Source organism: Moschus berezovskii, chromosome X (genome assembly GCF_049115385.1).
Source record: "Moschus berezovskii isolate FMDL1 chromosome X, NW_MosBer_1.0, whole genome shotgun sequence".
NCBI classification, from domain to species: Eukaryota; Metazoa; Chordata; class Mammalia; order Artiodactyla; family Moschidae; genus Moschus; species Moschus berezovskii.
This window is the reverse complement of record NC_142488.1, coordinates 70730505-70874683: the sequence shown is the minus strand read 5'-3', so window position 1 is coordinate 70874683 and position 144179 is coordinate 70730505. Positions and strand designations below refer to the sequence as shown.

Below are 144179 nucleotides of genomic sequence, written 5' to 3'. Positions count from 1 at the left end.
TCTTGTTTTTCCCATTCTGTTTTTTTCCTCTATTTCTTTGCACTGATCGCTGAGGAAGGTTTTCTTATCTCTCCTGGCTCTGGCTTCACAGACGCGAGAGACGCCGGTTCTGGCGCAATCGACCACTCGCAAAAGCGTGGCCGAGGGGTGCTACCCAAGGCCAGAGGTCAGGGGCGGCGGCCAAGAGGAGCTGCCCCATGTCCAAGAGGAGGTGGCTGCACGGACGCAGGAAGGCCGAGAGGAGATGCTCCACGTTCAAGGTCAGGAAGGGCAGCCTTTAGGAGATACCACTCGTCCAATATAAGGTGTAGCGGCTGTGCTCTGCTGGAGCAGACGTGAAGAGACACTCCACGACCAAGGCAAGAGAAACCCAAAAAAGATGGTAGGTATTGCAAGAGGGCATCAGAGGGCAGACACACTGAAATCATAATCACAGAAAACTAGTCTATCTGATCACACGGAACACAGCCCTGTGTAACACAATGAAACTAAGCCATGCCGTGTGGGGACACCCAAGACGGGTGGGTCATGGTGGACAGGTCTGACAGAATGTGGTCCACTGGAGAAGAGAATAACAAACCACTTCAGTATACTTGCCTTGAGAACCCATGAACAGTATCAAAGGGCAAAATGATAGGATACTGAATGAGGAATCTCCCAGGTCGGTAGGTGCCCAGCATGCTACTGGAGATCAGTGGAGAAATAACTCCAGAAAGAATGAAGGGATGGAGCCAGAGCAAAACCAATACCCAGTTGTGGATGGGACTGGTGATAGAAGCAAGGTACGTTGCTGTAAGAAAAATATTGCATAGGAACCTGGAATATTAGGTCCATGAATCAAGGCAAATTGGAAGTGGTCAAAGAGGAGATGGCAAGAGTGAATGTCGACATTCTAGGAATAAGTGAATTAAAATGGACTGGAAAGGGTGAATTTAACTCAGATGACCATTATATCTACTACTGTGGGCAGGAATCCCTTAGAAGAAATGGAGTAGTCATCATGGTCAACAAAAGAGTCCGAAACGCAGTACTTGGATGCAATCATAAAAATGACAGAATGATTTCTGTTCAGTTCCAAGGCAAACCATTCAATATTACAGTAATCCAGGCCTATGCCCCAACCAGTAATGCTGAAGAAGCCGAAGTTAAAGGGTTCTAGGGAGACCTACAAGACCTTTAGAACTAACACCCAAAAAAGATGTCCTTTTCATTATAGGGGACTGGAATGCAAAAGTAGGAAGTCAAAAAACACCTGGAGTAACAGGCAAATTTGGTCTTGGAAACGGAATGAAGCAGGGCAAAAGCTAATAGAGTTTTGTGAAGAGAATGCACTGGTCATAACAAACACCCACTTCCAACAACACAAGGAAAGACTCTACACATGGACATCACCAGATGGTCAACACCGAAATCAGATTGATTATACTCTTTGCAGCCAAAGATGGAGAAGCTGTATACAGTTAGCAGAAACAAGACCAGGAGCTGACTGTGGCTCAGATCATGAACTCCTTATTGCCAAATTCAGACTTAAATTAAAGAAAGTAGGGAAAACCACTAGACTATTCAGATATGACCTAAATCAAATCCCTTATGATTATACAGTGGAAGTGAGAAATAGATTTAAGGGACTAGATCTGATAGATAGAGTGCCTGATGAATTCTGGACGGAGGTTCGTGGCATTTTACAGGAGACAGGGACCAAGAGCATCCCCATGGAAAAGAAATGCAAAAAAGCAAAATGGCTGTCTGAGGAGGCCTTACAAATAGCTGTGAAAAGAAGAGAAGTGAAAAGCAAAGGAGAAAAGGAAAGATATAAACATCTGAATGCAGAGTTCCAAAGAAGAGCAAGGAGAGATAAGAAAGCCTGCCTCAGCGACCAGTGCAAAGAAATAGAGGAAAACAACAGAATAGGAAAAACAAGAGATCTCTTGAAGAAAATTGGAGATTCCAAGGGAACATTTCATGTAAAGATGGGCTTGATAAAGGATAGAAATTGTATGGACCTAACAGAAGCAGAAGATATTAAGAAGAGGTGGCAAGAATACACAGAAGAACTGTACAAAAAAGATCTTCACTACCAAGATAATCATGATGGTGTGATCACTGACCTAGAGCCAGAAATCTTGGAATGTGAAGTCAAGTGGGCCTTAGAAAGAATCACTACGAAGAAAGCTAGTGGAGGTGATGGAATTCCAGTTGAGCTATCTCAAATCCTGAAAGATAATGCTGTGAAAGTGTTGCACTCAATATGCCAGCATATTTGGAAAACTCAGCAGTGGCCACAGGACGGGAAAAGTTCAGTCTTCATTCCAATCCCAAACAAAGGCAATGCCAAAGAATGCTCAAACTACTGCACAATTGCACTCATCTCACACGCTAGTAAAGTCATGCTCAAAATTCTCCAAGCCAGGCTTCAGCAATATGTGAAACATGAACTCCCAGATGTTCAAGCAGGTTTTAGAAAAGGCAGAGGCACCAGAGATCAAATTGCCAACATCTGCTGGATCATGGAGAAAGCAAGAGAATTCCAGAAAACCATCTATTTCTGCTTCATTGACTATGCCAAAGCCTTTGACTGTGTGGATCACAATAAACTGTGGAACATTCTGAAAGAGATGGGAATACCAGACCACCTGACCTGCCTCTTGAGAAACCTGTATGCAGGTCAGGAAGCAACATTCAGACCTGGACATGGAACAACAGACTGGTTCCAAATAGGAAAAGGAGTACGTCAAGGCTGTATATTGTCACCTTGTTTATTTAACTTATATGCAGAGTACATCATGAGGAACGTTGGTCTGGAACTAGCACAAGCTGTAATCAAGATTGCTGGGAGAGATATCAATAACCTCAGATATGCAGATGACACCACCCTTATGGCAGAAAGTGAAGAGGAACTAAAAAGCCTCTTGATGAAAGTGAAAGAGGAGAGTGAAAAGGTTGGCTTGAAGCTCAACATTCAGAAAACAAAGATCATGGCATCTGGTCCCATCACTTCATGGGAAATAGATGGAATAACAGTGGAAACAGTGTCAGACCTTATTTTTCAGTTCAGTTCAGTTCAGTTCAGTCGCTCAGTCGTGTCCGACTCTCCGCGACCCCATGAATCACAGCACGCCAGGCCTCCCTTTCCATCACCAACTCCCGGAGTTCACTCAAACTCATGTCCACAGAGTCGGTGATGCCATCCAGCCATCTCATTCTCCGTCGTCCCCTTCTCCTCCCGCCCCCAACCTTTCCCAGCATCAGAGTCTTTTCCAGTGAGTCAACTCGTCGCATGAGGTGGCCAAAGTATTGCAGTTTCAGCTTTAGCATCAGTCCCTTCAATGAACATCCAGGATTGATCTCCTTTAGAATGGACTGGTTGGACCTTATTTTTGGGGGCTCCAAAAACACTGCAGATGCTGATTGCAGCCATGAAATTAAAAGACGCTTACTCCTTGAAAGGAAAGTTATGACCAACCTAGATAATATATTAAAAAGCAGAGACATTACTTTGCCAACAAAGGTCTGTCTAGTCAAGGCTATGATTTTTGCCGTGGTCATGTATGGATGTGAGAGCTAGACTGTGAAGAAAGCTGATCGCCAATGAATTGATGCTTTTGAACTGTGGTGTTGGAGAAGACTCTTGAGAGTCCCTTATACTGCAAGGAGATCCAACCAGTCCATTCTAAAGGAGATCAATCCTGGATGTTCATTGGAGGAACTGATGCTAAAGCTGAAACTGCAGTACTTTGGCCACCTCATGAGTCTCGCAGAGAGTGGGACATGAATGAGCGACTGAACTGAACTGAACTGAACTGTAAAATAAAGCAAATTGTCAGTCTCCAGAAAGCCATCCTGCGTCCCTTCTTTCAGAAGCAACTCCGCCGAGCTCCACACTATTGGGATAATCATTTTTTTTTTTTTATCTTTCAATGTGTTAATGTGATGCATTACATTGATTGATTTGTGGATATTGAAGAATCCTTTCATCCCTGGGATAAAGCCCTCTTGTTCATGATGTATAATCCTTTTAATATTCTGTTTTATTCTGTTTGCTAGAATTTTTTTAAAGATTTTTGTACCTATGTTCATCAGTGATATTGGCCTGTACTTTTCTTTTTTCATGGCTTCTTTATCAGGTTTAGTGTTAGGCTGATGATTGCCTCAGAGAATGAGTTTGGAAGTTTACCTTCCTCTGCAGTTTTCTGGGACAGTTTCCATACGATAATTTTTGACAAAATTCAGCTGTGAATTTGTCTGGTCCTGGGCTTTTGTTTGTTGGAAAATTTCTGATTACAGTTTCAATTTCCATGCTTGGGATGGGTCTGTTAAGACTTTCTATTTCTTCCTAGTTCAATTTTGGAAAGTTTTACTTTTCTAAGAATTTGTCCATTTCTTCCAATTCATCCATTTCATTTGCATATAACTGCTTATAATAGTCTCTTATGCTCCTTTGTATTTCTTTGTTGTCTGTTGTGACCTCTCCACTTTCTTTTCTAATTTTGTTGATTTGATTTTTCTCTCTTTGTTTCTTGAGAGTTTGCCTAATGGTTTGTCAATTTTATTTACCCTCTCATAGAACCATCTTTTGGCTTTGTTGATTTTTGCTGTGGTCTCTTTTGTTTCTTTAGCATTTATTTCTGCCCTACTTTTTAAGATTTCTTTCATTCTACTAACCCTGGGGTTCTTCATTTCTTCCTTTTCTAGTTTCTTTAGGTGTAGAGTTAGGTTATTTATTTGACTTTTTTCTTCTTTCTTGAGGTAAGCCTGTATAGTTATGAACTATATAGTTATGAACTATATAGTTATGAACCTTAGTACTGCTTTTACAGTGTCCCATAGGTTTTGGGTTGTTGTGCTTTCATTTTCATTCATTTCTGTGCATAGTTTTATTTCTTCTGTGATTTGTTGGTTATTCAGCAGTGTGTTGTTCAGCCTCCATATGTTGGGATTTTTAATAGTTTTTCTCCTGTAATTGACATTTAGTCTTACAGCGCTGTGGTCAGAAAGAAAGCTTGGAATGATTTCCAATTTTTTTGAATTTACCAAGGCTAGATTTATGGCATCGAATGTGATCTATTCTAGAGAAGGTTCTGTGTGCACTTGAGCAAAAGGTGAAATTAATTCTTTGGCGGTGAAATATACTATAGATATCAATTAGGTCTAACTGGTCTATTGTATCAGTTAAAGTTTGTTTTTCCTTGTAAATTTTCTGTTTAGTTGATCTATCCATAGGTGTGAGTGGGGTATTAAATTCTCCCACTATTATTGTGTTATTGTTAATTTCCCGTTTCATACTTGTTAGCATTAATTTTACATATTGTGGTGCTCCTATGTTGAGTGCATAATATTTATCATTGCTATCTCTTCTTCTTGGATTGCTCCTTTGATCTTTATGTAGTGTCCATCTTTGTCTCTTCACAGCTTTTGTTCTAAAGTCTATTTTATCTGATATGAGTATTGTTATTCGTGCTTTATTTTGGTCTCTAATTGCATGGAATATATTTTTCTAGCCCTTCACTTTCATCTGTATGTGTCCCTTGTGTCAAGGTGGGTCTCTTGTAGACAACATATATAGGGTTTTCTGTGTGTGTATCTATTCTGTCAGTCTTTGTTTTTTGGTTGGATCATTCAACCCATTTACATTTAAGGTAATTATTGATAAGTATGATCCCGTTGCCATTTACTTTGTTGTTTGGGGTTCAAATTTATACACCCTTTTTGTGTTTCCAGTCTGGAGAAGATCCTTTATCATTTGTTGGAGAGCTGGTTTGTTGGTGCTGAATTATCTCATCTTTTGCTTGTCTGTAAAGCTTTTGACTACTCCCTCATATTTGAATGAGATCCTTGCTGGGTACAGTAATCTGGGTGGTAGGTTTATCTCTTTTATCATTTTAAGTATGTCCTGCCATTCCCTTCTGGCCTGAATAGTTTCTATTGAAAGATCAGCTGTTATGCTTATGGAAATCCCCTTGTGTGTTATTTTTTTTTTACTTGCTGCTTTTAATATTTGTTCTATGTGTTTGACCTTTGCTAATTTGATTAATATGTGTCTTGGGGTGTTTTGCCTTGGGTTTATCCTGTTTGGGACTCTCTGGGTTTCTTGCATTTGGGTGATTATCTCCTTCCTCATTTTAGGGAAGTTTTCAACTATTATCTCCTCAAGTATTCTCTCATGGTCTTTATATTTGTCTTCTTCTTCTGGGACTCCTATGATTCGAATGTTGATGTGTTTAACATTGTCCCAGATGTCTCTGAGTTTGTCCTTATTTCTTTTAATTCTTTTTCCTTTTATCCTCTCTGTTTCATTTATTTCCACCATTCTGTCTTCTACCTCACTTATCCTGTCTTCTGCCTCGGTTATTCTACTCTTGGTATCCTCCAGAGAGTATTTTATCTCATTTATTGCATTATTCATTATATATTGACTCTTTTTTAAATTTTTTTTCTAGGTCCTTGTTAAAATTAAAACTTCCTTGCCTCTTCTCAATCCTTCTCTCCAGGCTATTTATCTATAACTCCAATTTGTTTTCTAGATTTTGGATCATTTTCAGTATCATTATTCGGAATTCTTTATCAGGTAGATTCCCTATCTCTTCTTTTTTTGTTTGGTTTGGTGGGGATTTATCCTGTTTCTTTACCTGCTGGGTATTTGTTTGCCTTTCATCTTGTTTATATTGCTGTGTTTGTGTTGGCCTTTCCGTATTCTGGCATTTGGTGGTTCCTCTTTACTATGGAAGTTCCTCTCTATTATGGAAGTTCCTCTCTGTGGGTGGGGTTGGATGGTAGCTTGTCAAAGTTTTCTGCTTAAGGAAGCTTGTGTCGGTGTTCTGGTGGGTCGAGCTGGATTTCTTCTTTCTGGAGTGCAATGAAGTGTCCAGTAGTGAGTTTTGAGATGTCTATGCGTTTGGTGTGACTTTGGGCAGCGTGTATATTGAGACTTAGGGTTATGTTCCTGTGTTGCTGGGGAATTTACCTGGTGTTTCTTGCTCTGGAGTTTATTGGCCCTTGGGTGGTGCTTGGTTTCAGGGTAGGTATGGAGGCATTACCTATTCTGTTCTTTTCCTCGATTTCTTTGCATCGATGAGTGAGGAATTCTTTCTTATCTCTCTTTGCTATTCTTTGGAACTCTGCATTCAGATGCTTATATTTTTCTTTTTGTCCTTTGCTTTTCACGTCTCTTCTTTTCACAGCTCTTTGTAAGGCCTCCTCAGACAGCCATTTTGGTTTGTTGCATTTCTTTTCCATGGGGATGGTCTTGGTTCTTGTCTCCTGTACAATGTCACGAACCTCCGTCCAGAGTTCATCAGGCACTCTATCTATCAGATCTAGTCCCTTAAATCTATTTCTTACTTCCACTGTATAATCATAAGGAATTTGATTTAGGTCATATGTAAATGGTCTAGTGGTTTTCCCTACTTTCTTCAATTTATGTCTGAATTTGGCAATAAGGAGTTCATGATCTGAATACAGTCAGCTCCTGGTCTTGTTTTTGCTATCTGTATACAACTTCTCCATCTTTGGCTGCAAAGAATATAATCAATCTGATTTCGGTGTTGACCATCTGGAGATGTCCATGTGTCTTCTCTTGTGTTGTTGGAAGACGGTGTTTGCCAGTGCATTCTCTTTGCAAACTCTATTAGCCTTTGCCCTGCTTCATTCCGTGCTCCAAGGCCAAATCTTCCTGTTACTCCAAGTGTTTCTTGACTTCCTACTTTTGCATTCCAGTCCCCTATAATAAAAGGATATATTTTTTGGGTGTTAGTTCTAAAAGGTCTTGTAAGTCTTCATAGAACCGTTCAAATTCGGCTTCTTCAGCATTACTGGTTGGGGCATAGGCTTGGATTACTGTAGTATTGAATGGTTTGCCTTGGAAATGAACAGAAATCATTCTGTCGTTTTGAAGATTGCATCCAAGTACTGCATTTTGGACTCTTTTGTTGACCATGATGGCTACTCCATTTCTTCTAAGGGATTCCTCCCCACAGTAGTAGATATAATGGTCATACAAGACATTTTAGAACCAACACCCAAAAAAGATGTCCTTTTCATTATAGGGGACTGGAATGCAAAAGTAGGAAGTCAAGAAACACTTGGAGTAACAGGCAAATTTGGCCTTGGAGCACGGAATGAAGCAGGGCAAAGGCTAATGAAGTTTTGTCAAGAGAACGCACTGGTCATAGCAAACACCCTCTTCCAACAACACAAGAGAAGACTCTACACATGGACATCACCAGACGGTCGACACTGAAATCAGATTGATTATAAACTTTGCAGCCAAAGATGGAGAAGCTGTATACAGTTAGCAAAAACAAGACCAGGAGCTCACTGTGGCTCAGATCATGAACTCCTTATTGCCAAATTCTGACTTAAATTGAAGAAAGTAGGGAAAACCACTAAACCATTCAGGTATGACCTAAATCAAATCCCTTATGATTATACAGTGAAAGTGAGGAATATATTTAAGGGACTAGATCTGATAGATAGAGTGCCTGATGAATTCTGGACGGAGGTTTGTGACATTGTAAAGGAGACAGGGACCAAGACCATCCCCATGGAAAAGAAATGCAAAATAGAAAAATAGCTGTCTTAGGAGGCCTTACAAATAGCTGTGAAGAGAAGAGAAGTGAAAAGCAGGGGAGAAAAGGAAAGATATAAGCATCTGAATGCAGAGTTCCAAAGAATAGCAAGGAGAGATAAGAAAGCCTTCCTCAGTGATCAATGCAAAGAAATAGAGGAAACAACAGAATAGGAAAAACAAGAGATCTCTTGAAGAAAATTAGAGATTCCAAGGGAACATTTCATGCAAAGATGGGCTCGATAAAGGACAGAAATGGTATGGACCTAACGGAAGGAGAAGATATTCAGAAGAGGTGGCAAGAATACACAGAAGAACTGTACAAAAAAGATCTTCACGACCAAGATAGTCACGATAACGTGATCACTGACCTAGAGCCAGACATCTTGGAATGTGAAGTCAAATGGCCCTTAGAAAGCATCACTACGAACAAAGCTAGTGGAGGTGATGGAATTCCAGTTGAGCTATTTCAAATCTTGAAAGATGATGCTGTGAAAGTGCTGCACTCAATATGCCAGCAAATTTGGAAAACTCAGCAGTGGCCACAGGACTGGAAAAGGTCAGTCTTCATTCCAATCCCAAAGAAAGGCAATGCCAAAGAATGCTCAAACTGCCGCACAATTGCACTCATCTCACACGCTAGGAAATTCATGCTCAAAATTCTCCAAGCCAGGCTTCAGCTGTATGTGAACCGTGAACTCCCAGATGTTCAATCAGGTTTAGAAAAGGCAGAGGCACCAGAAATCAAATTCCCAACATCCGCTGCATCATGGAGAAAGCAAGAGAGTTCCAGAAAAACATCTATTTCTGCTTCATTGACTATGCCAAAGCCTTTGACTGTGTGGATCACAATAAACTGTGAAAGAGATGGGAATACCAGACCACCTGACCTGCCTCTTGAGAAACCTGTACGCAGGTCAGGAAGCAACAGTCAGAACTGTACATGGAACAACAGACTGTTTCCAAATAGGAAAAGGAATACATCAAGATTATATATTGTCATCCTGCTTATTTAACTTATATGCTGAGTACATCATGAGGAACGCTGAGCTTGGAGAAGGACAAACTGAAATCAAGGTTGCTGGGAGAAATATCAATAACCTCAGATATGCAGATGACACCACCCTTATGGCAGAAAGTGAAGAGGAACTCAAAAGCCTCTTGATGAATGTGAAAGAGGAGAGTGAAAAGGTTGGCTTGAAGCTCAACATTCAGAAAGCTAAGATGATGTCATCTGTTCCCATCACTTCATGGCAAATAGATGGGGAAACAGTGGAAACAGTGTCTGACTTTATTTTGGGGGGCTGCAAAATCACTGTGGATGCTGATTGCAGCCATGAGTATAAAAGTCGCTTACTCCTTGGAAGGAGATTTATGACCAACCTATATAGCATATTAAAAATCAGAGACATCACTTTGCCAACCAACGTCTGTCTAGTCAAGGCTATCGTTTTTCCCGTGGTCATGTATGGATGTGAGAGTTGGACTATGAAGAAAGCTGATCACCGAAGAATTGATGCTTTTGAACTGTGGTTCTGGAGAAGACTCTTGAGAGTCCCTTGGACTTCAAGGGGATCCAACCAGTCCATTCTAGAGGAGATCAATCCTGGGTGTTCATTGGAAGGACTAATGCTAAAGCTGAAACTGAAATACTTTGGCCACCTCATGTGACGAGTTGACTCACTGGAAAAGACTCTGATGCTGGGAGGGATTGGGGGCGGGAGGAGAAGGGGACGACAGAGGATTAGATGCCTTGATGGCATCACCGACTCTATGGACATGAGTTTTAGTGTGAGTTTTTGATGGACAGGGAGGCCTGTCATGCTGTGATTCATGGGGTCGCAAAGAGTCGGACACGACTGAGCGACTGAACTGAACTGAACTGATGGAGGCATTTGATGAGCTCCTATCAATTAATGTTCCCTGGAGTCAGGAGTTCTCTGGTGTTCTCAGGATTTGGACTTAAGACTCCTACTTCTTGTTCTCAGTCATAATTTTACAGTAGCCTCAAGACTTCTCCATCTATACAGCACCAATGACAAAACATCTAGGTTAATGATGAAAATTTTCTCCACAGTGAGGGACACCTGGAGAGGTACACAGAGTTACATGGAGAAAAGAAGAGGGAGGATGGAGATAGAGCTGACCAGGAGGAGAAGAGGTGCAATCAAAAGGGGCGAGAACAAGCTAGCCAGTAATCACTTTCCTATGTGCTCTCCAGAGTCTAGATCCCTCAGAGTTGTTCATGGATTTACACAGAGAAGAGAAGAGGGAGCAAGGAGACAGAGGTGGCCAGGAGGATAAAGTCAGTTCAGTTCAGTTCAGTTCAGTCGCTCAATCGTGTCTGACTCTTAGCGACCCCATGAACCACAGCACGCCAGGCCTCCCTGTCCATCACCAACTCCCGGAGTTCACTCAAACTCATGTCCATCGAGTCGGTGATGCCATCCAGCCACCTCATTCTCTGTCTTCCCCGTCTCCTCCTACCCCCAATCGCTCCCAGCATCAGAGTCTTTTCCAGTGAGTCAACTCGTCGCATGAGGTGGCCAAAGTATTGGAGCTTAAGCTTTAGCATAAGTCCTTCCAATGAACACCCAGGATTGATCTCCTCTAGAATGGATTGGTTAAATCTCCTTGCAGTCCAAAGGACTCTCAAGAGTCTTCTCCAGCACCACAGTTCAAAAGCATCAGTTCTTCGGTGAGGAGGATAAAAAGGGGAATCAAAAGTAAAGAGACAGATCCAGCCAGTATTTAGTTCCCTAAGTGTTTGCCACAGCCTGGAACACACAAAGTATTTCACTGAGTTGGGTAGAGAAATAAAGGTAGAGGGGGTAGATAGAAGCGACCAGGTGGAGAAAAAGGAGAGTCAAAAGGGGGAGAGAGCAATCAGGCCAGTGATCTCGCTCCCAAGTAAAAGTGGTACTGAAGACTGGGTTCTTAAAGGCACAAAATTGATAACAAATATCATAAAGCAAGGATTAAAAGTCTTAAGTAGGGGTTAGGTTCTCAAAAATACAATATTAAGAAACAAACAAACAAAAACAAACAAAAGAAAACAAACAAAAAAAAAAACCCACAACAACAAAAAAACACAAAGTCCCAGAAATTATAGAATATACATATATTGAAGTTTGCTTTAAAAACAGGGTTTTTCTTTTTTTTTTTTTCTTTTTTGTAAGGTAATAGTAGATTATGAAAATGAAAATTAAAGGAGTAATGGGGACTTTAAAATAACAACAAAAAATAAAATAATTTATTTATATTTAATTCAAAAGATGATAATAGTAAAAATATATCTAAGACTTTCTCTGGAGCTGTTGCGGACAGTGTGGGTTCAGTTCATTTTCAGATAATTCCTTGGTCCGGCTTGTACTTCTCACGGTCTATGGGCCCCTTACTATGTAGTCAGTGCTAACTACAGGGTTTTAATCTATTGCACCTGTCACTTCCATAATGGTTCCCTCTGCTTAGTTTAGCTTCTTCTGCTTGTTGGGCTCTTCAGTGTCTAATTTCCGCCCTGACAAAAGGGGCGTGGTTTTGGTCACAATTTTTTAGGCTCGCTTGTTCAGTCGTGCTTTGGGGAGGGAGGAACACTGCAAACAAATATCACTGTCTTGTGTTCACAGTGATTCAGCCACAGTTGGTTTGCCCTCACTCATGGCATGTGTGCTTTCCCAGTCTACACTGCTCAGACTCTAGGTTGCTCTGCCGGGAACTGTCTGAAGAGGTTCATGGTTTGCATGCACTTCCCAGGTCTAAGCCACTCAGGTTCAGGTTCTCAGGTACTCCACAAAGGTGCAAACTTGGTTGGCCCTGCGTTTTGTGCCTGTCCCAGAACCGAGCAGCTCAGTTGACCAGTTCCTTGGCGTGCGTAATCACCCCCAGTTGAAAGCTGCAACTTATCCCCTCCCCCATCCCAGTCTCTCGGTTTTCTTGGTGTACAACAGGAGCGCCTTGTGTCTCTTCTGTGAAGCTGATCTCTGGCTGCGACCCTCCTGGTAGATGTCTACCATCCAGAATCCCAGGAAGTCTTGGTTAGCAACGAAGTCTGCTTGCACTTTGGTATAGATTGCCTTTCTGGTGCCACAGTTGCCCCCTTCTGGCTCTGGCTGACCTCTCCTGCCTGTCTCCAACGGGAGATCAGCCAGTCCGCAGCTGGCTAGCTCTGCTCAGTCCTTTGTTCTGTGAAGGTGCCTGGCGGTGATTAGGGCTTTTCCATTGTCTGGGTTACTATCTCAAGCTAGTTCTCTCAGATTGCCCTCAGGGCATTCAGGCCCAGTCCTTATTGTAAGCAATGCTGCCAGCTCCTCCCTGTCCCTCCCCCACTTGCTAGTGGGGAATGTGAGCATCTGGGCTGTTGCACCGCTGGGAGTTGTTGTTAGGCACGTAATCTGTGGGATTTAATTATTTATTTATTTTTCCTCCCGGTTATTTTGCCCTCTGAGATTCCAAGGCTCTCAACAGACCCACCTGAGAGAGTGTTTCCTGTTGTTTGGAAACTTCTCTCTTTTATAAGACTCCCTTCTCAGGGCGGATCTCCGTCCCTACCTTTCTTGTCTCTCTTTTAATCTTTTATATTTTTTCTCAGTTCAGTTCAGTTCAGTCGCTCAGTCGTGTCCGACACTTTGCGACCCCAGGCCTCCCTGTCCATCACCAACTCCCGGAGTTCACTCAAACTCATGTCCATCGAGTCGGTGATGCCATCCAGCCATCTCATTCTCTGTCGTCCCCGTCTCCTCCCAGCATCAGACTCTTTTCCAGTGAGTCAACTCGTCGCATGAGGTGGTCTCCTTTCAAAGACAATGGACTGATTTTCTGAGTGCCTGATATCCTCTGCCAGCGAACAGAAGTTGTTCTGTGGAATCTGTTTGGCGCTCAAAGGTTCTTTCAATGAATTTCTCGGGTAGAAAGTGGTCTCCCCATCCTATTCCTCCTCCATTTTAGGACTGCCCTTGTAATAACTTTTTATGGAGCATAATCTGTAAAAATGCTGAATCACACGTGAATCTAATACAATATTGTAAATCAATTATATTTCAATAACCAAAACACACTTTTATATATGGATACAGAAGAAATCTTAAGATAAATTAAAAACATATTTTGGATTAAAAAAATTGAAAATAAAATGTAAAAAAATTTGTAATATGCTGACATAGCATTGCTTAGAGGAAATTTTATAGATTTGAATGCATATATTATAAAAGAAGAGGGGTCTAAAATCAATATTCTAAGCTTCCATCTTTAAAAACAATAAAAATACTTAAATCTAAAGCAATCATAAAAAATAGGATATTACATAAGGATACAAATTAGGGATCTAATACTCAGCATGGGATCTTTAGTGGGCAATATTGCACTGTATATTTGAAAGTTCCTAAAAGAGTAGATTTTTACATGTTTGCAACACACACACACAAATTCTTTCAATGTAAAAATGTTGGATGTATTAACTAATATTTAAACCACCATTTTTCACAGTATATATATGTGTGTGTATCAAATCATCATGTTTTATTTTTTAAAAACTTACACAACCTTATATGTCAATTATATCTCAATGAAGCTGAAAAAAATGTAAAATGAAAATTAAAGCGGAAACACTGAAACTGAAAATAGTAAATCAATAGAGAAAATAGAAAATGTAAAAATCTGGTATTAATAAATTTCTACCTTGAGTATAATACACAAATCAAATTATTAATATAAGAGATAAAAGAGGGGACATTATTGCAAATCTCATGCGCATTTAAATAATAAAGAAATATTTTGAACAACTCTATGCCCATATATTTGATAGCCTAGATAAACTGAACAAATTCCTTAAAAGATTTGATCTGCCAAAATTCATACAAGAAAAGGTGACCTGAACAATCTTATATTTATACAATAAATTGAATAAATAATAACACCGCAAAACAGAAATCTCCAGTCCTAGATGTGTTCAGTGGAAAATTATATTAATAATTTAAAGAAAAAATTATATTAATTTCTACAATCTGACCCAGGAGATAAAAGCAGAAGGAACATTTCTTAAAGCATTCTATGAGGCCATCATTGTTCTAATTCCAAAATTAGACAAAAACATTGCAAGGTATTATAAGAAAAGACAATAAAAACCAATATTTCTCATGACCAAAGATGCAAAAATCCTCTGCAAAGTAAGAACAAATTAATTTTAAAATGTATAAAAAGAATTACATACTATAACCAAGTGGGATTTATTACAGTTATACAGGACTACTTAGACACTCAAAAATAAATTAATAAGAGGGAATGACATCAGTATCATGATGGTACAATTAATTTATGTATTCTCTCCCCTTGAATTACAACTAATGGGACATTCATAGCTAAACAAAAATTCTTCTGCACATCATAACAATACAGCTGAGGGACTCATCAATTTGTCTACTTGAAAGCAAATGGGATAAACCTAAGAAGGCTGCAGACGCAGGGGAGTGCTGGCAGAGGCTGAAGTGGCACTGGGCCAGCACAACCTTATTTCAGGTAGAGTAAAATTGGAGACAGGATCTTCCAACCATGTGTTCTATTCTGGGAAGGACTTTTTGCTCCCTTTAAGGATAGAGTACATTTACTGTGAAGAGTTAAAGTAATAACATAGAGAAATAAAGTGAAAGGAATATGTTTCTTGGTGTCTACCCTGGGATTCAGGCAAGAGATCTACCCACAGGAGATCTATGGTACCTCCACCAGTCAAGGATCCCCCTACTGGCCCATGCCCAAACTCAAGATCTTAAATTCTAAGCACATACCTCCCATCACTATGTCAGCATACTTTTCATTTTGTTTTGTCCCTTTGCCAGTTTTTTTTTTTTTCTTCTTAATACACATACTGCCAAACTTAGAGACCAGTCAGCTCTGGTAAGAAAACATAAAAATTTGTGTTTTAGTGCCACCTTCTAGAAAGCAAAAACTCCTATTTACCGACCTGTTGAACTGCTAGAATCCACATATACAAAGCTTTAACTAATAAGAAAAGGATTCACTTTAAATGCAGCAGCAGAGGCACTTTCCATCAAACATTATTAAAAAATCATAGTAATATATTATCACAAAAATAAAAGTTAAAATTTCCACAAACCTATCAAAAGACATGGAACATTTCAATCAGTATATAGGGTGCTTTATATGTGCTCACAACAAGATGGTGCCTGACGGATGTCAGGAGGGCGTGGCCAGGGCGCTTTACATGTGCTCACAATAAGATGGCGCCTGACGGATGTCAGGAGGGCGTGGCCCCAGATAACCACAAAAAATTCTGATTGGCTCCTGAACACCTCCCCTTCAATGCTTTAATGTGATTGGAAAGCCTCTTCCAAAAACTTGCTTGCCCCTCGCTTGCCTATATATACGAGAAGCTTACACCAACAAAATGGAACTGCCTGACAGAACCCCTGCTGTGTCTGATTGTCTCTCTCCTGGTGAGGGAGGCTGTGGGGTGGGCAGTCCGCTCACCTCTTCTTTGGGGCTTGCTCCTTTGGACCTAGACCCCCAGAGGGGTTAATCCCTGGCGGCTCTCTTGCTGAGACCGAGGCTCCCCTCAATCTCTGGTTTCCATCTTGGAGCGTTACAGGGCAGGAGAAGGGAAAGGGAGAGAGGGGATTCCACATTTGGAGCTGGAAGGACCCACAACAGTATGATAAAGATTCAACAAATCTGCTACAAAAAAAAAAAAAATTCAATAAGCTAAAAGAATACTCAGAAGTGCAACACAATTATGTCAGGAATAAAATTAATGAATACAAAAAGCACCTTACCAAAAGGACTGATATTTTTAAAAAGCCAAAGGAAAGGTATAGAAATCAAGAACTCAATACATGAAGTGGAAAAATGCATTAGAGAGTGTTGGAAATATAGAAGATCCTATAGAATGTAGAATAAGCAACCTCAAGGATAGGAATTTAGAAATGATTCAATTGGAAGAGGAGAGAGAATTATATTTTTAAGGAAATAAACCTTAAGAGAACTCTCAGACTTCTTCAGAAGAACCAAATAAGATCAATAGGTATACTATAAGGATAGGAGAGGGTGAAGAGACCAGGCTGTTTATTTAAGGAATTGCTAGATGAAAATTTCCCCACCTTGGAGAAGGAACTGAATATACACATCCACAAAGCTAATAGAACATCTTATTACCCCAATGAAAGGACAATCTCCAAGAGGCATTGTATAAAAATGACAAAATCCAATGATTAAAAAATATAATTTTAATGGAAGTCTGGGGAAAAATACTAATTTACAGAGCAACTCCTATTAGTCTTTCATCAGACTCTTCAGCAGAAACTCTGCAGCCAAGGAAAGAGTGGAATGTCATATTCAAAATATTGAAATATAACAGCTGCCAGCCAGGATTACTCTATCCAGCAAAGTTTTCCTTCAGATATGAATGATAAACAAAGGTTTCCCAGATTTAAAAAAACAAAAATAAAAACAAAGATCATCAGCACTAGACCTATCTTATTAGAGATATAGGAAGAAACTCTTCAAGTTGAAACAAAAAGAAAAAAGTCCACAAATCTCTGATTGAGGTGAAAAATAGATTTAGAAAATAGTAACTTTTTCTAAGAATAATATATTCCAAGACTTCCCAGGTGGTCCAATGGTTAAGAATCCACCTTGCAATGCATAGGACATTGGTTCAATCTCAGGTTGGGGAACTGAGATCTCACATGCCAAGGAGCAACTAAGCCAGAGTGCCACAACTCCGAAGCTTGCATGCTCCAGAGCCCACGTGCCACAAGTAGTGAGTCGCATGTGCCACAACTACAGGACCTGTGTGCTACAACTAGAGTCCATGCATCATAACAAAAGATCCTGCATGATTCAAAGAAGATCCTGCATGCTGAAACTAAGACATAATGCAACCGCATAAATAAATAAATATTTAAAAAGAACAGTATATTAAGCATTTAACTAGAACATACATGTCAAAGTAAATGAGCATTAAAAGTGTAAATTTGGCAATAAAATCACAGCATGAAAGATAATTTGAGACATCAAAAAAAGAGGAAGAGGAAAAGGATTTAAAATTTATCGGCAAATAAAGACAAATCGTTATAAGCAGAAAATGACTATCATATCTATGAGATGTTTTCTGTAAACCTTACGGTAACTACAAAGCAACAATCTAGAACAGAAACAAAACAAAAAGAAAGGAGATAGGAGGCTAAGTAAATCACTATGAGAAACCACCAACTTACAAAAGTACACAGAAACAGAAGCAAAAGAGAGACAGAGAGAAAAATTAACCAGAAGATAAATGATAAAATGGCAGTAGTAAATCTTTACACACAAGTAATGACCCTTAGTGCAAATGGGTTAAATTCACTCATCAAAAAGCATTGAGTGCTTGGATAAATTAAAATTGAAACAATACCCAAATATATGCTGCCTATAGGAGACTGACTTCAGCTCTATAAAACACATACAGGCTAAAAGTAAAACATGAAAGGTGACATTTCAAGAAAACAAACAAAAGAAGGTGAGTATCATCATTTTTATATCACACAAAATAAACTTCAAGGCAAAAAATTATCAAGAGACGAAAGAAATTCATTATATAATAATAAAGACGTTGCTTCATCAAGAAACTATAAGTGCTACATATATATGTATATATATACATATATATATATTCAGCCCTCAAGCACTAAAATATTTTAAGCTAATACTAACAGATTTTAAGTCAGAAATTGACAAAAATGCAACAATACTAGAGGACATCAATATACTTCTAACACTGAAATTGAACCACACTTTAGAACTAATGGACTTAATATATACAGGCATACCTCAAAGATATTGTGGGTTTGGTTCCAGACCTCTTCAATAAAGCAAATATCACAATAATGCAAGTCACATAATTTGTTTTGCTTCTGTATGTATACAAGCTATGTTTACACAGTACTGTAGTCAATTAAGTGTGCAATAGAATTACATTTTTTAATGTGCATACCTAAGCTTTAAAAAAATAATTTAATTGCTCAAAACTGCTATCATCTGGGCTTTCAACATGTCATATTTTTGCTGCTCACGGGTTTGAAAAAAGGGGAGAATTATCAAAATGTGACACAAAGTAAGCAAATGCAATTGGATAAAAGGTGCTGAGACACTTCCTTGATAAAAGGTTGCCACAAACATTCAATTTGTAAAAACTTCTATATCTGCAAATGATGATAAAATGAAGCAAAATAAAATAATTTACTCATGTACAGACATTATATCCAACAGAAGCAGAATGCATATTCTTAAGTGCCCAGCGATAATTCTTAAGCATAGGTTATATGATAGGTCACAAAACAAATATTTGAAAATTCAAGAAGATTTACCCATCAGTTCAGTTGCTCAGGTGTTTCTGACTCTTTGTGACCCCATGGACTGCAGTACATCAGGCTTCCCTGTCCATCACCAAGGATCTCAACCAGAAAAAAGAGAATAGAGAAAAGGATGGAAAAAGAGAAAGAATGACATGGGGAGACCAAGCTTCAGTGAGCAAGGCCCAAAACTTTATTTTCCAGTGCTGCATTTATACCCTAAGTTGTGCACATAAAAAATAGAGAATGAGAGGTATAGAGTCATGCCAAAATCACGTGGGGTCAGCAGTCTTGACCCTTATTAGGATCAGGGCTTATTTTTGTATGTCTCATGATATACAAAAGTTTTAGGTGGTTTATATCATCTTCTGGCCAGGAGGCCTGCTAACAGTTTATGGCCCTCTCTCCTAACAAAGTTTAGTTAGCTAGAAAAAGTCTTATATTCTTTTAAGGTGATTTTCCTAAAGTCAGGTGTTAGACACATGACAAAGTTACATTCCTATAAGGCAAAGGTGTAGTGAGCTACAAGAAAGGAATTTATTAACTTAAGATCTGATGTGGTTAAATCAAAGGCTACTACTTACTTTCTCTATATGTGATTAATACATTTCCAAGGATACAATAGATAGAAAATATGGAAACTTTGCAGCAAGCATTGATTCAACAATGAAATCTTTTTTAGTACTATTCTAATGATTTTAACTTCTTCAACAGATTCCTGTATTTTAGATTATTAGGCTTTCTGTCCTTGCATGGCTGGGAGGCTGTAAACAGTCACACTCGTAGTTGTAAGAGCCCGGACAAACTTGTCATGCAAGTTAGAAAGCTATCAGAGGGGCTTGGATTGGAACACTCCTATTAAGCCAAGGAGAACTTTTTAACTACAGCTCTGAATTAATGTTTTCAGAGAAAGGTGGTTGGGGGGAAGCCCCCGTAAGTATTAGAGGACTTGATAAGAGGCGTAAGATAGTAAGGCAGTCAGACTCCGGTTTTCTTTGGGGTAGATGCTCAGGTAAGTCCAGGGGGTTCCTCGAGTCCTGATTAGCCTTTGCCCGTCAGACCTCTTCCCCAATTGACCTTTGTCACGGGTAGGATTTCCCTCGCTGGCTCCCGGCAGATCTTAGCTTTCTGAATCTTGAGTTTTAAGTCAACGTTTTCATTCTCCTCTTTTACTTTCATCAAGAGGCTCTTCAGTTCCTCTTCACTTTCTGTCTCAAGGGTGGTGACATCTGCATATCTGAGGTTATTGATGTTTCTCACAGCAATCTTAACTCCAACTTCTGCTTTATTCAGCCTAGCATTTCACATGATGTACTCTGCATATAAATCAAATAAGCAGGTTGACAATATACAACCTTGACATACTCCTTTCTTAATTTGGAACCAGTCTGTTTTTCCATGGCCAGTTCTAACTGTTGCTTCATCACCTGCATACAGATTTCTCAGGAGTCAGATCAGGTGGTTTGGTATTCTCATTTCTTCAAAAATTTTCCACAGTTGTTTGTGATGCACACAGTCAAAGGTTTTGGTGTAGTCAATAAAGCATAAGTAGATGTATTTCTGGAACTCTTTTGCTTTTTCAATGATTCAACAGATGTTGGAAATTTGATCTCTGGTTCCTCTGCCTTTTCTAAATCCAGAGTGAACATGTGAAAGTTCATGGTTCACGTACTGTTGAAGGCTGGCTTGGAGCATTTTGAGCATTACTTTTCTAGTGTGTTAAATGAGTGTAATTATGTGGCAGTTTGAACATTCTTTGGCATTATCATTCTTTGGGATTCAAATGAAAACTGACTTTTTCCAGTTCTGAGGCCACTGCTGTGTTTTACAGATTTGCTTGCATACCAACAAAGGTCCATCTAGTCAAAGCTATGTTTTTTTCTAGTAGTCATGTATTAACGTGAGAGTTGGACTATAAAGAAAGCTGAGAGCTGAAGAATTGATGCTTTTGAACTGTAGCGTTGGAGAAGACTCTTGAGAGTCCCTTGGAATGCAAGGAGATCCAATCAGTCAATCCTAAAGGAAATCAGTCCTAAGTATTCATTGGAAGGACTGATGCTGAAACTCCAAAACTTTTGCCACATGATGCAAAGAACTGACTCATTGGGAAAGACCCTGGTACTGGGAAAGATTGAAGGCAGAAGGAGGATGATATGGCTGGATGGCATCATCGACGTGATGGACATGAGTTTGGGTAGGCTCCAGGAGTTGGTGACGGACATGGAAGCCTAGTGTGCTGCAGTTCATGGGGTCATAAAGAGTTGGACACAACTAAATGGATTGAACTGAACTGAACTGGCTTTGGAGCTTCTTCTTGGTCCAACCACTGAGTTGATTGTTGTCAGTCTTCGTGTAAAATCCACTTTTCATTGCATGTGACAATCTGATCGAGAAATGGCCCATCATTGTTGCATAGAAAAAGTGAAGACCCTCAGTACAATGATTTTTTTTTTTTTTTTGGTCAGCTCATGAGGCACCCACTTATTGAGGTTTTTCCCCTTTCCAGTTTACTTCAAATGCTGAATGACAGTAGAATAGTCATCATTGAGTTCTTTGGCAACTTCTCATGTAGTTATAAAAGGATCAGCTTTGATGGTTACTCTCATTTGATCATTGTCAAATACTGTTAGCCATCCACTATGCTCCTCATCTTCAAGGCTCTCATCTCCTTTTCAAAACTTGAACCACCACTTCACTGTACATTTATTAGCAATCCCTGGGCCAAATGTGTTGTTGATGTTGCAAGTTGTCTCCATTGATTTACACCTCATTTTAAACTCAAGTAAGAAAATTTGTTTTTTGTCTAACATCATTTCCATAGCCAAAAATAAACGTAAAATATACACCAGTAATGAATGCCATTAGCCAAAAATAAAATAAAGAAGTGCTCATTATAATCATGTATAACATAATCACATTTATTTAAGAATGTATTCCAATTTCAAATGGAAAAGTTCAATTGGGTAAAACCATCATTATTTTATACCAACCTAATATCACATTGTCGTAATAGAAACATTAAATACTGACACAAAAATAGACACACAGACCAATGGAACAGAAGAGAACTCAGAACTGAATACTAGCATATGTTATCAACTAGTATTCAAAGACAGCCAAGATCACCCAATGGGTAAAGAACAGACTTGGAAGGTGATTGGAAAACTGGATAAACATAGGCAGAACAATGAAATTGGATCCCTAATTCACACCATTTACAAGAGTTGACTCCAGATGCATTAATGGTTTAAATGTAATATCTAGAACCATAAAAATCCTGGGACAAAATGTAGAGAAAAAACTAATAAATATTGGTCTTGGCAAATTATTTTGGACATGAAACCAAAGACAAAATAAAATAAAAATTTACAAATGCAACTACATCAAACTCAAAAGCTTCTTCAAAGCAAAATGAACAAGTAACAAAGTGAAAATAAAACTGACAGAGGGGAAAAAATATTTGCAAGCCATATATTTGAGAGTGGATTAAAATCTAAAAATTATGAAGAGCTTATAGAAGTTAATTTAAAAAAAAACTACAAACAATCCAATTAAAAACAGACAAAAGATCTAAGTAGACATTTTTCCAAAGAGGACCAAAAAAATGGGCAAAATAGAGATGAAAAATTTTATAAATCTTAAGGGAAATGTAAGGTTAACCTCTATTTCTTTCACTGATCGCAGAGGAAGGCTTTATCTCTCCTTGCTATTCTTTGGAACTCTGCATTCAAATGCTTATATCTTTCCTTTCTTCCTTTGATTTTTGCTTCTCTTCTTGGAAGGAAAGTTATGACCAACCTAGATAGCATATAAAAAAGCAGAGACATTACTTTGCCAACAAAGGTCCGTTGAGTCAAGGCTATGGTTTTTCCCGTGGTCATGTATGAAAGTGAGAGTTGGACTATGAAGAAAGCTGATCGCCGAAGAATTGATGCTTTTGAAATGTGGTGTTGGAGAAGACTCTTGAGAGTCCCTTGGACTGCAAGGAGATCCAACCAGGCCATTCTAAAGGAGATCGATCCTGGGTGTTCATTGGAAGAACTGATGCTAAAGCTGAAACTCCAATACTTGGCCACCTCATGAGACAAGTTGACTCACTGGAAAAGACTCTGATGCTGGTAGGGATTGGGGGCGGGAGGATTAGGGGACGACAGAGAATGAGATGGCTGGATGGCATCACTGACTCGATGGACATGAGTTTGAGTGAACTCCGGGAGTTGGTGTTGAACAGGGAGTCCTGGCGTGCTGTGATTCATGGCATCGCAAAGAGTCGGACATGACTGAGTGACTGAACTGAACTGAACTGAACTGATATGCACTTCCATGTTTATCACAGCATTATTCACAATAGCCAAAATATGGAAGCAATCCAAAATCCCATCAATAGATGAGAAGATTTAAAAAGACATGATATATATGCACAATGGTGTATTATTCAGCCACGAGAAAGGATAATCTGCCATTTGCAAAGAACAGATGGAGTTGAGTGCATTATACTAAATTAAATAATTCAGACAAAGAAAAACAAATATTACATAATATCACGTATGTGTGTGTGTTAGTTGCTCAGTTGTATCCTTCTTTTTGTGACCCCATGGACTGCAGCCCACCAGGCTCCTCTGTCCATGGGATTCTCCAGGCAAGAATTCTGGAGTGGGTTGTCATTCCCTTCTCCAGGGAGTCTTCCCTACCCAGGGATCAAACCCAGGTCTCCTTCATTGAAGGCATGTTCATTACAGCCTGAGTCACCAGGGAATCCCCATTATCACATATATGTGTAATCTAAAAAATAAATCAAACCAACCTGCAAAAATAACAGTGTAAAATAGTAGATTTCCCAGGGTATGGAGGGTAGAGTTAAGATAAATACCATCAAAGGGTATAAACTTGTAACAAGTATGGAGACCTAATGTGAGTATAATAAATGTAGACAGTAATATCAGACTATATTTTTGGAGTGTGCTACTACTACATGGCAATCATATTACAATACATAAATGTATTAAAGTAACATGCTGTGCAGCTCAAATTTACAAATTTTATATGTCAAAATTTTAATACAATATTTTAAAAAGGAAGTAAATTAACAAAATAATTATATCAAGAGGCTAAAGATGAAAAAAAATTGTGATCTCATCTATAGTTGCAGAAAGGGGTTTGATAAAAATCATCACATAGTCATGATACAGTATCTAAGAAAACTAGGAATAAAGGAAAAATTCCTCAACTTGATATAGAATATGTACAAAAGCCTGCAGACTACATGATATTTAATAATGAGAAACTTGAAATTCCCAGGATAATCATATGCAAACCTAGGATGCCCCTTCTACTTCTGCTTCTTAACATGATATTGAGTATCTTAGCTTATTTAATAAGAAAAAGAAATAAAAGATACGCAGATTTAGAAGAAATTTTTAACAATTTGTCTTTGTTCACAGGTGACATAATTGTCTATTCAGAAAATTTGAAAGAATTTAAAAAAAGGCCTTCTGGAACTAAAATGTGATTATACCAAGTTTGAAGGATACCATATCAATTTACAAAAGTCAGTCACCTTCCTGTGTCCCAAAATGAACAAATGGAATTTAAAAGTCAAACCACTTTCATTAGAACTAAAAAATAGAGAAGGAAATACTTAAGTATAATCTAACTAACAAAATATGAGAAAAATACAAAACTTTGATGAGAGAGATAAAAAATATAAAGTGGAGAGACATTCTATTTCCAAGGACAATAAAGCTCAATATTTTCAAGATGTCAATCCTTCCCTAATTGATCTAGTTAGAAAATTCATAGTTTCGTTGAAATTACAATTAAAAATCTAAGCGATTTTGTGGCTATCTAAAAACTGCTTCTAAAGTTTATATAGAGGCAAAGGACACAGAATAACCAACTCAATATTGGAGAAGAATATAGTTGAAAGATTAACACTACTCAATTTCATGACTTTTTAATATTATAAAGTTATAGTCACTAGTAAAAGTGGTATGGTTAAAGAATAGAGAAGCTAATAAGTGTATCATAATAAAGAATCTGGAAATACATTTATTTATATAAATATAGACAATTTACCTTTCACAAAGAGCAAAAGCAATGGTGCAATTGCTTTTGAAAATATGAAGCAGAAGTCACAGTCTTTTCAAGAAATATTTCTGGATTTGGAAGTGGATCAAGTTAGTGATATTGGAAGATCTTGACCTCCTCTATTCCCATGAACACAACAAATACATAGCTATATATGGAACAACTGTCTCTGAAAAGAACTTGAGAACTACCTGTGTAATTGCTCAAAAAAATAAATACGGGGCTTCCCTGATAGCTTAGTTGGTAAAGAATCTGCCTGTAACATAGGAGACCTCAGTTCGAATCCTGGGTCAGGAAGATCCACTGGAGAAGGGATAGGCTACCCACTCTGGTATTCTTGGGCTTCCCTTGTGGTTCAGCTGGTAAAGAATTTGCCTGCTATGTGGGAGACCTGGGTTCGATCCTTGGGTTGGAAAGATCCCCTGAAGAAAGGAAATGGTACCCACTGTAGTATTCTGGCCTGGAGAATTCCATAGACTGTATGGGGGTCACAGAGTGTTGGAAACCACTGAGCGACTTTCACTTTAAATTGTTCCAAAACAGAAGATGATAAGGCCACAGGAAGATGACTAGAAGAGTCAGAAACACAATGCTACTAAATTCCCACCACTGATGCAGTGATATACATTAGGGAGGAATCTCAAAAACACTATAGCTTCTCTCTGAGGAGCAAGGATATGGGGTCCCATTTTAGGCATTCCAACCCTTGAATTTGCATCAAGGGCACAAGTCCCCAAAACATCTGGTTTTGAAATCAACAGAGTTTATACCCTAGAGAAACATATGGATGTAGAAAATGGAGATTCTACTCAAAGGGCTTGCATGCAAACTCACTCACCTTAGGACCCATTATAAAAGAAACAGTTAAAACAAAAAAAAAAAATAAATAAATAAAGGCAACAGTTAGAAAAGTGTCTAGACCATATGTAAAGATTAATTTTCCAGTATTAAAGCATTTGCCAAAGGGAAAGAGAAAGAAGCTTGTTTGGATTCTTTCAAGGAATGGAGGTGGTGTCAGGTACCATCTTTATGTTTTCTCTTCACCTTGCTTGCACCAGCATTTCTGGACACCATTTTAGCACTCATACTTTAACCTGTTAGCAGTGGCAAGTGTGCACCTCAGCCTCTCATAATGCTTACTGTGGCCCTGTTAGAAGTGGCAGGGTCCCCCATGCTGCTTCTCACAACCCCCTCCGCCCCAGAAATGTTGGGCCAGTGCCATGCCCACCCATGCCACTTCTTTCAGTTATAACATATGCAGCCTATTCAAGGGACAACCTTTGTGTGCCAGGTCAAGGTGTCTGGGAGGACTGCATTTTTCATCCTCTCAGTTTTGAAAAAGTCAATAAATTGTAAGAGAGACAGGATCCTAGACAACAAAGAAGTGTGGCCTTATTAAACAGTAAGGTTCAGCTTCTAAAAATAGATACTTATTTGAGACTGAAAGAGATAGCTGTTTCACCTAATACATAGAAACAAATGCAGAGAGTCAACCAAAGAGAGGAAACATAGAAATATGTTCCAAATGAAAGAACAGGATAAAATTCCAGGGGTAAAAAACCTGCTGCTGCTGCTGCTAAGTCACTTCAGTCATGTCCAACTCTGTGCGACCCCAAAGACGGCAGCCCACCAGGCTCCACTGTCCCTGGGATTCTCCAGGCAAGAACACTGGAGTGGGTTGCCATTTCCTTTCCAATGCGTGAAAGTGAAGTCGCTCAGTCGTGTCCGACTCTTAGCGACCCCATGGACTGCAGCCCAGCAGGCTCCTAATGAAACAGAAATATGCAATATAGACAAAAAAGACTTCAAATAATTGTCATAAAGAAGCTCAGACAACTCAAGGGGAAAATGGATAAACAGTGAGAATTTCAACAAAGAGAAAGAAAAATATAAGAAAGTATGAAACAGAAGTATCAGAGCTGAAGAATACAGTAACTGAAGTAAAAAATGCAGTAGAAGTGTTTAACAACAAACTAGCTGAAGCAAGGAAAATAGTCAGTGAAATGGAGACAGGGCAGTAAAATCCATCCAAACAGAGTAGCAAGAAGAAAATAAAAAGATAACTTTAGGGACTTATGGCTCAGTATGAAGCAAAATAACAGTTGTGCTAGAAGGGTCCCAGAAGAAGAGAGAAAGTGACAGAGAACTTATCTTAAGAAGTAATGGCTGAAAACATCCTTAACACATCAAAGAAAAAGATATCCAGATGCAAGAAGCCTAGAGAGTTTCAAACAATATAAACTTAAAGAAAGCCACACCAAGACACATTGTAATTAAAATATCAAAATTTAAAAATGAAGAGTGAATCTTAAAAGTAAAAGAGAAAAACTGCTAGTTATATATAGGGAAATCTCATAATGCTATTAGCAAATTTCTCAGCAAAAACTTTACAGGCCAGAAAAGAGTGACATGATGTATTCAAAAGTTAAGGGAAGGAAAGAGAAGAAATCAAGCTCCACCCACCAGAACACTGACACATGCCTCCCTAACCAGGGAACCCGGACAAGTCACCCGTCCAACCCCACACACAGCGAAGAAACTACATAATAAAGAGAACTCCACAAACTGCAAGAAGAGGGAAAGGCCACCCCAAGCAAAGCAATATAAGCAAGATGAAGAGGCAGAGAAATACCCAGCAAGTAAAGGAACAAGATAATTGCCCACCAACACAAACAAAAGAAGAAGATATAGGGACTCTACCTGATAAAGAATTTCAAATTTTGATGGTGAAAATGATTCAAAATCTTGAAAGCAAAATGGAGTTACAGATAAATAACCTGGAGAAAAGGATTGAGAAGATGGAAGAAAGATTTAATAAGGACTTAGAAGAAATAAAAAAGAGTCAGTATACAATGAATAATGCAATAGATGAGATCAGAAACACTCTGGAGGGAACAAACAATAGAATAACAGAGGCAGAAGACAGGATTAGCGAACTAGAAGATAAAATTGTAGAAATAAATGAAACAGAGAGGAAAAAAGAAAAACGAATTAAAAGAAATGAGGACAATATTAGAGCCCTCTGGGACAATGTTAAACGCTCCAACATTCGAATCATAGGAGTCCCAGAAGAAGAAGACAAAAAGAAAGACCATGAGAGAATACTTGAGGAGATAATAGTTGAAAACTTCCCTAAAATAGGGAAAGAAATAATCACCCAAGTCCAAGAAACCCAGAGAGTCCCCAACAGGATAAGCCCAAGGCGAAATACTCCAAGACACATATTAATCAAATTAACAAAGATCAAACACAAAGAACAAATATTAAAAGCAGCAAGGGAAAAGCAGCAAATAACACATAAGGGGATTCCCATAAGGATAACAGCTGATCTTTCAACAGAAACTCTTCAGGCCAGAAGGGAGTGGCAAGACATACTTAAAGTGATGAAAGAAAATACCCTACAGCCCAGATTACTATACCCAGCAAGGATCTCATTCAAATATGAAGGAGAAATCAAAAGCTTTACAGACAAGCAAAAGCTGAGGGAATTCAGCATCACCAAACCAGCTCTCCAACAAATGCTAAAGGATCTTCTCTAGACAGGATACACAGAAAGAGTGTATAAACTTGAACCCAAAGTAATAAAGAAAATGGCTACGGGATCGTACTTATCAATAATTACCTTAAACGTAAATGGGTTGAAATTTTCAAAAAGGCTAGGAAACAATTCTCATAGCCATCAATAGTTTAGTGTTGAGTTCATGAATAGTTTTTAAAGTTTGGGACAAACTGTAGTATTTGCTGTTTGAAGTACTATTTGTAATTGGCATATTACGATGTAACATTGGTCTTCATTTCCAACTTAAAACGCCTAAAAATGCCTAACAGATTTTTAGATTTGTGAATTTTAGTTGAAATGTATTTTACGATGTTACTAAACCTGCAGAAATATTGAAATATTTCAGAGAACTTATTCAATGTACATTTAATTTATTTTATTTATAAAAGTTATGAACTGTAGAAAGTTTTACTTGTTGGGTCAAATGCTTGTTGCTTCAAATGCTTGTTGCATTTGAAGTGATAGTTACAAGAAAATCAAATACCTTCAATGTATAAATGCTATTAGGTTTTTAAAGGACTCTGGAGTATAAGTAAGTTTGTTTAAAGAAATTTAGTCTATTCAACCTGAATCAGCTCTGTCAAACATTAATTAAAAGCCTCATTTTAAAATAAATAAATAAATAATGGTGGTGGGAGGGAGGGTTGGGAAGCTGGCTGGAGGTGGAGGTGGTGAAGTTTATAAATCTAATTAAAAATGAAGTTGCAGTTCCATTTTCCAAATCCACCCATCCACCAGCGTACTGTGTCACTAGACATTATGTACGATTTTACTTTGCGACAGAAACCATTACATTTAAAAATTCATTACAGCAAGGTGAGTTAGACACATGATGGATGCAGCTTTAATTCTGCCATATATTATTACAGTTAAAATGTAAATGATGAAAAATATTTTGTGCTTATCAGCATTTATGTGGAAATGTGTTTTACAGTGATATATGATGTTATATTTCTATTATTGTGATGAAAAAAAAGCAATACAAAAAGACGAAGTGTTTATTAAAACATGAAAAAAAAAAAAGAAATAAATGGTTTTGCAGCACTGAAGAAATTATAGAAAGTAAATAAGCTAGATCAGACCTGTTTTATGTAGTAATTTTATAGTTTATTTTAATTATTTCAGTTGTAAAATATTGTTATACTGTTAATTAGTTCTGATTGTTCATATTAAACTATTGTAATGCAAAAAAATAAATAAATAAATAAAATTAAAACAAACAAAAAAAAAAGTTAAGGGGGTTGTCCTAAGATGGTGGAGTAATAGGACGGGGATACCACTTTCTCCCCCACAAATTCATCGAAAAAACAAAAAATTGAACGTTGAGCAAATTGCACAGAACAACTTCTAAATGCTGGCAGAGAACACCAGGCACCCAAGAAGGCAGCCCATTGTCTTCGAAAGGAGGTAGGACAAAATGTAAAAGATAAAAAGAGAGACAAAAGAGGTAGGGATGGGGGAAGGGAGTCTTAAAAAAGAGAAGTTTCCAAACACCAGGAAACACTCTCACCGGCAGGTCTGTGGTGAGTTTTGGAATCTCAGAGGGCAATATAACCAGGAGGAAAAATAAATAAATAAATTATTAACTCCCACAGATTATGTGCCTAATGGCAATGCCCAGTGGAGCAGCAGCCCAGACACTTGCATCTGCCACTAGCAAGAGAGGGCTGGACAGGGAGGCACAGGTTGCATTGCTTAGGGTAAGGACTGGGCCTGAATGCCCCAAGGAAAATCTGAGGAAACTAACGTGAGATAGCAACCAAGACTGTGGAATAGCCAGAGAGAGGGAGAGAGAAAAAAGGAGAGAGAGAGAGAGTGGGAACTATCCCATGAAAAGCCCTAACCTAAGACACTGCCAGGCCTGCTCGCAGAACAAAAGACTGAGCAGAGCTAGCCGGCTGCGGACTGACCCATCCCCTGCCAGAAACTGGGAGGCAGGGGCAGCCAGAACCAGAAGGGGCAATCACAGGCACCAGAGAGGCATTCTCTACTAAACTGCAAGCAGGCTTCTTTGCTAACCAAGACTTCTTGGGATTCTGGATGGTTGACATCCACCAGGAGGGTCGCAGTCAGAGATCAGCTCCCCAGAAGAGACACACAGCATACCTGAGTAGGCGCGCCCCTTGTACACCCAGAAAACTGAGTGGATGGGATGGGGGAGGTAATAAGATGCATCCCGTGACTGTGCTCGCCAAGCACCTGGTCACATGAGCTGTTCGGACCTGGGAATCACAAAAATCACAGGCCCAACAGAGTCTGTGCCTTTGTACAGTACCTGAGAACCTGAACCTGAGTGACATAGACCTGGGAAGTGCCCACAACCGAGGACCCTCCTCAGACAGTTCTCTGCTAGAACAGCATAGAGACTGAGAAGTGTAGACCATGAAAGCACACATGCCGTGAGCAGGGGCAAACTCAGTGTGGCTGAAACACTGTGAGCACTCCCCACACATGCCAGTGATGTGTGTTTGCAGTGTTTCTCCCTCCCCACAGCCTGACTGAATAAGTGAGCCTAAAAAAGTGACCACCACTGCCCCCTTGTTTCAGGGTAGAAATTAGGCACTGAAGAGTCCAGGAAGCAAGAAGCTAAAATAAACAAAGGGAACCGCTTTGGAAGGGACAGGTGCAGAAGATTAAAACCCTATAGTTAGCACCTACCACATAGGAAGGGGCCTATAGATATTGAGAAGCAAAAACTGGATCAAGGAACTATCTGAAAATGAACTGACTCCACACTGTACACAACTCCACAGAAATTCCTAGATATATATTTAGTATTATCAATTTTTAAATTTTTTTTAATTCTTAAGTCCTCTATTACTCCTTTAATTTTCATTTTTATAACCTATTATTACCTTGAAAAAAAGACCCTTTTTTTAAAAGCAAACTTTATATATATATTTGATAATTTTTGTGACTTCCTTTGTTTTTTTAATATTGTATTTTTCATAATCTAACCTCTACTCTAGATTATTAATCTTTGTGGTTTTTTTTTTGTATTTGTTATCAATTTTGTACCTTTAAGAATCAAATCTTTAGTACCCATTTTTATTTGGAAGAGAGATTACAGGCTTGATTTCTCTCTCCCCTTTTGCACTCTCCCTTTTTTATACCAGGTCGCCTCTATCTCCTCCCTCCCCCTTCTCTTCTTTACCCAAATCTGTGAATCACTTTGTGTGTTCCGGACTATGGAGAACACTTAGGGAATTAATTACTGGCTGGGTCTCTCTCTCCTTTTGATTCCCCCATTTCTCCTGCCACCTCAGTCTCCTTCCTCTCTCTTTTCTTCACTGTGTAACTCAGTGAACATCTCTGAGGGGTCCAAACTGTGCAGAGCACATAGGGAAGTAATTACTGGCTAGCTTGCTCTCTCCCCTTTTGATTTACCCTCTTCTCCTCCTGGTCACCTCTATCACCCTCTTCCCTCTTCTCTTCTCCGTGTAACTGAGAACCTCTCCAGGTGTCCCTCACTGTGGAGAAACTTTTCATCATTAACCTAGATGTTTTATCATTGCTGCTATATAGATGGAGAATTCTTGAGGTTACTGAAAGAATAAGACTAAAAACAAGAGGCAGGAGGCTCAAGTCCAAAACCTGAGAACACCAGAGAACTCCTGACTCCAGGGAATATTAATCGATAAGAGATCATCCAAAAGTCTCCATACCTCACTGAAACCAAGCACCACCCAAGAGCCAAGAAGTTTCAGAGCAAGACATACCATGAAAATTCTCCAGCAACACAGGAACATAGCCCTGAGCTTCAATATACAGGCTGCCCAAAGTCACACCAAACGCAATGACATCTCAAAACTCTCTACTGGACACTTCATTGCACTCCAGAGGGAAGAAATCCAGATTCACCCACCAGAACACCGATACAAGCTTCCCTAACCAGGAAAACTCGAAAAACATCCCATCCAACCACAATCAGTGAGGAAACTCCACCATAGAGAGGAACCACAAACTTCCAGAATATGGAAAGGCCACCACAAACACAGCAATCTAAACAAGATGAAAAGGCAGAGAAATACCCATCAGGTAAAGGAACAGGATAAATGCCCACCAACCCAAACAAAAGAGGAAGAGATAGGGAATCTACCTGATAAAGAATTCAGAAGAATGATAGTGAAAATGATCCAAAAATCTTAAAAACAAAATAGAGTTACAGATAAATAGCCTGGAGACAAGGATTGAGAAGATGCAAAAAATGTTTAACAAGGACCTAGAAGAAATAAAAAAAGACTCAATATATAATGAATAATGCAATAAATGAGGTAAAAAACACTTTGGAGGGAACCAACAGTAGAATAATTGAGGCAGAAGATAGAATAAGTTAGGTAGAAGATAGAATGGTAGAAATAAATGAAGCAGAGAGGATAAAAGAGAAAGGGATTAAAGGAAATGAGGACAACATCAGGGACCTTTGGGACAATGTTAAACACTTGAACATTCGACTCATAGGAGTCCCAGAAGAAGAAGACAAAAAAGAAAGACCGTGAGAAAATACTTGAGGAGATAATAGTTGAAAACTTCCCTAAAATGGGGAAGGAAATAATCACCCAAGTCCAAGAAACCCAGAGAGTCCCAAACATGATAAACACAAGGAGAAACACCCCAAGACACATATTAATCAAATTAACAAAGATCAAACACAAAGAAAAAATATTAAAAGCAGCAAGGGAAAAGCAGCAAATCACACACAATGGGATTCCCATAAAGATAACAGCCGATCTTTCAACAGAAACTCTTCAGGCCAGGAGGGAATGGCAAGACATACTTAAAGTGATGAAATAAAATAACCTACAGCCCAGATTACTGTACCCAACGAGGATCTCATTCAAATATGAAGGAGAAATGAAAAGCTTTACCCCAAGCAAAAGCTGACAGAATTCAGCACCAACAAACCAGCTCTCCAACAAATGCTAAAGAATATTCTCTAAACAGGAAACACAGAAATGGTGCATAAATTTGAATCCAAAACAACAAAGTAAATGGCAACGGGATCACACTTATCAATTATTACCTAAAATGTAAACGGGTTGAATGCCCCAAGAAAAAGACAAAGACTGGCGGAATGGATAAAGAACCAAGACCCCAGTATATGTTGTCAATAAGAGACCCAGCTCAAAACAAGGGACACATACAGACTGAAACTGAAGGGCTGGAAAAAGATGTTCCACACAAACAGAGACCAAAAGGAAGCAAGAGTAGCAATACTCATATCAGATAAAATAGACTTTAAAATAAAGGCTGTGAAAAGAGACAAAGAAGGACACTACATAATGACCAAAGCATCAATCCAAGAAGATATAATAATTGTAAATATATATGCACCCAACATAGGAACACCAAAATCTGTAAGGCAAATGTTAACAAGTATGAAAGGGGAAACTAATAATAACACACTAATAGTGGGATAATTTACTACCCCACTCACAACTATGGATAGATAAACTAAACAGAAAATTAACAAGGAAACACAAACTTTAAATGATACAATAGAAGAGTTAGATATAATTGATAACTATAGGACATTTCACCACAAAACAATGAACTTCACGTTTTTCTCAAAGGCACATGGAACATTCTCCAGGATAGATCACATCCTGGGCCATAAATCTAGCCTTGGTAAATTCAAAAATATTGAAATCATTCCAACCATCTTTTCTGACCACAATGTGGTAAGATTAGATGTCAATTACAGAGGAAAAAAAACTACTAAAAATTCCAACATGTGAAGGATGAAAAACATGCTGCTGAATAACCAAAAAATCACAGAATAAATCAAAAAAGAAATCAAATTATGCACAGAAATGAATGAAAATGAAAACACAAAAACACAAAACCTAAGAGTTCAGTTCAGTCCAGTCACACTGTCGTGTTCTACTGTTTCGACCCCATGAATCACAACATGCCAGGCCTCCTTGTCCATCACCAACTCCCAAAGTTTACCCAAATTCATATCCATTGAGTTGGTGATGGCATCAATGATCTCATTCTCTGTAGTCCCCTTCTCCTCCTACCACCATTCCCTCCCAGCATCAGGGTCTTTTCCAATGAGCCAGTTCTTCACATCAGATGGCCAAAGTTTGTTGTTTCAGCTTCAGCATCAGTCCTTTCAATGAACACCCAGGATTGATCTCCTTTAGGATGGACTGGTTGGATCTCGTTAAAGGCTAAGGGACTCACAAGAGTCTTCTCCAACACCACAGTTCAAAAGTATCAATTATTAGGCCATCAGCTCTCTTCACAGTCCAACTGTAACATCCATACATGACCACTGGAAAAACCATTGCCTTGACTAGATGGACCTTTGTTGGCAAAGTAATGTCTCTGCTTTTTAATATGCTATCTAGGTTGGTCATAACTTGCCTTCCACAGAGTAAGCGTCTTTTAATTTCATGGCTGCAATCACCATCTTCAGTGATTTTGGAGCCCAAGAAAATAAAGTCTGACACTGTTTCCACTGTTTTTCCATCTATTTCCCATGAAGTGATGGGACCAGATGGCCATGATCTTTGTTTTCTGAATGTTGAGCTTCAAGTCAACCTTTTCTCTCTCCTCTTTCAATTTCATCAAGAGGCTTTTTAGTTCCTCTTCACTTTCTGCCATAAGGGTGGTGTCATCTGCATATCTGAGGTTATTGATATTTCTCCCGGCAATCTTGATTCCAGCTTGTGCTTCTTCCAGCCCATGGTTCCTCATGATGTACTCTGCATATAAGTTAAATAAGCAGGATGACAGTATACAGCCTTGATGTACTCTTTTTCCTATTTGGAACCAGTCTGTTGTTCCATGTCCAGTTCTAACTGTAGCTTCCTGACCAGCATACAGGTTTCTCAAGAGGCAGGTCAGGTGGTCTGGTATGCCCATCACTTTCAGAATTTTCCACAGTTTATTGTGATCCACACAGTCAAAGGCTTTGGCATAGTCAATGAAGCAGAAATAGATGTTTTTCTGGAATTCTCTTGCTTTCTCCATGATCCAGCGGATGTTGGCAATTAGATCTCTGGTGCCTCTGCCTTTTCTAAAACCTGCTTGAACATCTGGGAGTTCACGATTCACATATTGCAGAAGCCTGGCTTGGAGAATTTTGAGCATGACTTTACTAGAGTGTGAGATGAGTGCAATTGTGTGGTAGTTTGAGCATTCTTTGGCATTGCGTTTCTTTGGGATTGAAAAGAAGACTGACCTTTTCCAGTCCTGTGGCCACTGCTGAGTTTTCCAAATTTGCTGACATATTGAGTGCAGCATTTTCACAGCATCATCTTTCAGGATTTGAAATAGCTCAATTGGAATTCCATCACCTCCACTAGCTTTGTTCATCGTGATGCTCTCTAAGGCCCACTTGAATTCACATTCCAAGATGTCTGGTTCCAGGTGAGTGATCAAGCCATCGTGATTATCTTCGTCGTGAAGATCTTTTTTGTAGACTTCTTCTGTGTATTCTTGCCACCTCTTCTTAATATCTTCTGTTTCTGTTAAGTACATACCATTTCTGTCCTTTATCGAGCCCATCTTTGCATGAAATGTTCCATTGATATCTCTAATTTTCTTGAAAAGATCTCTTGTTTTTCCTATTCTGTTGTTTTCCTCATTTTCTTTGCATTGATCGCTGAGGAATGCTTTCTTATCTCTCCTTGCTATTCTTTGGAACTCTGCATTCAGATGCTTATATCTTTCCTTTCCTCCTTTACTTTTCGCTTCTCTTCTTTTCACAGCTATTTGTAAGGCCTCCTCAGATAGCCATTTTGCTTTTTTGCATTTCTTTACCATGGGGATGGTCTTGGTCCCTGTCTCCTGTACAATGTCACGAACCTCCGTCCAGAATTCATCAGGCACTCTATCAGTTCTAGACCCTTAAATCTATTTCTTACTTCCACTGTATAATCATAAGGGATTTTATTTAGGTCATATGTGAATGGTCTAGTGGTTTTCCCTACTTTCTTCAATTTATGTCTGAATTTGGCAATAAGTTCGTGATCTGAGCCACAGTCAGCTCCTGGTCTTGTTTTTGCTAACTGTATACAGCTTCTCCATCTTTGGCTGCAAAGAATATAATCAATCTGATTTCGGTATTGACTATGTGGTGATGTACATGTGTAGAGTCTTCTCTTGTGTTGTTGGAAGAGGGTGTTTGTTATGACCAGTGCGTTCTCTTGGCAAAACTCTATTAGCCTTTGCCCTGCTCCATTTCGTGCTCCAAGGCCAAATTTGCCAGTTACTCCAGGTGTTTCTTGACTTCCTACTTTTGCATTCCAGTCCCCTATAATGAAAAGGACATCTTTTTTGGGTGTTAGTTCTAAAAGGTCTTGTAGGTCTTCATAGAACCGTTCAACTTCAGCTTCTTCAGCATTACTGGTTTTGGCATAGACTTGGATTACTGTAATATTGAATGGTTTGCCTTGGAAACGAACAGAAGTCATTCTGTCATTTTTAAGATTGCATCCAAGTACTGCATTTCGGACTCTTTTGTTGACCATGATGACTACTCCATTTCTTATAAGGGATTCCTGCCCACAGTAGTAGATATAATTGTCATCTGAGTTAAATTCACCTATTCCAGTCCATTTTAATTCACTGATTCCTAGAATGTCGACATTCACTCTTGCCATCTCCTGTTTGACCTCTTCCAATTTGCCTTGATTCATGGACCTAATATTCCAGGTTCCTATGCAATATTGCTCTTTACAGCATCGGACCTTGCTTCTAGCATCAGTCACATCCACAACTGGGTATTTGTTTTGCTTTGGCTCCATCCCTTCATTCTTTCTGGAGTTTTTTCTCCACTGATCTCCAGTAGCATACTGTGCACCTACCGACCTAGGGAATTCCTCATTCACTGTCCTATCATTTTGACTTTTGATACTGTTCATTGGGTTGTCAAGGCAAGTATACTGAAGTGGTTTGCCATTCCCTTCTGCAATGGACCACATTCTGTCAGTCAAGGCTATGGTTTTTCCCGTGGTCATGTATGGATGTGAGTGTTGGACTGTGAAGAAAGCTGATCACCGAAGAACTGATGCTTTTGAACTGTGGTGTTGGAGAACACTCTTGAGAGTCTCTTGTACTGCAAGGAGATCCAACCAATCTATTCTAAGGGATATCGATCCTGGGTGTTCATTGGAGTGACTGATGCTGAAGCTGAAACTGCAATACTTTGGCCACCTCATGTGACGAGTTGACTCACTGGAAAAGACTCTGATGCTGGGAAATGTTGGGGGCGGGAGGAGAAGGGGACGACAGAGAATGAGATGGCTGGATGGCATCACCGACTCTGTGGACATGAGTTTGAGTGAGCTCCGGGAGTTGGTGATGGACAGGGAGGCCTGGCGTGCTGTGATTCATGGGGTCGCAGAGAGTTGGACACGACTGAGCGACTGAACTGAACTGAACTGAACTGAATCACTCCAAATTTTGATATGCTTCCATGTATTTTGGCATCTAGTAATACTGCTAAAATTACTAACAAAGGTCCTTCTGGTCAAAGCTAATATTTATCCAGTATGGATGTGAGAGTTGAACTCTAAAGATACCTGAGCACTGAAGAATTGATGCTTTTGAACTGTGGTGTTGAAGAAGACTCTGGAGAGTCCCTTGGACTGCGAGGAGATCCAACAAGTCAGTTCTTAAGGCAATCAGTCCTGAATATTCATTGGAAGGACTGATGCTGCAGCTGAAACTTCAATACTTTTGCCACCTGATGCCAAGAACAAACTCATTGGTAAAGACTTTGTTCCTGGGAAAAATTGAAGGCCGTAGGATAAGGGGATGACAGTTGATGAGGTGATTAGATGGCATCACTGATGCAACAGACATGAGTTTGAGGAGGCTCCAGGTGTTGGTGATAGACAGGAAAGCCTGGCATGCTGCTGTTCTTGGGGTGGCAAAGAGTTGAACACGACTGAGTTATTGAAATGAACCGATTTCTGCTCAGATCTAGAAGCATTGTCCTAGTGATTAAATACGAACTGAATGAGGCTTGAAAATTCTAATCCAAATCCGAGAATATAAAGAAATATTATGTCGTTTAAAAAAAAAAGAAAATTAACACGTGATACAGTATTATTAACTGAAATACAGGTTTTGTTCAATTCTTACAGAATTTTATGCTGGTGTTCATTATTTGTTTTCATACCTTATTCAAGACTCCACATTGTGTTTAAATTCATTAAGCATCTGCAGTTGCATGCAAAAAAGTCTGGCAAATTCTCTTTTCATTTTTATTCTATTGCAAATATTTTCTGGTTTTCCTTGTTATGGCTTCTTAGATATACCCCTCATTAAAAAGTGGACATTTAATTTCAAAATCACGGGATTTGGAATTCCAGTTGTGCTATTTCAAGTCTTGAAAGATGATGCTGTGAAAGTGCTGCACTCAATATGTCAGCAGATTTGGAAAACCCAGCAGTGGCCACAGGACTGGAAAAGGTCAGTTTTCATTCCAATCCTAAAGAAAGGCAATGCCAAAGAATGCTCAAACTACCGCACAATTGCACTCATCTCACACGCTAGTAAAGTCATGCTCAAAATTCTCCTAGCCAGGCTTCAGCACTATGTAAACCGTGATCTCCCAGATGTTCAAGTAGGTTTTAGAAAAGGCAGAGGCACCAGAGATCAAATTGCCAACATCTGCTGGATCATGGAGAAAGCAAGAGAGTTTCAGAAAAACATTTATTTCTGCTTCATTGACTATGCCAAAGCCTTTGACTGTGTCGATCACAATAAACTGTGGAACATTCTGAAAGAGATGGGCATACCAGACCACATGACCTGATTCCAAATAGGAAAAGGTGTAGGTCAAGGTTGTATATTGTCACCTTGCTTATTTAACTTATATGCAAAGTACATCATGAGGAATGCTGAGCTGGAAGAAGCACAAGCTGGAATCAAGATTCCCGGGAGAAATATCAATAACATCAGATATGCAGATGACCTGACCCTTATGGCTGAAAGTGAAGAGGAACTCCAAAGCCTCTTGATGAAATTGAAAGAGGAGAGTGAAAAGGTTGGCTTGAAGCTCAACATTCAGAAAACAAAGATCATGGCATCTGGTCCCATCACTTCATGGGAAATAGATGGAAAAACAATGGAAACAGTGTCAGACTTTATTTTTTTGGGCTCCAAAATCACTGCAGATGCTGATTGCAGCCATGAAATTAAAAGACGCTGACTCCTTGGAAGGAAAGTTATGACCAACCTTGATAGTATATTAAAAAGCAAAGACATTACTTTGCCAACAAAGGTCCGTCTAGTCAAGGCTATGGTTTTTCCCGTGGTCATGTATGGATGTGAGAGTTGGACTGTGAAGAAGGCTGACCGCCGAAGAATCGATGCTTTTGAACTGTGGTGTTGGAGAAGACTCTTGAGAGTCCTTTATACTGCAAGGAGATCCAACCAGTCCATTCTAAAGGAGATCAATCCTGGATGTTCATTGGAGGGACTGATGCTAAAGCTGAAACTGCAATACTTTGGCCACCTCATGCGACGAGTTGACTCACTGGAAAAGACTCTGATGCTGGGAAAGGTTGGGGGCGGGAGGAGAAGGGGACGACGGAGAATGAGATGGCTGGATGGCATCACCGACTCTGTGGACATGAGTTTGAATGAACTCCGGGAGTTGGTGATGGACAGGGAGGCCTGGCGAGCTGTGATTCATGGGGTCGCGGAGAGTCGGACACGACTGAGCGACTGAACTGAACTGAACTGAACTGAACAGAGTTTAAGCTGAGTTGTTTTGTTGTACAATCGTCAGCTCTGGGCTTAAAGGGGAAAAAATTTTATGTGACTAAGACTAAATAATGTAGGAAAACAAGTTTTCCCTTTTCACCTCCTTGAGAATTCCAGACCCCTATCTCCTCTCTGAGAGCCCCAGACCCCTCTCTCCTCCTCAGGGACCCCAGCCTTCTTAACCTACCTAATAATTGACTCTCTCAGAACTATTCAACAGATACAACAAGATATTAGCATCGGTTGTCTTTTAATTTATCGTTTTTAATTGAAGGATAGAAAATCATTAAGTTGTGTCTGACTCATTTTGACTACGATCCTCTAGGCTTCTCTGTCCCTTAAATACTCCAGGGAAAATGCTTGCATTGGTAGCCATTCCCTTCTCCATGGGATCTTCCCAATCTAGGGAATTGGAGGCTAATTGCTTTACAATTTTGTACTGGCTTCTGCCACACAACAAAGTGAATCAGCCATAAATATACATATATTCCTTCTTGGGCCTCCCATCATACCTCTCTAGGTCATTACAGATACCCAGTTGAACTCCCTGTGTAACACAGCAACTTTCCACTAGTTAGTAATTTTACACTTGGTAATGTATGTATTTCAATGCCGTTCTCTCAAATTGTCTCAGTCTCTCCTTCCCCTACTGGGTCCACAAGTCCATTCTGTACATCTTCATCTATATCCCTGCCCTGCAAATAGTTACATCAGTAACATTTTTGTAGATTCCATATAAATGCCTTTATATACGATATGTGTTTTTTGCTTTCTGACTTACTTCACTCTGTAACAGGTTCTAGGTTCATCTACCTCAGTTCAACTGACTCACATTCTTTATTTTTATTGGCTGATTAATATTCCATTCTATGTATGTACCATAATTTCTTAGCCCATTCACCTGTCAATAGACATCTAGATTTACTTCCGTGTGTTGGCTAATGTGCATAGTGTGGCAAATAACATTGGGTACATGTTTCTCTTTGCATTATGTTTTTCTAAGAGTGTATGCTCAAAAGTGGGATTTCTGGGTCATACTGTAGTTTTATTCCTAGATTTTTAAGGAATCACCATATTGAATCAGCAACAGAATCACTGTTCTCCATAGTGCCTGTATCAATTTACCTTCCCACAAACAGTGCAAAAGGGCTCCCTTTTCTTCATGACTTCTCCAGCAATTATTATTTGTAGATATTTTATTGATGGCCATTCTAATTGGTGTGAGGTGATACCTCATTGTAGTTTTGATTTTCATTTCTCTAATAAAAAGTGATGTTGAGCATTTTTTCTTGTTTTTACTTGTCATCTGTATTTCATCTATGGAGAAATCTCTTTAGGTCGTGTATCGATTTTTTTGATTGTGATGTTTGCTTTACTGATGTTGAGCTGCAAGACCTACTTGTATGTTTTGGAGATTAATCCTTTGTCAGCTGCTTCATTTGCAACTATTTTTTCCCCATTCTCAAGGTTGCTTTTTCATTTTCTTTATAGTTTCCCTTCCTGTGAAAAACCTTTTAGTTAGGTCCCATTTGCTTATTTCTGTTTTTATTTCCATTACTCTAGGAGAAAAGTCAAAGATGATCTTATTGTGATTTGCATCAAAAAGTGTTTTGCCTATGTTTTCCTCTAAGAATTTTATAGTTTCTGACCTTACATTTCTTTAATCCAGTTTGATTTTGTTTTTGTGTATGGTGAGGTTAAAGCGTCTGCCTCCAATGCGGGAGACCCGGGTTCGATCCCTGGGTTGGGAAGACCCCCTGGAGAAGGAAACGGTAACCCACTCCGGTATTCTTGCCTGGAGAATCCCATGGACGGAGAAGCCTGGTAGGCTACAGTCCACGGGGTCGCAAACAGTCGGACACGACTGAGCGATGGAACAGAATGGAACGGATAGTGTTAGGGTGTTCTAATTTCATTATTTTACATGGTGCCATCCAGTTTTCCTAGCATCACTTTTTGAAGAGGATGTGGTTCCCCCTCCATGGTATATTCTTGCCTCTGTTGTCAAAGATAAGGTGACCATAGATACATAGATTTATCTCTTCACTTTCTATCTTGTTTCATTGATCTGATTTTCAGGAATCTATCTCAACATAATAAAGGCCATACTACAAATCCCCAGGAAACATTATTCTCAGTAGTGAAAAACTTATTTTCCCTAAGGTCATTAACAAGACAAGGGTGCCTGCTCTCGCCACTATTATTCGGTATAATCTATGAAGCCTTAGCCATGGCTATCAGAGCAGAAAAATAAATAAAAGTAGTTTATATTGGAAAAGAAAAAGCAAAACTCTAATTTTTTCCATTGATATGATACTATATAGAAAATCCCAAGGATATCACCAGAAAATCACCAGAAATAATTGAGTGAATTTAGTAAAGTCAAAAGACACAAAATTAATACACAGAAATCCCTTGTATACCTCTACAACAATGAAAATTCAGAAAGAGAAATTAAGGAAATAATTCCATTCACCTTTGTAATAAAAAGAATCAAACACCTAGGAATAAATCTAAGAGAACAAAAGACCTGTATACAGAAAACTATAGGACACTGATGAAATGAAGAGTTCTTATCATGATATCTAAAAAGTATCATGTTCTTAGATAGGAAGAATCAATGTTGTGAAAATGACTATACTACACAAAGCAATCTACAGATTCAGTGCAATCCTTATGAAATTGCCAATAGCATTTTTCACAGACCTAGAACAAAAATTATTTTTGCATTTTGTATGGAAACACAAAAGACCTCAAATAGTTAAATAATTTTGAGAAAGAAAAATGGAGTTGGAGGAATCAGGCTTCATCACTTTAGACTATACTACAAAATTACAATAATTAAGATGGTGTGATACAGGCTAACTTTTTTATTTTGTGGGGTTCCAAAATCACTGCACATGCTCACTGCAGTCATGAAATTAAAAGATGCTTGATCCTTGGAAGAATAGTTATGACCAACCTAGACATCTTATTAAAAAGGAGAGACATTGCTTTTCCAACAAATGTCCATCTAGTCAAAGCTACGATTTTTACAATAGTCGTATAGTCATGAGAGTTGGACTATAAAGAAAGCTGAGTACCAAAGTATTGATGCTTTTGAAATGTGGTGTTGGAGAAAACTCATGAGAGTTTTTTGGACTGCAAAGAGATCCCACCAGTCCATCCTAAAGGATATCAGTCCTGAGTGTTCATTGGAAGGACTGATGTTGAAGCTGAAACTCCAATACTTTGACCACCTGATGTGGAGAAGACCCGGATGCTGGGAAAGATTGAAGGCAGGAGGAGAAGGGGACGACAGAGGATGAGATGGCTGGATGGCATCACTGATGAAATGGACATGAGTTTGAGTAAACTCCACAGGTTGTTGATGGACAGGGAGGCCTTGCCTGCTGCAGTCCATTTGGTCGCAAAGAATTGGACACAAGTGAGCAACCGAAATGAAGTGATAGAGGAAAAACAAATAAATAAAAAGTTGGTTTACTTTATGTTTCCATATTATGGATGATATTTATTTTCCAATTCTTAATAACTTTCCATATTTACCAATGAAAAATAATATCTATTTAAAATACCAAAGTTTCAACAACAAATTGTTTAATTAATTTATTTAATTGGAGGCTATTTACTTTACAATACTGTAGTGATTTTTGCCATATATTGGCATGAATCAGCCATGGGTGTACATGTGTTCCTCATCCTGAAACCCTCTCCCACCTCCCTCCCCATCCCATCCTTCAGGGTCATACCAGTGCACCAGCCCTGAGCACCCTGCCTAATGCATTGAACCAGGACTGGCGATGTATTTCGTAAATGATAATATACATGTTGCAATGCTATTCTCTCAAATCATCCCACCCTCACTTTCTCCCACAGAGTCCAAAAGTCTGTTCTATACATCTGTCTCTCTTTTGCTGTCTTGCATATAGGGACATTCTTACCATCTTTCTAAATTCCATATACATGTGTTAATATGCTGTATTGGTGTTTTTCATGCTGACTTACTTCACTCTGTATAATAGGCTTGAGTTTCATCCACTTCAAGAACTGATTCAAATGCATTCATTTTAATAACTGAGTAATATTCCATTTGTATATATACCACAGTGTTCTCACTTGTTTGTCTGCCAATGGACATCTGGGTCACTTCCATGTCCTGGCTATTGTAAACAGTGTTGCTATGAACATCGGGGTACACGTGTCTCTTTCAGTTCTGGTTTCCTTGGTGTGTATTCAGAGCGGTGGGATTGCTGGGTCATATGGCAGTTCTACTTTCACTTTTTTAATGTCCACACTGTTCTTCATAGTGGCTGTACTAGTTTGCATTCCCACCAACAGTGTAAGAGGGTTCCCTTTTCTCCGCACCCTATCCAGCATTTATTTGTAGACATTTTTATAGCAGCCATTCTTACAGGCATGAGATAGTACCTCATTATGGTTTTGATTTGCATTTCTCTGATAATGAGTGATGTTGAGCATCTTTTCATGTGTTTGTTAGCCATCTGTATGTCTTCTTTGAGAAATGTCTGTTCAGTTCTCTGGCCCATGTTTTGATTGGGTTGCTTATTTTTCTGGAATTGAGCTGCCGGAGTTGCTTGTATATTTTTGAGATTAATTCTTTGTCAGTTTCTTTGTTTGCTATTATTTTCTCCCATTCTGAAGGCTGTCTTTTCACCTTGCATATACTTTCCTTCGTTGTGCAAAAGCTTTTAAGTTTAGTTAGGTCCCATTTGCTTATTTTTGCTTTTATTTCCATTAATCTGGGAGGTGGGTCATAGAGGATCCTGCTGTGGTTTATGTCAGAGTGTTATGCCTATGTTTTCTTCTAGGAGTTTTACAGTTTCTGGTCTTACATTTAGATATTTAATCGATTTTGAGTATATTTTTGTGTATGGTTTTAGAAAGTGTTCTAATTTCATTATTTTACAAGTGGTTGACCAGTTTAAACAAGACCACTTGTTAAAGAGATTGCCTTTGCTCCATTTTATATTCTTGCCTCCTTTGTCAAAGATAAGGTGTCCATAGGTGCATGGGTTTATCTCTGGGCTTTCTATTTTTTCCATTGATCTATATTTCTGTCTTTGTGCCATTACCATACTGTCTTGATGACTGTAGCTTTGTAATATAGTCGGAAGTCAGGCACGTTGATTCCTCCAGTTTCATTCTTATTCAAGATTGCTTTGGCTATTAGAGGTTTTTTTGTATTTTCGTACAAATTAAGAAGTTATTTGTTCTAGCTCTCTGAAAAATACCTTTGGTACCTTTTTTTTTTTTTTTAACAGAGGCCCTCTGAGTGCACAGGTTAAACCTGAAGCAGAAAAAAAAAATAGTCCCTAAATATTAACTCCCAATTTTTATTTTATATAGTGTGGGCTCAGGTAACCCTGCTGATTACCTTCAGTATGTTTAATTAATATTTCCTGATGGGCAGGTTTATGATTTCAAGCAGGGGAAGCATTCCCCAGTGAAACATGCTTACCCCACAGTATAATTAGGCAAAAGAGATGTAACCATCTTATATAAACTTCATTTAAATATAGCAATTTATATTATCTTTCATCTCAATTCTCTCAACTTTCATACATTTTAAGTTTTGTTTCTATTAGAACCCTATCAATAGCCCTTATCCTTACAAGGAGTCCACAAATCTTTTTTGCTATCCTGACAACTGAATCTTTTTTTTTTTTATTTCTTTTTCCGTTACGTTCTGTTCCATCGCTCAGTCGTGTCTGACTCTTTGCGACCCTGTGGACTGTAGCCTACCAGGCTTCTCCGTCCATGGGATTCTCCAGGCAAGAATACTGGAGTGGGTTACCGTTTCCTTCTCCAGGGGATCTTCCCGACCCAGGGCTCCAACCCGGGTCTCCCGCATTGGAGGCAGACGCTTTAACCTCTGAGCCACCAGGGAAACTTATTTCTTTTTATTGGGGGCTAATTATTTTACAATATTATATTGGTTGGTTTTGCCATACATTGACATGAATCCGCTCCGGGTGTACATGAGTTCCCCTTGCTGAACCCCTCTCCCACCTCCCTGCTCCCCTTATCCTCCCTCTGGGTCATCCCCGTGCACCAATCCCAATCATCATGTATCATGCGTCGAAACTAGACAGGTGATTCGTTTCACATATGATAATATATATGTTTCAATGCCATTCTCCCAAATCATCCCACCCTCGTCCTCTCCCACAGAGTTCAAAAGACTGTTCTATACATCTGTGTCTCTTTTCCTCCCTCGTATACAGGGTTATCATTACCATCTTTCTAAATTCCATATATATGCGCTAGTATACTGTATTGGTATTTTACTTTCTGGCTTACTTTACTCTGTACAATAGGCTCCAGTTTCATCCACCTCATTAGAACTGATTCAAATGTATTCTTTTTCATTGCTGAGTAATACTACATTGTGTATATGTACGAAAGCTTTCTTATCCATTCGTCTGCAGATGGACATCTAGGTGGCTTCCATGTCCTGGCTATTATAAACAGTGATGCGATGAACATTGGAGTACATGTGTCTCTTTCAATTCTGGTTTCCTCGGTGTGTATGCCTAGGAGTGCGATTGCTGGATCATATGGCAGTTTTATTTCCAGTTTTTTTTTTTTTCTATGCCACCTTTATATTTCTGATTTCTCATTTCTTAATTAGTAAATTCAGCATGCAGGTTCTATCCCAGCCTAATTTATACAGTTCTGGAAGGAATGGGCTCTTAAATCCACAGAGTGTTGAGGTAGGGAGCCCCAACCATGTCAGATTCGTTTCACATATGATAATAAACATGTTTCAATCCATTTTCCCAAATTATCCCACCCTCGCCCTCTCCCACAGAGTCCAAGAGACTGCTCCACACATCCAAGTCTCTGCTGTTGTCTCGTATACAGGGTTATCGTTATCCTCTTGCTATATTCCATATATATGTGTTAATATACTGTATTGGTGTTTTTGTTTCTGACTTACTTCATTTTGAATAATAGGCTCCAGTTTTGTCCACCTCATTAGAACTAATTCAAATGTATTCTTTTTAATCGCTGAGTAGCACTCCATTGTGTAAATGCACCACAGCTTTCTTATCCATTGGTCTGTGGATGGACATCTAGGTGGCTTCCATGTCCTGGCTATTATAAACAGTGCTACAATGAATATTGGGGTACATGTGTCTCTTTCAATTCTGGTTTCCTCGGTGTGTATGCCCAGGAGTGGGATTGCTGGGTCGTATGGCAGTTCTATTTCCATTTTTTTGAGGAATCTCCACACTGTTCTCCATAGTGGCTGTACTAGTTTGCATTTCCACCAACAGTGTAAGAGGGTTCCTTTTACTCCATACCCTCTCCAGCATTTATTGCTTGTAAACTTTTGGATAGCAGCCATTCTGACTGGCGTGAAATGGTACCTCATTGTGGTTTTAATTTGCATTTCTCTGATTATGAGTGATGTTGAGCATCTTTTCATGTGTTTGTTAGCCATCTTTATGTCTTCTTTGGAGAAATGTCTGTTTAGTTATTTAGCCCATTTTTTGATTGGGTCGTTTATTTTTCTGGAATTGAGCTGCAGGAGTTGCTTGTATATTTTGGAGGTTAATTCTTTGTCAGTTGCTTCATTTGCTATTATTTTCTCCCATTCTGAAGGCTGTCTTTTCACCTTGCTTATAGTTTCCTTTGCTGTGCAGAAACTTTTAATTTTAATTAGGTCCCATTTGCTTATTTTTGCTTTTATTTCCAATATTCTGGGAGGTGTGTCATGGAGGATCCTGCTGTGATTTATGTTGGAGAGTGTTTTGCCTATGTTCTTCTGTAGGAGTTTTATAGTTTCTGGTCTTACATTTAGATCTTTAATCCATTTTGAGTTTATTTTTGTGTGTGGTGTTAGGGGGAAGGCGGGAATAGAAGGAATATTTCTCAACGTAATAAAAGCTATATATGACAAACCCACAGCAAACATTATCCTCAATGATGAAAATTTGAAAGCGTTTCTCCTAAAGTCAGGAAAAAGACAAGGATGCCCACTTTCACCATTACTATTCAACATAGTTTTGGCCATAGCAATCAGAGCAGAAAAAGACATAGAAGGAATTCAAATAGGAAAAGAAGAAGTAAAACTCTCACTGTTTGCAGGTGACATGATCCTCTACACAGAAAACCCTAAAGACTCTACCAGAAAACTACTAGAGCTGATCAATGAATATAGTAAAGTTGCAGGATATAAAATCAACACATAGAAATCCCTTGCATTCCTATACACTAATAATGAGAAAATATTAAGAGAAATTAAGGAAACAATTCCATTCACCGTTTCAACGAAAAGAATAAAATACTTAGGAATAAATCTACCTATAGAAACAAAAGACCTATATATAGAAAACTATAAAACACTGGTGAAAGAAATCAGAGAGGACACTAACAGATGGAGAAACATACCATGTTCATGGATTGGAAGAATAAATATTGTGAAAATGAATATATTACCTAATTCAATGCAATCCATATCAAGCTACTAACGGTATTTTTCACAGAGCTAGAACAAATAATTTCACAATTTGTATGGAAATACAAAAAGACTCGCATAGCCAAAGCAATGTTGAGAAAGAAGAATGGAACTGGGGGAATCAATCTGCTGGACTTCAGGCTCAACTACAAAGCCACAGTCATCAAGACAGTATGGTACTGGCATAAAGACAGAAATACAGGTCAATGGAACAAAATAGAAAGCCCAGAGATAAATCCATGCACCTATGGACACCTTATGTTTGACAAGGCAGGCAAGAATATTCAATGGAGAAAAGACAATCTCTTTATCAAGTGGTGCTGGGAAAACTGGTCAACCACATGTAAAAGAATGAAACTAGAACACTCCCTATTTTGAGTTTTTTAAGGAATCTCCACGCTGTTCTCCTTAGTGGCTGTAATAGTTTGCATTCCCACCAACAGTCTAAGAGGGTTCCCTTCTTTCCACACCCTCTCCAGCATTTATTGCATGTAGACTTTTGGATAGCAGCCATTCTGACTGGTGTGAAATGGCATCTCATTGTGGTTTTGATTTACATTTCTCTGATTATGAGCGAAGTTGAGCATTTTTTCATGTGTTTGTTAGCCATCTGTATGTCTTCTTTGGAGAAATGTCTGTTCAGTTCTCTGGCCCATGTTTTGATTGAGTCACTTATTTTTCTGGTATTGAGCTTCGTGAGCTGCTTGTATATTTTGGAGATTAATTATTTGTCAGTTGTTTCATTTGCTATTATTTTCTCCCACTCTGAAGACTGTCTTTTCACCTTGGTTATAGTTTCCTTTGCATGCAGAAGCTTTTAAATTTAATTAGGTCCCCTTTATTTATTTTTGCTTTTATTTCAAATTCAAGCAGGTTTTAGAAAAGGCAGAGGCACCAGAGATCAAATTGCCAACATCCGCTGGATCATGGAGAAAGCAAGAGAGTTCCAGAAAAACATCTATTTCTGCTTCATTGACTATGCCAAAGCCTTTGACTGTGTGGATCACAATAAACTGTGGAACATTCTGAAAGAGATGGGAATCCCAGACCACCTGACCTGCCTCTTGAGAAACCTGTATGCAGGTCAGGAAGCAACAGTTAGAACCGGTCATGGAACAACAGACTGGTTCCAAATAGGAAAAGGTGTACGTCAAGGTTGTATATTGTCACCTTGCTTATTTAACTTATATGCAGAGTACATCATGAGGAACGCTGGGCTGGAAGAAGCACAAGCTGGAATCAAGATTGCTGGGAGAAATATCAATAACCTTAGATATGCAGATGACACTACCCTTATGGCAGAAAGTGAAGAGGAACTCAAAAGCCTCTTGATGAAAGTGAAAGAGGAGAGTGAAAAGGTTGGCTTGAAGCTCAACATTCAGAAAACAAAGATCATGGCATCTGGTCCCATCACTTCATGGGAAATAGATGGAAAAACAATGGAAACAGTGTCAGACTTTGTTTTTTTGGGCTCCAAAATCACTGCAGATGCTGATTGCAGCCATGAAATTAAAAGACGCTTGCTCCTTAGCAGGAAAGTTATGACCAACCTTGATAGTATATTAAAAAGCAGAGACATTACTTTGCCGACCAAGGTCCGTCTAGTCAAGGCAATGGTTTTTCCCGTGGTCATGTATGGATGTGAGAGTTGGACTGTGAAGAAAGCTGATCGCCGAAGAATCGATGCTTTTGAACTGTGGTGTTGGAGAAGACTCTTGAGAGTCCCTTATACTGCAAGGAGATCCAACCAGTCCATTCTAAAGGAGATCAATCCTGGATGTTCATTGGAGGGACTGATGCTAAAGCTGAAACTCCAATACTTTGGCCACCTCATGCGACGAGTTGACTCACTGGAAAAGACTGTGATGCTGGGAAAGGTTGGGGGCGGGAGGAGAAGGGGACGACGGAGAATGAGATGGCTGGATGGCATCACCGACTCTGTGGACATGAGTTTGAGTGTACTCCGGGAGTTGGTGATGGACAGGGAGGCCTGGCGTGCTGTGATTCATGGGGTCGCGGAGAGTCGGACACGACTGAGCGACTGAACTGAACTGAACTGAACTGATTCTGGAAGGTGGGTCATAGAGGATCCTGATGTGATTTCTGTCGCAGAGTGTTTTACCAAGGTTCTCCTCTAGGAATTTTATAGTTTCTGGTCTTACATTTAGATTTTTAATCATTTTGAGTTTATTTTTGTGTATGGTGTCAGGGAGTGTTCTAGTTTCATTCTTTTACAAGTGGTTGACCAGTTTTCCCAGCACCACTTGTTAAAGAGACTGTCTTTTCTCCATTTTATATTATTGCCTCCTTTGTCAAAGATAAGGTGTCCATAAGTGCTTGGACCTATCTCTGGGCTTTCTAGATTGTTCCATGGATCTATATTTCTGCCTTTATGCCAGTACCATAATGTCTTGATAACTGTGGCTTTATAGTAGAGCCTGAAGTCTGGCAGATTGATTTCCCCCAGTTCATTTCTTCTTCCTCAAGATTGCTTTGGCTATTCGAGTTTTTTTGTATTTGTATTCAAATTGTGACATTATTTGTTCTAGCTCTGTGAAAAATATCATTGGTAGCTTGATAGGGATTGCATTGAATGTATAAATTACTTTGGGTAGTATACTCATTTTCACAATATTTAATCTTCCAATCCACGAACACGGTATATTTCTTCATCTATGAGTGTCCTCTTTGATTGCTTTCATCAGTGCTTTATAGTTTTCAATGTACAGCTCTTTTGTTTCTTTAGATAGATTTATTCCTAAGTATTTTATTCTTTTCGTTGCAACAGTGAATGGAATAGCTTCCTTAATTTCTCTTTCTGTTTTCTCATTATTAGTCTATGGGAATGCAAGGGATTTCTGTGTGTTGATTTATATCCTGCAACTTTACTGTATTCATTGATTAGCTCTAGTAGTTTTCTGGTAGAGTCTTTAGGGTTTTCTGTGTAGAGAATCATGTCATCAGAGAACAGTGAAAATTTTACTTCTTCTTTTCCAATTTGGATTCCTTTTATGTCTTTTTCTGCTCTGATTGTTGTGGCCAAAACTTCCAAAACTATGTTGAATAGTAGTGGTGAGAGTGGGCACTCTTGTCTTGTTCCTGACTTTAGGGGAAATGCTTTCAATTTTTCACCATTAAGGATAATGTTTACTGTGAGTTTGTCATATATAGCTTTTATTATTTCAAGGTATGTTCCTTCTATTTTCACTTTCTGGAGGGTTTTTATCATAAATGGATATTGAATATTGTCGAAGGCTTTCTCTGCATCTATAGAGATTATCACATGATTTTTATTTTTCAGTTTGTTAATGTGGTGTATTACATTGATTGATTTGCAGATATTGAAGAATCCTTGCATTCCTGGGATAAAGCCCACTTGGTCATGGTGTATGATCTTCTTAATGTGTTGTTGGATTCTGATTGCTAGAATTTTGTTAAGGATTTTTGCATCTATGTTCATCAGTGATATTGGCCTGTATTTTTCTTTTTTTGTGGGATCTTTACCAGGTTTTGGGATTAGGGTGATGGTGGCCTCATAGAATGAGTTTGGAAGTTTCCCTTCCTCAGCAATTTTCTGGAAGAGTTTGAGTAGAACAGGTGTTAGCTCTTCTCTAAATTTTTGGTAGAATTCAGCTGTGAAGCCGTCTGGACATGGACTTTTGTTTGCTGGAAGATTTTTGATTACAGCTTCTATTTCCATGCTTGTGATGGGTCTATTCAGATTTTCTATTTCTTCCTGGTTCAGTTTTGGAAAGTTGTACTTTTCTAAGAATTTGTCCATTTCTTCCAAGTTGTCCATTTTATTGCCATATAGTTGCTGATTGTATTCTCTAATGATCTTTGTATTTCTGTGTTGTCGTTTGTTATCTCTCCATTTTCATTTCTAATTTTATCGATTTGGTTCTTCTCCCTTCATTTCTTGATGAGTCTGGATAGTGGTTTATCAATTTTATTCACCTTCTCAAAGAACCAGCTTTTGGATTTGTTGACTTTTGCTATGGCTTCTTTTGTTTCTTTTGCATTTAATTCTGCCCTATTTTTTAAGATTTCTTTCCTTCTGCTAACCCTGGCGTTCTTCATTTCTTCCTTTTCTAGTTTCTTTAGGTGTAGAGTTAGGTTTTTTAGTTGACTTTTTCTTGTTTCTTGAGGTGTACCTGTATTACTATGAACCATCCCCTTAGCACTGCTTTTACAGTGTCCCAGAGGTTTTGGGTTGTCGTGTTTTCATTTTCATTCATTTCTATGCATATTTTGATTTCTCTTTTGATTTCTTCTATGATTTGTTCGTTATTCAGCAGCGTGTTGTTCAGCCTCCATATGTTGGCATTTTTAATTGAGATCTAATCTTACTGCATTGTGGTCAGAAAAGATGCTTGGAATGATTTCAATTTTTTTGAAAATACCAAGGCTAGATTTATGGCCCTGGATGTGATCTATCCTGCAAAATGTTCTGTGTGCACTTGAGGAAAAGGTGAAATTCATTGTTTTTTGATGAAATGTTCTATAGAGATCTATTTGGTCTAACTGGTCTATTGTATCATTTAAAGTGTTTGTTTCGTTGTTAATTTTCTGTTTAGTTGATCTGTCCATAGGTGTGAGTGGGGTATTAAAGTCTCCCACTATTATTGCGTTATTGTTAATTTCCCCTTTCATACTTGTTAGTAATTGTCTTACATATTGTGGCGTTGCTATGTTGGTGCATAAATATTTATAATTGTTATATCTCCTTCTTAGATTGATCCTTTGATAATTATGTAGTTTCCTTCTTTGTCTCTTTTCACAGGCTTTGTCTTAAAATCTATTTTATCTGATATGAGTATTGCTACTCCTGCTTTCTTTTGGTCTCTATTTGCATGGAATATCTTTTTCCAGCCCTTCATTTTCAGTCTGTATGTGTCCCTCGTTTTGAGGTGGGTCTCTTGTAGACAACATATATGGGGGTCTTGTTTTTGTATCCATTCAGCCAGTCTTTGTCCTTTGGTTGGGGCATTCAACCCATTTACGTTTAAGTAATTATTGATAAGTATGATCCCATTGCCATTTTCTTTATTGCTTTGGGTTCAAGTTTATACACCGTTTCTGTGTTTCTTGTCTAGAGAAAATCTTTTAGTGTTTGTTTGAGAGCTGGTTTGATGATCCTGAATTCTCTCAGCTTTTGCTTGTCTGTAAAGCTTTTGATTTCTCCTTCATATTTGAATGAGATCATTGCTGGGTACTGTAATATGGGCTTAGGTTGTTTTCTTTCATCACTTTAAGTATGTCTTGCCATTCCCTCCTGGCCTGAAGAGTTTATGTTGAAAGATCAGCTGTTATCCTTATGGGAATCCCCTTGTGTGTTATTTGTTGCTTTTCCTTTGCTGCTTTTAATATTTCTTCTTTGTGTTTGATCTTTGTTAATTTGATTAATATATGTCTTGGAGTATTTTGCCTTGGGTTTTTCCTGTTGGGGACTCTCTGGGTTTCTTGGTCTTGGGTGATTATTTCCTTCCCCATTTTAGGGAAGTTTTCAATTATTATCTCCTCAAGTATTGTCTCATGGTCTTTCTTTTTGTCTTCTTCTGGGACTCCTATGATTCGTATTTTGGGGCATTTAGCATTGTCCCAGAGGTCTCTAATATTGTCCTCATTTCTTTTAATTCTTTTTTCTTTTTTCCTCTCTGTTTCATTTTTTTCTACAATTCTATCTTCTAGCTTGCTTATCCCGTCTTCTGCCTTCATTATTCTACTCTTTGTTCCCTCCAGAGTGTTTCTGATATCATCTATTGCATTATTAATTGTATTATGACTCTTTTTTATTTCCTCTGAATCCTTATTAAAGCTTTCTTGCATCCTCTCAATCCTTTTCTCCAGGCTATTTATCTGTAGCTCCATTTTGCTTTCAAGATTTTGAATCATTTTCACCCTCAAAATTTGAAACTATTTATCAGGTAGATTCCCTATATCTTCCTCTTTTGTTTGTGTTGGTGGGCATTTATCCTGTTCCTTTACTTGCTTGGTATTTCTCTGCCTTTTCATCTTGTTTATATTGCTGTGCTTGGGATGGCCTTTCCGTCTTCTGGCAGTTTGTGGAATTCTTTTTATTATGTAGTTTCCTCGCTGTGTGTGGCGTTGGACGGGTGACTTGTCAATGTTCCCTGGTTAGGGAAGCTTGGGTTGGTGTTCTGGTGGATGGAGCTATTTTTCTTTTCTCTGGCTTGCCTTGAAGTGTCCAGTAATGAGTTGTGAGATGTCAGTGGGTTTAGAGTGGCTTTGGGCAGTGTGTATATTGAAGCTCAGGGCTATTTTCCTGTGTTGCTGGAGAATTTGCATGGTATGTCTTGCTCTGGAACTTGTTGACCCTTGAGTGATGCTTGGTTTCAGTGTAGGTATGGAGTCGTTTGATGAGCTCCTATTGATTAATGTTCCCTGGAGTCAGGAGTTTTCTGGTGTTCTCAGGATTCGGGCTTAAGCATCTTGCCTCTGGTTTTCAGTCTTATTCTTGGAATAGCCTCTAGACTTCTCTGTATGTCATTTCCAAGGTGGTTCCCTCTGCTTTAGCTTCTGTTTGCTGGCCTCTTCAGTGTCTAATTTCCACCCTGACACTAGGGGGCGGTGGTGGACACTTTTTAAGGCTCACTTGTTCAGTCCTGTTCTGGGAAGGGAGGAATGCTGCAGACAAATATCTCTGGTGTCTGTGGGGTGTGCTCACAGTGTCTCGGCCACACTAGGTTTGCCCCCACCCATGGCACATGTGCTGTCCCAGTCTACATGGCACATGGTCTAAGCTGCTCTGCCGGGAACTTTCCGAGGCCAGTGCTGAGTTGCATGCAATTCCCAGGTCTGAGCAGCTCAGGTTCAGGTACTCGGGTTCTCCACAAAGGTGCAGACATGGTTGGTCCTCAGTTTTGTGCCTTCCCCGGTCCGAGCAGCTCAGGTGACCAGGTGTTTGGCAAGCGCAGTTCCTGCGACTTATCACCTTCCCGGTCCCTCTGGCTCGGTTTTCTGGGTGTAAAGCCTGCGCACCTTCTCAGGTGGATGTTGACCTGTCAGAAACCCATGAAGTCTTGGTTAGCAATGCAGCCTGCCTGCAGTTTGGTATTGGATGTCTCTCTGGGGCCGTGGTTGCCCTTCCAGCTCTGGCTGCCCTCCCCTGCGTGTCTCGGTGGGGGATGGGCTGACCGCAGCTGGCTAGCTCTGCTCAGTCCTTTGTTCTGTGAGTGGGGCTGGTGGAGTCTTAGGTTAGGGCTTTGCGCCTTTTCACGGGGCAGCTATCCCACAGTCTGCTTTGCTATCCCCAGTTAGTTCTCTCACATTGCTCTTGCGTCATTCAGGCCTGGTCCTCTCTCTAAGCAGTTTAGCCGGCTCCTCCTTGCTCAGCCCCCGCTTGCCAATGGCAGATGCGGGCGTCTGTGCTGCTTCTCCACTGGGAGTTACCGTTTGGCGGGTAATCTGTGGGTTTTAATTATTTCTTCCTTTTTCCTCCCGGTTATGTGGCCCTCTGAGGTTCCAAGGCTCGCCACAGACTAGCCAGTGAGAGTGTTTCCTGGTGTTTGGAAACTTCTCTTTTTTTTTTAAGTCTCCCTTCCTGGGACGGAGCTCTGTCCCTACGTCTTTTGTCTCTCTTTATATCTTTTATGTTTTTTCCTACCTCCTTTGGAAGACAATGGGCTTCTTTTCTGGGTGCCTGGTGTCCTCTGCCAGCATTCAGAAGTTGTTTTGTGGAATTTGCTCCGCGTTCAAATGTTCTTTTGATGAATTTGTGGAGGAAAAAGTGGTCTCGCCTTCCTATTCCCCTGCCATTTTGTTCCCTCCTCCATTGGTACCTTGATAGGGATTGCATTGAATCTATAGATTGCTTTGGGTCGTATACTAATTTGCATTTTCACTATATTGATTCTTCCGATCCACGAACATGGTATATTTCTCCATCTCTTTGTGTCATCTTTGATTTGTTTCATCAGTGTTTTATAGTTCTCTATATAAGGTCTTTTGTTTCCTTAGGTTGATTTATTCCTAGGTATTTTATTCTTTTTGTTGCAATGGTGAATGCAATTGTTTCCTTAATTTCTCTTTCAGTTTTCTCATTGTTAGTGTATAGGGATTCAAGGGATTTCTGTTTATTAATTTTATATCCTGCACCTTTACTATATTCATTGATTAGCTCTAGTAATATTATGATGGAGTCTTTAGGGTTTTCTACGTAGAGGATCATGTCACCTGCAAAGAGTTTGAGTTTACTTCTTCTTTTCCAATCTAGATTCCTTTTATTTCTTTTTCTGCTTTGATTGCTGTGGCTAAAACTTCCCAAACTATGTTGAATAGTAGTGATGAGAATGGCCACTCTTGTCTTGTTCCTGACTTTGGGGGAAATGCTTTCAATTTTTCATCATTTAGGATAATGCTTGCTGTGGGTTTATCATATATGGATTTTATTACGTTGAGGTATGTTCCTTTTATTGCTGATTTCTGGAGGGTTTTTACCATAAATGGATGTTGAATTTTGTCTAAGGCTTGCTTGGCATCTATTGAGATAATCATATGGTTTTTATCTTTCGATTTGTTAATGTGGTGTATCACATTGATTGCTTTGCAACTATTGAAGAATCCTTGCATCCCTGGTATAAAGGCCACTTGGTCATAATGTATGATCTTTTAAATGTGTTGTTGGATTCTGCTTGCTAGAATTTTGTTAAGGATTTTTGCATCTATGTTCTTCAATGGTATTTTCCTGTAGTTCTCTTTTTTAACAAGAAAATTTTAATAGACAAGTACTTAGTTAAAATTGACCACTCCAAGATGGCAGATGAATAGGGCGGGGAGACCACTTTCTTCCCCACAGATTAATCAAAAGATCATTTGAATGCAGAACAACTTCCAGAAAACAGCTTCTGAATGCTGGCTGAGGACACCAGGCACCCAGAAAGGCATTCCAATCTCTACAAAAGAAGGTAGGACAAAATATAAAAGACAAAATGGAGACAAAAGATTTACCGACAGAGATCTGTCCTGGTGAGGAATTCGTAAAGTGAGAGAAGTCTGCACATAGTAGGAAACCCTCTCATAGGCACGTCTGTGGGGAGTGTTGGAACCTCAGAGGGCAACATCACCAGGAGGAAACACACACAGTGAATGTGTGCCTAACTGCACCTGCCACCAGAGAAGTGGCCCAAGTACTTGTGTCCAGCACGAGCAAGTTGAGGCTGGGTAGAGGGGTTCAGGCTGCATCATCAGTCCTTAGGGTAACGATCAGGCCTGAATGCCCTGAAGACAACCTGCGGGAGCTAATATGAGACAGCAAACCCAACCATGAGATCTCCAGAGGAAAAAAAAAAAAGAGAGAGAGAGAGAATCCTTTTCTGTGAAGACTCTAATGCCTCACTGTGACCCCCGATGCACTCACAGAATAAAGGATTGAGAGATTACTAAAGCAGAGCAAGCCAGTTGACATATAGGGCCCTCCCTCCCCAGAGACAGAGAGGTAGGCCTGAGACAACCAGAGCTGGAAGGTAAGTGACTGCTTCAATCTTGGCCCCAGAGACCACATGTTACACCAAACTATGAGCACTTTCCCAGTTGCTAACCTCGTCTTCCTGGGTTCCTGGACTTTTGACATCTGCCAGGAGTGTTACAGCCTGATATCATCTCCTCAGAGGAGACACACAGCACACCTGGGAATCTGAGTGGCCTGGACCAGGTAGATGATTAAAATGTATGACCCACCTGGAACAGTGCACTCACCAAACACCTGGTCTCCTGAGCTGCTCAGACCTGGGAAGGGCAAAAAATGCAGAGTCTATCTGGGTCTGTGCCCTTGTGGAGCACCTGAAAACCTGAGTGGCTTAAATCTGGCAAGTGCATGAAACATAGGCCCCACTTGGGACAGTGCCCTTGCAGAGTACCCTGGAGCCTGAGAAGTATAGACTTGGGAAGTACACACCACCTTGGGCTGTGGCAAGCCCAATGTGGTCCATCTACTGTGAGCACTTCCCACACATGCCAGCGCTATTTGTATGTAGTGTCACTCCCTCACCACAAATAACTGAACAAGTGAGCCTAAATAAGTGGACACCTTCGCCCCCATGTGTCAGGGTGGAAATTAAACACTGAAGAGACTTGTGAACAAAGAAAGTAAAAATAAACAAAGAAGGTGGAATTGCTCTGGAAGTTACATGTGCAACAGATTAAAATACTGCCTTTAATATACTGGAGGCATTTAAGGGGCACCTATAGACTTCGAGAACAAGTACAAGCAGGAACAAGGGACTATATGACACTGAACTGACCCCACACTGCCCACAACAGCTCCAGAGAAATTCCTAGATATATTTTTAACATAACACTTTTTTAATTAAAAAAAATAGTTATTACACCTTTAACTTTCATTTCTATAGCCTACTATTACCTTTCCAAAAAAACACATTTTTATAACAAATTCCATATGTTTTTAATGATTGTGATTGATTATGTTTTGTATTTTTATATTGTATTTTTGAGAGTCTAATCTCTATTCTAGGTTTTACCCTTTCCTTTTTGGTATTTGTTATCAATTTTGTACCTTTAAGAATCTAATCTTCACTACCCATTTTCAGTTAAGAATTTGATTACCAACTTGATTGCTCTCTCTCTCTCCTTTTGACTCTCTCTTGTCTCCCCCAGGTCACCTCTATCTCCTCCCTCCCCCTGCTCTCCTCTACACAACTCTGTGAAACTTTCTGGGTGTTCCAGCCTGTGGAGAGCACTTATGGATTAGATTACTGGCTAGATTGCTCTCTCCGCTTGTGGCTCCCCTTTTCTCCTCATGGTCACCTCTATCGCCCTCCTCCCTCCTCTCTTCCCTATATAACTCTGTGAGTGTATCTGGGAGTTCCTGGCTGTGGAGAATTGTTTCACCAATAAACCTAGGGGTTTTATCTTCTATGCTGTATGGATGGAAACGTATTGAGGCTATTGTAAGAGAAGTACCAAAAGCCGAAGGCAGGAAGCTTAACTCCAAAACTTTAGAACATCAGAGAACTTCTGACTACAGAGAACATTAATAGACAAAAGCTCACACAAAAGTCTCTGCACTTAGACAGAATCCAAGCTCCACACAAGAGGCAACAAGATCCAGTGCAAGACACACCATGAAACTCTCCAGTAACACTGAAACAGAAACCTGAACATTAAAAGACAGGATGCTCAAATCCATGGCAAATCCATACACACCCGAAAACACGCTACTGGACACTTCATTGCACTCAAGAGATAATAAATCTAGTTCCACCCATCAGAACACAGACACAAGATCCCCAAACCAGGAAACCTTGAAAAGCCACTACTACAATCCCACCCACACTGAGCAGACTCCACAATTAAACGGGACCACAAACTTCCAGCCTATAAAAAGGGTACCCCAAACACAGCAATCTAAATAAAATGAAAAGGCAGAGAAACATTCAGTACATCAAGGAACATGATAAAAACCCAGTAAACCAAACAAAAAATGAGGAGATAAGGAGTCTACCTAAAGAAGAAATCAAAATAATGATAGTAAAGATGATTCAAAATCTTGAAAACTAAATGGAGTTACAGATAAATCGACTGCAGACAAGGATTGGGATGATGCAAGAAATGTTTAACAGGGACCCAGAAGAAATAAAGAGGCATCAATCAATAAGGTAGTCAGTTCAGTTCAGTCGCTCAGTTGTGTCCGACTCTTTGTGACTCCATGAATCACAGCACGCCAGGCCTCCCTGTTCATCACCAACTCCAGGAGTTCACTCAAACTCATGTCCATCGAGTCAGTGATGCCATCCAGCCATCTCATTCTCTGTTGTCCTTGTTTCCTCCAGCCCCCAATCCCTCCCAGCATCAGAGTCTTTTCCAGTCAGTCAGCTCTTCGCATGAGGTGGCCAAAGTGTTGGAGTTTCAGCTTTAGCATCAGTCCTTCCAATGAACACGCAGGATTGATCTCCTTTAGAATGGACTGGTTGGATCTCCTTGCAGTATAAGGGACTCTCAAGAGTCTTCTCCAACACCACAGTTCAAAAGCATCAATTCTTCAGCGATCAGCTTTCTCCACAGTCCAACTCTCACATCCATGCATGACCACTGGAAAAATCATAGCCTTGACTAGACAGACCTTTGTTGGCAAAGTAATGTCTCTGCTTCTTAACATGCTGTCTAGGTTGGTCATAACTTTTCTTCAGAGAAGCAAGCATCTTTTAAATTCATGGCTGCAGTCACCATCTGTCGTGATATTGGTGCCCAAAAATATAAATTCTATCATTGTTTCCATTGTTTTCCCATCCATTTGCCATGAAGTGATGGAACTGGATGTCATGATCTTAATTTTCTGAATGTTGAGTTTTAAGCTAACTCTCCTCTTTCACTTTCCTCAAGAGACTTTGTTCTTTACATTTTAAAAATATTTTATTTATTTTAATTGGAGGCTAATTTCTTTACATTATTGTATTGGTTTTGTCGTACATTGACATGAATTTGCCCTGGGTGGACATGTATTCCCCATCTTGAACCTCCCTCCCCATCCTGTCCCTCTGGTTCATCCCAGTACACCAGCCCTGAGCATCCTGTATCCTGCATGGAACTGGACTGGCAATTCATTTCACATATGCAAAAGCTTTTAAGTTTCATTAGGTCCCATTCGTTTATTTTTGTTTTTGTTTTCATTACTCTAGGAAATGGGCCAAAGAGTATCCTGCTGTGATTTATCCTTAGATAAATAAGCAGAGTGTACTGCCTATGTTTTCTTCTAAAATCCTTATAAATATAGATCTTTGATGATACTATTTGCTAAGTCCTCTGCGATATTTTATGGAGATTATAATGTTAAATTAAGATCTAGTCTTTCTTAATATTAGGGAAATGAATCTCAGCTAGGGTTATTTCTTTAACACACAAGCAAATATATGGGTCAAAGAATGTTATAAGAGCTCAGAGAACCAAGTGGCAAGGATAGAAATGGCAGGAGAAGGGACATGGAGAGGCTGTATCAAGAAGACAGTCTTTGTTAACTGCTCTGTATGGCTTTCTACTCAGCCTGATCCCACATATCTTGCAAAAAAAAAATAATGCAAACCATGTGCAAATTATTCAGACTGGGTGGCTGAAAGCATTATTCTTTAACTGAGTGAAGGTAGCTGGGAAAATCACACAAAGAAAAGAAAATCCAAGTATTTAAAAAGAATTATATATATATATATATTTAACACCAGATATATTTTGTATTGTGGTATAGCCAATTAGCAATGTTGTAATAGTTTCAGGTTAACAAGAAAGCAAATTGGGATGAGCCTTCACAGGTTTTGCGACAATAATCACTATCAACACTAAAAGGAAAAGACTTCTACGAACATTTTCATTGAATGAATACTAACCATCTTCAGTCTCAAGAGTGTCTTAAATATTTAAGTAACCTTGTGTAAAGCTAATTTGCTTAGTAGCAGAGAGATTCGTAAATCAGCTGTGAACTCAAATCTTGTGTCAGTGAACATGTTCTGTCCCATAAAATTTGCCCATTAGCTTTTTAAAATTTATTTATTTTAATTGAAAGCTGATTAACTTACAGTATTGTGATGTCATCTGTCAAACATCAGTGTGAATTAGTCATAGGCATACATGTGACCTCTCCCTCCTGAAATCCCTCCCACCTCCTTCCCTGAGCCATCTCTCTAGTTTGTTGCAGAACACTGGCTTTGGGTTTCCTGCATCATACATCAAACTCCCACTAGCTATCTATTTTACATATAGTAATGTATATGTTTCAGTGCTATTCTCTCAAATTATCCCACCTTCTCTTTTTCCCATGTGTCTAAAAATCTGTTTTTATGTCTGTACTTGCTTTGCTGCCCTACACAAAGAATAGTGAGCACTATCTTTCTAGATTCCATATCTATGCATTAATATATGATATTTGTCTTTCTCTTTCTGACTTACCTCACTCTGTGTAATAGGCTTTAGGAGCATCCATCTCATTAGAAGTGACTCATGTGTTCCTTTTTGTAGCTGAATAATATTCCAGTGTGTACATGTACAACAACTTCCTTATCCATTCATCTCTTGATGGACATATAGATTGCTTTCATGTCCTAATTGTTGTAACTAGTGCTGAAGTGAACATTGGGGTACATGTGTCATTTACAATTCTGAATTCCTCAGGGTATATGCCCAGTAGTGGGATTGCTGGGTCATTAGGTAGATTTATTACTAGGTTTTTAAGGAATCTCCATACTGTTCTTCATAGTGGTTGTATCAATCTTCCTGATATCAGACTATACTGCAAAGCTACAGTCAATAAAACACTATGAAACAGACACAAAAACAGAAATATAGATCAATGGAACAAGATAGAATGTCTGGAGATAAATCCATGCACCCGTGGACAACTTATATTTCAAAAAGGAGACAAAAAAATATACAATGGTGAAAAGAACGTCTTCAACAAGTGCTGCTGGGAAAACTGATCAATATGGAAATCAGGCTGATTATATCCTTTTCAGCCAAAGATGGAAAAACCCTATACAATAAGCAAAAACAAGATGGGGATTGACTGTGGTTCAGATCAAGAACTATTTATTGCAAAATTCAGACTTAAATTGAAGAAAGCAGGGGAAATCAATAGGCCATTCAGGTATGACCTAAATGAAATCCCTAACAATTATACAGTAGAAGTGACAAACAAATTCAAGGGATTAGATCTGATAGACAGAGTGCCTGAAGAACTACGGATGGAGGCTTGTAACATTGTATAGGAGGCAGTGATCAAAACTGTCAAAGAGAAGAAGAAACTCAAGTGGCAAAATGTTTGTCTGAGGAGGCCTTTCAAACAATTGAGAAAAGAAGAGAAGCAAACGACAATGGAGAAAAGGGAAGATACACCCATCTGAATGCAGAGTTCCAAAGAACAGCAAGGAGAGACAAGTGAACAATGCAAAGAAATAGAGGAAAGCAATATAATGGGAAAGACTAGAGATATCTTCAAAAAATTAGAGATACCAAGGGAAAAAATTCATGCAAAGATGGGCACAATAAAGGACAGAAGCGGAATAGACCTAAAAGGAGCAGAAGAGATGGTAAGAATATACAGAAGAACTATACATAAAAAGGTCTTAATGTCCTGGACATCCATGATGGTTTGATCACTCACCTACAGCCAGACATCTTGAAGTGTGAAGTAAAGTGGGCTTTAGGATGCCTCAATATGACCAAAGCTAGAGGATGTGATAGAATTCCAGCTGAGATATTTCAAATCCTAAAAGATGATGTTAAAGTGCTGCACTCATATGCCAACAATTTGGAAAACTCAGCAGTGGCCACAGGATTGGAATAGGTCAGTTTTCATTCCAGTCCCAAAGAATTGGTTGGATGGCATCACTAACTCAATGGATATGAGTTTGACCACTTGGGGTAATGGCGAAAGACAGGGAAGCCTGGTGTGCTGCAGTCCATGGGGTCACAAAGAGTTCGACATGACTAAGCAGCTGAACTACAACAACTATGTGCAAAATAATAAAGTTAGAATACTTCTGAACATCATACACAAAAATAAACTCAAAATGTTGTTAAAGACCTAAACTGCAAACCTGAAACTATAAAATTCTTAGAGGAAAACATAGGCAGGACACTCTATGACATAAATCACAGCAAGATCCTCTATGATCCACCTCCTAGAGTAATGGAAATAAAAACAAAAATGAACAAATGGAACCTAATTAAAGTTAAAAGCTTTTGGAAAATGAGGAAAATTATAAGTAAGGTGAAACGTCAACCATCAGAATGGGAGAAAAAAAATAGCAATGAAACAATTGACAAAGAATTATTATTCTCCAAAATATACAAGCAGCCCTTGCATCTCAATACCAGAAAAAAGAACAACCCAATCAAAAAGGGGGCAAAAGACCTAAACAGTCTTTTTTCCAAAGAGGACACACAGATGGCTAATAAACACATGAAAAAATGTTCGACATCGTTCATTATTAGAGAAATGCAAATCAAAACTACAATGAGGTATCATCTCACACTGGTCCAAATGTCCATCATCAAAAACTCTACAAAGAATAAACGCTGGATAGGGTTTGGAGAAAAGGGCACCTTCTTACACTGTTGGTGGGAATGCCCATTAGCTTTTACAAAAATGAATTGCATTGTTGGCAAATACTTGATAATCAAAATAAAGAAATGAGTAGTGTATACAGGCAGTATATGAAGAATTATATAGATCTGACTTCTCTTCAGTTTTAAAAGTCAAAGACACGTTTAAAGTCAAATTCTTAACAGTTAACTTCGGTGGTGTTGTTCAGTCAATAAGTTATGTCTGATTCTTTGTGATCTTATAGACTATAGGATGCCAGACTGCCCTGTCCTTCACTATCTCTCAGAATTTGCTCAGATTTATGTCCATTGAGCCATTGATCATATCTAACCATCTCATCTTTTATCACCCTCTTCTCCTTTGACCTTCAATCTTTCCGAGCATTGGGGTCTTTTCCAATGAGTTGGCTCTTTAAATCAGGTAGACAAAACACTGAAGCTTCAGTTTCAGCATCAGTCCTTCCAATGAATACTCAGGGTTGATTTCCTTTAGGACTAAGTAGTTTGATCTCCTTGCAGTTCAAGGGACTCTCAAGATTTTTCTCCAGCACAACTTGAAAACATCAATTCTTTAGCACTCAGCCTCCTTTATGGTCCAACTCTCACATCCATACATGACTACTGGAAAAGCCATAGCTTTGACTATATATGGACTTTTGTTAGCAAAATGATGTCTCTCTCTTTTAATATGTTGTCTTGGATTGTCACATATTTTCTTCCAAGGAGCAAGAATGCTTTAATTTCATGGCTACAGTCACCATCTGTGATTTTGGAGCCCAAGGAAATATATCATTGCTTCCACTTCTACCCCTTCTATTTGCCATGAAGTGATTGGGCTGGATGCCATGATCTTAGTATTTTGAGAGTTTAGTTTTAAGCCAATTTTTTCACTCTCCTCTTTCACCTGCATCAAAAGACTCTTTATTTCCTGTTCACTTTCTCCCATTAGAGTAGCATCATCTGCATATCTGAGGTTGTTGATATTTCTTCTGGCAGTCTTGATTCTGGCTTGTGGTTCATCCAGCCTGGCATTTCACATGATGTTCTCTGCATATAAGTTAAATAAGGAGGGTGGCAATATACAATCCTGTCCTACTTCCTTTCCCAGTTTTGAAACATTCAGTTGTTCCATGTCCAGTTATAACTGTTCCTTCTTGACACACATACATGTTTCTCAGGAGACAGGTAAAGTTGTCTATTATTCACATATCTTTAAGAATTTTCAACAAGTTTTTCGATCCACACAGTCTTTAGCATAGTCAATGAAGCAGAAGTAGTTTTGTTTTTTTTTTCTGGAAATCTTTTGCCTTTGCCATGATACAAGGAATATTAGCAATTTGATCTCTGATTCGTCTGCTTCTTTGAAATCCAATTTGTACATCTGGAAGTTCTCAAGTCACACACACACTGCTGAAACCTAGCTTGAAGGATTTGATAAAAATTTTGCTAACATGTTAAATGTCCACAGTTGTAATGCAGTTTGAAAATTCTTTGCCCTTCTTTGGGACTGGAATGAAAGCTGACCTTTCCCAGTCCTGTGGCCACTGCCAAGTTTTCAAAATTTGCTGATGTATTATAAGTAGCACTTTATCAGCATCACCTTCTAGGATCTGAAATAGCTCAGCTGGAATTCCATCATCTCTGTTATCTTTGTTTACAGCAATGCTTCCTAAGGCCCACTTGTAATCACACTCTAGGGCGTCTGGTTATAGGTGAGTGACAAAGCTATCATGGTTATCTGCATCATTTAGAATTTTATCTTTCTGTATATTCTTGCCATCTCTTCTTAATCTGATCCTTACCATTTCTGTCTTTTATCATGTTCATCCTTGCATGAAATATTCCACTGTTATCTCCAATTTTCTAGAAGAAATCTCTAGTATTTCTCTTTCTGTTGTTTTCCTCAATTTCTTTGCATTGTTCAGTTAAGAAGGTCTTTTTTTCTTTTTTTAATCTCCCTTGACTCTCTGGAACTCTGCATTCAGTTGGGTATATCTTTCCTTTTCTCTCTTGCCTTTCACTTCTCTTTTTTACTCAGCTATTTGTAAAGCCTCCTCAACAACTAGTTTGACTTCTTGCTTTTCTATTAATTTGGTATGATTTTGGTCACTGCCTCATGTATAATGTTATGAATATCTGTCCATAGTTCTTCAGGCACTTTGTCTACCAGATCTAATCCCTCGTATCAGTTCATCATCTCCACTGTATAATCATAAGGGATTTGATTTACGTCATACCTGAATCATCAAGTGGTTTTCCCTACTTCAATTTAAGCCTGAGTTTTGCAATAGGGAGCTCATGATCTGAGTAACAGTCCAGGCTCCAGGTCTTCTTTTTATTCTTTCTGCTGACTGTATACAGCTTCTCCTTCTTTGGCTGCAAAGAATGCAATCAATCTTATTTTGGTATTACTTATCAAGTGATGTCCATATGTAGAGTCATATATTCTGTTATTGGAGAAGGGTGTTTTCTATGACTAGCATGTTTTCTTGACAAAACTCTATTAGCCTTTGCCCTGCTTCATATTGTACCCCAAGGCCAAACTTGCCTGTTACTCCAGGTATCTTTTGACTTTTGTGCTTTGGCATTCCAATCATCTATGATGAAAAGGAGGGCTTCCCTGGTAACTCAGCTGGTAAAGAACCTGCCTGAAATGCAGGATAACCCTGTTCAATTCTGGGTCAGAAAGATCCCCTGGAGAAGAGATAAGCTACCCACTCCAATATTCTTGGGCTTCCCAGGTGGAAAAGATGGTTAAAAAAAATGCTTGTAATGCAAGAGATTTGGGTTTGATCCCGAGGTTGGGAAAATCCCCTGGAGAAGGGAACTGCAGCCCACTCCAGTATTCTTGCTCGGGGAATTGCCTGGACAGAGCAGTCTGGCAGGCTACAGTCTATAGAGTTGCATAGAGTCAGACACGACTGAAGCAACTTAGCACTCCCTATAAAGTCTTGTAGGTCTTCATAAACCAGTCAACTTCAGCTTCTTCATCAACAGTGGTTTGGGCATAGACTTGGATTATTGTGGTGTTGAATGGTTTGCTTTGGAAGTAAACTGTGTTGTTTTTTATATTGCACCCAAGTTTTGCATTTCGGATTTGTTTTTAGACTATGAGAGTGATTCCATTTCTTCTAAGGGATTCTTGCCAAAAGTGGTAGATATAATGATTATCTGAATTAAATTCACCATTCCCATACATTTTAGTTCACTGATTCCTTAGTATTGCATAAAAACCTGGAATGTTAGGTCAATGAATCAAGGTAGATAGGATGTTGTCAAGTGGTACATGGCAAGAAAAGGGTACAAATGGGTAAAATTTTTCGAACTTGTTTTGAACAGTTAACCATTGGATGAAAAAGGCAAGAAGAATAATTTCAGGGGCAAAAATAGCAAAAAGAATAGTGAAGAAAATATGGCAAGAATTAGAGTTTTAAGTTAAACCAGAATTTTAAAAAATTAACTTCAAGAAAGAAATTACATTTGCAAGGTCTAGCATGGTCCACCATAATAGAAATAGTTCCTGTTTAAGTATCACTATAAGCCTCAGCAGCATCAGCAAAAGATAAAGTAATATCTACCTCTGAAGATGTAAGATTTAAAAATTTAGTAACTCCTTTGTTAAATGAAGGCCATTAGTAATTCTTAGTGTAACCAGATTGAGAAATTTTAGAAATACTTGGCTATATGAATACTGTTCAAGTGTTGAGTCATTTACTTATTTGTTCCAATATTTTTCAAAACTTGATCTGAATCAATGGCTGGCTATGAAATCTAGTGATAAGACAATATAATCTTGTATGAAACTTTCAATCGCAAACACAGTATATCAAATGAATGAATATCAAGAAAGAAGAAAAAGGTTCTTCAGTCCAGATATCCAACTTTATCATCAGGACTACATAGTGGAGCATCAAAGAATAGAAAGATGGGACTTATTCAACCAAGACGGTCAAGCTGATAATACCTTTCTCTTTATAATGGACTGCATACTTTGTTCCAAGTCATGTGGTCTGGAAACTGGACCTTGGTCACATCATTTTGTTATACAATGCTCAGTATGGAGATTATTTCCTGATTTTCATGGTTATGCCCTAAAAGATGCTCAGGAATTTCTTTGTGAGCTTTTGAATAAAATACAACATGAACTAGAGATAACTGATAGCAGGTTACCATCACTTATCTCAACTTCTCAAAGTAAACTTATCAAACAGTTTCTGAATGTTGTGAGTAACTATTTATATATATATATACAGCTTCTTAGTCAAAGTTAAATGGCTTGCATGTGGCAACAAATTGAATAACATAGAACCTTTCTGGAACTTGTTACTGTAATTTCAAGAAAGATACCAATGCAGTGGAAAATATTACTTCCCAGCTGCCCCATGTCCAAAAGGGTGTGGCTGCGCGGGTGCAGGAGGGCCGAGAGGAGCTACTCCACGTTCAAGGTCAGGAGGGGCGGCCTTGAGGAGATACCCCTCATCCAAGGTAAAGTACAGCGGCTGCACTTTGCTGGAGCGGCTGTGAAGAGATTTTCCACGACCAAGGTAAGAGAAACCCAAATAAGACGGTAGGTATTGCGAGGGGGCATCAGAGGGCAGACACACTGAAAGCATAATCACAGGAAACTAGTTGATCTGATCACATGGACCACAGCCGAATGTGGTCCACTGGAGAATGGAATTGCAAACCGCTTCAGTATACTTGCCTTGAGAACCCCATGAACAGTATCAAAGGGCAAAATGATAGTATACTGAATGCGGAATTCCCCAGGTCGGTAGGTGCCCAGTATACTCCTGGAGATCAGTGGAGAAATAACTCTAGAAGGAATGAAGGGATGGAGCAAAAGCAAAACCAATACCCAGTTGTGGATGTGACCAGTGATAGAAGCTAGGTCCGGTGCTGTAAAGAGCAATATTGCATAGGAACCTGGAATGTTAGGTTCATGAATCAAGGCAAATTGGAAGTGGTCAAACAGGAGATGGCAAGTGTGAACACAGACATTCTAGGAATCAGTGAATTAAAATGGACTGGAATGGGTGAATTTAACTCAGATAACCATTATATCCACTACTGTGGGCAGGAAAACATTAGAAGAAATGGAGTAGCCACCATGGTCAACAGAAGAGTCCGAAATTCAGTACTTGGATGCAATCTTAAAAACGACAAAATGATTTCTGTTCGTTTCCAAGGCAAACAATTCAATATTACAGTAATTCAGGCCTATGTCCCAACCAGTAACGCTGAAGAAGCCAAAGTTGAACGGTTTTATGAAGACCTACAAGACCTTTTAGAACTAACACCCCAAAAAGATGTCCTTTTCATTATAGGGGACTGGAATGCAAAAGTAGGAAGTTAAGAAACACCTGCAGTAACAGGAAAATTTGGCCTTAGAGCACGGAATGAAGCAGGGCAAAGCCTAATAGAGTTTTGTCAAGAGAATGCACTGGTCATAGCAAACACTCTCTTCCAACAACACAAGAGAAGACTCTACACATGGACATCACCAGATGGTCAACACCGAAACCAGATTGATTATATTCTTTGCAGCCAAAGATGTAGAAGCTCTATACAGTTAGCAAAAACAAGACCAGGAACTGACTGTGGCTCAGATCATGAACTCCTTATTGCCAAATTCAGAATTAAATTGAAGAAAGTAGGGAAAACCACTAGACCATTCAGGTATGACCTAAATCAAATCCCTTATGGTTATACAGTGGAAGTGAGGAATAGATTTAAGGGACTAGACCTGATTGATAGAGTGCCTGATGAACTCTGGACGGAGGTTCGTGACATTGTAAAGGAGACAGGGACCAAGACCATCCCCATGGAAAAGAAATGCAAAAAAGCAAAATGGCTGTCTGAGGAGGCCTTACAAAAAGCTGTGAAAAGCAGAGAAGCGAAAAGCAGAGGAGAAAAGGAAAGATATAAGCATTTGAATGCAGAGTTCCAAAGAATAGAAAGGAGAGATAAGAAAGACTTCCTCAGTGATCAATGCAAAGAAATAGAGGAAAACAACAGAATAGGAAAAACAAGAGATCTCTTGAAGAAAATTAGAGATTCCAAGGGAACATTTCATGCAAAGATGGGCTCGATAAAGGACAGAAATGGTAGGGACCTAACAGAAGCAGAAGATATTAAGAAGAGGTGGCAAGAATACACAGAATAACAGTACAAAAAAGATCTTCACGAGTAAGATAGTCATGATAACGTGATCACTGACGTAGAGCCAGACATCTTGGAATGTGAAGTCAAGTGGGCCTTAGAAAGCATCACTACGAACAAAGCAAGTGGTGGTGACGGAATTACAGTTGAGCTCTTTCAAAACTTGAAAGATGATGCTGTGAAAGCACTGAACTCAGTTCAGTTCAGTTCAGTCACTCAATCGTGTCCGACTCTCGGCGACCCCATGAATCACAGCACGCCAGGCCTCCCTATCCATCACCAACTCCCTGAATTTACCCAAACTCATGTCCACAGAGTCGGTGATACCATCCAGCCATCTCATTCTCGGTCGTCCCCTTCTCCTCCCGCCCCAACCTTTCCCAGCATCAGAGTCTTTTCCAGTGAGTCAACTCGCCGCATGAGGTGGCCAAAGTATTTCAGTTTCAGCTTTAGCATAGTCCTTCCAATGAACACCCAGGATTGATGTCCTCTAGAATGGACTGGTTGGATCTCCTTGCAGTCCAAGGGACTCTCAAGAGTCTTCTCCAGCACCACAGTTCAAAAGCATCAATTCTTCGGCGATCAACCTTCTTCACAGTCCAACTCTCACATCCATACATGACCACTGGAAAAACCATAGCCTTGACTAGACGGACCTTGGTTGGCAAAGTAATGTCTCTGCTTTTCAATATACTATCCAGGTTGGTCATAACTTTCCTTCCAAGGAGCAAGCGTCTTTTAATTTCATGGCTGCAATCAGCATCTGCAGTGATTTTGGAGCCCAAAAAAATAAAGTCTGACACTGTTTCCACTGTTTCCCCATCTATTTCCCATGAAGTGATGGGACCAGATGCCATGATCTTTGTTTTCTGAATGTTGAGCTTCAAGCCAACCTTTTCACTCTCCTCTTTCACTTTCATCAAGAGGCTTTTGAATTCTCCTTCACTTTCTGCCATAAGGGTAGTGTCATCTGCATATCTGAGATTATTGATATTTCTCCCATCAATCCTGATTCCAGCTTGTGCTTTTTCCAGCGCAGCATTCCTCATGATGTATTCTGCATATAAGTTAAATAAGCAAGGTGACAATATACAGCCTTGACGCACTCCTTTTCCTATTTGGAACCAGTCGGTTGTTCCATGTACAGTTCTGACTGTTGCTTCCTGACCTGCATACAGGTTTCTCAAGAGGCAGGTCAGGTGGTCTGGTATTCCCATCTCTTTCAGAATTTCCACAGTTTCTTGTGATGCACACAGTCAAAACTTTGGCATAGTCAATGAAGCAGAAATAGATGTTTTTCTGGAACTCTCTTGCTTTCTCCATGATCCAGCGGATGTTGGCAATTTGATTTCTGGTGCCTCTGCCTTTTCTAAAACCTGCTTGAACATCTGGGAGTTCACGGTTCACATATTGCTGAAGCCTGGCTTGGAGAATTTTGAGCATGACTTTACTAGCGTGTGAGATGAGTGCAATTGTGCGTTAGTTTGAGCATTCTTTGGCATTGCCTTTCTTTGGGATTGGAATGAAGACTGACCTTTTCCAGTCCTGTGGCCACTGCTGAGTTTTCCAAATTTGTTGTCATATTGAGTGCAGCACTTTCACAATACGCTAGCAAATATGGAAAACTCAGCAGTGGCCACAGGACTGGAAAAGGTCAGTCTTCATTCAAATCCCAAAGAAAGGCAATGCCAAAGAATGCTCAAACTACCACACAATTGCTCTCATCTCACACGCGAGTAAAGTCATGCTCAAAATTCTCCAAGCCAGGCTTCAGCAATATGTGAACCGTGAACTCCCAGATGTTCAAGCAGGTTTTAGAAAAGGCAGAGGCACCAGAAATCAAATTGCCAACATCCGCTGCATCATGGAGAAAGCAAGAGAGTTCCAGAAAAACATCTATTTCTGCTTCATTGACTATGCCAAAGCCTTTGACTGTGTGGATCACAATAAACTGTGGAACATTCTGAAAGAGATGGGCATACCAGACCACCTGACCTGCCTCTTGAGAAACCTGTATGCAGGTCAGGAAGCAACAGTCAGAACTGTACATGGAACAACAGACTGGTTCCAAATAGGAAAAGGAGTGCGCCAAGGCTGTATATTTTCACCTTGCTTATTTAACTTATATGCAGAGTTCATCATGAGGAACGCTGGGCTGGAAGAAAACACAAGCTGGAATCAAGGTTGCTGGGAGAAATATCAATAATCTCAGATATGCAGATGACACTACCCTTATGGCAGAAAGTGAACAGGAACTCAAGAGCCTCTTGATGAAAGTGAAAGAGGAGAGTGAAAATGTTGGCTTGAAGCTCAACATTCAGAAAACAAAGATCATGGCATCTGGTCCCATCACTTCATGAAAAATTGATGGGGAAACAGTGTCAGACTTTATTTTTTTGGGCTCCAAAATCACTGCAGATGCTGATTGCAGCCATGAAATTAAAAGACGCTTACTCCTTGGAAGGAAAGTTATGACCAACCTTGATAATATATTAAAAAGCAGAGACATTACTTTGCCAACCAAGGTCCGTCTAGTCAAGGCTATGGTTTTTCCCGTGGTCATGTATGGATGTGAGAGTTGGACTGTGAAGAAGGTTGATCGCTGAAGAATTTATGCTGTAGAACTGTGGTGTTGGAGAAGACTCTTGAGAGTCCCTTGGACTGCAAGGAGATCCAACCATTCCATTCCAAGGGAGATCGATCCTGGGTGTTCATTGGAGGGACTGATGCTAAAGCTGAAACTGCAATACTTTGGCCACCTCTTGCGACGAGTTGACTCACTGGAAAAGGCTCTGATGCTGGGAAAGGTTGGGGGCGGGAGGAGAAGGGGACGACCGAGAATGAGATGGCTGGATGGCATCACCGACTCTGTGGACATGAGTTTGAGTGAACTCCGGAATTTGGTAATGGACAGGGAGGCCTGGCATGCTGTGATTCATGGGGTCGCTGAGAGTCGGACACGACTGAGCGACTGAACTGGACTGATCTGAACTGAGCCATGTCCTGTCACTGAAATGTTGGACAAGTTCACAGAAACTCAAGATTCAGAATGAAAAACCTACACATAATCAGTGTAATTCGAAGTGTAGAAGGTTTTCCTCAAAACCAGTTATGCTCAAAGAAGCTGCCAGTTTATGATTTGCCACTTACTTCAGGTTCTCAGAATACATCTCAAATGATTCAGGTGGTCAGGACATAAAAATTGACAGAAAATTGGTATTCATATTGCCTTTGAAGAAATCTGAAACTTGGAACCCTAGTGTTGCAGGGAATATTTGAAATCCCTCAGACTAGAAAGCTTTATCTATGACTTAATACACCATGGAAAGAATTTGGCTCAGAACATTACACCACGTACTGTTATAATCCTGAAGGAGGATACTCGGTAAACTGCAATGATTCCAAGCTAAATATGTGCATTATGGATGAAGTATGCATGGCTCAAGCTTACATCTTGCTTTATAACAATTGAGTTACTGAGACTGGGCATTCTAAACTCTTGGCTCCAGAACTACTGTCTGGTAGTCAATAATCCAAAGAAGAAGCTGGTACATCTAATGAAATTCTTTGTTGTTGTTGTTCAGTTGCTCTGTTGTGTCTGACTTTTTGCGACCCCATGGACTGCAGAACGCCAAACTTCCCTGTCCTTCACAATATCCTGGAATTTTTCAAACTCATGTCCATTGAATAGGTGATGCCATCAAATCATCTCATTTTCTGCGATCCCTTTCTCCTCCTGCTTTCAATCTTTCCCAGCATCTGGGCCTTTTCCAATGAGTTGGCTCTTTGCATAAGTTGGCCAAAGTATTGGAGCTTCAACCTCAGCATCAGTGCTTCCAATGAATATTCAGGGTTGATTTCCTTTATGATTGAGTGGTTTTATCTCCTTGCTGTCCAAGAGAATCTCAAGAGTCTTCTCCAGCACCACATTTTGAAAGCATCATTTCTTCAGCCATCAGCCTTCTTTATGGTTCAACTCTCACACCCAGACTCAACTGCTGGAAAAATCAAACTTTGACTGTATGGAATTTTGTCAGCAAACTGATGTCCCTGCTCCTTAATACATTATACAGGTTTGCCATAGGTTTCTTTCTAAGGAGCAAGCGCCTTTTAATTCTATGACTGCAGTCACCACTCACAGAGATTTTGGAGCCCAAGAAAATAAAATCTGTCACTGTTTCCAATTTTTCCCCTTGTATTTTTTTATGAAGTGATGGGACAGGATTCCATGATTTAAGCTTTTTGTATGGTGAGTTTTAAGTCAGGTTTTTAATTCTCCTCCTTCACGTTCATCAGGAGGCTTTTTAGTTCCTCTTTCCTTTCTGTCATTAGAATGGTATCATCTGCATGTCTGAGGTTGCTATTATTTCTCCCAGAAATCTTGATTCCAGCCTGTGATTCATACACTCCAGGACTTAGCATGATATACTCTACATAGAGCGGGCTTCCCTGGTGGCTCAGTGGTAAAGAACCCACCTGCCAGTGCGGGAGAAGCAAGAGACCCATTTTCAATCCATTGGTCAGGAAGATCCCCTGGGGAAGAGAATGACAACCCATGCCAGTATTCTTGCCTGGAGAATCCCATGGACACAGGATTCTGGCACACTACAGTCCATGAGGTCACAAAGAGTCAGACATCACTGAAGTGACTGAGCATGCACACATTCTGCATAGAAGTTAAATAATCAGGGTGACAATAAACAGCCTTGTCATACTCCTTTCCCAATATTACTCCAGTCAGTTGTTCCATGCTCATTTCTAACTTTCTTTTTGATCTGCATACAGGTTTCTCAGGAGACAGGAAAAGTGATCTTCTATTTCCATGGTATTTTTCACAGAACTAGAACAAAAAAATTCCACAATTTGTATGGAAACACAAAATGCCCTGAGTAGCCAAAGCAATCTTGACAAAGAAGAATGGAGCTGGATTAGTCAACCTGCCTGACTTCAGACTATACTACAAAGTTACAGTCATCTATACAGTATGGTACTTGCACAAAAACAAATGTAGATCAATGGAACAAGATAGAAAGCCCAGAGATAAACTCATGCACCTACGGGTAACTTATTTTTTACAAAGGAGGCAAGAATATACAATGGAGAAAAAATAGTCTCTTCAATAAATGGTTCTGGAAAAACTGGACAGTCATGTGTAAAAGAATGAAATTAAAACACTTCCTAACACCATACTCAATGATGAAATAAAAATTGATTAAAGACCTGAGTGTAAGACCAGAAACTATGAAACTCTTGGAGGAAAACATAAGCAAATTACGTTTTGACATAAATCACAGCAAGATCATCTATGACCGATATCCTAGATTAGTGGAAATAAAAACAAAAATAGACAAATTGGATCTAATTAAACTTAAAAGCTTTTGCACATTGAAAGAAACAAAGTGAAAAGTAACCCCTCAGAATGGGTGAATATAATAGCAAATGAAACAACTGACAAACGATTAATCTCCAAAATACGCAATCAACTCACGCATCTCAATGCCAAAAAAACAAATAACCCAGTAAAAAAGTGAGTAGAAAACCTAAACAGATATTTCTCCAAGAAGATATACAGATGAATAATAAGCACATCAAAAGATGCTCAATATCACTCATTATTAGGGAAAGCGTATCAAAATTTCCATTGGGTATCACCTCACACCAATCATCAGGCCCATCATCAAAAAATCTACAAACACTAAAAGCTGGAAAGGGTGTAAAGAAAATGGAACCCACTTCCACTGTTTGTGGGAATATAAACTGATACAGCCACTATGGAAGACAGCATGGAGATTCTATAAAAACTAGAAATAAAACTACCATATGATCAAGCAATCCCACTAGTGGGCATGTACACTGAGGAAATCATAATTGAAAAAATCATATGGACCTCAATGTTCATTTTATCACTATTTAAAATAGCTATGACATGGAAGCAACTTAGATGTGCATCAATAGATGAATGAAGAAACTGTGGTACATATACACAAGGTAATATTATTCAGCCATAAAAAGGAACACATTTAACTTAGAAACCTGTATGCAAGTCAGGAAGCAACAGTCAGAACTGTACGTGGAAAAACAGACTGGTTCCAAATAGGAAAAGGAGTACGTCAAGGTTGTATATTGTCACCCGGCTTATTTAACTTATATGCAGAGTACATCATGACGAACGCTGGGCTGGAAGAAGCACAAGCTGGAATCAAGATTGCTGGGAGAAATCTCAATCACCTCAGATATGCAGATGACATCACCCTTATGGAAGAAAGTGAAGAGGAACTAAAGAGCCTCTTGATGAAAGTGAAAGAGGAGAGTGAAAAGATTGGCTTGAAGCTCAACATTCAGAAAACTAAGATCATGGCATCTGGTCCCATCACTTCATGGGAAATAGATGGGGAAACAGTGGAAACAGTGTCAGACTTTATTTTTTGGGGCTCCAAAATCACTGTGGATGCTGACTGCAGCCATGAATTTAAAAGACGCTTACTCCTTGGAAGGAAAGTTATGACCAACCTAGATAGCATATTAAAAAGCAGAGATATTACTTTGCCAACAAAGGTTCATCTAGTCAGGGCTATGGTTTTTCCAATGGTCGTGTATGGATGTGAGAGTTGGACTGTGAAGGAAGTTGAGCGCTGAAGAATCGATGCTTTTGAACTGTGGTGTTGGAGAAGACTCTTGAGAGTCCCTTGGACTGCAAGGAGATCCAACCAGTCCATTCTAGAGGAGATCAATCCTGGGTATTCATTGGAAGGACTGATGCTAAAGCTGAAACTGCAATACTTTGGCCACCTCATGCAACGAGTTGACTCACTGGAAACGACTCTGATGCTGGGAAGGATTGGGGGTGGGAGGAGACGGGGACGACAGAGAATGAGATGGTTGGATGGCATCACCGACTCGATGGACATGAGTTTGAGTGACTTCCGGGAGTTGGTGATGGATAGGGAGGCCTGGCATGCTGTGATTCATGGGGTTGCAAAGAGTCGGATACAACTGAGCGACTGAACTGAACTGAACTGATAATGAGGTGGATGAAACTAGATCCTATTATACAGAGTAAAGAAAGTCAGAAAGAGAAAGACAAATATTGCATATTAATGCTAATATATATAATCTAGAAAAATGGTGTTGATGAACTTATCTACAGAGCAGCAAATGAGACATATGCTTAGAGAACAGACCTGTGAACATAGTTGGGGAATGAGACTCTAATGAGTAGAATTGAAAGAGTAGCATTGAAACATATACATTGCCATATGTAAAATTAAATAGCCGTTGGAAATTTACTGGATGATTCAGTGAACTCAATTCCAATGCTCTGTGACAACCTAGAAATGTTGGATGTGATGGGAAGTGAGAGGGAGGTTCAAGAAGTAAGGAAGATATGTATACCTATGGGTATTTCATGTTGATATATGACAGAAACCAGCACAATATTGTAAAACAATTATTCCCCAATGAAAATTAAATATTTTTTTTTTAAAAGAGAGTCATTTTGAGAAATCAAAGCTATACCTGTGACTGAATCAACAATCTTGGTGCCAAGAAAAATCCCAGAAAGATGTTCCTATCCCTGAGGACTTGACTACAGTCCAATTCGATTTTGGTTCTGTAACCAGCCCATCCTACAAGAGACCCCGGAATAGGCACACACCCATGTGTCAGGTAAATAGGCCTCAGTCTTGTCTGTGGATCCTGAAATGACTCATGAACCAGCTCTAAGTCCTCTCAGGCACATACCAGGAGCCCTTGGAAACACTAATTTGGACAGTCACCAAGAGACCAAGGAAACTTTATGGATATCCAGGAGTCCAGGAGAAGAGTTCCATAAAATCTTCCGAGGAAAAACATCTCAATTGAAGCAATTGAATAAGATAAGAGGAATAGTTCAACTTACACCCCAAAGCCAAGATAGATTTTTTTCAACCCATGATTTTACCTGTAGAGGAAAGTGAAAACATGTAAGTTAGCACATTTATCTCCAGGCATACAGGATCTTGGCAAAGAGGCCCACTTCTTCTAGTCACGTCCAGAATACTCAAGTGTGTTGCACAACTGAAGGGTGAGAAAGGGTTGTAAGAGTGGAGGCTAGGGTTCTTAGAATGTGTCAAAAAGATGTATATTCTACTAACCACATCATGAACACTATCAAGAAGCCCACACATGAGCCACTGGGGATTTTTCAACTAAAATATCCCCAAATTGGTCCATATATACTCTTAGCACTGAGGTTGCTTTCCCCACAAACACCCTCAGTCCACGGCCAGCATCTTGGGCATACTTTGTATGTGCTTTTGCAGATGGCTTGTGAGCATGCACAAAAAGCTGACCCAAGTATGACAGCATAGAAGAAACAAACAAAAAATTGAATATCCAGCACTTTCCTAAGGAAAGTAAAAAATGAAAATGTAAGCATTCATTCCAGATTAGAAAGATCAAAATAAGGCATACAGAATTAAGAATTTTACCATAAAAGACAGCAATAACTGTGAAGCAGGTGTACACATAAAAATGAAATGTGCATGCATGCTAAGTCACTTCAGTAATGTCTGACTCTTTGTGATCCCATGGACTATAGCCCATCAGACTCCTCTGTCCATGGAGATTCTCTGGGCAATAATACTGGAGTGGGTTGCCATGCTCTTCTCCATGGGATCTACCTGACCCAGGGATTGAACCTGGATCTCCTGCATTGGTAAGCAGACTCTTTACCACAAGCGCCTCCTGGGAAGCGCATAAAAGTACTGAAAAGCACTCAAGATCCATAGTATGATTGAAGGAAGGTATTTCACTCCTAAAGTAAATCAATAAAGACTAGATGAGGTGACAGCTACTTCAAATATGAAAACAGCAAATTAACACTTTCAGTTCAGTTCAGTTCAGTTCAGTCACTCAGTCGTGTCCGACTCTTAGTGACCCCATGAACCGCAGCACGCCAGGCCTCCCTGTCCATCACCAACTCCCAGAGTTCACTCAAACTCATGTCCATCGAGTGGGTGATACCACCCAGCCACCTCATTCTCTGTCTTCCCCGTCTCCTCCTACCCCCGATCGCTCCCAGCATCAGAGTCTTTTCCAGTGAGTCAATTTGTCGCATGAGGTGGCAAAAGTATTGGAGTTTCAGCTTTAGCATAAGTCCTTCCAATGAACACCCAGGATTGATCTCCTCCAGAATGGACTGGTTGGATCTCCTTGCAGTCCAAATGACTCTCAAGAGTCTTTTCCAGCACCACAGTTCAAAAGCATCATTTCTTCGGCAATCAGCTTTCTTCACAGTCCAACTCTCACATCCATACATGACCACGGGAAAAACCATAGCCTTGACTAGACGCACCTTGGTTGGCAAAGTAATGTCCCTGCTCTTTAATATGCTATCTAGGCTGATCATAACTTTCCTTCCAAGGAGCAAGCGTCTTTGAATTTCCTGGCTGCAATCAGCATCCGCAGTGATTTTGGAGCCCAAAAAAATAAAGTCTGACACGGTTTCCACTGTTTCCCCATCTATTTCCCAAGAAGTGATGGGACCAGATGCCATGATCTTCGTTTTCTGAATGTTGAGCTTTAAGCCAACCTTTTCACTCTCCTCTTTCACTTTCATCAAGAGGCCTTTGTGTTCCTCTTCACTTTCTGCCATAAGGGTGGTGTCATCTGCATATCTGAGGTTATTGATATTTCTCCCGGCAATCTTGATTCCAGCTTGTGCTTCTTCCAGCCCAGAGTTCCTCATGATGTACTCTGCATATAAGTTAAATAAGCAGGGTGACAATATACAACCTTGACGTACTCCCTTTCCTATTTGGAACACTTTAAGGAACATTAAAAAATTAAGGAACATGGCAACATCAAAGGATCACAGGATTTTCCAATAACCAGTCTCAAAGACATGAAGATCTATGATTTATCTGATAAAGAATTCAAAATAGTTGTTGTAAGGAAGTTCAGAGAGATTTAAAAACAAATGAACTAACCACCACCACCACAAGAGCAGAGAAAGACAATTCAGTGTACTCGGAAAATATTATATAAACAAAGTGAGAAGTTTAACAGAGAGACAAAAATCATAAAATTGCCAAATAGAAGTTCTAGTGTTGAAGAATGCAATGATTGAAATGAAAAATGCAATAGAAATCAACAAAACATAAATAAAGCAGAAGAAAAAATGATGTAGAAGACAAAACCTTCGAAAAAATCCAATCAGAAGAGGACAAGGGGAAGAAAAAGAAATGAGTACAAAAAACTGAAATGAAATATGAGATACCATTTAAAAATCATCTATGCATTCCTGGATTCCTAGAAAGAGGCAGAAGGCCGCATAGAACATTTTTGAAAATAATTAAATTTAAAAAGAGGGGATGTGTGTATACATGCAACTAATTCACATTGCTGTACAGCAGAAACTAACAGAACATTGTTAAGCAAATATACTTCATTGCAAATTAATAAATAAAGTAAAGAATGATTAATAGACAGCTTCACCCACCAATTACCTGCGAAAGAATCATAGCTGGTCTGGGGCCCAAAACTTCCCACTAATACCCAGGAGGAGCTGTGGCCAGGCCTTGAAGACAGTCCCAGAGGCAGCCCCAGACCAGTGCCCTGAAGCAGCCATGGCCCCAATATAAAAGGAATGTGCAGACAGCCCACAAATTGGACAACCCTTGAGTGATTGACCCTGAGGACAGAAACTTGTGCTTTTGATCCCTACAAAACATTTGCTAAGTAAGGCTATATCTTCAAGACTGGAAGAGATAGTTGATATATTTAATACATGTAAACAAACACAATGGATTAAGTAAAATGAGGAGACAGAGGAACACATTTCAATTGAAAGAACAAGACAAAACTGCTGAAAAAAAGCTAAACAAAATTGAGATAAGGAACCTATTTGATAAAAAATTTTATATAATGATGATAAAATCCTTACTGAACTTGGGAGAAGAATGAATTAACACAGTCAGAACTTCAACATAGAGATATAAAATATGAGACAGTATCACACAGAAGTAATAACTGTACTATAAAACACTCTAGAAGGGTTCAACAGCAAACTGGATGAAGTATAAAAGCAAATAATTAAGCTGGAAGACAAAAAATAGTACTCACCCAGACAGAGGAGCAAAATATTTAAAACAGAATTAAAAAGTGAAGACACTTTAAGGGGCTTTTGGAACTACATCCAGCAGAATAACATACACATTTATAGGAGTCCCAGGTGAAAAAAAGAGAGAATACCTGAAAAATTATTTGAAGTGCTTGAAAACTTCTAGGGAAGAAAACAGACATCTGGGTCCAGGACATACAGAGAGCTTCAAATAAGAAAAACCTGAAAAGATACATGCCAAGACACATTATAATTAAAATGGTAAAAGTTAATAATAAAAGAATTATAAAAGCATCAAGAAAAATAACAACTTATTATATCCAAAAGAAACCCTACAAGGCTATCAGAAGAAACATTACAGACTGGTAGAGAGGGAAATAACATTCAAAGTGTTGAAAGAAATAAACTTTCAACCAAGAGAGAAACTATAAAAGCATCCAGAAAATAATGAACAAATACCAATAATTATATACTTACATACATGCTTACATAAAATAATCACTTTAAATATAAATATATTAAATTTGCTAATCCAAAGACATGGAAAGCCTTAATGGATTAAAAATAAATGTTGGGCTCGTCTATATGTCCCATACAAGACACATAAATCAGAGGAAAGGATGCACAGACTGAAAGTGAAGAATTGAAAAGATACTTTATGCAAATAAAAATGAAAATAAAGTTGGAATAGCTGTACCATATGAGACAAAATAGACTTTGAAACAAAGACTTTAATAAAAGTAAAAGTATACTTTAATAAAACAAGAGTATAATATAGGGATAAAAAGGTCAATGTAGCAAGACATAAAATTTATAAGCGTATATGCACTCAATAAAGGAGCAACCAAATAGCTAAAGCAAATATTATGGATTTAAAGGGAGAAACTGAAAGCAATACAATGCAGTAGCAGACTTTATCACCCCATTTATATTAATGGATAGATCATGGAGACAGAAAATCAAAATGGATATATTGGCCTTATATGATGTATTAGACCAGATGAACTTGAAAGATATGTACAGAATGTACTATTCAAAAGCATCAGAATACACACAATTCTCAAAAGTGCATGGTACATTCTCCAGGATTGATTATAAGTTAAGACTCAAAACAAGTCTCAATGAATTCAAGAAGAGTGAAATTAAATCAATCATCTTCTCTGACCACAATGATATGAACCTAGAAATCAATCATCAAAAAAAAAAAAAAAAAGGAAAAGACTCAAAAATATGGAAATTGAACAACATGTTACTGAACAACCAATGAATGATCAAGAAACTCAAAGGAGAAATTTTGAAAATATATAAATAAAAATAAAGACAGGAATAAGACATACCAAAATCTATGAGATGAAGTAAAAGTGGTTCTAAGAGGATCTTAATAGCAATACGGGCCTACCTCACTAAACAAACAAAAAATCCAAATAAACTTTTCAAATTTACACCAAAGGAACTAGAAAAACCAAAACAAAGGCCAAAATTAGTTGAATAAAGGAGATTATAAAGTTTACAAGAGAAATAAATAGAGACTAAAAAACAAAAAGATCAACAAAGCATTAAGGCCTGATTCTTTATAAAGATAAAATAAACAAATATTTGATTAGACTTACCAGGGAGAGAGAGAGGATGCAAATAAATGTAATCAAAAATGAAAGACATTATATTATATCTGATACCACAGAAATATAAAAGATAAGAAACTACTATGAAGAATTTTACACTAACAAATAACATACCCACGAAGAAATTGACAAATTACTAGAAAAAAATACATTTTCTCCCAAGACTGAATCATGAAGAAATAAATATCTGAACAGACTGATTACTAGTGAGTAGATTAAACCATTAATCAGAAATCTCCCAGCAAAAAAAAGTCCAAGAGCAAACAGCTTTACTGATAAATTTGACAAAACATTCAAAGATTTAGTATCTATCCTTCTCATACTCATCTAAAAGATGAAGAGAAAGAAAAGCTTCATAAAATATTTTATGAAGCCAATAGTACCCTGATATAAAAATCAGACAAAAACTGTACAAAAAAAAGAAAATTAAAGATCAATATCCTTGGTAACATAAATGCAAAAGTCCTCAACAAAAAATTAGCTAACTGAATTAAATGATACATTGAAAGAATCATGTACCATGATCAAGTGGGACTTGTTGCAGGGGTGCAAGGATGATTCAACAATTGAAAATCAATCAATATGCTATACCACATTAAGAAATGAAAGTTAAATATATCTGATCAGCTCAAAAGATGCAAAAACTATTTTGTAACATTCGAAGCACATTTCTGATAAAAACTTCTCAGTGAAATGTATGTAAAAGAAAGTAGCAAATCAGAGTAGTAAATCACATATATGACAAACCCACAGCTAACATACTCAATAGTGAAAACCTGTGTTATACCTCTGAAATCTGGAACATGAAAAGAATATCCACTCTCATCACTTTTATTCAACATAGTACTGCAAGTCCGTTTCAGAGTAATCATGGCATCTGATCTCATCACTTCATGGGAAATAGATGGGGAAACAGGGGAAACAGTGTCAGACTTCATTTTTTGTGCTCCAAAATCACTGCGGATGCTGATTGCAGACATGAAATTAAAAGATGCTTACTCCTTGGAAGGAAACCTATGACCAACCTAGATAGCATATTAAAAAGCAGAGACATTACTTTGCCAACAAAGGTCTGTCTAGTCAAGGCTATGGTTTTTCCCGTGGTCATGTATGGATGTGAGAGTTGGACTGTGAAGAAAGCTGATTGCCGAAGAATTGATGCTTTTGAACTGTGGTGCTGGAGAAGACTCTTGAGAGTCCCTTGGACTGCAAGGAGATCCAACCAGTCCATTCTAAAGGAGATCAACCCTGGGTGTTCATTGGAAGGACTGATGCTAAAGCTGAAACTGCAATACTTTGGTCACATCATGCAAAGAGTTGACTCACTGAAAAAGACTCTGATGCTGGGAGGGATTGGGGACAGGAGGAGAGGGTATATCAGAGAATGAGATGGCTGGATGGCATCACTGACTAGGTGGACATGAGTTTGAGTGAACTCTGGGAGTTGGTGATGGACACGGAGGCCTGGCATCCTGTGATTCATGGGGTTGCAAAGAGTCGGATACAACTGAGTGACTGAACTGAACTGAGACAAGAAAATGACATAAAAAATATACAAATTGGAAAGGAAGAAATAAAGCAGTCACTATTTGCATATGACATAGTTTTATGGAGAATATCTTGATGACTCCACCAAAAAGCTATGAGAAAAATAAACGATATAGTAAGACTATACGGCACAAAATCTAGAAGCTTCTCACATTTATAAACATTACCAAATATCTAACATAGTGAAAAGGTAAGAAAACTGTTTCATTTACATTTAAAGCAAAAATAATAAAACAACAAAAATAATATAATATATAAGAATAAATTTATAAAATTAATTTTATAAATAAATTATTTAATAATAAATACATTTATACATTTAAAACAAAGGGCTTCCCAGGTGGCTCAAATGGTAAAGAATGCATTTGCCACTGCACAAGATGCTAATAGGAGAGATGAGTTCTACCCCTGGGTCAGGATGATCCCCTATAGGAGACAATGACATCCCACTTCAGTACTGTTGCATGTAAAATGCCATAGATAGCAGAGTCTTGGGGATAACAGTCCATGGGGTTGCAAAGAGTTGTACATTACTTAGCAACTATGTGTGCACACAGAAATTTAACCAAAAGTGTGACAGACTTACATGCTGAAAACTAGGATGCATTGTTGAAAGAAGACCCCTGTATATGCTGTCTACAAGAGACCCACTTCAAACCGAGGGACACATACAGAATGAAAGTGAAGGGCTGGATAAAGATATTTCATGCAAATGGAGAACAAAACAAAGAAGTAGTAGCAATACTCATGTTAGATACAATATATTTGAAATAAAGACTGTGAAAAGAGACCAAGATGGATGTTACATAATGATCAAAGGCTCCATCCAAGAGGAATATATAACAATTATAAATGTATATGCACCCAACAAAGGAGCACCTCAATAGGTAAGGCAAATGCCAACAAGGATGAAAAGGGAAATTAACAGTAACACAATAATAGTGGGAGACCCCACTCACACCTATGGATACATAAACCAAACAGAACATTAGCAAGGAAACACAATCTTTAAATGATCCTATGGACCAGTTAGACCTAGTTGTATCTGTAGGACATTTCAGCCCAAAACAATGAATTTCACCTTTTTCTTATGTACACACGAAACATACTCCAGGATAGATCACATCCTAGGCCATAAATCTAGCCTAGGAAAATTCAAAAAAAAAAAGAAGAAATAATTTAAAGCATCTTTTCTGATCACAATGAAGTAAGAATAGATATCAACTACAGGAAAAAAGCTATTAAAAATACAAACACATGGAGGCTAAACAACACACTTCTGAATAACCAACATAAAACAAGAAATTAAAAAGGAAATCAAAATATGCATAGAAATGGATGAAAATGAAAACACGACAACCCCAAACCTATGGGATTCAGTAAAATCAGTGCTAAGGGAAAGGTTCATAGCAATACAAGCTCACCTCAAGAAAAAAGAGAAAAATAAAATAAAAAGCCTTACTTCACACGTAAAGCCAACCCACTCAAGTATTCTTGCCTAGAGAGACCCATGGATGAAGGAGCCTGGTGGGCTGCTGTCCATGGGGTCACACAGATTTGGACAGGACTGAAGCGATTTAGCAGCAGAAGCACACCTAAAGCAACTAGAAAGAGAAGAAAGGAAGAACCACAGGGTTAGTAGAAGGAAAGCAATAAAAAAAATTAGGGCAGAAATAAATGAAAAAGAAACAAAAGAGATCATAGCAAAAATCAAAAATACTAAAAGTTGGTTCTCTGAGAAGATAAATTAAATAGACAAATCATCTTCCAAAAAAGGGAGAAGAATCAAATCAAGAAAATTAGAAATGAAAATTGAAAAATCATAATAGATAACACAAAAATAAAAAGGACCATAAGAGACTACTATCAGAGACTACATGACAATAAAATGGACAACTTTGAAGAAATGGACGAATTCTTAGAAAAGTATAACCTCTCAAAACTGAACCAGGAAGAAACAGAAAATCATAACAGACCCATCACAAGCATGGCATAGAAACTGTAATCAAAAATATTCCAACAAACAAAATCCCAGGACCAGACAGCTTCACAGGTGAATTATACCAAAAATTTAGAAAAGAGCTAACACCAGTCCTACTCAGATTCTTCCAGAATATTGCAGAGGAAAGTAAACTCCCAAACTCATTATATGAGGCCACCATCACACTAATACCAAATCCAGACTAAGATGCAACAAAAAAAGAAAAGTACTGTCCCATATCACTGATGAACATAAATGCAAACATCCTCAGCAAAATTCTAGCAAACAGAAACTGACAACATATTAGAAAGATCACACATCATAACCAAATGGGTTTTATCCCAGGGATGCAAGGATTTTTCAATATTCACAGATAAATCAATGTGATACACCACGTTAACAAATTGAAAGATAAAAATCATGTGATTATCTCAATAGATCCAGAGAAAGCCTTAGACAAAATTCACCACCCATTTATGACCAAAACTCTCAGGAAAGTAGGCATAGAAGGAACATACCTCAACATAATAAAAGCCATATATTATAAACCCACAGCAAATATTATCCTCAATGGCAAAAAATTGAAAGCATTTCCCCTAAAGTCAGGAAGAAGACAAGGGTTCCCACTTTCACCACTTCAACATAGTTTTAGAAGTTTTAGGAAGAGTGATCAGAGAAGAAAAAAATAAATAAAAGAAATAAAGATTAGAAAAGAAGAAATACAACTCTTACTGTTTCCAGATGAAACGATCCTCTACATAGAAAACACTAAAGACACCACCAGAAAATTACTAGAGCTAATCAATGAATATAATACAGTTACAGGATATACAATTAATACACACAGAAATCCCTTGCATTCCTATAAACTAACAATGAGAAAACAGAGAAAGTAAGGAAAAAATTCCATTCACCACTGAGATGAAAAGAATAAAATACTTAGGAATAAATCTACCTAAAGAAACAGAAAACCTATATATAGAAAACTATAAAACACTGCTGAAAGAAATCAAACATAACATAAATAGATGGAGAAATATACCATGTTCATGGATCAGAAGAATCAATATAGTGAAAATGAGTATACTACCAAAGCAATCTATAGATTCAATGCAAATCCCTATCAAGCTACCAGTGGTATTTTTTACAGAACTAGAACAAATAATTTCACAGTTTGTTTGGAAATACAAAAAAACCTCAAATAGCCAAAACAATCTTGAGAAAGAAGAATGCAACTGGAGGAATCAACCTACCTGACTTCAGACCATACTACAAAGCTAGTCATCAAAACAGTATGGTACTGGTACAGAGACAGAAATATGGATCAATGGAACAAAATAGAAAGCCCAGAGATAAATCCATGCACTTATGGACAACTTATTTTTGACAAAGGAGGCAATAATATACAATGGAGAAAAGACAATCTCTTTAACAAGTGGTGCTGGGAAAAATGGTCAACCACTTGTAAAAGAATGGAATTAGAACACTTTCAAATATTATACAAACACACACCAAAAAAAAAAAAAACGCAAAATTGATTAAAGATCTAAACATAACAACAGAAACTATAAAACTCCTAGAGGAAAATATAGGCATAAATCACAGCAAGATCCTCCAAGAACCTCCTCCCAGAGTACTGGAAATAAAAACATAAACAGTTCAGTTCAGTCACTCAGTCATGAGTGAATGTTTGCGACCCCATGAACCGCAGCATGCCAGGCCTCCCTGCCCGTCACCAACTCCTGGAGTACAATTAAACATATGTCCACTGAGTCAGTGATGCCAACCAACCATATTATCCTCTGTTTTCCCCTTCTCCTCCTACCCTAAATCTTTCCCATCATCAGAGTCTTTTCCAATGAGTCATCTCCTCTCATCAGGTGGCCAAAGTATTAGAGTTTCAGCTACAAAATCAGTCCTATCAATGAATCCCCAGGACTGATCTCATTTACGATGGACTGGTTGGATCTCCTTGGAGCCCAAGGGACTCACAAGAGTCTTCTCCAGCGCCACAGTTCAAAAGCATCAATTCTTCGGTGATCAGCTTTTTTATAGTCCACCTCTCACATCTATACATGACCATTGGGAAAACCATAGCCTTGACTACATGGACCTTTGTTGGCAAAGTGATGTCTCTGCTTTTTAATATGCTGTCTAGGTTGGTCTTAACTTTCCTTCCAAAGAGTGCATTTTAATTTCATGACTGCAATCACCAACTGCAGTGATTTTTGAGCCCAGGAAAATAAAGTCTGACACTGTTTCCCCATCTGTTGGCCATGATGTGATGGGACGAGATGCCATGATCTTAGTTTGCTGAATGTTGAGGTTTAAGCCAATATTTTCACTCTCCCCTTTCACTTTCATCAAATTGCTCTTTAGTTCTTCACTTTCTGCCATTAGGGTGGAGTCATCCGCGTATCTGAGGTTATTGATATTTCTACCAGCAATCTTGATTCTAGCTTGTGTTTCCTCCAGCCCAGCATTTATAATGGTGTACTCTGCAAATAAGTTAAATAAGCAGGGTGACAATATACAGCCTTGACGTACTCCTTTTCTTATCTGGAACCAGTCTGTTGTTCCATCTCCAGTTCTAACTGTTGCTTTCTCACATGCATACAGGTTTCTCAAGAGGCAGGTCAGGTGGTCTGGTATTCCCATCTCTTTCAGAATTTTCCACAGTTTATTGTGATCCACACAGTCAAAGGCTTTGGCATAGCTAATAAAGCAAAAATAGATGTTTTTTGGGAACATCTTGCTTTTTCCAAGATTCAACGGTTGTTGGCAATTTTATCTCTTATTCCTCTTACTTTTCTAAAACCAGCTTGAACATCTGGAAGTTCATGGTTCACATATTACTGAAGCCTGGCTTGGAGAATTTTGACCATTACGTTACTAGCGTGTGAGATGTGTGCAATTGTGCAGAGTTTGAGCATTCTTTGGCATTGCCTTTTTTTGGGATTGGAATGAAAACTGACCTTTTCCAGGCCTGTGGCCACAACTGAGTCTTCCAAATTTGCTGGCATATCGAGTGCAGCACTTTCACAACATCATCTTTCAAGATTTGAAATAGCTCAACTGGAATTCCATCACCTCCACTAGCTTTGTTCATAGTGATGCTTCCTAAGGTCCACTTGACTTCACATTCCAGGATGTCTCGCTCTAGGTGAGTGATCACATCATCGTGATTATCTGCATCGTGAATATCTTTTTTGTACAGTTCTGTGTATTCTTGCCACCTCTTCTTAATATCTTCTGCTTCTGTTATGTCCATACCATTTCTGTCCTCTATCAAGCCCATCTTTGCGTAAAATGTTCCCTTGGTATCTCTAATTTTCTTAAAGAGATCTCTAGTCTTTCCCATTCTATTGTTTTCCTCTATTTCTTTTCATTGATCACTGAGGAAGGCTTTCTAAACTCGCCTTGGTATTCTTTCGAACTCTGCATTCAAATGGGTATAACTTTCCTTTACTCCTTTGCTTCCCTTTTTTTCACAGCTTGTTCTCAGGCCCCCTCAGACAGCCATGTTGCTTTTTTGCATTTCTTTTTCTTGGGGATGGTCTTGATTTCTGTCTCCAGTACAATGTCACAAACCTCCATCCATAGCTCTTCAGGCACTCTGTCTATCAGATCTAGTCCCTTAAATCTATTTCTAACTTCCACTGTGTAGTCATAAGAGATTTGATTTAGACCATGCCTGAATGGTCTACTGGCTTTCACTACTTTCTTCAATCTCAGTCTGAATTTGGCAATAAGGAGCTCATCATCTGAGCCACAGTCAGCTCCTGGTCTTGTTTTTGCTCATTGTATAGAGCCTCTATATCTTTGGCTGCAAACAATATAATCAATCTGATTTCGGTGCTAACCATCTGATGATGTCTATGTGTAGAGTCTTCTCTTGTGTTGTTGGAAGAGGGTGTTTGCTATGACCAGTGCGTTCTCTTGGCAGAACTCTATTAGACTTTGCCCTGCTTCATTCCGTTCTAGAAGGCTAAATTTGCCTGTTACTCTAGGTGTTTCTTGACTTCCTACTTTTGCGTTCCAGTCCCCTATAATGAAAAGGACATGTGGGAACTAATTAAACTTAAATACATTTTTTTTTGCACAATTAAGGAAATTAAAGCGAAGGTGAAAAGACAGCCTTCAGAATGGGAGAAAATAATAGCAAATGAAGTAACTGACAAAGAATTAATCTCAGAAATATACAAGCAGCTCATGCAGCTCAATATGTCTCCAAAGTAACAAACAGATGGCTAACAAACACATGAAAAGATGCTCAATATCATTCATTATGAGAGAAATGCAAATCAAACCCACAATGAGGTACCACCTCATCCTGCTCAGAATGGCTGCTATCAAAACCTCTACAAACACTACTCAAACTCTTCCAGAAAATTACAGAGGAAGGTAAACTTCCTAACTCATTCTATGAGGCCACCACCACTCTTATACCAAAACCTGACAAAGATGTCACAAAAATAGAGAACTTCAGGCCAATATCACTGATGAACATAGATGCAAAAATCCTTAACAAAATTCTAGCAATCAGAATCCAACAGCACATTAAAAAGATCATACATCATGACCAAGTGGCCTTTATCCCAGGGACGCAAGGATTCTTCAATATCTGCAAATCAATTAATGTAATACACCACGTTAACAAATTGAAAAATAAAGACCATATAATTATCTCAGTAGATGCAGAAAAAGCCTTTGACAAAATTCAACATCCATTTATGATAAAAAAAAAAAAAAAACCTCCAGAAGGTGGGAATAGAAGGAACATTCCTCAACATAATAAAAGCTATATGTGACAAACCCACAGTAAACATTATCCTCAATGGTGAAAAACTGAAAGCATTTCCCCTAAAGTCAGGAATAAGACAAGGGTGCCCACTCTCACAACTACTATTCAACATAGTTTTGGAAGTTTTGGCCACAGCAATCAGAGCAGAAAAAGACATCAAAGGAATCCAAATTGGAAAAGAAGAAGTAAAACTCTCACTGTTTGCAGATGACATGATCCTCTACACAGAAAACCTTAAAGACTCTACCAGAAAATTGCTAGAGGGAATGAGTGAATATAGTAAAGTTGCAGGATATAAAATCAACACACAGAAATCTCTTGCATTCCTATACACTAATAATGAGAAAATAGAAAGAGAAATTAAGGAAACAATTTCATTCACCGTTGCAACAAAAAGAATAAAATACTTAGGAATATATCTACCTAAAGAAACAAAAGACCTATATATAGAAAACTAGAAAACATTGGTGAAAGAAATCAGACAGGACACTAATAGATGGAGAAATATACCGTGTTCATTGATTGGAAGAATAAATATTGTGAAAATGAATATATTACCCAAAGTAAATTATAAGTTCAATGCAATCCCTATCAAGCTACCAATGGTGTTTCTCACAGAGCTAGAACAAATAATTTCACAATTTTTATGGAAATACAAAAAACCTCGAATAGCCAAAGCAATCTTGAGAAAGAAGAAATGAACTGGGGGAATCAACCTGGCGGACATCAGGCTCTACTACAAAGTCACAGTCATCAAGACAGTATGGTACTGGCATAAAGACAGAAACATAGATCAATGGAACAAAATAGAAAGCCCAGAGATAAATCTACGCACCTATGGACACCTTATCTTTGACAAAGGAGGCAAGAATATAAAATGGAAAAAAGACAGTCTCTTCAACAAGTGGTGCTGGGAAAACTGGTCAACCACTTGTAAAAGAATGAAACTAGAACACTCCCTAACACCATACACAAAAAATAAACTCAAAATGGATTAAAGATCTAAATGTAAGACCAGAAACTATAAAACTCCTAGAGGAGAACATAGGCAAATGTTCGACATAAACCACTCCGACATAAATCAGAGCAGGATCCTCCATGACCCACCTCCCAGAATATTGGAAATAAAAGCAAAAATAAACAAATGGGACCTAATTAAAATTAAAAGCTTCTGCACAGCAAAGGAAAATATAATCAAGGTGAAAAGACAGACTTCAGAATGGGATTACATAATAGTAAATGAAGCAACTGATAAAGGATTAATCTAAAAAATATACAAGCAACTCCTGCAGCTCAATTCCAGAAAAATAAACCACCCAATCAAAAAATGGGCCAAAGAACTAAACAGACATTTCTCCAAAGAAGACATAAAGATGGCTAACAAACACATGAAAAAATGCTCAGCATCACTCATAATCAGAGAAATGCAAATCAAAACCACAATGAGATACCATTTCACGCCAGTCAGAATGGGTGCTATCCAAAAGTCTACAAGCAATAAATGCTCGAGAGGGTGTGGAGAGAAGGGAACCCTCTTACACTGTTGCTGGGAATGCAAACTATTGCAACCACTATGGAGAACAGTGTCGAGATTCCTTAAAAAACTGGAAGTAGAAATGCCATATGACCCAGCAATAGCACTCCTGGACATACACACACCGAGGAAACCAGAATTGAAAGAGACACATGTACTCCAATGTTCATTGAAGCACTGTTTATTTTAGCGAGGACATGGAAACAACCTAGATGTCCAACTGCAGACGAATGGATAAGAAAGCTGTGGTACATTCACACAATGGAGTACTAATCAGCAATTAAAAAGAATACATTTGAATTAGTTCTAATGAGGTAGATGAAACTGGAGCCTATTATACAGAGTGAATTAATCCAGAAAGAAAAACACCAATACAGTATATTAACACACATATATGGAATATAGCAAGAGGATAACGATAACCCTGTATAGGAGACAACAGGAGAGACACGGATGTGTGGAGCAGTCTTTTGGACTCTGTGGGAGAGGGCAAGGGTGGGATGATTTGAGAGAATGCCACTGAAACATGTATATTATCATATGTGAAACGAATCTGACGCGGTTGGGGGCTCCACCTCAACACTCTGTGGATTCAAGAGGCCGTTCCTTGTGGAAGTGTATAAATTAGCCTGGGATAGAACCTGCATGCTGAATTTACTAATTAAGAAATGAGAAACCAGAACTATAAAGGTGGCATAGAAATACAAGAAATCATTCTTAAGTAATCTTTTAAAACTCTGAACAGAGTTACAGATTTTACCATTTGTGATAAACTGGTATATATAATTTAACCAGAACCAAAAGAAAATTAGTATTGTGTGAATTCTGAAGCACTTTCAACATGTTGTAGGAGTAATGGGGACTTTCTTGTGTTTTACACATTCATAAGTAAATGGTCTGTATCTCGTGCCTTTGTTGGCTTTCTGTGAGCTGTAGTTTCTGGGAAGTGAGCAGCTCTTACTCCTGTAACTCTTGTAATTCAGTCATTCGTGTGCCTCCTTCATGAGGAATCAGTACGGCTGTGGTGCTGATATCCCTCTGATAGGAACTCTAACTCTGTGTAAAGCCCCAAAGCTCTGTTGCTTATTTTTATTTTATATTCTGCTATATTTCATTTACAGTGTTGTGTTTGTTTCAGGTGTATAGCAAAGTGATACAGTTATATATATATATATATATATATATGAATTAACAAAAGCAGTTCCTGTCTTTTGATGGTGTGCTCATGGTTTATATAACATAAATGGCATTATTTTGAGAGTGGGATAAATTAGGTATGGTATTGGGTTTTTTTTTTCTTTTTGCAGCCTGAGGCAGTTGTAAAATAACTTAATGTAGCTTTTTACAACTGTGTATTCTATAGTATTTTTTCATTTGGTGAAATTTTAACTGTTAATGTTTTTGGCATTGTGCTTTGTACCACTTATTAAATAAAAATTAAAAAAAAAAAACCTCCACAAACAATAAATGCTGGAGAGAGTGTGGAGAAAAGGGAACCCTCTTACAGTATTGGCGGGCATGCCAACTAGTGTAGCCGCTATGAAGAAGAGTGTGGCAATTCCTTAAAAATCTGGAAATAGAACTGCCATATAACCCAGCAATCCCACTGCTGGGCATACACATTGAGGAAACCAGAATTGAAAGAGACATGTGTACCCCAATGTTCATTGTAACACTGTTTACAATAGCTAGGGTGTGGAAGTAACCTAATGTCCATTGGCAGACGAATGGATAAGAAAGCTGTGGTACATATACACAATGGTATATTACTCAACTATTAAAAATAATGCATTTGAATTAGTTCTAATGAGGTGGATGAAACTAATGCCTATTATACAGAGTGAAGTAAGTCAGAAACACCAATACAGTATATTAATGCATATATATGAAATTTTGAAAGATGGTAAGGACAACCTTATATGCAAGTCAGCAAAAGAGACACAGATATTAAGAACAGACTTTTGGACTCTGTGGGAGAAGGTGAGGGTGGGATGATTTGAGAGAATAGCATTGAAGCATGTATATTACCATATATGAAATACATGCCCATATATGAAATAGATACATCCAAGTTTGATGTATGAAACAGGGCACTTAAAGCTGGTGAACTGGGACAACCCAGAGGGATGGGATGGGGAGGGAAGTGCGAGGGGTTTCAAGATGGGGGAATCATGTACAACTATGATTCATGTCAATGTATGGCAAAAACACCAAAATATTTTAAAGTAATTAGCTTCCAATTAAACTAGATAATCTGAAAAAAATGAAAACTAAAACACAAACTGGAAAACAAAACAGAAGCAGAGTGTCAACTGGTGAATAAAGCATAGAAAATGAAACAAACTAACAAACGGTGAAATAAAGAAATGGAAGAAAATAAGAGGTCAATAAGAAAAGTTAAATAGAAGTGTATAAATATGATTTATTCTTTATATATATATATATATATGTTTTATATATATAACTACAGCAAGAAAAGAACAATACAAAAAGCAAACAATAAAGCCAGAAAATTAAACAAATCCTATAAGAGTGCAAACTCCAATGCAATGTTAGAAGTATATAAAGGACATAAAAAGTGTAATTTAAAAAAGAAGTTTACAAAAGTTTAAATAGAGTTAATAGTAAAAATAAAATCAACAACCACAGCAAAAGAAAAAAAAAGTGAAAATAAATCCAGAGCCAACTACAGAAGAAATCAAAATATAAGATGAATAATAAATGATTTTCTGGAATCTCAGCTATCAGCATCATTTCCCTCCCTGTGAGTCACAGTCCACCTCTGCCTTCCTAGAATGCCCTCCACTACTAAGTTGTTCTCTGGACTTGCTGTGGGGACAGTTCAGAGTCTAATCTGGCCCTACTCTTGGGTGTTCTTGCCTCCAATGTTCACAGCTGCCACAGTTAGTGTGTTTTCTTTTGTGGGAGCTCTCATTGTCCTTTTATATGTTTCTTAGACACAGAGTCCACATAGTTGATCATGTGGATTTAATCTGCAGCTTGTACAGTGGGAAGCTTTTTGATCATCTTTTTTAGCCACACTGCTCATGCAGTTCAACTGTGGTTTTATCATCACCACTGCACGTGGGTCATCTATAGGAGTTTGCTCTTAAGGCTGGCCCTGGAGGACTTGAGTCTGTCCCAGTGAGGACCATGTTGGGTGGTGGTGCAACTATTTGGATCACAGGGGCCCTGGAGAAGGAAATAAGGTCCTCTTAGTGTTTTTCCAGCTTCAGACTCTCTGCCCCAGTGAGGATCAAACATGCAGGTAGTGTAGCTGCTTGGATTGTGAGGACCCTGACATTGCCAGGTATGCAGGAATGAAAGCAGCCTCAGGCACAAGAATTATGCTACTATTAGAGTCTAGCCTCTGGCAGCTGGCATTCAAAGGGCCTCCCTTGCAAGTCCTTCACTGTCGCTTGGCGCAGCAGGCCCTCAAATTCTCAATGTGGTTGGGGTCCTTCTCTATTGTCTAAAGGGCCACCCTCTCTGGGGTCTTTCTCTATTGATCAGTTTCCTGCACTGGCAGTGGGGAGAGAGAGAAGCTACGGTGATGGCTCCATCCCCTGCACATGACTCAGAAGTATTGCCTTGATTCTATGACTGCCTGGTTTTCCTCAAAGGCATTCCCCACTGCCATCTCCCTCACATCCCCTCGGCCAGTCTCCCTGCTGTCAACAGCAGACCTCGTCTTGGGGTTGTTCTCCATTTCCTATGATCCAGCTCCCAGCCTCAGCACATACAATGGGACTTGTGTCCCAGACTGGGGTATGTAGGACTGTGACAAGTATTGTCTGTGTGGTTCTCATTCTATTCAGACTGTCACAGATCAGCTTCTGCATTCTCCCACAGGCTCAAATGCTTCCCCTCTGTCCAAACAATTGCCTCAATGTGGGGATCTGACACCTGCTTCAGTTCCCCCACTCCCCAGGTACAGCTCCAGTCCTGCTCACTCTCCTCTTTTTCCTTTCCTTGAGCCATCCTACCAAGTTTTGTGTGAGTCTATATTCCCTTCCAATGGGCAGGGACTCTTGCCCACTCTCAGCTTGTGTTCTGTGAGATCTTCTGCATATGAAGGTGTGTTTCTGATGCACTGATGGAGAGAGATGTGCTCCACATCCACCTACTCCTCCACCATCTTGTCTCTCCTCACAGCTAACAGTTTTATGATATACCATGATATATTTTGAAATAAAAATCAGTAGATAAATTTGATTGATACAATAGTACATTCAGAACCTGAAAATTTGGCAAACTAATACCAAGGAAATATTAAAAGCCTTAATTAATGACCCAGTTAGCTCAGTTGGTAAAGAATTAACCTGCAAATCAGGAGACCTTGGTTTGATTCCTGTATCAGGAAGATCCACTAGGGAAGGAATAGACTATCCACTCTAGTATTCTTAGTCTTCCCTTGTGGCTCAGTTGGTAAAAAATCCACCTGCCCTGCACGTGACCTGGGTTCGATCCCTGGGTTGGGAAGATCCCTTGTAGCAGGGAAAGTCTACCCACTCCAGTATTCCAGCCTGGAGAATTTCATGGACTGTATAGTCCATAGGGTCCCAAAGAGTCGGACACAACTGAGTGACTTTCACTTCATGGTAGAGAGTGAGTGAGTGAAAGTCGCTCAGTCGCGTCCGACTCTTTTCGATCCCGTGGACTCGAGCCCACAAGGCTCTCCTCTGTCCATGGCATTCTCCAGACAAGAATACTGGAGTGGGTTGCCATTCCCTTCTCCCACTTCATTCTGAAAAGAAAAAAAAAATTTAAGCAGTTCCCTAGAGTTCATTTTACTGAGATTTAATTCAATTTAAATACTGCAAAGGTTCTTATAATTTCTAAAGCATAACATAAATTTTATCTGATATAAAAATATGTACTTTGTTTAAACTTTGCAATATATTTTTATTTATTATCTGATATTTTCTTCAAATTCTTGGAAGATAAAGAGGCAGAAATTTTGGTTCAATAAGCAAATGTGATTTAGCCAATGTCACAAAGCAAAGCTCTTGTTACAACTGTTAAATGAGGGCTTACACTAACCTGAAGAAAAAAATATCAAAGGATTGTGAACTATGTCTAGTGTCTAGTTTATGAACTTGGTACCTACTGTTTTGTCTTAAATATGCCCTAGTGCTACACGTGGGAGCACACAGGTGTATGTGTTGCCACTGAAGTACGATTTTGCCTGTGCAGTACTATTTTGTTAATAAAGTGCACTATCACTCCTGGGATTAAAAAAAAAGAAGAAGAAGTAGAAGAAGAAATATGGCTTTAACTATGATACATTTCTCTTGACGTCTAGTTCATTGTTATTTGTATTGTTTGTCTGCCTCTCTAATAGAATATGAGGAAATAAAACACTGATGATTCCCACAAAGAACATTTATTATGCAATAATTTATATTTAAGTCAATATTACCCACTCATGTGGAAACTATATATGTTAAATACCACGAAAAATGATTTGAGTTAGCAGTTGATAATTTGGGTATTGCTAACAGAATTATTAAGTAATACACCACTGGAAAAACTCACATACACACACCATCCAATCCAAGTTTGTTTCTCATCTTCATTAGACTGAATTTGGACCTATTTCTCTTCCCCACCTTTGAGTTTTTGTTTAAATCACCCCCACCAAAAATATCAAATGACCTACTATCTGCCACATTATATGCTTTCCATTACAGGAAGTCATTATTCCTAACACAATTTTTCTTCCAAATATAAACCAGTAATTTCTCAGGTTCTTGGAGCTTTGCCCATATCACTATTATATCATTTATATTTTACACTAGATTTGAATTATTTGCATATATCAATTTCTCCTAATAAATATCACGCTACAGAACAGTTTATTAATCATTCAGAAAAACCCAAGCAGTTAGTACTATATATATATATATATATATACACATATACATGTATATATATGTGCGTGTGTGTGTTATGTGTTCCATAAGTATTTGCTTTTTTAAAAAATCTCAGACTTAGTCTCTCTACTCAGATCACCTAAAAATGTACCCTTAAAGCATTTTACCATCAAATGAATATTTTTTTCTTCTTGGCCTTAGAAGTCTTTCGAGGACTGGAGACATTAACTTTTTCTATATGTCCCCATATCATACAGAAGCCATACATGGGAACTCAGAAAGCACTCCTGACAGCTAGAGTGTGGGACAAGATGCACTCCATGATAAGGGCAAGTTTTTTATTTTGTAATTATCTTCTGTGATTGCCTTGTAAATGGCATGTAAACTTTCATGATAGCAGGTGATATTTTCACTTGGCTGTTATCAACCTCTTTCTATTCAATCAGTCAGATGTTTTCTTCAACACATCCTTTAAGAAATAAGAATATTTCAAAGTGTAACTATTATCATCTCAATGAAAAAATGGATGTCTTACATTCTAAAAGATAGAATAAGTACCTAGATAGAAATATTCTATAGATAGAGAAGAGTTTCTCAGTGATCAGTGTTCTATAACCAAGAATACTTGACATAGTTAATCCTGCCCATTTTATCCAAACTCTCAAACTTTACACAGCCTCTTTACTTTTGAATAACATCCGTGAGAAATAATTACTTCTGTGAGAATTTGATAAAACTTTATGTCTTGATCATGCCATTCAAGTTTTGTCAAAAAGAGGTTCAAATATCAACTAAAGAAGAAATGAAAAGAATCACACAATGTTAAGTATCAGTAAAAGCTTTTATGATTTCAGTTTGTCTGCCCTCTGGTGCCCCCTAGCAATACCTACCGTCTTATTTCGGTTTCCCTTACCTTGGTCGTGGAAAATCTCTTCACAGCCGCTCCAGCAAAGTGCAGCTGCTGTACCTTACCTTGGACGAGGGGTATCTCCTCAAGGCCCCCCTTCCTGACCTTGAACGCGGAGTAGCTCCTCTCGGCCCTCCTGCGCCCGCGCAGCCACCGCCTGTTGGACGTGGGGTAGCTCCTCTCGGCCGCCGGCCCTGGCCTCAGGCGTGGGGTAGCTCCTCACGGCCGCACCTCTTTGTGTGGCTCGTTGCGCCGGGGCCGGCGTCTCTCGCGTCGCGTCTGCGCCGCCGGGGCCAGCGTCTCTCGCGTCGCGTCATCACAGGAAACTAGCTGATCTAATCACATGGACCACAGCCGAATGTGGTCCCCTGGAGAAGGGAATGGCAAACCACTTCAGTATACTTGCCTTGAGAACCCCGTGAACAGTAACAAAGGGCAAAATGATAGGATACTGAATGAGGAATTCCCCAGGTCGGTAGGTGCCCAGTATGCTACTGGAGCTCAGTGGAGAAATAACTATAGAAGGAATAAAGGGATGGAGCAAAAGCAAAACCAATACCCAGTTGTGGATGTGACCAATGATAGAAGCAAGGTCCGCTGCTGTAAAGAGCAATATTGCATAGGAACCTGGAATGTTAGGTCCATGAATCAAGGCAAATTGAAAGTGGTCAAACAGGAGATGGCAAGAGTGAATGTCGACATTCTAGGAATCAGTGAACTAAAATGGACTGGAATGGGTGAATTTAACTCGGATGGCCATTATATCTACTACTGTGGGCAGGAATCCCTTAGAAGAAATGGAGTAGCCATCATGGTCAACAAAAGAGTCCGAAATGCAGTACTTGGATGCAATCTTAAAAATGACAGGATGATTTCTGTTCGTTTCCAAGGCAAACCATTCAATATTACAGTAATCCAGGCCTATGCCCCAACCAGTAATGCTGAAGAAGCCGAAGTTAATCGGTTCTATGAAGACCTACAAGACCTTTTAGAACTAACACCCAAAAAAGATGTCCTTTTCATTATAGGGGACTGGAATGCAAAAGTAGGAAGTCAAGAAACACCTGGAGTAACTGGCAAATTTGGCCTTGGAGCACGAAATGAAGCAGGGCAAAGGCTAATAGAGTTTTGTCAAGAGAATGCACTGGTCATAGCAAACACCCTCTTCCAACAACACAAGAGAAGACTCTACACATGGACATCACCAGATGGTCAACACCGAAATCAGATTGATTATATTCTTTGCAACCAAAGATGGAGAAGCTGTATACAGTTAGCGAAAACAAGACCAGGAGCTGACTGTGGCTCAGATCATGAACTCCTTATTGCGAAGTTCAGACTTAAATTGAAGAAAGTAGGGAAAACCACTAGACCATTCAGATATGACCTAAATCAAATCCCTTATGATTATGCAGTGGAAGTGAGAAATAGATTTAAGGGACTAGATCTGATTGATAGAGTGCCTGATGAACTCTGGACGGAGGTTCGTGACATTGTACAGGAGACAGGGACCAAGACCATCCCCATGGAAAAGAAATGCAAAAGAGCGAAATGGCTGTCTGAGGAGGCCTTACAAATAGCTGTAAAAAGAAGAGAGGCGAAAAGCAAAGGAGAAAAGGAAAGATATAAGCATCTGAATGCAGAGTTCCAAAGAATAGCAAGGAGAGATAAGAAAGCCTTCCTCAGTGATCAATGCAAAGAAATAGAGGAAAACAACAGAATAGGAAAAACAAGAGACCTCTTCAAGAAAATTAGAGATTCCAAGGGAACTTTTCATGCAAAGATGGGCTCGATAAAGGACAGAAATGGTATGGACCTAACAGAAGCAGAAGATATTAAGAAGAGGTGGCAGGAATACACAGAAGAACTGTACAAAAAAGATCTTCACGACCAAGATAGTCACGATAATGTGATCACTGACCTAGAGCCAGACATCTTGGAATGTGAAGTCAAGTGGGCCTTAGAAAGCATCACTACGAACAAAGCTAGTGGTGGTGATGGAATTCCAGTTGAGCTATTTCAAGTCTTGAAAGATGATGCTGTGAAAGTGCTGCACTCAATATGCCAGCAGATTTGGAAAACTCAGCAGTGGCCACAGGACTGGAAGAGGTCAGTCTTCATTCCAATCCCAAAGAAAGGCAATGCCAAAGAATGCTCAAACTACCGCACAATTGCACTCATCTCACACGCTAGTAAAGTCATGCTCAAAATTCTCCAAGCCAGGCTTCAGCAGTATGTAAACCGTGAACTCCCAGATGTTCAAGCAGGTTTTAGAAAAGGCAGAGGCGCCAGAGATCAAATTGCCAACATCCGCTGGATCATGGAGAAAGCAAGAGAGTTTCAGAAAAACATCTATTTCTGCTTCATTGACTATGCCAAAGCCTTTGACTGTGTGGATCACAATAAACTGTGGAACATTCTGAAAGAGATGGGAATCCCAGACCACCTGACCTGCCTCTTGAGAAACCTGTATGCAGGTCAGGAAGCAACAGTTAGAACCGGTCATGGAACAACAGACTGGTTCCAAATAGGAAAAGGAGTGCGTCAAGGTTGTATATTGTCACCTTGCTTATTTAACTTATATGCAGAGTACATCATGAGGAACGCTGGGCTGGAAGAAGCACAAGCTGGAATCAAGATTGCTGGGAGAAATATCAATAACCTCAGATATGCAGATGACACTACCCTTATGGCAGAAAGTGAAGAGGAACTCAAAAGCCTCTTGATGAAAGTGAAAGAGGAGAGTGAAAAGGTTGGCTTGAAGCTCAACATTCAGAAAACAAAGATCATGGCATCTGGTCCCATCACTTCATGGGAAATAGATGGAAAAACAGTGGAAACAGTGTCAGACTTTGTTTTTTTGGGATCCAAAATCACTGCAGATGCTGATTGCAGCCATGAAATTAAAAGACGCTTGCTCCTTGGAAGGAAAGTTATGACCAACCTTGATAGTATATTAAAAAGCAGAGACATTACTTTGCCGACCAAGGTCCGTCTAGTCAAGGCAATGGTTTTTCCTGTGGTCATGTATGGATGTGAGAGTTGGACTGTGAAGAAAGCTGATCGCCGAAGAATCGATGCTTTTGAACTGTGGTGTTGGAGAAGACTCTTCAGAGTCCCTTATACTGCAAGGAGATCCAACCAGTCCATTCTAAAGGAGATCAATCCTGGATGTTCATTGGAGGGACTGATGCTAAAGCTGAAACTCCAATACTTTGGCCACCTCATGAGACGAGTTGACTCACTGGAAAAGACTCTGATGCTGGGAAAGGTTGGGGGCGGGAGGAGAAGGGGACGACGGAGAATGAGATGGCTGGATGGCATCACCGACTCTGTGGACATGAGTTTGAGTGTACTCCGGGAGTTGGTGATGGACAGGGAGGCCTGGCGTGCAGTGATTCATGGGGTCGCGGAGAGTCGGACACGACTGAGTGACTGAACTGAACTGAACTGAACTGAAAAGCTTTTATGTTCGAGAATTACAACGGCATTATAGAGAATCAACTAGCACTAATATATGGGCTTCCTTGGTAGCTCAAATGGTAAAGAATCCACCTGTAATGCAGGGGACTAGGGTTCGATCCCTGGTTCGGGAAGATCCCCTGGAGAAGGGAATGGTAATCCACCCCAGTATTCTTGCCTGGAAAATCCCATGAACAGTGGAGCCTGTTGGGCTGCAGTCCATGGGGTTACAAAGAGTCAGACATGACTGAGAGACTAAGCACACAAGAAACACTAATATATACTCTATGTTTCAAAGTGTTCACATAAACATGCACGATTGGGGCTTCCCTGGTGGCTCAGAGGTTAAAGCATCTGCCTCCAGTGCGGGATACCCGGGTTCGATCCCTGGGTCGGGAAGATCCCCTGGAGAAGGAAACGGTAACCCACTCCAGTATTCTTGCCTGGAGAATCCCATGGTTGGAGAAGCCTGGTAGGCTACAGTCCATGGGGTCGCAAAGAGTCAGACACGACTGAGCGACGGAACGGAACGGATGTGATATCTTACATAGAAATTGACTTTAATAGATATCATTGTAGGGTTTAGGTTTATTCAAGTAAAAACAACTCATAGAGCATTTTATTAGAGTAATGAGTTAATACATGACCTCTTTTCCATTGAACACAATGAAGCATTACACTAAAATAAGTGAAGTCTATTTAAACTACTAAGACATAATCCATTAAAAGAAATCATACCCATCACATTTAGTGGCATAAATGCAGTATGTTTAAAATGTAATATGGTGCTTTAGTTGCTAAGTTGTGTCCAATTATTTGCAACCCCAAAGAGGCTCCCTCCAGGCTCCTCTGTCCATGGGATTTTCCAGACAAGAATACTGGAGTAGCTTGCCATTTCCTTCTCCAGAGAATCTCCCTGACCCAGGGATCAAACCCTGTTCTCTTGCATTGCAGGAAGATTCTTTACCAACTGAGCTACCAGGGAAGCCCCAATATGGGGGCTTCTTATGTATTAGAAGAATGTAAATATAAAGCATTGGGGGAAGAAAGGCAGAGATACAGACTAGAGTGGATAAAGGAAGCAAGGATGCTTTGGCATATTGTTTTATACAGGAATTTCATGTCATTCTTAAACTTTATAAGAAGGTATTGTTTCCTTAATATGGAAGACAATTAATATGCATATTTCACTCTAGATAATTTTCAATTTTCATAATTAACAAATTTATATTTTCTTTACCATCCTTTAAAGATAAACATAGAACCATAGCTTTAGAAATGCTAAGTTTTGGATGCACTTCTTATTGGTGCTTCTATAGATACAGAATAATCTGCCTAATGATAGCAAAATGGAGCTGAGTAAACTATAAAGTGCTCCATGAAAAATAGAGTAAAGAAACAAAGTAAAGTAGATAAACTTTCCTGTCACTCAATTTGGGTTTTGTTTTTGACGATTATGATGCTGATGTTGAATTTATATTTAATATTAAAATAAAGTTATTAAAATGAATATTGCAATATAATACAGAAGAAAAAAGTGCCAGGATGAGGGAGAAATTTTGCTTTAAAATATTCCAAAATCATATTTACCATTTCTAGAATTTCATTCAGGAACAGTTAATTTGGCTATCTTCAGTTATATAGGGATTATCTTGACAATTGCTCCTTTTTTTCACTGTTTTGACTTTTTTTTTTTTTTAATTCTAAAATTTCCGTGTAAAACTCAAATTTTCTTCAAAGTTTCCTTTGCTGTAATGGTCATGTCTGACTCTTTGTAACCTCATGGACTGTAGCCCACCCGGCTCCTCTGTCCTCGGAATTCTCCAGGCAAGAATACTGGAGTGGGTAGCCATTCCCTTCTCCAGTGGATCTTCCTGACCCAGGGATTAAACACAGATCTCCTGCAATGCAGGCAGATTCTTTGCCATCTGAGCCACCAGAGAAGCTGTCATGGATTAATGAAAATAATTTGTCTATATCTTGCTGTAATATTCTTCTCACAAATGTGATGATCTTTCTTTCAGAGTGTGTTAAAGTCTTTCAGCATTTTCTCTCAGACTTTATTTTATACACTTTTTGTCACTTTGATTATCTTTTCCGAGTTACCGCTATTTTATCTTATATATTTCAACTGTGAAGATTAAAAAGTGAATTTACAAGTCCAAATGTGTATCAGTGAATGGTGAGTACAATAAAATCCTTATATTGGCTACTAGTCAAAATGTCCCTATTTTTGATATTTTTCTATTTTGTGTAAAATTCATATTCATAATTCAATTTTGAAATAATATATGACATGCAAAATTAAACTTACTGATTATTATATTTAGCTCATTTACAAATCAGTCTTATAGATTATTATAACTTCATTACTATTATTTATCCAATGCATAGCAAATTACTCTTATATAATAGACTGGGTAAATACTTATTGAATTAATAATGAGTCAAACCAATAATTTCCATGAGAAATCAACAAATCACCAGCTTCAGAATCTTTGATCTTGGACTGGTTCATCTTCATTTACCCATTCCACTTTGTTAGCCTTCCAGGAAGTTATATAACCTTCTGACTTAGAACGACTGTATTTCACACCAGAAGGCACTGTATAATCACCTGCTGAAAGGTGAAGAAAAATGAAGAGTAACAAAGTTTATCAGAATTACTTACACTAAGACTGTAACTAAAGGAAAATAAAAGAGGAAAAAATTTGAGTTACATTTAATAACTCAGATATTTAGGACAAATATCTAGTGTCCTCTCATTTCCCCCCATTTATTCATAAATTGGGTCAGGGAGACAAAGAATAGGGAATAAGCTTAGGAAAATATTTTGATTCTGAATTCAATGAAAAGCCCATATCAATCTTGTATATCAATAAAAGAATATCACCACCATTCGGCAGTACACCTATAAAACCTGTGCCTACTCCTATTCCCCTCCTCTAGAAAGATACTAATAGAGATAATGAGGATATGCTTAGAATGAAGCTTGAATTTTAAAATAATGATCACATTTAACATACATGAAATTTCAAATAGTTTTCAAAGAAGTATTTAAATAGCCAGTCAATAGCAATCCAGAGGCAAAAAAAAAAAAAAAAATGGTTATCCAGGCTTTTTAATGTCAGCGGTATTTGTAAAATCTGAAATACATTCTTCTTTATGAATTGCTAATTGCTAATATTCCTGGCAACTCTGGCAATGTAGACTGCATATTAGAAAACCTTCATCCACCATACTATGGACACTAACTGATTCTTTCTTTGACAACATAATGTGATGTAGATAATAAGCTATTGTGAGAGGAGGTCCTAGCTGCCTGAAGGAAATTATAAACCCTCCCCTTTTAAAGGATATAAAAGAAATGAAGAATACTCCTTTCATCTGCCACCCATTACATCTCCATTTACTTCTCCAGGGACTATAAATTATTTGTAACCCAGAATTTCAAGTCATTGAAAATCTTGTCATGCTGTACATAAAATTTCAAAAGTTGTCTTTCAAATGTTGATGAAGGAAATAACTCCTGAAAAGTATTAGAGCATTTTACTCCATATTTTAGGACTAATGGAGGTCCTTTCCTATTTTAAGGTAATTGTCAGGAAAGAATTCCCTTTAAATAAGAAAGCAAGAGGAAGAAATGAAATATATATATATATATATATGTATATAAACAAGAAAGTGAAACGTTCTATTTCTTCTCATATAGCAGGTGAGAACAAGGTTATGGTTAGCCAATTAATTTTTGCTCTCTCTTATTTAATTTATTGGTTGAAGAGAAAAATAATAGGGAATATTGGGAACCATTTATTTTCAAATTCATCTATGTGTCTGAGATTTCTAATATGAAGGGAACAGCTATTTAATTGGCAAGATGGCAAGAAATATCTTTTAAGGTAGAAGCAACCATCTGACTGACTGAGCAAAAGTATCCATTGACTTATGTGTTTTGTCATATTTTCCCAATTTTGTGAAAAAAAAAATAATCTAGGTATAAAAACAATTGCGGGGGGGGAGAAAAAAATGTCTTCTAGAATGGTGCACAAACCATCAACATTTCAGCAAACACAAATGCATTTTGTGTCAGACTTTTAACAAAAAAAAAGAAATTCCACCCTCTCTGAACTTTTGAATAACTGACTAATGTCACAGGAGAGAGAGAAGAAGTTCAGACATATTCCTAAATCCTGCATAATAATGCCAGGTTCCCTGTTTCGGATGAAAAAACTTTATTAACTGTATAGTCTTTGAACAGTAAACATATCCAAAGCAGACTATTGACTACAAATATAACTTTTAAATTAGGCAAAATAACATTTCCTGTCAGCACATTTTCTGTTAGGATCCAAATAATATAGGTAAAATAATTTCCATGTTCATAAAATATATGTGTCATCTGCCCCTTTACACAAAGGGATCGTAATGAGGCATGCTTAATAACATTGGTTTTACACTTATTTACTCACAATTCTTACCCAATTCCTTTTGTAACCGATGGCTTACAACAGTATTTATTTTTATAAGATTGAAAACTTACCAATTAAATGCAGGCACATGTTATCATTTATTCTGGAGTTACTGAAAGGTAGGACAACTGACCATGGTTCAGGATGTAGTTTTCAACAGGGAATGAGAGTGAAACTAACAGGTCCACATGTGATGAAGGCTATGATCCTGCACTCAATTAAATTAACTGTTTGAGCTAACTCAATAATTGTACTTAAATTAGTTGAACATGTGCATGTTTGTCAATCAGATTAGAATGGGTTGACATGAATAGGAAAATAAATAGAATAAATTTAGCATAAAAGTTCAAATGATGAGCCTCGATAGCTATGAAATTCTCCAGGCAAGAATCCTGGAGTGGGTAGCCATTCCCCTCTCTAGAGGATCTTCCTGACCCAGATGTTGAACTCACAAAAGAACCCCAAATAAGAAACATTAATGGCAGGATCACTGTTGGTTTATCAACTAAGGCTATAGGAGGTTAGAGAATTTAATTGTTTTAGTCAAATCATTTTAGGGGAAGTATAGTGTGGTTAATGGTTTCATTATACACAAGTATTAAGTTCCGTCAAGTATTTTTAGAATTTCTAAAAGCGAACAAACCCATTATTTCCAACTGACTTAGAATATTGATATGTGAATATATAATAAATTCACACAAGTGTCCAGAGACAATATTGAAAATTGACTTCTAATTTTTATATTAAATACTTTGAAACCTTAAATTATGAAGAAAAACTAGACAAGTGAGGCTTTCATCAATTAATTTGATAGAGTACTTCTGAGTGTTACATTCTTAAAAAAATGATCAATTATTGGAACTACTGGAAACTGGAAACATATATCCGTCACACTGTATGTGATGGAAAATATGGTCAATGTCACCACGATGAAAACATTAAGAGGGACAACATCTATAGTTATATTATTGCAAACTTACTAGTGAATGATTGGCATAGTTTATCCATTCTTTCAGAACCATCATGTGATGAAGAATAGGTATCTTTCTAAAATGAAAAGAGAAAATGAACTGTTGTACTCATAAAAACTACTTGCACAATTATTAATGCAGTTTGTATTTACTAAAGCTACATTATTCACTGTTATTTTTCATCCCTTATTTATGAATTGATAAGAAAATGCAAAACAATCATATTATTTCTCAAAATAAATATATTAATGTTACAAAGATATTCAAGAACGAATTTGCCAAAATATATTTCTTATTCCTTAAAAGCATCCCTGAATTACATGGAAGTGAATTAATAAGTATGATCTGTGACAAGCTCATAATCTGGAATGAAAATCAAGCCAACAATTAAATAGTTGAAGTGGAATAAAATTAATCTTCTTAATGCCAAGTAAAACAAGAGATAGCTAGCAATGCACACCTGACAACTTTTGCTGAGAGAGTTTGTTCAATTTCACCCTTCAGAGTCATTTTCTTAACACAGATTCGTTCTTAGGAACAAAGTGGTGGTTGGCATCATCTATAGTTCTAAAAGACCATGTGTACAGACTATTAAGTTGCTGCATTATGCCACCTTATATATAGAAATGCATACATAATACATACAACATAAAAACTCCCAGTTTCTCACTCTTCCCAGCCCCTAACAACCACAATTCTATTTTCTGTTTCTATGAATTTGACTAATCTAGGTATCTCCTAAAAGTAGAGTCAAATATTGTTTATCTTTTGTGACTGACTTGTTTCTTTTAGCATAATATCTTCAAGTTTCATTCATATTGTAACATGTGTCCTAACTTCCTTTCTTTTTAAACCTAAATGGTATTCCATTGTATGTATGTGCTATGTTTTGTTCATCCACTAATGGATACTTGTGTCGCTTCCATCTTTGGCTTGTGAATAATGCTGCTATGAATGTGAAGATGCAAACATCTCTTCAAGACCTCACTTTCAATTCTTTTTATATATACTCAGATTTGGAATTGCTGGGCCATATATTAATTCCATATTTTAATATTTTGAGGAACCATCATATTGTTTTCCATAGTGGATGCATCATTTTACATTCCCATCAACAATGCACAAGGATTCGAATTTATCCACATCCTTTTCAATACTTGTTATATTCTATGTATTTCTTTTTAAATAGCAATCATCCTAATGGATGTGAAGGGTATCATGTGGCTTTGATTTGCATTTCCTTAATGATTAGTAGTATTGAGTTTCTTTTTATATGATTGCTAGCCATTTGAAATATACATATATTATATGAAGAAATAAGAGTTCTGTGTTTATTCTGGATAATATCCCCCTAACATATATATAATTTGTAAATATTTTCTCCCATTTCATAGGTTGACTTTTCACTGTTTATTGTTTACTTTGATGCAACTTTTTTTATTCAGTCCAATTTATCTGCTTTTATTTTTCTGCCTTTGCTTTGGAGTCATGTCAAAGAAATCATTGCCAAATCCAATGTCATGAAGATTTTCCCCTACATTTTTCCTAAGAGTTTTACAGTTTTAGCAATTAAATTTAGGTCTTTGATTTGTTTCGACATAATTTTTGTATGTGGTATAAGGTAAGGACCCAACTTCATTCTTTTGCCTCTGGATATAGTTTTTATATCATCATTTGTTGAAGAGACTGTCCTTTCTTCATTGAATGATCTTAGCACCCTCATCAAAAATCGTTTGTCTATAGGTATAAAAGTTTATTTCTAGGCTCTTAATAATATCCATAATTACTTTTCTTATGACCACACAGTTATCTGGCTAAAGAACAACATTCTCCACATTTGTCTTCCCACATGTTTAACCCAAAATATATCACTTCTGCTATAGACTGAATGTATGTGTTTCCCCAAAAATCCATATGTTGAAACTTTAATACCTAATGGGATAGTATTCGGAGATGGGGACTTTTAGAGTTAATTAAGACATAAGTGTGGAGTCTTCATAAAAGGATTAATGCATTTATAAAACAAAGCATGTGATAGCTTCCTCTCTGCTTTCTGACATGTGAGGATATGGCAATAAGATGGCTGTCTGTAACCAGGCAATGAGCTTCCACAAAGAACTTGACCATGCTGATACTGATCTTGGATTTCCAGCCTCCAAAACTGTGATAAATACATTTTTGTTATTTAAGCCACCCAGTCTATGCTATTATGTTACATCAGCACAAACGGAGTAAGACAACTTGTGGAAAAGTCACCTGACACCTTGAGATGATTCTAAATTGTATTGTGACTGTCCTCTAATTCTAATGTTCCTCTTAAAATTTGTATACATCATAGAAATTATTTCTCATATATTATAATTCAGAAAGCACATTCACATCACATTTTACAACTTTTTTCCTATAAATCAAACATATGCATGGTTTTATATTAATTCACAGATTCATAAAGTATATATCAAGCCACTAATTTACTTACCTAAGATCATATAGTAATCAAAGTAAGACTAGACCTATAATTTCCTTTTATAGTTTTGTGTTCTCACTACTATATTGCCTTCTAGTCACATGAGAGTGATTCAATACGTATTAATTGTTTGACTGCTTAAGCTTGAATTATTACTCAAAAAATACTCAATAAAACAAATAATCTTGGACAAATAATTGCTTAGGAGAGTTTCCTTAGCTCTCAGTTGTTATTCAGAAACCATTAATCTCTTCTTTATATTACAGGTAGATGTAAACATAAGTATGACACATGTAAACAGGAATGTATGAAATGCTGTAGAAGAACTTCAATATAGTGATAAGGAATAAATTGCACCACAACTAAATGCAGAAAAATAAACCAGAATTTTCCTAACAGATATTTTTAATTCAAAAAGAAAGAAGTAAAAAATGAAGAAAGGGAGGATGGTAGACAAAATAAGAAAAGGAGGGAGGGAAGAAAGAAGAAATAAAAGGAAAAGGAGAGATAATATGAGAAAGAGAGAGAGGCCAACCCATATGAAGCACTTTTCACAGAGATAATATAAAACTGCAATAGACAGTTCTTGTTTTCTGTAAACATTTTTAAATAATAATATATGATCTACCAAGAGTCAACTGTGCATGGCTTATGCTTACCTTGACTATTTACTTGAAAACGGCAATAATTTAGAACTTCAAAGCATGAAATAATTAATATTCCCTTTTTCATTACTAAAAGAGCTTCATCAGTTCAGTTCAGTTCAGTCGCTCAGTCGTGTCCGACTTTCCGCGACCCCATGAATCACAGCACGCCAGGCCTCCCTGTCCATCACCAACTCGCAGAGTTCACTCAAACTCATGTCCAACGAGTCAGTGATGCCATCAAGCCATCTCATTCTCTGTCGTCCCTTTCTCCACCCTCCCCCAACCTTTCCTAGCATCAGTCTTTTTCAGTGAGTCAACTTGTTGCATGAGGTAGCCAGAGTATTGCAGTTTCAGCTTTAGCATCAGTCCTTGTCAAGAACACCCAGGATTGATCTCCTTTAGAATGGACTGATTGGATCTCCTTGCAGTCCAAGGGACTCTCAAGAGTCTTCTCCAGCACCACAGTTCAAAAGCATCAATTCTTTGGCGATCAGCTTTCTTCACAGTCCAACTCTCACATCCATACATGACCACGGGAAAAACCATAGCCTTGACTAGACGGACCTTTGTTGGCAAAGTAATGTCTCTGCTTTTTAATATACTATCAAGGTTGGTCATAACTTGCCTTTCAAGGAGTAAGTGTCTTTTAATTTCCTGGCTGCAATCAGCATCTGTAGTGATTTTGGAGCCAAAAAAAAAAAAGTCTGACACTGTTTCCACTGTTTTTCCATCTATTTCCCATGAAGTGATGGGACCAGATGCCATGATCTATGTTTTCTGAGTGTTGAGCTTCAAGCCAACCTTTTCACTCTCCTCTTTCACTTTTATCAAGAGGCTTTTTAGTTCCTCTTCACTTTCTGCCATAATGGTAAATCATCTCCATTAGTTCTTCTCTCTGTAACCTATAAAACTAGGCATGGATACTCAAACTAGTAGTTAGACTAAGACAGTTAAATATTGCTGCATCTTTAAAACTTGACAGAGGTAGAAAGCAGGGCTACATATGCTGCACCATAGACATTACATTTTTTTTTCCTAACAAAAATGGTCTATATTAAATCTGAGTAAGACAAGTAGAGGTGTAGATATAGAGGGTACAGGGAGGGGGAAGAAGAATGAAAGTAATACAAATGGAATGATAGAAACTTCTAGTATGTTTCATTACAATAACTGGGTAAGAAAATTAAAGTAGCAAATTATAGAACACAGTTGTCGTGATAGAGCAAAGAAGTAGATAAATGCAACAATTATGCAGTCAATCATAAGACTTTCAAGCGTATACTACCCAAAGTAATTTATAGGTTCAATGCAATCCCTATCAAGCTTCCAACGGTATTTTTCAAAGAGCTAGAACAAATAATTTCACAATTTGTGTGGAAATACAAAAAACCTTGAATAGTCAAAGCAATCTTCAGAGAGAAGAATGGAACTGGGGGAATCAACCTGCCGACTTCACGCTCTACTACAAAGCCACAGTCATCAAGATAGTAAGGTACTGGCATAAAGACAGAAATATTGATCAATGGAACAAAATAGAAAACCCAGAGATAAATCCATGCACCTATGGACATCTTATCTTTGACAAAGGAGGCAAGAATATTCAATGGAGAAAAGACAATCTCTTTAACAAGTGGTGCTGGGAAAACTGGTCAGCCACTTGTAAAAGAATGAAACTAGAACACTCCCTAACACCATAAACAAAAATAAACTCAAAATGGATTAAAGATCTAAATGTAAGACCAGAAACTATAAAACTCCTAGAGGAGAACATAGGCAAAACATTCTCCGCCATAAATCACAGCAGGATCCTCCAAGACCCACCTCCCAGAATATTGGAAATAAAAGGAAAAATAAACAAATGGGACCTAATTAAAATCAAAAGCTTCTGCACAGCAAAGGAAACTATAAGTAAGGTGAAAAGACAGCCTTCAGAATGGGAGAAAATAACAGCAAATGAAGCAACTGACAAAGGATTAATTTCAAAAATATACAAGCAACTTCTGCAGCTCAATTCTAGAAAAATAAATGACCCAATCAAAAAATGGGTCAAAAACCTAAACAGACGTTTATCCAAAGAAGACATACAGATGTCTAACAAACACATGAAAAGATGCTCAACATCACTCATACTCAGAGAAATGCAAATCAAAACCACAATGAGATACCATTTCACACCAGTCAGAATGGCTGCTATCCAAAAGTCTACATGCAATAAGTTCTGGAGAGGGTGTGGAGAAAAGGGAACCCTCTTACACTGCTGGTGGGAATGAAAACTAGTACAGCCACTATGGAGAACAGTGTGGAGATTCCTTAAAAAACTGGAAATAGAACTGCCATTCGACCCAGCAATCGCACACCTGGGCATACACACCGAGGGAACCAGAACTGAAAGAGACACATGTACTCCAATGTTCATTGCAGCACTGTTTATAATAGCGAGGACATGGAAGCAACCTAGATGTCCATCTGCAGATGAATGGATAAGAAAGCTTTGGTACATATACATAATGGAGTATTACTCAGCCATTAAAAAGAATACATTTGAATCAGTTCTAATGAGGTAGATGAAACTGGAGCCTATTATACAGAGTGAAGTAAGCCAGAAAGAAAATCACCAATACAGTATACTAATGCATATATATGGAATTTAGAAAGATGGTAATTATAACCCTGTATACGAGACAGCAAAAGAGACACAGGTGTATAGATCAGTCTTTGGGACTCTGTGGGAGAGGGCGAGGGTGGGATGATTTGGGAGAATGGCATTGAAACATGTATATTATCATTTGTGAAACGAATCACCAGTCCAGGTTCAACGCATGATACAGGATGTTCGGGGCTGGTGCACGGGGATGACCCAGAAGGAGGATAAGGGGAGGAGGGAGGTGGGAGTGGGGTTCAAAAAGGGGAACACATGTACACCTGAGGTGGATTCATGTTAATGTATGGCAAAACCAACCAATATAATATTGCAAAGTAATTAGCCTCCAATAAAAAAAATTAAAATTAAAAAAAAAAACTGCTTCACAACTGAAAAAAAAAAATGAAAGCATCAATTCTTTGGCACTCTATGGCACAATTGTGCTAAAATCAAATCCCATACTCACCATATAGATGATAACAAATAATAAAATAATTATACCTTAGAATTTCCCCTAAAAGAGTGAAAGTTCTGAGCCCCATGTCAGGCTTCCCAGCCTGGGTATCTGGCAATAGGATGAGGAGACATCAGAGAATCTGGCTTTGAAGGCCAGCAGGGTTTGATCACAGAAATTCTGCAGAACTGAGGGAAAAAGAGTAGCCATTCTTGAAAGGGATGTACAGTGTCTTGTGTTCACAAGGACAAGGGGAAAAAGCAGTGACCATGTAAGAAATGGGGCAGACCAACCTGCTAGTAATAGAAGGTTTTCTGCTGGAATCAAGGGGGGAGCTTTTTCTCACTTTGGGATCAAGGACACTGGCAGTAAGAGTTCTGAGTAAGAGTACTCACTGGCATGAACCCTCCAGGAGGCCAATATTTTCTCACTAAGACATAGCCCCACCAACAGCTTATAAGGTCCAGTGATGGGACACCTCAGGCCTTATAAACAACAGAGAAGGAAGACAGCCATAACCATCAGCAGATATGCTGCGTATAGTTTTCCTGAGCACATAGCTGTCTGATAAACATACCCACTGACACAGCCCTATGCAACAGAGAGACATAAACCAGTCCCAACCACCAGTAAGCCTGAAAAATCCGTTAGACAGCCTCTTTCTTCAGGGGACAGAACACAGACACAAGAAGACATAATCACAGAAAGTTAGAAAAAATGAAATGACAGAGAAATATGTCTCAGATGAAGGGAAAGATGAAGTGGAAGAAGAAAAATTAAGTGAAGTAGAGATAGGGAATCTAATTGAAAAACAATTCAAAATAATGAGAGTAAAGTTGGTCCAAGATCTCAGAAAAACAGAGGCACAGGTCGAGAAGACATATGAAAAGCTTAACAAAACCCTAGAAGAATTAAAAACAAACAGATATGAAGAAGACAATAACTGAAAAGAAAAATACACTAGAAGGAACCAATAACAGAATAACCATGGTAGAAGAATGGATAAGTCACCAGGAAAATGGAATGATGAAAACCTTGAAAAGGAACAGAAGAAAGAGAAAAGAATGAAAAGAAATTAAGACAGTCGCAGAGATCTATGGACAACATTAAACACAAAAACAGTGGAATTATAGGAGTTCCAGAAAAAGAAGGGGGAAAAAAGGACCTGTGAAATTATTTGAAGAGATTATAGTGGAAAATTTCCCTGACATGGGAAAGGAAATAGTCACTCAAGTTCAAGAAGGATAAACACACACACACACAGAAACACACACACACACACAGAAAACATGCCAAGACACATGTTAATCAAACTAATAAAAATTAAAGAAGGAGAAAAACATTAAAAACAACAAGGGAAAAGCAACAAATAGCTTACAAGAAAATTTCCACAAGAATATCAGCTGATTTCTAGGCAGGTATCTTGCAGACCAGAAGGTAATGACATAATATATTTAAAGTGATGAAAGGGAAGAACCTACAAACAAGAGTACTCTACCTATCAAATATCTCATTCAGATTTGATGGAGAAATCAAAAGCTGTACAGAGAAGCAAAAGGTAAGAGAATTCAGCACCAGAAGAGTAGCTTTGCAAATAATGCTACAAGAACTCTTCTAACTAGAGAGGAAAAAAAAAAAAAAAAACACGATATGAATGGGAAAAGGTCTGAAGGTATTGAAAAAATACAGAGTCTATTCTAACTGTGATACTATGTTAGAAATCAACATCAAAAGATATTTGAAAATAACCTACATATTTTCAAGTGCAATGTGACATTTACTGAGAGAGATCTACGACTTAGCCATCAAAAGCCTCATAAAGTTAGACTGAAAAAAAACAGAGGGTGATTAGAGAGAAGAAAGTATTTAAATGACAAATTGGCATCAAAATGAGAAATTAATATGAAATATACTATAAACAAAATCACATGATTTTGGAAATTAAATGTCCACTTTTAAATGATGGGTATATCAAAAAAGCCATAACAAGGAAAATTGAATATATTTGAAATAGAATAAAAATAAAATGAGAATTTTCCAGAATTTATTAATGCAGCTGAAGCTATTTAATGCAATTAAATGCAATGTGGAGTCTTCAATAAGGTATGAAAACAAATTATGGACACTAGGATAAAATTTTGTAAAAATTAAAAAAAATCTGAACTTTATTAATACTACATCACTTGCTAATTTCCTGTTTTTGTTTTTATTTTTTTAACGACACAGTATTTCTTTATATTCTCAGAATTAAATTAGAAGTTTCAAGTATCTTTCAATTTTTTTAAACACTAAGATAATATATTTCAAGAGTTTTAGCTATAATACTAGATGTGAAAATACATGAAATTATATCAAAATTTTGAGTTAATATAAATTAGAAATATAGCATTCTATTCATCCTAAGGCAAACAAGTAGAATCGAAATATCATAATTTTTTCAGCTAGCAAAAATTATTGTTTTCTAATATATATATATATTATACACACATTATATATACATACATATATATATACAAAGGCTTTTCTACAATGCTTCATAAAGGATTGAGAAAGGACATCAATAAAAAGACAAGGAGAAATTATAAAACATAAACTAATGAAATTTGATCACTGAATATGAAATATAAAAAGTGAAACAGACTAGATAAGAGTAAAAGATTTTCATATAGACAAGTTGATTTAAACATGGTTGCTCAATAGAAATATATCTGGAGTTTTGGAGAAAAAAAGCAATACCTGCACATTTGTATTTTGCAAAATGTTCCAAGATAATTCTGATATGCATCTGGATTTTACAAAGTGATTACGGGTTTTTCTATTAAATGGTAGATTTAGTGATAATTCTGTTATTTTCTGTTGTTCAGTCATGATAAATAAAAAAATGGTATTAAGCAAATAATAGTTACAAAATCACAATATAAAAAGATTTTTAACAGTTTTTACAATCAATAGCAAAACAAAAAATAAAAGATAATTACAATTGCAAAACATAATGGAAACAGGATTAACCTAACAATATGAAATGATTATATACAATTTGGGGTTAACTAGAGGGTTAACTAGGGTGATGCAGTAAGTGGAAGTGCCTAAATGCATATTTTACATCTGCCCAGCAAGTCTATGTCTTTTGGTTTGTGCATTGAATCTATTTACATTTAAGGAAATTATCCATATATATGACTCTATCAACAACTTATTGTTTGTGGTTTACTTTTTGTAGACTTTTTTCTTCTCTTGTGTTTCCTGCCTAGAGAAGTTCCTAGAGCATTTGTTGTAAAGCCGGGTTGGTGGTGCTGAATTCCTTAACTTTTGTTTGTGTGTAAAGCTTTTGATTTCTCCTGCAAATCTGAATAGGGAGAGTCTTCTTGCATAGAATATTCTTGGTTGTAGGGTTCTTCCCTTTCATCACTTTAAATACATCATGCTATTCCCTCCTAGATTCAGAGTTTCTGTTGAGAAATCAGCTGATAACTTTAGGGAATTACCTAGTATGTTATTTGTCATATTCCTCTTGTTGCTTTTAATATTTTATCTTTGTCTTTAATTTTCATCATTTTTATTAATATGTGTCTCAATGTCTTGGGAGACACATCCTGCTTGGGACTCTGCAATTTCTGGACTTGTTTGACTATTTCCTTTCCCATGTTAGGGAAGAATGACTATTATTTCTTCAAATATTTTCTCAGGTATTTCTTTCTTTCTTCTCCTTCTGTTGAAAATGCTTGTGCAATCAATGTCTTAGGTCTCTTATGCTGTCTTATTTTCCACATTTTTTCTATATTATGTTTATCCTATAGACAGTAGCCTGGCAGGCTATAGTCCATGGGGTCACAAGAATTGGACATAACTTAGCGACTAAACTACTACTACTACTAAGATGTCTTCATTAATTTTTACATTTTCTCTATATCCTGCTTTATAGCAATGATTTCCACCATTCTGTCTCCCATGTCACTTATCCATTCTCTGCATCAGTTATTCTGCTACTTATTCCTTCTAGTGTATTATTTTGTAAAGTGAACAAGAAGGCAGAGTAGAAGGACACGTGCTCATATTCTCCTGGAAGAACTCCAAAATTTCAACTCGCTGCTGAACAACCACTGACAGGAGAATGTTGTATCGACCAAAAACTTATACCCCACATCCAAGGGCAGAGGAGAAGACCCAATAAGATGGTAGGAGGGTTAAATCACATATAGAATCGAAACCCATACGGGCCAGAGATGCGTGGAAGGCTCATAAAAACCTTGTTTGCACCGGGACTAAGATGTCCCACAGCAATTGAGTTAGACTTGCTTTTTAGCATCTCCTGTGAAGGCAAAGGTCAGCAGTGGCATGCCACAGGGACAGGGACTCTGGATTCTGCAGATCTAAGTCAGCAAGCAGGTGGCATAAGCCCTGTAGGAGGTCACCATTAGCCACCAACATAGAGTCACTGAGCAGACAACCCACAAACTGCAAAACAATTATACCAAAGAAATTCTCGCAGTTACAAAAGTTCTAGGACTCACAACAGATTGCCAACCTGGCGATCTAGCAAAGGGATGGAGAACTCCCAGGGAAACTGACTTTGGAGACCAGTGAAATTTGATTATAGAACTTCCATAGAACTGGGGAAACAGACTCTTGAAGGGCACAAAGAAAACCTTGTGTGCACCAGGACCCAGGAGAAAGGAGCAGTGTCCCCACAATATCCTGAATCAGACTTGCCTATGAGTATCCAGGAGTCACCAGTGGAGACAAGGGTAGACAGTTTGGTCTCAGGAAAAACAATATGGAGGGAACACAGACCCACCCATCAACAGAAAGTTTAATTAAAGCTTTACAGAAGCAACGTCAGCAGCATGAACGACCGCAAACAGAAGCATGGCCAAGAGGAGGGGCAGCGGGTGAGAACAGCTACTACACGACGGAGGTCAGGGCGGAGGCCGAGAGGAGCTACTCCACATCCAAGTGGCAGTGGATACACGGGTGCAAGAGGGCCGAGAGGAGCTACTCAACATTCAAGGTCAGGAGGGGCGGCCATGAGGAAATACCCCTCGTCCAAGATAAGGAGCAGCAGCTGAGCTTTGCTGGAGCAGCTGTGAAGACATACCCCATGACCAAGGTAAGAGAAACCCAAATAAGATGGTAGGTATTACGAGAGGGCATTAGAGAGCAGACACACTGAAATCATAATCACAAAAACTAGTCTATCTGATCACATGGACCACAGCCTTGTCTAACACAATGAAGCTAAGCCATGCCATGTGGGGCAACCCAAGGTGGGCGGGTCATGGTGGAGAGCTCTGACAGAATGTGGTCCACTGGAGAAGGGAATGGAAAACCACTTCAGTATACTTGCCTTGAGAACCTCATGAACAGTATGAAAAGGCAAAGGGATAGGATACTGAATGAGGAATTCCCCAGGTCGGTAGGTGCCCAATATGCTACTGGAGATCAGTGGAGAAATAACTCCAACAAATGAAGGGATGGAGCCAAAGCAAAAACAATACCCAGTTGTGGATGTGACTGGTGAAAGAAGAAAGTTCCGATGGTGTAAAGAGAAATATTGCATAAGAACCTGGAATGTTAGGTCCATGAATCAAGGCAAATTGGAAGTGGTCAAACAGGAGATGGCAAGAGTGAATGTCGACATTCTAGGAATCAGTGAACTAAAATGGACTGGAATGGGTGAATTTAACTCGGATGACCATTATATCTACTACTGTGGGCAGGAATCCCTTAGAAGAAATGGAGTAGCCATCATGGTCAACAAAAGAGTCCGAAATGCAGTACTTGGATGCAATCTTAAAAATGACAGGATGATTTCTGTTCGTTTCCAAGGCAAACCATTCAATATTACAGTAATCCAGGCCTATGCCCCAACCAGTAATGCTGAAGAAGCCGAAGTTAATCGGTTCTATGAAGACCTACAAGACCTTTTAGAACTAACACCCAAAAAAGATGTCCTTTTCATTATAGGGGACTGGAATGCAAAAGTAGGAAGTCAAGAAACACCTGGAGTAACTGGCAAATTTGGCCTTGGAGCACGAAATGAAGCAGGGCAAAGGCTCATAGAGTTCTGCCCAGAGAATGCACTGGTCATAGCAAACACCCTCTTCCAACAACATAAGAGAAGACTCTAAACATGGACATCATCAGATGGTTAACACTGAAATCAGATTGATTATATTCTTTGCAGCCAAAGATGGAGAAGGTCTATGCAGTTACCAAAAACAAGTCAAGGAGATGACTGTGGTTCAGATCATGAAAACCTTATTGGCAAACTCATACTTAAATTGAAGAAAGTAGAGAAAACCACTAGACCATTCAGAAATGACCTAAATCAAATTCCTTATGATTATACAGTGGAAGTGAAAAAATAGATTTAAGGGACTGGATCTGATAGATAGAGTGCCTGATGATCTATTGATGGAGGTTCGTGACATTGCAGAGGAGACAGGGATCAAGACAATCCCCATGGAAAAGAAATACAAAAAAGCAAAATGGCTGTCTGAGGAGGCCTTACAAATAGCTGTGAAAAGAAGAGAAGCGAAAAGAAAGGAGAAAAGGAAAGATATAAGCATCTGAATGCAGAGTTCCAAAGAATAGTAAAGAGAGATAAGAAAGCCTTCTTCAGTGATCAATGCAAAGAAATAGAGGAAAACAACAGAATGAAAAAGACTAGAGATCTCTTCAAGAAATTTAGAGATACCATGGGAACATTTCAAGCAAAGATAGGCTCAATAAAGGACAGAAATGGTATGGACCTAACAGAAGCAGAAGATATTAAGAAGAGGTGGCAAGAATACACAGAAGAACTGTACAAAAAAGATCTTCACGACCAAGATAATCACGATGGTGTGATCACTTACCTAGAGCCAGACATCTTGGAATGTGAAGTCAAGTGGGCCTTAGAAAGCATCACTACGAACAAAGTTAGTGTACGGGGATGGAATTCCAGTTGAGCTATTTCAAATCCTGAAAGATGATGGTGTGAAAATGCTGCACTCAATATGCCAGTAAATTTGGAAAAGAGCAGTGGCCACAGGACTGGAAAATTCAGTTTTCATTCCTATCCCAAAGAAAGGCAATGCCAAAGAATGCTCAAACTACTGCACAATTGTACTCATCTCACATGCTAGTAAATTCATGCTCAAATTTCTCCAAGCCAGGCTTCAGCAGTACATGAACCGTGAACTTCCAGAAGTTCAAGCAGGTTTTAGAAAAAGCAGAGGAAGCAGAGATCAAATTGCCAACATCTGCTGGATAATGGAAAAAGCAAGAGAGTTCTAGAAAAATAACTATTTCTGCTTTATTGACTATGCCAAAGCCCTTGACTGTGTGGATCACAATAAACTGTGGAAAATTCTGAAACAGATGGGAATAACAGACCACTTCACCTGCCTGTTGAGAAACCTATATGTAAGTCAGGAAGCAACAGTTAGAACTAGACATGGAACAACAGACTGCTTCTAAATAGGAAAAATATTACATCAACGCTGTATATTGTCACCTTGCTTATTTAACTTATATGCAGAGTACGTCATGAGGAACGCTGGGCTGGAAGGAGGAATGCTGGGCTGGAAGAAGCACAAGCTGGAGTCAAGATTGCCGGGATAAATATCAATAACGTCAGATATGCATATGTCACCACACTTATAGCAGAAAGTGAAGAGGAACTAAAAAGCTTCTTGATGAAAGTGAAAGAGGAGAGTGAAAAATTTGGCTTGAAGCTCAACATTCAGAAAACAAAGATCATGGCATCTGGTCTCATCACTTCATGGCAAATAAATGGGAAAACAGTGGAAAAAGTGTCAGACTTTATTTTGGGGGGCTCCAAAATCACTGCACATGCTGATTGCAGCCATGAAATTAAAAGACACTTACTCCTTGGAAGGAAAGTTATGACCAACCTTGATAATATATTAAAAAGCAGAGACATTACTTTGCCAACCAAGGTCAATCTAGTCAAGGCTATGGTGTTTCCAGTGGTCATGTATGGATGTGAGAGTTGGACTGTGAAGAAAGCTGATCGCCGAAGAATTGATGCTTTTGAACTGTGGTGTTGGAGAAGACTCTTGAGAGTCCCTTGGCCTGCAAGGAGATCCAACGAGTCCATTCTAAATGAGATCAATCCTGGGTGTTCTTTGGAAGGACTAATGCTAAAGCTGAAGCCCCAATACTTTGACCACCTCATGCGAAGAGTTGACTCACTGGAAAAGACTCTGATGCTGGGAAGGATTGGGGGGCAGGAGGAGAAGGGGACAACAGAGGATGAGATGGCTGGATCGCATCACCGACTCGATGGACATGAGTTTGAGTGAACTCCGGGAGTTGGAGATGGACAGGGAGGCCTGGCGTGCTGTGATTCATGTGGTCACAAAGAGTCAGACACGACTGAGCGACTGAACTGAACTGAACTGAACTGAACTTGGCCCTGCCCATCAGAACAAGATCCAGTTTCCTGCACACACAGTGTCTCATCAGGAAGCTTCCATAAGCCTCTTATCTTATTTCATCAGAGGGCAGACAGAATGAATACCACAATCACAGAAAACTAACCAAACTAATCATATGGACCACAACTTTGTCTAAATCAATGAAACTATGAACCATTCCTTGTAGGGCCACTCAAGACAGATGGGGCATGGAGGAAAGTTCTGACAAAGCATGGTCCCCTGGAACAGGGAATGGAAAACCACTTCAGAATTCTTGCCTTGAGAACCCCAGAAACAGTATCAAAAGGCAAAAATATATGACACTGAAAGATGAACTCCCCAGATTGGTTCCATTCCGTTTCGTCGCTCAATCGTTTCTGACTCTTTGTGACCCCATGGACTGTAGCCTACCAGGCTTCTCCGTCCATGGGATTCTCCAGACAAGAATAGTGGAGTGGGTTACCGTTTCCTTCTCCAGGGGATCTTCCAGACCCAGGGATCGAACCCGGGTCTCCAGCATTGGGGGAAGATGCTTTAACCTCTGAGCCACCAGGGGTGCCCAATATGCTACTGGAGAATAGTTGAGAAATAACTCCAGAAAGAATGAAGAGACGGAGACAAAACAAAAACAACATTCAGTTGTGGATGTGACTGGTGTTGGAAGTAAAGTCTGATTCTGTAAAGAACAATATTGCATAGGAACCTGGAATGTTAGGTCTATGAACCAAGGTAAATTTGAAGTGGTCAAACAGGAGATGGCAAGAGTGAACATTTACATTTTAGGAATTGGTGAACTAAAATAGACTGGAATAGGTGAATTTAACTTGGGAGAGCATTGTATCTACTATTGAGGGCAATAATCTCTCAGAAGAAATGGAGAAGCTATTGTAGTCAACAAAGGGTCTGAAATGCAGTACTTGGGAGCAATTTCAAAAATTACAGAATGATCTCTGTTCATTTCCAAGGCAAAACATTCAATATCACAGTAATCCAAGTGTATGCCCCAACCACTAAGAGAATCTGGAGTTGAATGGTTATGAAGACCTACAAAACCTTCTAGAACTAACATCCAAAAAAGATGTCCTTTTCATCATAGGAGACTGGAATGCAAAAGTAGGAAGTCAGGAAATACCTGGATTAACAGGCAAGTTTGTCCTTAGAGTATAAAATGAAGCAGAGCAAAGTCTAACAGTTTTTCCAAGAGAACATACTGGTCATAGCAAACACCCTCTTCCAACAAAATAAGAGAAGAAGTTACACATGAACATTACCAGATGGTCAATACCGAAGTCAGATGGATTATATTCTTTGCAGCCAAAGATGGAAAAGTTCTGCACAGTCAGAAAAAACAAGAACAGCAGTTGACTGTGGCTCAGATCATGAACTCCTTATTGCAAAATTCAGACTTAAGTTGAAAAAAGTAGGGAAAACAACTAGACCCATCAGGTAAGACCTAAATCAAATCCCTTATGATTATCCAGTGGTAGTGACAAATAGATTCAAGGGATTACATCTGATAATGTGCCTGAAGATTTATGGACAGAGGTTCATGACATTATACAGAAGGCAATGATGAAGACTATCCGCAAGAAAAAGAAATGCTAAAAGGCAAAATGGTTGCCTGAGTAGGCCTTACAAATAGCTAAGAAGAGAAGTTAAAGGCAAAGGAGAAAATGAAAGATAAACTCATCTGAATGCACTGATCCTAAGTGTAGCAAGGAGAGATAAGAAAGCCTTCCTCCAGTTATCAATGCAAAGAAATAGAGGAAAACAATGGAATGGGGAAAACTAGAGATCTCTTCAAGGGAAAATTTCATGCAATGATGGACATAATAAAGGACAGAAATGGTATGGACCTAACAGAAGCAAAAGATATTAAGAAGATTTGGCAAGAATACACAGAAGAACTGTACAAAAAAGATTTCAATGACCAAGATAACCGTGAGGGTGTGATCACTCACCTAGAGCCAGACTTTGTGAAGTCCAAAGTCAAGTGGCTGTTAGGAAACATCACTATGAACAAAACTAGTGAAGGTGAAGGAATTTCAGCTAAGTTATTATAAGTCCTAAAAGATTATGCTGTTAAAGTGTTGCACTCAATATACCAGCAAAGTTGGAAAACTCAGCGGTGGCTACATGACTGGAAAAGTTCAGTTTTCATTCCAATCCCATAGAAAGACAATGCCAAAGAATGTTCAAACTACCACTCAGTTGTGCTCATCACAAGCAGTAGCAAAGTAATGCTCAAAAATCTCCAAGTTAGGCTTCAATGGTATGTGAATTGAGAACTTCCAGATGTTCAAGCTGGATTTAGAAAAGGCAGAGGAAACAGAGATCAAATTTCCAACATCCGTTGGATCATACAAAAAGAGAGTTCCAGAAAAACATCTATTTCTCCTTAACTACACCAAAGCCTTTAACTGTGTGAATATAACAAACTATGGAAAATTCTTAAATAGACTGGAATACCAGATCACCTTACCTGCCTCCTGAGAAATTTGTATGCAGGACAAGAAACAACAGTTAGAACCGGACATGGAACAATGGAATGGTTCCAAATTGGGAAAGGACTACATCAAGGCTGCATATTATTACCCTGCCTATTTAACATATATGCAGAGTACATCAAGTGAAATGCCAGGCTGGGTGAAGCACAACCTGGAATCAAGAGTGCCAGGAGAAACATCAATAACCTCATATATGTAGATGATACCACCCTTATGGAGAAAGTGAAGAAGAGCTGAAGAACCTCTTGTTGAAAGTGAAAGAGAAGAGTGAAAAAGCTGGCCTAAGACTCAACATTCAAAAAACTAAGACCATGGCATTTGGTCCCATCACTTCATGCAAATAGATGGGGAAAAACTAGAAGCAGTGAGAGACTATTTTCTTGGGCTCCAAAATCACTGGAGATGGTGACCGCAACCGTGAAATTAAGACACTTTCTCCTTGGAAGGAAAGCTATGGCCAACCTAGGCAGCATATTAAAAAGCAGAGATATTACTTTGCCAACAAAGGTCCGTATAGTCAAAGCTATGTTTTTTCCAGTAGACGTGTATGGATGTCAGAGTTGGACCATAATGAAAGCTGAGCACCAAAGAATTGATGCTTTTGAACTGTACTGTTGGAAAAGATTCTTTTTTTTTTTAATTTATTTATTTTTTTATTTTTTTTTTATTTCTAAAAAAGAATTTTATTAAAAAAGCACAAATGCAAAGAAATGAACAGAGGAAAATTTATGCGTCGAACCTGAACTGGTCACTTATGATAATATACATGCTACAATTCCATTCTCTCCAATCATTCCACCTTCACCCTCTCCCACAGAGTCCCAAAGATTCTTGAGAGTACCTTGGACTACATGGAGATCAAGCCTAAAGGAAATCAGTCCTGAATATTCATTGGAAAGACTGATGCTGAAGCTGAAGCTCCAATATTTTGGCCACCTGATGTGAAGGACTGACTCACTGGAAAATAACCTGATGCTGGGAAAGAATGAAGGCAAGTAGAGAAGGGAATGACAGAGGATGAGATAGTTGGATGGAATCACCAACTCAATGGACATGAGTTTGAGCAAGCTCCGGGAGTTGGTGATGGACAGGGAAGCCTGGTGTTCTGCATTCCATGGGGTCACAAACAGTCATATATGACTGAGTGACTGAAATGAACTTAGTGTATTATCTCTGTTTGTTTGTTTATTAGTTCTTCTACGTTTTTGGTAGTAATTTCCGACATCTTCTAAATATTTGTCTCCATTATTTTCCAAGATCCTGGATCATCTTCACTATCATTATTCTGAATATTTTTTCAGGAAGGTTGTCTATCTTCACTTCATTTGGTTGCTTTTCTGAGGTTTTCTGTCCTTTCATTTAGGACAAAACCCTCTCATTTTCCATCCTGGTTAACTATTTGTGATGTGGTTTTGGCTCTATCCACTGCAGGACTGTGGTTCTTCATGCTTCTCTGTCTGCCCTGTGATGGGTGAAGCTAAGAGGCTTGAATTAGCTTCCTGATGGTCAAGCCCATGCTCCGTAAAACTTTAATACAATTATTCACTGATGGGTGGTGTTGTGCTCCCTCCTTGTTAATTGTCTGGCCTGAGGCATCCCAGCCCTGGAGTCTATGGGCTTTATGGTAAGGTTAACGGAGACCTCCAAGAGATCTTACACCAAGGGTTCCCTTCCAGGATTTCTTCTTCCAGTGCCTCCATTCCTACAGTGAGCCACTGCCAACCAACACCTCGATAGGAGATCCTCTAATACTAGCAGTCAAGTCTGCTTCAGTCTCCTGTGGGGTCACAGCTCCTTTCCCCGGGGACTTGGTGTGCACAAGATTTTCCTTGTGCCCTCCAAGAGTAGAGTCTCTGTTTCTCCCAGTCCTATGGAGTTCATGTAATCAAATCCCAATGGCCTTCAATGTAGGATTCCCTGGAAATTCCAAGTCCATTTGCTGATCCCCCTTGCCGGGAAGACTGACATGAGGCTCAAAATCTTCACAAAAGTGGGAGAACTTCTTTGATATTATTGTCATTCAAACTGTGGGTCTGGAGATACAGGATTTTAAACAGGTAGATTAGGGAGATGTGTGCTCTTCTCCTCTTACAAGGACTTCCCTGGTGGCCCAGACAGTAAAGCGTCTGCCTACAATGCAGGAGACCAGGGTTCGATCCCTGGGATGGGAAGATCCCCTGGAGAAGGAAATGGCAACCCACTCCAGTACTCTTGCCTGGAAAATCCCATGGATGGAGGAGCCTTGTAGGCTACAGTCCATGGGGTCACAAAGAGTCAGACAAAACTGAGTGACTTCACTCACTCATCTTTCAAGAGCACTGAAATTGCAACTAGCTATTGGACAACCATTGACAGCAGGAAGCTGGAACCCACCAAAAAATCAGATACCCCACATACAAAGAAGAAGAAGTCACAATGAAATGGTCAGGGGGGTACACACATATTTTGTTTCTATACACTAGCAATGAAAGAGCAGAAAGAGTAAGAATAAAATGATTGCATTTACCATTGCATCAAAAAGAATAAAATATTTCGGAATAAAACTAACTAAGGAGCTGTGAAGAGATAACGCACGACCAAGGCAAGAGAAACCCAAATAAGATGGTAGGTATTGCGAGGGGTCATCAGAGGGCATACACACTGAAACTAATAATCATAATCACAGAAAACTAGTTGATCTGATCACATGGACCACAGCCCTGTCTAACTCAATGAAACTAAGCCATACCGTGTGGGGCCACCCAAGACAGCCGGGTAATGTTGGAGAGGTCTGACAGCATGTGGTCCACTGGAGAAGGGAATGGCAAACCACTTCAGTATACTTGCCTTGAGAACCCCATGAACAGTATCAAATGGCAAAATGATAGGATACTGAATAAGAATTCCCCAGGTCGGTAGGTGCCTAGATTGCTACTGGAGATCAGTGGAGAAATAACTCCAGGAAGAATGAAGGGATGGAGCCAAAGCAAAAAAATACCCAGTTGTGGATGTGACTGGTGATAGAAGCAAGGTCCAATACTGTAAAGAGCAATAGTGCATAGGAACCTGGAATGTTAGGTTCATGAATCAAGGCAAATTGGAAGTGGTCAAACAGGAGATGGCAAGAGTGAACGTAAACATTCTAGGAATCAGCGAACTAAAAAGGACTGGGATGGGCAAATTTAACTCAGATGACCATTATATCTACTACTGTGGGCTGGATTCCCTTAGAAGAAATGGAGTAGCCATCATGGTCAACAAAAGAGTCTGAAATGCAGTACTTGGATGCAATCTTAAAAACGATAGAATGATTTCTGTTCATTTCCAAGACAAACCATTCAATATTACAGTAATCCAAGTCTATCCCCAAACCAGTAATGCTGAAGAAGCTGAAGTTGAATGGTTCTATGAAGACCTACAAGACCTTTTAGAACTACCACACAAACAAGATGTCCTTTTCATTATTGGGGACTGGAATGCAAAAGTAGGAAGTCAAGAAACACCTGGAGTAACAGGCAAATTTGGCCTTGGAGCACGGAATGAAGCAGGGCAAAGCCTAATAGAGTTTTGTCATGAGAACGCACTGGTCATAGCAAACACCCTCTATCAACAACACAAGAGAAGACTCTAAACATGGACATCACCAGATGGTCAACACCGAAATCAGATTGATTATATTCTTTACAGCCAAAGATGGAGAAGCTCTATACAGATAGCAAAAACCAGACCAGGAGCTTACTGTGGCTCAGAACATGAACTCCTTATTGCCAAATTCAGACTGAAATTGAAGAAAGTAGGGAAAACCACTAGACCATTCAGATATGACCTAAATCATATTCCTTATGATTATAGAGTAGAAGTGAGAAATAGATTTAAGGGACTAGATCTGATAGATAGAGTGCCTGATGAACTTTGGACGGAGGTTCGTGACACAGTGCAGGAGACCAAGACCATCCCCATGGAAAAGAAATGCAAAAAAGAAAAATGGCTCTTTGAGGAGGCCTTACAAATAGCTGTGAAAAGAAGAGAAGCGAAAAGCAAAGGAGAAAAGGAAAGATATAAGCATCTGAATGCAGAGTTCCAAAGATTAGCAAGGAGAGATAAGAAATCTTTCCTCAGTGACCAGTGCAATGAAATAGAGGAAAACAACAGTGTAGGAGAAAAAAGAGATCCCTTCAAGAAAATTAAAGATATCAAGGGAATATTTCATGCAAAGATATGCTCGATAAAGGACAGACATGGTATGGACCTAACGAAAGCAGAAGATATTAAGAAGAGGGGGCAAGAATACACAGTAGAACTGTACAAAAAAGATCTTCATGACCAAGATAATCACAATGGCGTGATCACTCACCTGGAGCCAGACATCTTGGAATGTGAAGTCAAGTGGGCCTTACGAAGCATCACTACAAACAAAGCTAGTGGAGGTGATGGAATTCCAGTTGAGCTATTTCAAATGCTGAAAGATGATGCTGTGAAAGTGCTGCACTCAAAATGCCAGCAAATTTGGAAAACTCAGCAGTGGCCACAGGACTGGAAAAGGTCAGTCTTCATTCCAATCCCAAAGAAAGGCAATGCCAAAGAATGCTCAAACTACCGCACAATTGCACTCAGCTCACACGCTAGTAAAGTCATGCTGAAAATTCTCCAAGCCAGGCTTTAGCAATATGTGAACCGTGAATTTCAAGATGTTCAAGCAGGTTTTAGAAAAGGCAGAAGCACCAGAGATCAAATTGCAAACATCCGCTGGATCATGGAGAAAGAAAGAGAGTTCCAGAAAAACATCTATTTCTGCTTCATTGACTATACTAAAGCCTTTGACTGTGTGGATCACAATAAACTTTCGAACATTCTGAAAGAGATGGGAATACCAGACCACCTGACCTGCCTCTTGAAAAAACCTGTATGCAGGTCAGGAAGCAATAGTTAGAAGTGGACATGGAACAACAGACTGGTTCAAAATAGGAAAAGGAGTACGTCAAGGTTGTATATTGTCACCCTGCTTATTTAACTTATATGCAGAGTACATCATGAGGAACGCTGGGCTGGAAGAAGCACAAGCTGGAAACAAGATTGCTGGGAGAAATCTCCATCACCTCAGATATGCACATGACACCACCCTCATGGCAGAAAGTGAAAAGGTACTGAAAAGCCTCTTGATGAAAGTGAAAGAGGAGAGTGAAAAGGTTGGCTTGAAGCTCAACATTCAGAAAACGAAGATCATGGCATCTGGTCCCATCACTTCATGGGAAATAGGTGGGGAAAGAGTGGAATTAGTGTCAGACTTTATTTTGGGGGGACTCCAAAATCACTCCAGATGCTGATTGCAGCCATGAAATTAAATGACGCTTACTCCTTGGAAGGAAAGTTATGACCAACCTAGATAACATATTAAAAAGCAGAGACATTACTTTGCCAACCGAGGTCCGTCTAGTCAAGGCTATGTTTTTCCCGTGGTCATGTATGGATGTGAGAGTTGGACTGTGAAGAAAGCTGATTGCCGAAGAATTGATGCTTTTGAACTGTGGTGCTGGAGAAGACTCTTGAGAGTCCCTTGGCCTGAAAGGGGATCCAACCAGTCCATTCTAAAGGAGGTCAATCCTGGGTGTTCATTGGAAGGACTGATGCTAAAACTGAAACTGCAATACTTTGGCCACCTCATGCGACGAGTTGACTCACTGGAAAAGACTCTGATGCTGGGAGGGTTTGAGGGCGTGAGGAGATAGTGACGACAGAAAATGAGATGGCCGGATGGCATCACCAGCTCGATGGACATGAGTATGGGTGAACTCCAGGTGTTGGTGATGGACACGGAGGCCTGGCGTGCTGTGATTCATGGGGTTGCAAAGAGTTGGACACGACTGAGTGACTGAAATGAACTGAACTGAGCTGAAGGAGGCAAAAGACCCATACTCAGAAAATGTTAAGACATTGATGAATAAAATTTAAAAAATGACACAAACAGATGGAAATATATGTTATGTTCTTGGATTGGAAGAGTTAGCATTGTCAAAATGACTCTAATACTGAAAGAAAACTACAGATTCTTTTAAATTTCTATCAAATTATTAATGACAGTTTTTCACAGAAGTATAGCATATAGTTTAAAATTTGTATGGAAGCCCACCAGGCTCCCCCGTCCCTGGGATTCTCCAGGCAAGAACACTGGAGTGGGTTGCCATTTCCTTCTCCAATGTGTGAAAGTGAAAAGAGAAAGTGAAGTCGCTCAGTCGTGTCCGACCCCTAGCGACCTCACGGACTGCAGCCTACCAGGCTCCTGCATCCATGGGATTTTCTAGGCAAGAGTACTGGAGTGGCTTGCCATTGCCTTCTCCGATGGAGATACAAGACACCCCTAATATCCAGAGCAACCTTGAGAAAGAAAACTGGAGATGGAGGACACTGTTTCCTGAATTTCAGACTATATTACAAAGCTACAGTCAGTAAAACAGTATGGTACTGACACACAAGCAGAACATTATATCAACGGAATGGAATTGAGACCACAGAAGTAACATACACATTTATGGTTAATTAATTTTTAACAAAGGAGGCAAGATTATAAAATGGAAGAAAGACTGTGTCTTCAGTAAATGATGCTGGGAAAACTGGACATTAATATATATATAAAAAATGAAGCTAGAAGGTTACTTAACACCATACAGAAAAATAAACTCAAAATGAAAAAGATCTAAATTTAAGACTGTGTACTTTAAAACTCTTAAAGGAAAAAAAATAAAATAAAATAAAACTCTTAAAGGAAGATATAGGCAGAACACTCTTTGACATAAATCATGGGAATATATTTTTGGATCCACTTCCTAGGGTAATGGAAATAAAATTCATGTTGATGTATTTATGACATAAACCACCATAATAGTGTCAAGTAATTATCCTCCAATGATTTAAAATAAATTATTTTTTTTTAATTTTGAATTCAAAAAAATTCATTAAAAAATAATTGGGACCTACTGTAAGCATAAAAGTTTTTGCCCAGCAAAAGAAACCGTAATCAAAACACAAAGGCAACCCACAGATTGGGGGAAAATATTTGCTAACGATGAGACTCACAAGGAATTTTTTTTTTTTCCACTGAACCATTTACTTCATTATGAAATGAGACATAGAGTACAAGTGGCAATATTCTGAAATGTGATGGAGGTTGTTCTACATCAGTGAACACACAAGTCTGGAAGGTATAAATACGGTCTCTGTCAGCTGTAGTCCATCCTCAGCAAGTCATTTTCCCTGTGGGCTGAGGCTCCCATATCGTGGAAACCTTCCCCAACTGCCAAGGGCTGAAAAGGAATTCCCTGTGAACAGCGTCTGGACCACACCTTGTATGGTCACAGGAGAGGCTGACAAGGGCTGGAGAAAGATGCATTTAGTCCAAAGATGAGAGGACAGGGCCAAAAATAAAAATATATCCCTTTACAATTTAGTAAGGAGGACCTTCTAAAATGGCTATTCATCCAGTTTTGTCTTCACCAGTCCAAGATATTCACTACTAGATGCTGGTCATTCTGTGGGCTGGAGGGTAGGGTTTTGTTGTACAGAAACTGCCAGTCTTTTATACCCTCAGTGATGGTGTGGAAGCATCCATTTAGTGCGTAAATATGATCCTCGGCACTAAGTCACTACCAAGTGAAATATTAGAGCACAAACTCCCCACCCACTGTAGAAATTTCCTAGTTTCCAAGCATCTGGAAAGAAGATCTCAAATTACCTTTAGCAAAATTTCCTTTCTTTTTTTTTTTTTTTCAAACCTCTTACTTGCTGAGGAATCTTCTAAAGAGCCTCCCAAAGATGATACCCACTGTTCAGGTTATTGTTCCTAAATTTTCCTAGTAAGGGAGGGAAAGAGAAGTCCCAAAGGAGACTTAATAGCTCCCTAAGGAGAAGGCAATGGCAAGCCACTCCAGTACTCTTGCCTAGAAAATACCATGGATGGAGGAGCCTGGTAGGTTGCAGTCCGTGGGGTCGCTAAGGGTCGGACACTACTGAGCGACCTCACTTTCACTTTTCACTTTCACACATTGGAGAAGGAAATGGCAACCCACTCGTGTTCTTGCCTGGAGAATCCCAGGGACTGGGGACCCTGGTGGGCATCTGTCTATGGGGTCACACAGAGTCGGACACGACTGAAGTGACGCAGCAGCAGCAAGATCCTTCCACTTGTAGCAGGAATGAACATCACAAAAGCACCAGGACACTTAACTCTTCAGTGATTTAAAAAGGCTTGCTGAGTAACAGAGAAAAGAGATTTCTCCCTCCCCACCTTCACCCTTACCTTGCTTCTGCCCTAGGCTTAGAATCAGTAGCCCTTCTGTAATTCCCTGAGGTGCCAGAGAGACTCCTTTATTCCATGGGGCGTCCAGATCTGACCCCACGAAATCCCACTTAGTCATCCTTCTTCTCACCCTTCCAACCTCCACACCCAACCCCTCCACACCGCCCCAGGCCACCTCCTTACCCGATAATGTCGTCGTTGTGTCCCAGGAAGAATTTTTGGCTGTGCTCACAGGTGTTGTAAACCACCCCGACCCCAGCCACAAAGTAGACCACCTCCTTGCCGGCGGCGTAGTACAGGTTGTTGCGGAACTGGTGACCCCGGTACCCGTACACCCACTCCAGCCGGAGCTGGCAGCTGGGAGCTGTCCGATCCGCCATGATAAGCCGACCCCACTAGCCCCCCGGGCACCCCGCGCACCGGTCCGCGACCCCTGCGCGTCGGGTCTGTCCTAGCCAAGTCTCGGGCTGCGGAGGACCTGCAAAGGGCTCAGCGTGCTGCGCTCAGCGCTGATTTCCGCGGCGACACACTCACACAGACCAGCACGCCGGCCGCCACCATCATCCACCGCCGCCGCCAGAGACAAGCCGGCGGTTCACAGCCGCCAGACCCCGTCGGGCGCCCGGGCTTCCTCTCCCCCGGGCTAGGCGTCTTCACCCACGCGCGCGCGCCCGCGCGCCTCACTGCACCTGCGGGCTTCAGCCCCCGGGAGAAGTTCTTGGGAGGGTCACCCCGCCTTTTAAATCAAGGATCTGCATATCCAAACACTGATTACCCAGTTCGCTCACTGAAGTTTGCAGTGCGCGGGGAGGGGACCTCGCAGCGGGCAATGGGATTTATTCTGTGACAGCTTTAATTTGACAAGGAACTCCGGTAAGCTTTGCCATCGCCATCCTCGGATCCGAAACTGACAGTCTCTACTCTGAAACGGCGCCGCCAGCACGTCCTGGATCTCACAGGGCAAGCGAAATCTCACAAGGAATTAATATCCAATATATACAAACATCTCATGAAACTCAATATTAAAGTAAAACATGGGCATAATATCAAAATAGATATTTCTCCAAAGAAGATATAGAGATAGCCAGGGGTCACATGGAAAAGTGCTCAAAAATCACTAATTTTTAGATAAATGCAAATAAAAACTTCAATAAGATAGCACCTGACACCAATCAGAATAGCCAACATCAAAAAGTCTACAAGTAATAAATGGTGGAGGGGATGTAGAGAAGAGGGAATCCTCCTATAATGATGGTGGAATTGTAAATTGGTAAAAATACTACAGAGAACAGTATGGGATTTCCTTAAGAAACTAAAATAGAGATAACATATGGTCCCACAATCCACCTCCTGGGAGTATATCCAAAGATAAACATGGTTTGAAAGGCTACAAGCACCCCCAATATTCATTGCAGTTCTGTTTACAATAGCCAATACATGGAAGCAACCTTAATGTCCACCAACAGATTAATGGAAAAACAAAATGTGGTGTATATATATATATACATATGTATAAACCACATATATATATATATATGTATATATGTACTATGGAATATTACTCAGCAATTAAAAGGAATGAAACAATACCACCTGCAGCAACAAGAATACACCTTGCTATCATACTAAAGAAATGATCATACTAAGTGAAGTAAGTCAGACAAAGACAAATCCCATAGGATAGTGCTTATATGTAGAAGTCTTTTTAAAAAATGGTTAAAAAAAACTAACTTATAAAACAGAAAGAAATTTAAAGACTTAGAGAACAACTTCTGGTTACTGGGGGGAAAGGTTCAAGGGAGGCATAGATGGGGAGGTTAGGATTGACATGTATAACTACTATATTTTAAATATACAAACAACAAGGATGCAATTTGTAGCACAGGGTTCTCTGCTCAATACCCTGTAATAACCTAAATGGGGAAAGAATTTGAAACAGTATCTAAAAAATATTGGATATATGTATATGTATAACTGATCACTTCACTCTGCTTCATTGACTATGCTAAAACCTTTGACTGTGTGGATCACAACAAACTGTGGAAAATTCTTCAAGAGATGGGAATACCAGACAACCTTACCAGCCTCCAGGTTTCCCTTGTGGCTCAGCTGGTCAAGAATCTGCCCACAATGTGGGAGACCTGCGTTTGATCCCTGAGTTGGGAAGATCCCCTGAAGAAGGGAAAAGCTACCCACTCCAGTATTCTGACCTGGAGAATTCCAGGTATGGTCCATGGAGTCACAAAGAGTCAGACACAACTGAGAGACTTTCATTTTTACCTGCCTCCTGAGAAATCTTTATGCAGGTCAAGAAGCAACAATTAGAACCAGATAGGAAACAACAAACTGGATCCAAATCGGGAAAAGAGAACATCAAGGCTGTATATTGTCTCCCTGCTAATTTAACTTATAAGCAGAGTACATCATGCAAAACACTTGGCTGGATGAAGCATAAGCTGGAATCAAGATTCCCGGGAGAAATATCAGTAACCTCAGATATGCAGATGACAACACCTTTATGGCACAAAGCAAAGAGCAACTAAAGAGCCTCTTGATGAAGTTGAGAATGTAGAGTGTAAAAGAGGGCTTAAAATGCAACATTCAAAAAACGAAGATCATGGCATCTCGTCCCATCACTTCATAGCAAATAGATGGGGAAGTGATGAAAACAGTTTACTTTGGAATACATGGAAAGAATAATAAATAAATTTATAAATAATAAATATTCATTGTGATAATAATTAATAAATAAATGTGTTTATTTTCTTGGGCTCCAAAATCACTGCAGACAGTGACTACAGTCATGAAATTAAAAGATGCATGCTTCATTGAGGAAAAGCTATGAAAAATCTAGACAGCATATTAAAAAGCAAAGACACTTTGTCTAAAAAGGTCCGTATATTCAAAGCTATGGTTTTTCCAGTAGTCATGTATGGATGTGAGAGATCATAAAGAAGGCTGAGAGCCAAAAAGGTGATGTTTTCGAACTTTGGTGTTGGAGAAGACTCTTGAGAGTCCTTGGACCACAAGGAGATCAACCAGTCAATTCTAAAATAAATCAATCCTGCATCTTTCAGAGCATAAGGGGAGGATGGAGGTGGGAGGGGGGTTCGGGAGGGGGAAATCATGTACATCCGGGGCAGATTCATGTCAACGTATGGCAAAACCAACCAATATAAAATTGTAAAATAACTAGCCTCCAATAAAAATAAAATAAATAAATAAATAAAAATAAAATAAATCAATCCTGAATGTTCATTGGAAGGACTGATGCTGAAACTGAAGCTTCCTTACAGAAGGAAAACTCCCAAACTCATTCTGAGGCCCACCATCACCCAGATACCAAAACCAGACAAAGATGACACACACACAGAAAAGAAAACTAAAGGCCAATATCACTGATGAACCAGATGCAAAAATTCTCAGAAAACTTGTATCAAACAGAAATCAACAACACATTAAAAAGGTCATACATCATGATCAAGAGGGCTTCATTCCATGGATGCAAGGACTCTTCAATATACATAAATTAATCAATGTGATACGTCATATTAACAAATTGAAAGATAAAAGCCATGTGATCATCTAATTAGATGCAGAGAAAGCATTTGACAAAATTCAACAACCATTTATGATTAAAAACTCTCTGGAAAACAGGCATAGAAGGAACATACCTCAACATAATAAAGGCCATACAACAAATCCACAGAAAGTATCATTCTCAGTGGTGGAAAACTGAAGGCATTTCCTCTAAAATTAGGAAAAGACAAGGATGCTCACTCTCGCCACTATTATTCAACATAGTTTTGGAAGTCCCTGTCACAACAATCACAGAAGAAAAAGAAATAAAATCAATCCAGATTGGAAAGGAAGTAAAACTCACTGTTTGCATATGACGTGATACATAGAAAACCCTAAGGTCGCCACTGGAAAATTACTAAAGCTAATCAATGAATATAATGATGTCACAAGATATAAAATTAATACACAGAAACACTAGCATTCTTGCTGCTGTTGCTGCTGCTGCTAAATCACTTCAGTCATGGCTGACTCTGTGAGCCTAGAGACTGTAGCCTGCCAGGCTCCCCTGTTCATGGGATTCTCCAGGCAAGAATACTGAAGTGTGTTGCCCTCCTCTGGGGGATCTTCCCAATCCAGGGATCAGACCCTCTTCTTTTGTGTCTCTTTCATTGGCAGACAGATTCTTTATCACTAAGGCCACGTGGGAAACCTCAGCATTGCTATACACTAACAATGGATGTGAGAGTTGGACTGTGAAGAAAGCTGATCGCCGAATGATGGACATGAGTTTGAGTGAACTCCGGGAGTTGGTGATGGACAGGGAGGCCTGGCGTGCTGTGATTCATGGGGTCGCAAAGAGTCGGACACGACACGACTGAACGACTGAACTGAACTGAACAATGAAAAACCTGAAAATGAAATTAGGGAAACAGCCCCATTCATCATTAGAACAAAAGGAATAAAATACCTAGGACTAAATCTACATAAAGAGACAGAAGACCTGTATGCAGAAAACTATAGAACATTGATGAAAGAAATCAAAGACAATGCAAGAAGATAGAGAGATATACATGTTCATGGATTGAAAGAATCAATATTTTGGAAAATTACTCTACCACCAAAAGCAATCTATAAATTCAATGCAAACTATATCAAACTACCAATGGTATTTTTCAAAGAACTAGAACAAATACTTTCACAATTTGTATGGAAATGCAAAAAATCTCAAATAGCCAAAGCAATTTTGAGAAAGAAGAATGGAGCTGGAGGAATCAAGTTGCCTGACTTCAGCCTATATTACAAAGCTACAACCATCAGGACAGTGTGGAACTGGAACAAAAGCAGAAATAAAGAGCAACAGAACAAGATAGAAAGTCCAGATATAAACCCATGCACCTCTGGGCATCTTATCTTTGACAAAATAAGCAAGAATATACAATGGAGAAAAGATAGTCTCTTTAATAACTGGTGCTGGAAAAACTAGAGAGCTACATGTAAAAGAAAGAAATTATAATACCTCCTAACACCATTCAAGGACTTCTCTGGTGGCTCAGAGGGTGAAGCATCTGCCTGCAGTGCAGGAGACCTGGGTTTGATCCCTGGGTCAGGAAGATACCCTGCAGAAGGAAATAGCAAACCACACCAGTATTCTTGCCTGGAAAATTCCATGGATGGAGGAGCCTGGTAGGCTACAGTCCATGGGGTTGTAAACAGTCAGACACAACTGAGCAACTTCACTTTCTTTGGGCTTCACTGGTAGTGCAGAGGGTAAAGTGTCTGCCTGCAATGCGGGATACCTGGGTTCTATCCCCGGGTCAGGAAGATCCCCTGGAGAAGGAAATGGCAACCCACTCCAGGACTCTTGCTTGAAAAATTCCATGGATGGAGGAACCTGGTAGGCTACAGTCCATGCGATCATAGAATCACACACAACTGAGCAACTTCACTAACACCATTCACCAAAATAATCTCAAAATGGGTTAAAGATCTAAATGTAAGACTGTGTCCAACTTTTGCGACCCCATGGACTGTAGCCCACCAGGTTCCTCTGTCCATGGGACTTTCCAGGCAAGAATACTGGAGTGAATTGCCATTTCCTTCTCCAGGGGATCTTCCCAACCCAGGAATCGAACGCAGGCAGGCAGATTCTTTACTGACTGAGCTATGATGGAAGTCTACAATGTAAGACCAGAAACTATGAAACTGTTAGAGGAAAACATAGGCAGGACACTCTTTGACATAAATCACAGCAAAACTCCTCTGACTCACCTCCTAGCATAAAGGAAATAAAAACTGAAACAATCAAATGGGACCTAATTAAACTTAAAAACTTTTGCACAAAGAAAGAAACTATAAACAGAGTGAAAAGACAGCCCTCAGAATTGGAGAAAATAATAGCAGATAAAATAACTGACAAAGGATTGATCTCCAAATATACAAACAGCTCATGCAGCTCAATATCAGAAAAACAATCCAATAAAGAAGTGGACAGAAGACTTAATCATTTTTCCAAAGAAGATGTAAAGATGGTTAATAAACACATGAAAAACAAAATACTCAACACTGCTCATTATTAGAGAAATGCAAATCAAAACTACAGTGAGGTATCACCTCACGCCAATCAGAAAGGCTCTCATCAAAAAATCTACAAACAATAATGCTGGAGAGAGTGTTGATAAAAAGGAACCTTCTAGCACTGTTGGTGGGAATGAAAGTTGATACAGCCACTGAGGAAACAATAATTGAAAAGACACATGTACCCTAATGTTCATCGTAGCATTATTTACAAGTGCTAGGACATGAAAGCACCGAGATGTCCATTGGCAGATGAGCGTTTAAAGAAGTTGCAGTACATATATACAATGAAATATTGCTCAGCTATAAAAAAGGAGTGCACTTAAGTCAGTACTAATGAGGTGGATGAATCTAAAGCCTATTATACAGAGTGAAGTAACTCAGAAAGAGAAAAACAAATATCATATAGTAACGCATATATGTGGAATTTAGAAAGATGGTGCTGATGAGCCTATTTGTAGAGAAGGAAAGGAAATGCAGACATAAAAAACAGACTTGTGGAAACAGTGGGGAAAACAGAAGGTGGGAAGAATTGAGAGAGTAGCATTGAAACATACATGTTATCATATGTAAAACAGATAGTGGGAATTTGCTGCATGACACACAGCTCAATTCCAATGCTCTCTGACAACCTATAGGAGTGGGATGGGGTGGGAGGTAGGAAACATATGTACGTCTATGGATGATTTATGTTGATGTATGGCAGAAACCAACACAATATTGTAAAATAATTATCCTATTAAAAATAAATTAAAGTGAAAAAAGAAAAGCACGTTTTAAAAGTTGTATGTGAAGAAAGTATTTATTTTGTGTCTATTGTGACATAGAGAACAAAGGAAGAAAAAACTAGTGAAGAGGGACATGTCAGGTATGAATAGAAGAATTATGATGACATTTGTGAAAAATATGGAAGTGGAAAGTCAATGTGAAAGGTGCTAGAAAGAACTTTGGGCTTTATATATGTTATGTTGTTTTAGAAAGGACTCTCATCTATTTGGAGTTCTTAAGCCACTACGTCTCAACCATAAATCATACCCCATTCAGCTCGTCAAAATAAGCCCAAACATCCATAACTAGTAGTCTCAGCAACTGTGTGGGGTTCCAACATTCCAGAATTATTCTCAATTCACCAGTGACATTGCTTTTGATCTTGGCCTTCTAGCCTTGTTTCACATTCACAATTCATCGAGTACCTAGAATGAGTCAAAATCTGTAGAAGGCAATAAAAATGATTACCTGGACAGAGCAGACACAGGCACAATCTTTGCCTTCATATTGTTTTCAATGAGAAAATCCAAATATAAAACAAATATTTACATAATTACTGAATTACAAGTCTGATAACTACTGAAGAGGTAAAATAAGTACTGAAGAGGTGAAATACAGGATAATTTAGCATATAATAGAAGGCTCTAACTTAGTCTAGAGAGAAAAGACAGGCTTCACTGAGGAAGTTGATATTGTAAGAATGTAGATAAATTAATCAGACCAACATAAGAATAAGAAATTGCGAAGCTTAGAGAATGGCATATACAAAGGTCTTAATATATTACAAAATGAATAAAGCAAAGTACCTGAGAAAAACTGAAGAAAAAAAAAAAGACCAATGTGGCTAGACATCAGCAAGTAAAAGCTTGATAAAAGATAGTTTTATGGTAAGGAAAGTAAGGGTCAGACCATTCTAATCTTGGGTAAAGACTTCTGCCTTTCTTCTAAACACAATGGGAAACCATTGAAAAGTTTTCATAGTAACGCACTTTTAAAAAGTTCACATTAGCTATTGTGCGAAGAAAACAATAGGCTATTGTCATAGATCAGGTGACAAAAAATTATGACTTAGGTGGTAGAAATGGAGATAGAAATTGAAGAATTTAAGAGGTTTGTAGGCAAGAGATGAGAACAAGGAAAGCGTTTAAATATGTATAATTTCTGGTTTGCTTAACCAATGGAATATATATGTTTTAGAGAACACTAGAAGCATGAGTTCCATCTTGGTCATGTCTAATTTGAGGTGTCTGTGAAGCATTCAAGTGAAGGTATCAGATAAACAGTTTTATATATGGTTACAAAATCATAGGTAAGTTTAAGTCAGGGGAAGTAAATTTGGGATTCATCAGCACATGGAGATAAATTTAAGTCATTTACACTTCTATATCTGTCTCTGGCTCTCCTGTTTCCTTGGACCTTAGCCCTCAAGCAGTTTTATTTTTCTCACCCCTTTGCATTTCTTCAGATAACTTCTCAGTTCAGCTCCCATGCTTTTGTGAAACCACACCCACAAGCTAGCTCCTGACTCCTGAGAAAGATGGGAAGGATGATTTGGGCACTTTTCCTAGAATCTACCACATACCCCATCATCCACATAGGTATATAATAGATGAGATCATGATCACATCTCGTTGTTTATGGGAATGTGTACTACCAAGGATAACATTCTATAGTACTGCTTGATCCAACCTTGCCTAACCCCCCCCATAGGAGAGATTAAAGGAAATCTTAGCAACATATTAGACTTTGTCCTACTGTTACAGCTATAACTGGATATGTGGATACATGGTTTGTTGCAGAACTCTTACTAACATCTGACTTTTTACATCACCTTCACAAGCCAATTTAACAAGACTAAACACCACTTTGTCTAAATCATAAAAATGGGCAAATGAAAGCATTAGCAAATTTATCTCATGGAAATTGAATAAAGATTGATGTTATTTGTTGCCTGAAATACTCCCACTATCTTCCAACTGCTCAAGAACAGGATTTTTAAAAAAGTTTTCAAGACTGTGCTTTAATCGTTTGCCTGCATAAATCCCTATTTATTCGCTGAAGATAGATTCTCACAAAACCATAGCTTGGGAAGTCTAAAGAGATAACAGCTATACCACCTCTTCACAAATCTTGATAAAGGTAGGTTAAAGAGTTTTGAAATTGAGTTCCTAGACAACATCCTAGCTGAACAAAATTTCAATATGGCACTAAATGAAATGTCTATGATCTTGGATTGAGAAGCCCTCAGTTAGCAGAGCTCAATAGTTTCTGGAGTTCACAAAGTACTAGCAATATCTCATCTTTTATTTCTGTACTGTCCCCAATAACCTTTTCAAAAATAAGTGTCTAATGCATACCATATCCATATCATTCCAAGGGTTTAAAATTATTCATTTTCTCATAATTCTGGCCTATCAAAGTAAATCCAAATTTCAATGTAATGAAAGCCTCCCAAAACTGTGGTTGGGCCAACTTATCACAAATGACCCCAGCATGAATGACTTCTAGGCTTCCTATGTGGTGCACTGCTAAAGAATCCGCCTGCCAATGTAGGAGACACAAGAGACACAAGTTCAATCCTTGGGCCAGGAAGATCCCGTAGAGTAGGAAATGGTAACCTGCTCCAGTATTCTTTGCCTGG

At 38.8% G+C, this 144179-nt stretch overlaps 1 pseudogene; it reads left to right on the top strand.

Moving 5' to 3' along the window:
* Positions 1-63757: 63757 nt before the first annotated feature.
* On the top strand, positions 63758-135129 carry LOC129563938 (ubiquitin carboxyl-terminal hydrolase 44-like; annotated as a pseudogene).
* The last annotated feature ends 9050 nt before the right edge of the window (positions 135130-144179 follow it).